The 143,838-nt window shown below is 47.6% G+C and overlaps 2 protein-coding genes across 2 annotated transcripts; one reads left to right on the forward strand and one right to left on the reverse strand.

Moving 5' to 3' along the window:
- The first annotated feature begins 23,136 nt into the window (after positions 1–23,136).
- Positions 23,137–26,993, forward strand: KCNS2 (potassium voltage-gated channel modifier subfamily S member 2). The gene is made up of 2 exons (XM_054167438.1): positions 23,137–23,231; positions 23,788–26,993. The coding sequence occupies exon 2, from the start codon at positions 23,825–23,827 to the stop codon at positions 25,256–25,258; it is 1,434 nt and encodes a 477-aa protein (XP_054023413.1). The 5' UTR covers positions 23,137–23,231; positions 23,788–23,824; the 3' UTR covers positions 25,259–26,993.
- Positions 26,994–37,766: 10,773 nt separating this feature from the next.
- STK3 (serine/threonine kinase 3) lies at positions 37,767–121,598 on the reverse strand. Its single transcript, XM_009898169.2, has 11 exons — positions 121,392–121,598; positions 116,766–116,846; positions 115,172–115,300; positions 113,901–114,015; positions 105,310–105,474; positions 104,744–104,911; positions 80,288–80,425; positions 77,679–77,804; positions 68,367–68,559; positions 65,285–65,460; positions 37,767–38,574 (listed from the first exon to the last, which is right to left on the reverse strand). Exons 1-11 carry the CDS (start codon positions 121,412–121,414, stop codon positions 38,416–38,418), a joined length of 1,473 nt encoding a protein of 490 aa, XP_009896471.1. The 5' UTR covers positions 121,415–121,598; the 3' UTR covers positions 37,767–38,415.
- Between the last annotated feature and the right edge of the window lie 22,240 nt (positions 121,599–143,838).

The following is a 143,838-nucleotide window of genomic DNA, read 5'->3' on the forward strand; positions in this document are numbered from 1 at the left end:
ATCCCATCAAACCAGCACTGACAGGCATAGTTCAGATGCTTGTTGTAAGCCTCTGTTGCTTTATGTCCTTGTTTGTACGTTTGCCTAAGGATTCCTTGGCCTGCAGAGGTGATTATGTGCCTTGGTGTAGGGATGGGAAGAAAGCCCTCTTTTCATGTAGGGGATGCAGACCACATTGATTGTAGTAGTCTATTTATTAAAAGACTCAAGCTCCAGAATGCATTCCCCTGGGCTGCTGGGGGATCACAGTCAGTTGCAATTCCTTTTTTTTTTCCCTGCTAATTTAAGTTACTGTAAAAATAAAAACCCTTTCCCTGTCGGTTTTATTTCGAGAGCAAGGAGATTGCATGTCTAGTGCACAGCTTTGCTTGACAGAGAACCTTGCATCTGTGTTCCATCACTGACAGCCAGAGCATTTGCTTGCAGAATGCTATGGAAAGGTCAAGATTACCAAGAGAAACATAAATGTGTATGCACTTACTAGCTCATTCCACTTGGAAGCTTACAGCTACGTAGAGCTGAGCAGAGCACTGCCATCAGGAGGAGTGTTTCTCAGGGAGGGGGGTAATCAATTTGTGCTTTAAAATAAAATCAAAAATCAGATCAAAACAAACCCACATGAGCACAGAGCCAATCTGCTGTGCTTGCCTCCAGTTGCCTTGGGGGCCTGTGTTACGTTACTTTAAGCAGCAGCTGCCTGTTACAAGATTTGTGTAGGTCCTGCTGATTGGGAAGGAGCAGGTTTCATGTCAACAGATTGAATAATAATGCTGTGTGTTTGAGTCTTTACTTCCCAATCTGATCAGCTTAAACTCTTTAGGAAAAGAAAGTGTCTTTGTGTGTAGATATCTGGTGTGTGCCTCTTCCCTCAGTGGGTGACAACAAATACTTCCCCAGAGCTGGCTTTGTCAGAGAACATAGCAGCAAACTGCACTGAAAGACTCAAGCTCCAGAGAGGGGAAAAGGGTGAAGCTCAGCTCAGCCTGCCTCTGAAGTCATCCAGGCTCTTAGCTCTGCCTTTCTCTCCCCCACATCACAAAAATAGCCTTTGAGTTCAAGCTGATCACATACTCATCTTACATAAAATGCACAGGTTCCCAGAGAAGCTTGTGTCCTGCTGGCTGAGGCGTTGGCAGAGTGATTTCAGTGCCTGCACACCATGGAAAAAATGCAGGGCTCCAGCTACTGTTTTAGAACTAATGCATGGGCTGGAACATCGTGCTAGGAGTAACAAGGAGAACAGCACCTCTACTGATGGCAGGTCAGACTGCCAGAATGAACCCTTGTTTCAAAAGGCAGCTGGAATTCCACCTCTTGTGTCCATACAGCCTGCCCAGCCCAAAGGCTGTGTTTGAGGCCCAAATCATCTGCCATGTACCTAGGCTGGGTGGATGCCCATTCTCAGGGGGGAGTTTTATGTGACCAGTGGAGAGCACTTGGATCCCTCCTGCCTTCAAATGTGAGAGTGGCACAGGCACGTGAATGCCTGACCCAGCTCTGCTGCTGTGCATCTACCCCAGCAGGGGCATCCCACAGCTGAGGGCAGGCAGGTCTGCTGCAGAGGGCTTCTTGTGCAGTTTTAACATGACAGAATAGAATAACATGATAGAACAGAATAGAATTAACCAGGTTGAAAAAGACCTTTGAGGTCATTGAGTCCAACCTGTCCCCCAGCACCATCTAACCAACTAAACCATGGCACCAAGTGCCCCATCCAGGCTCTTCCTAAACACCTCCAGTGATGGTGACTCCACCACCTCCCTGGGCAGCACATCCCAATGGCCAATGATGACCTGTGAGGAACTCTTCCTCTCAGCTCTGCAGGGCTAGTTAAAGGAAAATCCAAACCCAGGCCCTACATGCAAAGGTAGCTCAAAGCCAACAACAGCCTCTGAGCTGCCTGTGTGTGCCTGCACTGCTGTCCAGGCAGGCACACGTGGTTAGTGCTCTGCAAAGACACTGCACAGCAGGGCTGGGCATTTAATCTTTTGAGAACTAAAAAGGTGGTTTGGCCACTAGAATATGCTGCCCAGGGAGGCGGTAGAGTCACCATTACTGGAGGTGTTCAGGAAGAGCCTGGATGAGGCACTTGGTGCCATGGTTTAGTTGATCAGATGGTGCTGGGCGATAGGTTGGACTTGATGATCTCAAAGGTCTTTTCCAACCTGGTTAATTCTGTTCTACTCTGCTCTTAGGAACCTAATGCTAGATTCCAGCAGGAGTTTGTCTTTCTTGCACCTTCCCCCAGGCTGTAGAATTAGACAGTTAATGAAGTGTGGGGTGGGTGGGTTGTTGGGAACCCATGTTTTGTGAGCTCTGGCTCCTGGAGATCCATGCAGACTGGATTTACATACCCAAGTCCTGTGGACAATCTAACCCCAAGAGTTAGTCTCCTTGCTGTGTTTTCTGTAGACCAGCTCCAACCCAAGTCTAATACCCTTGAGGGGCAGCTGATTAGTCACAGATGGGGACTAAACACAACTTTCAGCTGCTGAAAATATCATTTTTTGTCCTGTTTTTCCAAGAGAAGGACAGTCCCAAGAAATTAATAGCCACTTTGATTTGCATTAAGTACAACAGGTTGAAGTCCTCCTTAATTTAACTAGGAGAGAGAGGATACTGCTATCAATACCCTTCTGTGGCTCAGGGATTCATGCAGTAAATCCTAGCAGGGGACTGTTTAATCAGCAGAGCCCAAGCTCAGAGTTTGCAAACAGACCTCCAAATGAAATCTGTAGAAGTGGGTCAGAGCAAGCAGGAGGTTTGGCATTCCTTTACACACAGGCAATTTCTTTTCATAACTCCAATAACTCCAGCTCCTCACTGCTCAGCACATAAGCACCAATCAACCTGCAGGGAATCATTAGCTTAAAATGATTACCAGCAAATTTCTTTCAGGTCTCAGGAGTGCTGGGGAGTGCAAGGCTTATCATTTGGCATTCACTGCCTCCTTAACCTTTCCAAAGGCAGCTGCAGAGAGCAGAAACCAACAGAGAGCCTTTCAAGAATCTTTTAATAGCTGCTTCCTCCATTTGTGTTTATAGTGACCATAGCTGTTGCAGAAAGCTTTCTAAAGCACTGCAGGCCTCCCTGGACCAAAGACTGGCTGGTGCTGGGCATTGTAATAGCAGCACATTGTTTCTCAGGTGCAAAGTCACGCTAAACCCTTCCCCTTTCTTCTCTCCAGAGGCTAGAGCTGGCCATCACTGCCTGCACCAAGCTGTCCAAGCCTGCTGTCATTACTGCAGATGTGGTTTCAGCACAGTTGTGGGGCTTGGAGCTGGACTGGCAGCTCTCTGTCTGAGGACCCTCTCCTGAGCATCACCATTTTGTCTGAAGAGTATCATTTTAATGACATTGGCAGATGTCACTCAAACCATGGGTAGCTTTACCCATTGAAACACAACACTTAGGCTGCATGGTTTGGTGCAGCTGGTCATAGAATCATAGAATTGTCAGGGTTGAAGGGACCTCAAGGATCAGCCAGTTCCAAGCCCCCTGCCTTGGGCAGGGACTCCTCACACTAAAGCAGGTTGCCCAGAGCCACATCCAGCCTGGCTTTAAAAACCTCCAGGGATGAGGCTTCCACCACCTCCCTGGGCACCTGTGCCAGTGTCTCACCACCCTCATGGTGCAAAACTTCTTCCTCATATCCAATCTGAATCCACCCACTTCTAGGATTTTTTCATTCCCCCCAGTCCTATCACTCCCTGACACCCTAAAAAGTCCCTCCCCAGCTTTCTTGTAGCCTTCTTCAGTTACTGGAAGGCCACAATTAGGTCTCCTTGGAGCCTTCTCTTCTGCAGACTGAGCAGCCCCAACTCCCTCAGTCTGCCCTCATAGGAGATGCTTCATGCCCTTACAAGCTTGCTTCCTTGAGAACATTTTTTCACTTGTGAACAGGGAAGTCCAGATGCTCCCTAGCAGCTGAGACTGCTTAGCAAAACTGAGGAGCAAGGACAGCAGGGACTAGTTAGTGGCTTCTAATCTGATGTACTCTGGTTTCAAACTGAGTCAGAGAAGCTTAATATCATTTAATGGTTTTAGCTCTTAAGGGATTCACTGGAAGGCAGAGCACTCCCCCCATCCCCTTACCTCAATATGCTGTTCCTGCTACGTGCTTAGGTGGAAAGTAAAGCTGAAAACCTGGTCCCTAAAGTAATGAAGACATGATTTCCCTCCCCCCCCCTGCACTGTTATTCCCATGTAATCCAAGAACCAAGGTCTCTATGCAACATTTATGCTAACAGGAGGAAAAAACCTCCTCAAGTCCTCATTCCTCAGCTGGTGGATCTGCAGCTACAGCTGTCTTGGTTATGTGCTGACAAAACTGCCAGCCAGCTCCACTCACAAAAGCAGTATCTTCAGGCTATAGCCCTCCTCCTCTGAAGCATCCTTACAGAAAGCATGTGGCTCTACAATCAGACTTCTGTTAAGGCCAAGAGATCCAGGTCTCATTCATGGTACATTACAGTGACACCTGAGCTCTGTGGTCTTCCTGCTCCTGCCACTCAAGTGTCAAACCCACCCCACCCATGCATCCAACAGTGCAAGGCAAGGAAATGCTTTTTGCAGCTCTGTGCATGTGCACCCCAGCAGCTTCCCTGCCAAACAATCCCCAACAGTGCTTCACAAGGTAACTAGCCTCTCCCACAACCCATCCCTCTGTTCACTTTGCTCTCCATTGATTGCCCTGGGAGTCCATGCTTTTGCCTTACTCAACATCCAAAACATCCATGTGCTCTGCTCACCTTGAAAGCCCTCTTGGCAAATCAATCCTCTGTTACAAAGCCTACCCAGCAAACACTTCCAGCAGGTAGCCCACTCATGAGCTGAGCTATCCCTGATCAGGTTGACCAGGACAGTTCTATTGGGTTCTGTGCTGAAAAGCTTAAACTCTGCCCCTAAGGTTAGGGGCAAAGAGAGACTGGAAAGACAATGAAATCTAATTCCTGTGGAAGAAAAAGACTTCTTTTTCACTTGGGTTTCTCAGCACTTCAGGGAAGTGAGCAGAAATGCCTAACAGTGAAATGCAAACCCCACAAAGTAATTCTCCTCATGAGCTCATCAGGTCTCAGTGATGCTAATCCCCAGGGGTCTGTCTCTCCTGCAAGACTTTTGTGATTCTCCACAGCACCTTTTTGGCACCAATGTGTATGCTTGAGCCAGTGCCAAGAGTGAGGGTGCAAGAGCTCCTGTAGGCTGGGGCTGCCTTCAGAGAGCAGGTCCTGTTGCAACGTGGGAGGGATGCTGGATCTGCTGGAGGTGACATCCTCCTGCCTCCACTCCCATAGATCAGTCCCATTGGTTTATCAGAATTTGTCAGTGGCAGTCTCCTTCCTCTTGCTAAAAATCTGAGACCTTCCTAAGCAGCTGGGTAAAGTATTTGGGTAGATGAGAACCAGCATAAAACAACAACCAGCTGGCCATGGTGACTCATATTATACAGTGTTAAGGGACTAGATCAATAAATACAATGGGGGTTGATCTCTTCTCCCAGGCAACCAGCACCAGAACAAGAGGACACAGTCTCAAGCTGCACCAGGGGAGGTTCAGGCTGGATGTTAGCAAGAAGTTCTTCATAGAGAGAGAGACTGGCCATTGGAATGTGCTGCCCAGGGAGGTGGTGGAGTCACCATCCCTGGAGGTGTTTAACAGGAGACTGGATGGGGTGCTTGGTGCCATGGTTTAGTTGATCAGATGGTGTTGGGTGATAGGTTGGACTTGATGATCTCAAAGGTCTTTCCCAACCTGGTTATTCTATTCTATTCTAATACAGCAAGGGTGGGGAGACACTGGAACAGGCTGCCCATGGAGGTTGTGAATGTCCCTTCTCTGGAGGTGTTCAAGGCTGGGTTGGATGAGTGTTGAGCCATCTGGTCAAGTGGAAGGTATCCCTGCTCATGGCAGGGGACTGGAACTGGATGACCTTTAAGGTCCCTCCCAACCCCATCCATTCTATGAATAAACTCAGGAAGAAGTGAAGAGCACAGGGAAGTTTCATTGCTGGTGCCAAAGGGAGCACATCCTCCATCACCAGTGACAGAGTGTTTGCTTAGCACCAGCACGAAAGCCATCCCAGAGAGTCAATAAGGACTGGATCTTGCCAACCAAACATGATCACTCCTTTCTTCTTGCTTTACAAAAGCAGCAGATGAAGAGAGAGCAGCAGCCGCCTACAGCCAGTCCTGAGCAAAGCCTCAGCTACACAACATGACTGGAAAAATGAATGCAAGTTGGCTGGGAAATGAGCACTGTCACAGAGATTGAACACAGGCTGTGAGTGCATAAACAAAAGAGGAATTAAAGATAAACATGAAGATAAAGAGCCAATGGGAGAATATCTGGCTGTGGGGAGGGGAGGAGGGCTCGAAATCCGCTCAAAGTCTGGTTTTATTTAATGCCTATTAATGATCTGGAAGGAAGCAGTAAACACCACATTCATTCAATTTCTATCTGATGTAACGGCCCCTGTGAATTAGAGAGGTGTTGTGTAAAGCAGTGGGGACAGACACAAAACATAAAGAACCCTAGCCAGGCTGGAAACAAGCAACCAGCAGCCAAGAGGATGGGCACCAGGCGATAGTCTGCAGGAGGAAGCTCAACCTCAGATGCAGGCATGAAGTGGAGAGATGGGCTGAAAGAAGGGAGACAGAAGGTCCTAATAACAGCAGAGACCAGCAAAGTGGCTGTAAGCTTGTGGAGCAGCCTCACCCCCAAGGAAGCAAGAGGGTAAGTGTCTGGACCTATTGATTCATGAGGAATTACGTCAGTGAGGTGAGTTTGGCTGCGTGACAGCTGAGCGAGGAGGGCAGAGCGTGCTCAGGCGCTGGCGTGGAGGAAGATCTGCTGGAGGTGAGGAACCACCCTGGGGACCTCTATCTGTTTGGACAGCATAAACATCACAAAGGAGGAGCAGGACTGATTTATGGAGTGGGGAGGAACAAGGGTCAGCAATAAGCTAAAGGGACTATAGCTGATTCACTGGCAGGGTGAGCCATATGGCCCTGGGAAACAGCTACCCGTGGAGGGCTCTGACAGTTCTCTCTCTGAATCCCTTAGAATGGGATGGTATCAAAGCACATGAAACAATGGGCTCCAGCAAACAAGCTTTGGTCTTTGCAAAGGTGGACTGGACAGATCTAGAAGACAATGGCAGCCAGGGTGACTGCAGTCCAGATGAAAGGGTTTGTCTGCTCGTGCATCTCACCTGTTGTACAGTGCTAAGAAGAGGTGAGCCTCACTCTCCCCTAAACTGCCCTCACAGTACAGTTGTCTGGGAAGGGAAGAGTAATCACAAAACCAGGGGACAGCTAATGGAAAAGATAAGAGAGTGGCCAAGGAACTAAAGTGAGTGACTCACCAGCAGGCACCACCTAGGAAAATGTCAGGTTCAGATTAGGGATCTTGACACTTAAAAGCTCAAGGGCTGCACTATTCCTCAGGGACAAGAGCCCTGAGCCCTGTGCTCCTTGTGCCAGGCTGAAGCTGAGCCCACCTCTGCCAGCCCCCCCAAGAGTGCCCTAACCACACAGCCTAGCAGAGGGAGCAGTGGTCACCAACCCTTCCATTCAAGCTTTTACTCTCTTCTCTGGGAGAAGGCAGGAAGTGCAGGGAATCTGAAAAGCCTTCAGCAGAAGAAAAGGGCAGGGTGGACTGTGAGCTTCAAAGCTGAGTGCTCAGCACAAGGTGAATTTGCATGGCTTTGGAAGCAGGACTAGAAGGTGCTGAGTAAGAGGAACTTAGCTGACAGACGAGCAGATGGCTCAGGAGTTTAGCCAGCCTGAGGGAAGGGCAAGGGAATTTTGAGATCTGGTTTTGGTTATGGGGTAAGGAAACCCAAGGGAGCCTACAAGAAGGATGGAGAGAGATTGTTTACAAGGGCTGCAGTGACAGGATGAGGGAAAATGGCTTCAAACTGGAGAAGAGCAGATTCAGATTGGATGTCAGGAACAAGTTCTGCACCATGAAGGTCATAGAGCACTGCAACAGGTTGCCTGGGAAGGTGGTTGGGGCTCCATCCCTGAAGATATTCAAGGCAAGGCTCAACAGGGCTCTGAGCAACCTGATCTAGCTGCAGATGTCCCTGCTGACTGCAGGGAGGGTTGGACTGGATGACCTTTGGAGGTCCCTTCCAAGCCAGACCATTCTATGATATATTAGGCTCAGCTGCTCCTGCCTTCAGGTAAGGGAGTGGATTGAGTGACCTTCCAAAGCTTTTGCTGACTTTCTCTGCTAATTCACTACACAAAAATAGTGGCATCAGCATCTGAGAAGTCTTGCCCTTTCATCCCAGGTGTGGCAGCTGCCACCTGACACAACTTCTTATCCCAACCCCCCCCAAAAAGAGGTATTTTATGGCTTTCCCCTTCACAGCATCCTGGTGCTCTACAAACACTCACAGCTTGTTTTCCCAGGGCTCCTGGAGATGAGAAGGAAAATGCTGCCTTCCACATCGACTCATTGCCAGGGAGTCACAATTGCCCAAAGAATCCATGGGCATTGCTTTCCCCATTTGAGATCCTTAAGAACAGGGTGAGGCTGTTTTTTTCTTTCCCCAGCATCTAAAACATATCTTCAAAGAACAGTTCCCACAAGTGAGCATTCAGCATGTCCCACAGCAAATTCCAGTTGTCAGGTTTTCCATAAAACCAATTACCCTCTGTGAAAGGCAACCAGCTCAGTGTTACATAGGAATGATGTTGAGGGGAATAACAACAAGCTCCATAATAGCAACAAAATCCAATACCAGGACAGCACTCAGCTTCCCAAAGCGCAGCACAATCCTTTCCTATCTTGGAATCCTCTGCCATCACCCTCCAAATTCCAGTTTCTGCAGTGATTCATCCCACAGCAGGTCCATCCTCTGCAGTGAGGAAAAATCACCAAACCAAATCCAAACAAAACCAAACCACCACCAGACTGTGGTCACACAGCCAGGAACTGGGAGAGAATAGACAGCAATGGACCTGGACTCTGGCAATCTTACTTCTGGCATTCCTTACCCTGGCTTGGCAATTATTGTTCTTCCCTTACGAGCTTGTTTTTGGGGTGGTTTGGGGGTTTGTTTGTTTGTTCTACTGTCTCAAGTAATTTGGAGGTTTTTACACAAGCAAGTTGGAAGAATTCTTCCTGGGGACCCAGCTGCTGCACAGCTGGGTCAAGAGCAGAGCTGCAACTTTCGTCCCCTCAGCGTGGTTCAGCAGGTGAGACCCCGGCAGGGCAGCTGCTGCTGTCAGATGGGGTTTGCATTTGCACGGCTGCAGACCTGACTTGGGCATGCCACAGGAAAGCAGTGGTACCTCATCTTCTGGAAGGAAAAAATACTCCTCAAACAAACTGACTTCTCCTTCTGTCACCCCAGCTTCTTCCTCTCAGGTTCAATTTTAGAGACATGCATTGGCTACACTCCACATATGACAAAGATCAAGCCATCTGGATTAAAAAAAGTCAGTTGGCTACAGTTGTCTCTAGAAGTTTTAGGGACAAGTAACCCACTGTGGATCTCTACAGGGACAGGAAAGCTAAGAGCATTCTTCCTGAAGCTGTCCATAGCCCCTGTGCTGCTTTTTGAATCAAAACTAAGACTGAGAGCACAAATCTCTGTTCTGATCTTCCACGGGTTTCAAGGGCTTCCACTCACACTGACTGCCACAGCATTAGCTTCAGAGAAGTACCACTGGCAAGCAGGAGCAGTGCTATACAGAGCCTTCCCATCCCTGAAATGTGGCTCTTTGCCCATGGTAAATCAGAGAATCATGGAATGGCTCAGGTTGGAAGGGACCTCAGAGATCATCTACTCAAACCTCCCCCACCACGGGCAGGGACACCTCTCAACTAAATCCAGCGGCTCAAGGTCTCATCCAACCTGGTCTTGACCATCCCCTAGGTAGGAGGGAGCCACAGCCTCCCTGGGCAGCCTGTGCCAGAATCTCAGCACCCTCAGACTGAAGAACTTCTTCCTCAGCTCCAGTTTAACCCTGCTCTCCCTCAGCTCAAACCATTCCCCCTTGGCCTGTCTCTAGACACCCTCAGGAGAAGTCTCTCTGCAGCCTCCCTGCAGGATCCCTTCAGCTATTGGCAGGCAGCTCTGAGGTCCCCCTGGAGCCTTCTCTTCTCCAGGCTGAACACCCCCAGCTCCCTCAGCCTGTCCTCACAGCAGAGCTGCTCCAGCCCTTGGATCATCTTTGTGGCCTCCTCTGGACTCACTCCAGCAGCTCTGTGTCCCTCTCATGCTGGGGACACCAGAACTGGAGGCAGGATTGGAGGTGGGGTCTCAGCAGAGCCGAGCCAAGGGGCAGAATCCCCTCTCCTGCCCTGCTGCCCACACTCCTCTGGCTGCAGCCCAGCACACAGCTGCCTTTGGGCTGCATGAGGGCACTGCTGGCTCCTGGGGAGCTGCTCAGCAACCAACACCCCCAAGGCTCTTTCTCCAGGGCTGCTCTCAACCCACTCTGCACCCAGCCTGGATCTGTGCCTGGGGCTGGCAGAAATGACCTAATACCCATGCCTGTATGTCTTATTAATAATTTCTTACCCCAAAGTCAACATCGAGGCATTAACAACACAACTAGACCTCAAGTACCTCTGGCTGTTTGATAATTTCAGACCTGTTTACAAATGAGTCTTGGTCTTCCAGCTCTCAGTGCCTCAAATAGCTGAAGGAGTCTGATGCATTTCCCTTGAAGGAGCAGAGACACCAAGGGTGGAAGTATTGTATTTGGGGTGTGAAAAAAAAAAATCACAGAACCAATCATCCAAAAAACAAACCACCCCAAAATCAAACCCACACCAAAACACCACACAGCCAAACCCCCCCAAGATATTATTGCTACCACCACTCAGCAGCTGTGTGAAAGAGGACAAGCTGAAAGGATGTGTTTAAACAAGCCACATATGTTTGGGATATCTCAGATGTGTTCCATTGTCCTCAAATACAAACTGATTGGCTGATTTGCCTTGTTGCTGTTGTTTGACTCAGGGCTAGCTAAGCTGCAAAGCAAGTCAGTACACTGGGAGGCCAGAGCAGAGTGGCAGAGTCAGACAGGACTTGGTTTTGCCTGCTCGTTGCTGCTTACACCTCCAGGGAGCTATAGCTCAAAGCCACCAAACAGCAGATTTTTGCCTGTTCTTTGGGTAAAATTCCTAAATGAGACAAGTCTTGAGGAAGGCTTTGAGCCAAGTCCAGGGCTGGTGTAGGCTGTGAAACAGCAACAATAAGCAAAGGCACCAAAACCTGATGCCCACTTCTCAAGCTTAGTTGTATGGCAGCAACACCAGTCCTTGAGTGCTGGCGAACAAAGCACGTCTGACTGGTCCTTAAATCACCTCCCTCCTCCTTCTCACACCCTCAGGTGATGCTCATGCTACATATGTGTGTGCACATGTTCTAGTACTGGTGCTCTGTTAATGGTGCTTGGTCTCTAATTCATGGATATGAACTCCAGCACAGGAGGTTCCACCTCAGCATGAGGAGGAACTTCTTCACTGTAAGGGCCACAGAGCACTGGAGCAGGCTGCCCAGAGAGGTTGTGGAGTCTCCTTCTCTGGAGACTTCAAGACCCATCTGGATGTGTTCCTGTGTGACCTGTGCTGGATCCCATGGTCCTGCTCTGGCAGGAGGGGTTGGACTTGATGACCTCTGGAGGTCCCTTCCAATGCCTAACATCCTGTGAGCCTGTGAATTCATATCCACTCTTTGGGTGCTCACCAAAAGAGCACTCTGTGCCTAAGAGTCAAGAGGATCAACATCCACTGAAATGCTCTGCTCATCACCTTCAGCTGTCAGGAAAAACTGTATTAACAATTACTTGCTCTTGTTTCATTTGATCTGAGGGAATGGTTGAACCTGGCAGCCTCCCCTGGGGATCCTCTAGCCAACCCCCTGCCCACAGCATGGCCATGGTGATCATGTTCCATCAGATGTTGATTATCTCCAGGGACTGAGACACTCCAGCCCCTGTGGGCAGCTTGTTCCAGTGCTTGACCACCCTTGAAGTGTTTTTGCTTTTAGTGGAATTTCCAGCTTGTGCTCATTGACTCCAGTCCTGTCATTGGGCACCACTGAGAAGAATCTGGCTTCAGATTTGTACCTCTTTACCCAGTCAGATTTTATGCATGTTACTGAGATCCCCCAGAGCCTTCTCTTCTCCAGACTGAGCAGCCCCAGCTCTTGCTGCCTCTCCTATGTCATACAGAAGGCCCTTGCCTGGACTGACTTTAGCCATGGCCATTTCTCTGCCCAAATCTACCAGACTGCTCTTTGGACAAGAGAAGAGTCTTATTCTGTACCCATGGGTATGGAAAATCAGCACCTCCCACTCTGGGAAACAGTTTGCCTCTTCCCCACCTTTATTCTTTCATTCCTTTGCAGGTAGAGAGTTGGAAGTCTTTCTGAAACTCATCTGCTGAGATCCATTCCCTTGGAAAAGGGAAGGCCAGAGCAACACACCTGTGTGGAAGGTAGGCATCCAGCTGCTCTGGAGTTGGCTTTGACAAGTGGCCACAGCAATGTGGTCACAGTGCTATGGACTTCAGCAGGGAACAGCAGCTCAAGTGCTGTTCTGGCAGTGTCTGTAAGCTGCCAGCTCATCCTGAACTCCATCCTGGCCTGTCTCATGCTGTTGTTATCCATAGGTGCCAAAGGACAGCTAGCATGAGAGTGCCTCTCTGTGCAGTACCTGCATGTTAGGTGGCCTCTGCAAGCAAAACTCTGGTGTCTTCTTTCTCCTGGGGATCACACAGACTCCTAGGCCAGCCTCCAGGAAATCCCCATGTCCTGCACAGAGAAACTGCACCACTGTTATCCCTCCCTCTTTGCCAGGTTGTGTCTCTAATGCATATCTGCCCAGGTGAACACAGGAATTTAGTCCCAGTACCTGAAGGGGGCTACAAGAAGGATGGAGAGAGACTGTTTCCAAAGGCCTGTCTTGACAGGACGAGGGGCAATGGCTTCAAACTAGAGAAGAGTAGATTTAGATTGGATGTTAGGAACAAGTTCACAGAGTACTGGAACAGGCTGCCTGAGCAGGTGGTTGAGGCCCTATCCCTGGAGATGTTCAGGGTGAGGCTGGACAGGGCTCTGGGCAGCCTGATCTAGTTGAGGATGTCATTGACTGCAGAGGGGGTTGGACTGGATGAATTTGAGATCCCTTCCAACCCAAGCCATTCTGTGAGTTAGGGGAATTGGATCAGAATTGGATCCTGGTTACACTGCAACAAGAAGCCCTACCTAGAGAGGCTTTCCTGTTCCTAAAGGCATCACTGAGGAGACTTTCTTTCTTAGCAGAGCTGTAACTCTTGTTCTGCACAACCCAGATGATATAAATAAACAAACCAACCCTGATATGTCCAGAGAAGACAAATCAGCAGTCCATCAAGCTGCCTGAGAAACGGCTCCAGCAGACTGGACCACAGACACGTCCAATGAATCATCAGCACAGAGAGTAAATAAACTCAAGATTAGGCAAAACTTGAGTGAATCATGCTGATGCTTGGCACTTAACAGAACAGATCAGTTTGAAGTCTCACATTAGGAACACATAATCTCTTAAGATTTATGTGTTGTTGCTCACCACATGTTTCTAGGTTACTGTTTGCTGTGTTGAGGACTGGATGCTCTGAGTCTACCAAGGTCTGCCTGCTATTACGCGCTTTAAACTACAAGGAACTCCTCTCCTTGCTCCCCTCCTGGTGCTACAGGCACATTTGCACACTAGTAAGCTTCCTGCTCACTTTCTCTCACCCAGTAAAACTTCCCATTCCTCCCAGGTTGTTTTCAGTTCCACCTGATCATTCAATCCTCTTCCTTTCTCTGGCTGAGAAATCCAGGGCACTCTGTGATCAGTCAAAATGCAAAGGGGCTGAAAGCTGAACTCAGTCACTTTGGTTCAGCCCTTGGAAAGAATCCTCAGGTTTTTAATTCAGTGGCACCATCTTCACTTACTGGTCACTGTATTCATTTAGTGGCAGCTGTAGAGTAGACACAATGCATATGCCCATGGAAATCTTCCCACAAGTCAAAGGGAGAGATCACCTGCCCTTTTTTTACCAATAACTACACTTGTTTAATGTTTAGATTAAGGCAGTAGCCAGAGGTCACAAGCAGGGTGGAGATAGAGGTGTGCTGACTGCTATGGAGATGGGAAGGTAAAGTCTTTTATAAGTTTATGATTTAAAAGTGATAGCAGCTTGAAAGATCTGATGCCAAGCTCTCCTCTGGTGCAACAGCATAAACCCCTCAAACATCTTTGCATTTAAGGAGACCTTATTGCTGTCTACAACTACCTGAAGGGAGGTTGCAGCCAGGTGGGGATTGGTCTCTTCTTTCAAGCAACCAGCACCACAACAAGAGGACACAGTCTCAAGCTGTGCAGGGGGAAGTTTAGGCTTGACCTTCACAAAGAGAGAGACTGGCCATTGGAATGGGCTGCCCAGGGAGGTGGTGGGGTCCATGTCCCTGGAGGTGTTTAAGAAAAGCCTGGATGAGGCACTGAGTGCCATGGTCTAGTTGATCAGTTAGGGTTGGGTGATTGGTTGGACTTGGTGCTCTTGGAGGTCTCTTCTAACCTGACTGATTCTGTGATTTCTTTGGGCTGTAAATCCTGGCTGGGATTATTATACTAAGAGGTGTAATATGCACTGCCAGTTCCAGGCTAACACTGCAGGGGTTCTGCTTGCAGCCTTGGATGGCAACCATCTTTTACAGAATGCTGACAATAATGAACAAGGATTTACCAGCCAGCACCAAGGATAATCCAAAAGCAAGCCACTGTGGGCCTTGGCAGGGGGCAAGCAGATCAGCAAGGAAGAACCACCTCTGCACCAGTGGCACAAGTGCTGCCCTCTCTCAACCAACTCTTATTTCCAGGCACAGCAGCAGTCATCACTGTGAGTCACAAATAGGGTTTCACAACCAGCAGCAAAGTGAGCCATAAACCTACTCCCTTCTATTACAAATTGATCACCTCACAGGGATGTTGTAAGGCTTGATGAACTGATGTTTATAGAGCACTTGGAGATCCTGAGATGAAAGCCACTATAAAAGGCTGCAGAGTTTTCATAGTGCTTGTAGACCACCTGCTCAGACCAGAAGCCTTCACTTCTAGCATCCCTGCAGCCAGCTACCAATCTGATATCTCCATGGGAATTCCCTGAAACAGCTGTGGCTGTCACAGTTAATCTCTCTTTTGCTAGGAACTCTAAGGGAAAGGAACTCCTGGAAGAAGGAAGCAAACCAAATTGCATTAAAACTGCTGGTGAGAAGCAGCCCCATGGCTGATCCCACAGCTCATGGCTGCTCCCTCTGTACCTTTCAGAAAGCTGCCACAGTGACTAACTCTGCCAGCCTCACAAATTGGTCCTGACCTAGACTTGGGGAAGGCTTTGATCAGCAGCTGGTTAGTGTAACAATCCAACTGCAACAAAGTTCAGAGCTACTCCACAGAGCAGCACTTTGGAAAGGAAAACAAACAGAACCGAATTCAGGCTGCTGCTCACTGCAGCCTGGCACTCATTGGACTTGATACCAAATGAAGCAGTGAGCTGAGTGGTAAAGTTTAGACTGCTGCTGGGTTCTCCTGTTTCCATGGCCCATGCTCTTGAAAGAAAACTACTTCATTATTTCCCCTTACTCTGTATTATAGGAATAGCAATCTCCAGGGGACCAAAAAGAAGCATGGCTCTGAAAACCAGAGGTTGGTCACAATTAAAGGCATTGCTAAGTGTTTCATTCAATTGCCAGGCTGCAGAGCTGGGCCCATGACAACCTCATGAGGTTCAGCAAGACCAAGGGCAAGGTCCTGCAGCTGGGGCAGGGCAATCCCAAGCACAGATATAGGCTGGGCAGGGACTGGATTGAGAGCAGCCCTGAAGAAAAGGACCTAGGGGTGCTGGTGGATGAGAAGCTCCACATGAGCCAGCAGTGTGCACTTGCAGCCCAGAGAGCCAACCTGAGCCTGGGCTGCATCGAGAGAAGCATAGCCAGCAGGGCAAGGGAGGTGATTCTCCCCCTCTACTCTGCTCTGGTGAGATCCCACCTGGAGCACTGTGTCCAGTTCTGGAGCCTCTGTTACAGAAAGGATCTGGAGGTGCTGGAAGGTGTCCAGAGAAGGGCCACAAGGATGAGCAGAGGGCTGGAGCTGCTCTGCTATGAGGACAGACTGAGGGAGTTGGGGCTGTTCAGTCTGGAGAAGGCTCTGAGGAGACCTTACTGTGGCCTCCCAGTATCTGAAGGGGGCTACAAGAAAGCTGAGGAGGGGCTTTGTAGGGTGTCAGGGAGTGATAGGACTGGGGGGAATGGAGCAAAACTAGAAATGGGGAGGATTCAGATTGGATGTGAGGAAGAAGTTTTGCACCATGAGGGTGGTGAGAGCCTGGCACAGGTTGCCCAGGAAGGTGGTGGAAGCCTCATCCCTGGAGGTGTTTGCAGCCAGGCTGGAGGTGGCTGTGAGCAACCTGCTGTAGTGTGAGGTGTCCCTGCCCATGGCAGGGGGTTGGGACTGGCTGAGCCTTGAGGTCCCTTCCAACCCTGACAATTCTATTTGAAATTTTAAAATCACCTTAGCTCACAATGTAGCAGGTCAGAGATTGGGGTTTTTTTCCCCTTAATAAACTGATCTGAACCACATGAAAGGCTTTCAAGCACGGATCTGGACAGGCATCCCTTCAGAATAAGGTTTCCCATGAAGTTTTGGGCTTTGTGCTTGGTGCATTGAAAATGAGCACAGATGTCCCAACATGTTTCAGAAACCTTAAAACCTTCCACTCTGTGATAGCAGGGGGGGGAAACATTAATAAGAAACTTATCTAGTGATTTATGTTTTAAATACAATCCAAAAATATCAAAGAAACCATAGGAAATGGTCTCTTGATCCTCCACTAGCGAGAGCAGTGTGCCCAGGTGGCCAAGAAAGCCAAAGCTATCCTGGCTTGTGTCCAGCAGGAGCAGGGAGGGAATTGTCCCCTGGCACTCAGCTCTGGCAAGGCCACACCTCGAGTGCTGTGTCAGTTTTGGGCACCTCAATACGAGAGAGGTGTGGAGGTGCTGGAGCCAGGGCAAGGAGCTGGGAAAGAGCCTGCAGAATAAATCTGATGAGGACTGACTGAGGGAGCTGGGGATGGTTAGTGTGAAACAGAGGAGAATGAGGGGAGACCTCATTGCTGTCTACAGCTACCTGAAAGGACATTGTGGAGAGGCTGCTGCTGGTCTCTCCTCACAGGTTATTAGTGATAGAACAAGAGGGAACAGCCTCAAGCTGTGACTGAGTAGGTCTGGACTGGACATTAGGAAAAGTGTTTTCAAAGAAGAGTGGTCAGGGATTGGAATGTGCTGCCCAGAGAGGTGGCGGAGCCCCCAGCCCTGGATGTATTTAAAGGTGGTTTGGATGTGGTGCTTTGGGATATGGTTTAAGGGTGAACCCCTATACAGTAGGGTTAACAGTTGGACTTGGTGATCCTGCAGGTCTTTTCCAACCTGCATGTTTCTGTGACTCTGGGATGCAGTGATTTAATTAAGGAAGACAACACTCCCCCCAGGGCCTGCAAAAGCAAATATTAGCCTGTGTCTCTCAGAGAAGCAGCAGGTGGAGCAGGCACCACAGGACTCTCAGGTCAGCTCAGCACAAAAGGCATGAGGCTGCAGAGTCACCAGAGTGCAAGCTCATTGCTCATGCAGGCAGCGCACCGAGACAGATCAGCACTTGTCACCGCACCGAGGCGCTGGCAGCCACAGCCAAGCCTTCGGCTCACGTTCAGCATGTGGCTCAATGCCCTCACCTGTCAGAAGGCCTTTCTGTGCTCCACTGGACTTCCACTCTGCCACAGTGGGGGCCTGCATTCTGCCACATGAGCTCCTAGCTTAGTGAAGTGTTTGGTACTCCTCCCTCCCCAGCTGTGTGCTCCACCTGCCGCAGGAGGCTGTGGCTCCTAAGAGCAGCAGGGATGTCTGTCGGGGTGCTTACAGAAGGAGCAGATTCCTAAACAAATGTGGTTAGGGGAGGTTTAGGAACAGCTGAAAGATCATGCAGCAGGGATAACCTCATCTGTCTTTAAGCTCCCAGTTGGAAAGCCAGCTCCTGGCTGTAGGCTGCCAGCAGCCAAACATCATGGGAATGGCTACCTTGCTGATGTGAGGGGGTAAGAACAGAGCATGTCTAGAAGGGGCCCTGCTGTGCAATACTCTCTCAGGCAGGGCTTCTGTCAAATTCAGGCTGTGCTCAGATCATTTGGATAAATATCCAGAGAGAGACACAGCCTTTATGAATGTGTTTAAAACCATTTGCAACTTATCCTTTCTTCCAGACCTGGCAATATTCTGTAGCAGTCCTTCCCCAGTGTTTAAGTGAGCCTTGTGTGCAAAACCACTCCGATTTCTTGTAATCACATTCACCAGTGGGCCATGACCAGTGCCTGTGTCGGTAGAAATGCTGCCATTGAAAGGAGGTCAGCTCTGCTCTCAGCCAGCTGTGATGCTTTGCAAAGAAAAACAGATTGGATCTCTTGATCTTAAACTAACACTTTATGATCCCAGGATTCTCCAATCTTAGCTGGAGTGAAAGGAAATGGTGGAGAAGAATGTACCTTGGAATCAGGCCCCAGGGGAGACCTTCCAGCAGCATTAAGTTCAGGCTGAAGTTACACCTTCAGCCTGACAGATGGTTGTGTCCTCAAGCCCAAAGTGAGTCTGTCTGGAAGTGTCAATAAAACCACTCCCTGAGGTCCCAGGGCTTCCTTCAGGTCTTCCTGACCACTCCATCAGCACTGCAGAAGCAGTGGCAGTCATAGTGGATTCACTGCTTCCAAAGCTCACAGGCATGTCACGCCTGTGGACCAGAGTGCCCTCATCAGCACAAAGCTCGTTCTGAGGTCACACAGCTGCTGCAGTGGTAGGACAGCCAACAAGGACAGCTTTGCCCAAGGACATGACTTCTGAGGCAGCAGCTCCCTGCACCAAGTCTGTCACTAGCAGGGAATGTCAACATTCCCTCACGGTTCAGCTCACCACAAGCCCAGAGCACAGTGGACAGTCAAAAACACTGCAGTGTGTCTCCAGACCTAGCCTGGCCTTGACAGACACCTGTACCTCACCCATGTTTTTACACAGTGCTGGCACCTCCTTGTGCTCCTTAAAGGGCACAGTACCACATGAACCACTAAAAGAAGCCCTGACTCTCTCATACAGCCCCAAAGTCAACAACTACAATCAGCAGGCTCGAAGTTAGCAGAGCTTTTATGATGTTGCCCTAGGGTGATATGAGTCACTCTTATCTCTCCACTTCAGCAGGCAATTCTCACAGGCTTCCTTACATTGCCTCCCACCCTCACCACCTCAGCACTCCCCCTGCATTCTCCCAGCTCAAGCAGCATCCACAGGGCAGTGAACACAAAGTGTTCTTTCTTATTTATTTGGTTTGCAGCTCAGAATTTGCTCCTGACTCACCACAAGCTCATCCTGTGCAAAAGTGATGCACCTGATACCCTTTGACATATCAAAGATCTTTTGCCTTGGATTCCACCAGTGACAGCATGTCCACAGCAACTCATCCTGTACTCACTGTTGGGGAAGGCAAAAGCAACAGAGCTGCTTGTGGAGCAGGGTGCATGCCTTGCAGAAACACTCAGGGGGGTTTTGGATTACTGTCCTGGGTGCTGGAAGCATTTTAGCCTCATTGGCTCAGCCACAGCATTTTGCTAATTAGCCCTAATTACAGGAGCAGTTACATTAGACTAGGGGGAGTTGTATCCTTAGGCAGTTATTCTTGCTGTTTACCTCCAGTATCTTTGCATAACCCTCACTGTGCCTTTTAAGGACAATACACATTAGAAAGTGACCAGTGGGTTTTCAGGGTAGAGAACACAGACAGATAAATGAGTAGGAGGCTGCCTACAATCCTTCTTCTTAGCCCAAGTGGCTTAGAAGGTGAAAACAATATAGAAATTTTGAAAGTCCTCTAAGAATATTAGGATAGAATTAACCAGGTTGGACAAAACCTTCGAGATCATCAAGTCCAACCTATCATCTAACACCAAGTTATCAACTCAACCATGGCACCAAGCGCCTCAGCCAGGCTCTTCTTAAACACCTCCAGGGATGGTGACTCCACCACCTCCCTGGGCAGCACATCCCAGTGGCCAATCTCTCTGGGAAGAACTTCTTCCTAACATCCAACCTAAACCTCCCCTGGCACAGCTTGAGACTGTGTCCTCTTGTTCTGGTGCTGGTTGCCTGGGAGAAGAGACCAACCCCCACCTGGCTACAACCTCCCTTCAGGGAGTCAAAGAGAGCAATAAGGTCTCCCCTGAGCCTCCTCTTCTCCAGGCTAAGCAACCCCAGCTCCCTCAGCCTCTCCTCACAGGGCTGTGCCCCAGACCCCTCCCCAGCTTTGTTGCCCTTCTCTGGACACCTTCCAGCATCTCAACATCTTTCCTAACCTGAGGGGCCCAGAACTGGACACAGGACTCAAGGTGTGGCCTGACCAGAGCTGAGCACAGGGCAGAATGACCTCCCTGCCCCTGCTGGCCACACTATTGCTGATGCAGGCCAGGATGCCTTTTTGGCCACCTGGGCACACTTAGTTTCTTCCAAAACAGCATCTCGGGGGGGGGGGGGGGGGGGGGAATAATAATCTAATTTAAAAACGAGAGTGAAAGGTAATGAGAAACAATTTTTCTCACAAAGTCTGCTACAGAAGTTTCAGTACACCCCCACGAGATACCCAGGATGGTGAAAACACAGACAGCACTTGAGTGCACTCCCAGCAGCTGCTTGATATTCCTCAGAGCGTCACTAAGGGCTAGGGGTTATTTTTGTTCTCCTAACAGTGAAGGGGAAACCACAGCAGAGAATCCTTGTGGTTTATCCAAACCCCGGGGAACATAGCTGGGCATCCAGCTCAGAAATCCCAACATGGTGGTTCCCAGCCCTGCGTCCTGCCGCCCTTTGCCCCAGGTGTTAACAGTCAGTATAATTAGAGCTCCCCCAGCAGAGCGGTTCGCCGGCAGAGCCCTGAGAGCTGGAGGCTGGCACAAAGTAACCTAACGACGCGGCTGCTGAGCAGCAGGAGAGCTGCCTCTCTGGAGGAGACAAGCCGCTGTGACAGGGAAATGTGCAGGTCGCCACTGCATTTGCAAAGCCTCCTCCCTGCTATGTAGTCTCTGTTCCCCCGGTGCCCCTTTCCAGGGGGAGAAAGAGCTAGGGGGGACCCAATCGAGAAGCAGCAGCACTTTCCCTGCCCGGGAGGGCAGCCTGGTGTGCGTAATTTGGTGTGGATTCAGTGTCCCGGGAGACGGCACCAGACGTGCAGTGAAGCACGCTGGCACACAGAGCCCCAGCCCAGGGCATCTGCAGCAAAGGGAGGGACACTCTTGAGGACCGCAGGGGGAAAGGGAGGCAGGAAGCGTTCAGCAGCAGGAGAGCAAAGCGAGAGCAAAGCAAGACCAAGCACCACTCACGAAAAGGCAAACGAGGGCAGCATCCCTGAAGCATCCCTGTGGAGCTGAGGGTGCTGTGGGTCCAGGCACATCCCTGTGGGACTGTTCTCAGAGGTATGGAGCCACGGGCACGCACCAGGACTTCTGACCCCAGCTCCATGTCTGTACGCAGTTAGCTGGGTACCTGTAGGGCTGCTCTTTAATACCGAGGGGTTAATTGCGAATAGGGCTCAGGTGCTGCAGCAGCTGGGCTGTATAATCTATCTCCACCTGCAAGGCTTTGAGGAGCAAGCTGAGAGAGATGTATAGGGCTGGGGCAAAACAAGCAAGGCGGCTTCATGCCCTAACAGCCTCCAGTGCCGTGAAGTGTTGACAGAACCCATTTCCAGGAGCCGGACTCTGGATGTGTGGGAACTTGAGAGGTGCCATGAGGAAGCTGGCAGGAGATGCTGTGGGCTGGCCTGGTAGAAAGCACCTGCCTCAGAGCATGCAAGTTCTGCGCTGCCGGCCGCCTGCTCAGGAGGGCTCAGGTGCACAGCCAGCTCCTGCTCGCAGGCACTGCCACCGCTTTCCATCGCTGCCAGGACCCGGCTTCTCCCCGGGCACGCTCGGCCTCCTGCCGGGGTCCGCAGGAGGAGGCAGATTGATTCACAGCTGCCTCCAGCATGGGTAGGGATGGAGCCGTGGGCGACCATGTAATTATTCCACATGCCAGCATCGCAACCGTGCCCCGCCGGGAGCAGCGGTCCGGGGGGCCCGGCCCCTGTGCCTGGGTGCAGTTTGTCACCATTATTGCCGTTGAAGAGGCTGGGCAGGGCCGTGTGCGGAGGCCGGGGGCTCCCAGCCGGCGTCCGAGGGGGCGGCGGGCAGCCCCTGCAGGCAGCCTGTGCGAGCAGCCTGTGCGGGCACCCCCGCTTCCTTACTCCACACTGCTCTGACGACGGTGCCCATCCTTTGGCACTGCCCAGGCGCCACAGCGGGGGAGCAGCGCGGGGGCCGCGGCAAGACCCGCTCGTTCCCGGCTGCCCCGGCGCTGTAGGGCAGCGTCCCCGCCTCGGGACAGGGCCCACGGCCGCCTAGAGCCGCGGCGGGCGTGGGTGGGCGTCCCCGCACGGGGAGTTGTGCCGCTCGGAACCGGCGTGAGGCAGGACCACGGGGAGGAGGAAAGCCGAGTTTGCGGCGCCGCTGCCGTGCGCGGGGGCAGGAGCGAAAGCGAGCGAGCGAGCGGAGGCGCTCCCGGAGCACCGGCTCCGCCGGGCCGAGTCTCCTCCGCCGGACAGCGCGGCCGCCAGACCCCCATCCCCTCCAACCCGGCCGGCCGCCCACCCGCCCGAGCCATCCGCCCGCCGCGCCGCGGCCCGGCTCTGCGCCGCCCTTCCCGCGGCGGCAGCCCCGATCCCCCGCCGGGGTCGAGTCCGGGGGAAGGCGGCAGCGGCGGGGGGCGGGCGGCTGCCGCGGGGGTCGTCGCCATGACGAGAGCGCGTGCCACCGCCTCCCGCCGCTGAGCGGGGCGGCGCGCGGCCGCTGTCCCTTCAGCACCGCGCCGGCCGCCCGCGGCCGCACCGGTACCGCCACCGGCACCCGCACCCACACCGGTACCCGCGCCTGCACGCACACCCGCACGGCTATCCGCACCGGTACCCGCACCTACCCCCGCACCGGCACCTGCACCTACACCCGTGCCGGCACCCGCACCGGCACCGGGGCGAGCCCTGGCGGCTCCCGCGGGCGGCGGCGATGGCGGGCAGGGGCCGGGGGCAGCAGGGCGCGCCGGCGGGGCCCCGCGGCCGCTGAGCGAGCAGGTAGGGCGGGCGCGGAGCGGGGCAGGGCAGGGCGGCTCCCCCGCAGCGGGGACCGGGCAAGGCGGGGATGGGGTGGGGGAGGCGGCGCCCCCGGGGCTGAGCGGAGCGCCGGGCGAAGGCGGTGGCGTGAGGCTCCGGCCCGTGGGGTGCGGCCGGGAGAGCGGTGTGGGGAAGAAGGGGGGCTCGGGCGGGCAGTCGGGGGACGTCCTCGTCCGGCTGATCCCGGAGGCGGCGGGAGGGAGGGAAAGGGCCGCGTGGAGCCGGTGGCACAAGGGCCGTGAGGAACGGGGCGACAGCCGCAGCCCAGGTGAAGGGTACGGGGAGGGACAGGAGCCTGCGGCGAGAACAAAGGAGCCTCCCTTAGTGTCGTTAATGGGAGGTGGGCGAAGAAAAGGGGTGGGGGGGGGAGAGGGGAGAAGAGGGAAAGCAAGGACAAAGGGAGGAAGGAAAAAGGAAATAAAGAAAGAGGGAAAAAAGAAAACCAACGAAAGCATCAGCAGGTGACCATGCTGCAGGTTTGCTCACTCTGCCGATATTCCATGCAATTGCATCCTAGGTTTCCAGTCCCTGTACACCTCTGGAAGGAGCTCACTATGACAGGGCAGAGTCTGAAGGCTTTATCTGAAGGAAATTTCGAAGACAATGAGATCAGCATCAACGTTGGAGGCTTTAAGAAAAAGATGAGATCCAACACGTTGTTAAGGTTCCCCGAGACCAGGCTGGGGAAGCTGCTGAGCTGCCACTCAAAGGAGTCGATCCTGGAGCTCTGCGACGACTATGATGACACCAAGAATGAATTCTATTTTGACAGGAATCCCGAGCTCTTTCCCTACGTGCTACATTTTTACAACACTGGCAAGCTCCACGTCATGGGTGAGCTCTGCGTGTTTTCCTTCAGCCAGGAGATCGAGTACTGGGGAATCAATGAATTCTTCATAGACTCCTGCTGCAGTTACAGCTACCATGGGAGGAAAATGGAACCAGACCAAGAGAAATGGGAGGAACAAAGCGACCAGGAAAGCACCACATCTTCTTTTGATGAGATTTTGGCATTCTACAACGATGCCTCTAAATTTGACAAACAACCCTTTGGAAACATCAGGAGGCAGCTCTGGCTTGCTTTGGATAACCCTGGGTACTCGGTCTTGAGTCGAATCTTCAGCGTGCTTTCCATAGTGGTGGTGCTGGGCTCCATCGTGACCATGTGCCTGAACAGCCTCCCAGACTTTCAGCTTGTTGACAGCAGTGGGACCCCCGAGGAAGACCCTCGCTTTGAAATCGTGGAGCACTTTGGTATTGCATGGTTCACTTTTGAACTGGTGGCGAGATTTGCAGTAGCTCCTGACTTTCTGAAGTTTTTCAAGCATGCCCTTAATCTGATCGACCTAATGTCTATCCTCCCATTTTATATTACCTTGATTGTCAACTTGGTGGTGGAAAGCAGCCCCACTTTAGCAAATTTAGGCAGGGTTGCACAAGTCCTGAGACTCATGAGGATCTTTCGCATCTTAAAGCTTGCTAGACACTCCACGGGTCTTAGGTCTCTCGGAGCCACCCTGAAGTATAGTTACAGAGAGGTGGGGCTTCTTTTGCTTTACCTCTCTGTTGGCATCTCCATTTTCTCAGTAGTGGCTTACACCATTGAGAAAGAAGAGAACGAGGGGCTGGCCACCATCCCCGCCTGCTGGTGGTGGGCTACCGTTAGCATGACCACAGTTGGCTACGGGGACGTGGTGCCGGGGAGCACAGCTGGCAAGCTGACGGCATCCGCATGCATCCTAGCCGGTATCCTGGTGGTTGTGCTTCCCATCACACTCATCTTCAACAAATTCTCCCACTTCTACAGGCGCCAGAAGCAGTTAGAGAGCGCCATGAGGAGCTGTGATTTTGGTGATGGCATGAAAGAAGTTCCATCAGTCAACTTGAGGGACTACTATGCTTATAAAGTTAAATCTCTCATGGCCAGTCTTACCAATATGAGCAGGAGTAGCCCCAGTGAGCTGAGCCTGAATGATTCACTGCATTAGTGTTTGACAGCAGTTTGCATGAGAGCTATCAAGAGCTGTGCTGATAAATGTTCTCCTCTCTGTCTTTCTCCTTTTTCTTTTTTCCTAGAGGGTAGTGTTGCTGACACAACTTTGCACTTGAGACAGTAAAGACATTTCTATGATGATTTGACAGTTTGCACTTTGTCACCCTGCCGCGTAGGTCCTAAGTGCTGACTTTTCCATACAGATGCTACTGCTGCCACGACCTTAGCAGGGCAGTGAGCTGTTACTTTGTGCATTTCCTCATCTAAGCAGAGAAATGAATGTACCCAAGTGGAATAAAAGCTCTCAGCTGTGACACGGGTCATGAACAAACCACCTGTCACCTATGCTGGTATCTGCACTGGTGTGGGACTCCCCGTGCATGTTTCAAACAGTCACCTGTGAATCACTGGCACAGGAGCACTCCTCCCCACCTTCCTGACTGGTAATTCTGATCCTCACATGTCTGAAAGCACCTCTGAGCTTCACATTTCAGTGGAAGTTTGCTTACTCTGGAGCATGTGTGTTAAAATCTGGGTGTCCTTGTTCTGAAACGTTACGTGTGGTATTTTTCAGAAGCTCCTAAACCTACCTCTGCTTGAAAGATCAGGTCTGAGCCCTCTGAAGAGCCCACCTCTCATTCTCATATAGCTACATGCTCAAAGACCACATTTCCACAGGTGACTGTAGGTATGAAGGCCCCAAAAGACATCTCAGCTTTCCATTTCTAGAAGTGACCTGCACAGAGCTGGCTTTCCAGTGAAGCTGGAGATGTGCTGTATTTCAGTCCATCAAGATGGTTCTGAGCTCAGGCTCACAAACCCGTGGGCTTTCCACACTTAGAAGCTCCAATGAGAAGCTTGGCTTTGTTTAATGAAGCAAAATATTCCCACACCAACAGTGCAGGCAGCGTTTTAGGAACTGACATTCGTGTGCTGCAAAAAGACTAATTATAAAGATGCCATATGTGGTGCTGAGATATCCAATCTAATTTTAACAGGAAAGCTTGAAAGCAGGTGCTGATGGCAGACAAGTCCATTAAGCTTTCTGCCAAGGGATCTCTAAGGAAAAAAAAAAGAAAACAAACCCCTGTAAGTCACACTGTCCCTCAGAGAGGGACTTGCAGCTGAGGCAGAGTGTAAGGGCCTGAGAAAGGAACTGATGAAGAGCTTCACACTGCGCTGACTGTGGGCAGATCCTCCCACCTGCTCCTGGGGCAGAGCTGGATAAATCCTTGTGCTGGCCTCCATTTCTCTACTTACTTTGTTTGTGGGGTTTTTGTTTGTTTGTTCATTTTCCTGAGGGTTTCTTGGGTTTTCAAGAGTAACCTTAAATCTGCATAAGCTTTGGGTTTTTGACTGTTCAGTCTGAACAGAACGCTGCTGAGCGTTCAGTCTGGAGAAGGGGAGGCTGAGAGAGACCTCATTGCCTTAAGGGAGCTTGGAGCGAGGAGGGGGCAGCCTCTTGTCCTTGGTGGCAAGAGACAGGAGCAGAGGAAATGGTTCCAAGCTGCACCTGGGGAGATTCAGGCTGGATGTTAGGAAATATTTCTGCACTGGAAGGGTTCTCAAACGTTGGAACAGGCTGCCCAGGGCAGTGCTGGAATCACCATCCCTGGGGCTGTTCAAGCACTGTGTGGACCTGGTGCTTAGGGACATGGTTTAGTGGTGACCCTGCAGTGCTGGGTGGACTAGATGATATTGAAAGTCTCTTCCAGCCAGAGAGACTCTGTGATTCAGTCTCCTGTAGCCAGCAAGCAGAAGCTGCTGCTCCCTGCTCCTTATCCTTCTGAGGATCTGTGCTATGGAACTGGCTCTCAGTGGGCAGAGCAGCATTTCTCTTCAGCTCCTGCTGCTTTTCCATCCCATTTATTACAGAGAATGTCCCAGTTCATGATTTGTTAATCTTTTTGTTTCTGTGTTTTACTCATGAAGACTAGAGAGGTTGAGAAAATAAAGCTGAACTAGTGAGAAGAAGCATTAAAACACTAAATCAAAACCTGTCATGTTTGCAAGACCGTGTTTGGGTACAACAAGGATTGGCCCAACTGGCAGAGTGCAGCCAGTGTGGTACTGATAGGTAGTTCCCTTTGCCAGGCTGTTAAGAGGTTGCTGTCTGGTCTGAACCTTTTGCCATTGTTGCAGCTCCCCCTAAAAACAGAAAGCTGAGCAGGACCAGATTCCTGTTTGCCCAGTGATCTCTCACAGAACACACAGTGGGAAATAACTTACCTGTCCTCATTTCCTTCAGACACCTTGCACACACATCACTCAGCACTTGACTTAGGCCATGAAGTGTGAGGGAAATGGATTCTTTCTCACCATACCAAATAAAACTCCTGAAGATTTCTGCATAGCCTGCACCACTTACAAAGTCAATAGGCAAGAGGCTGTTTGTTGTCCCTTAAAGCTGAAGAGTTGGATACTTGACCCTGAGGTTAGGCCTCCATAAGCTGAGTTAGGTGTCCAAATGTGAACCATTTTCCTAGGATTTTCTGTTCTGGAGGGCTCATTAAAGTCCTCTGCTGGGTCACAGGAATGAGGTCAACAGTCCTGCCCCTGCTTCATATTGCATGTGTGTAAACTATCACACACCACAAACACCCACCCAAGAGACAGCACTAGGTTGCCTGTTGGACTGAAACACTGTGGAACATACGAGGGAAGGAAGAGGAGAGCCTGGGTAGCACATACACTCTGGCCAGGTTCTGTGCTGCAAAGGTGGCAAACTCTCCCACTGACATCAAGGACACAGCAAGTTCTCACGAGGTCTGCTGCCTGGGGGCCTTCAAAGAGCTCAGCTGCAAGCAGTGGTTTTCTCTGCTTCACAAGCAGCTGAAAGCCAACGACTCTCAGGGCAGTTCCTTGAAGCCCCTTCAACTGGCCAAAGAGTCACAAATTCCCTCAGCTGTTGCTGGTTTAGCACTGGAAAGGCTGGATGCAAACCTTGCAGCACATCATTTCCCTAACTCCAGCTTATCTTACCTTCTGGATTGATCATTATGTGTGGGGCTGCTACTCTGCCACTCCTGCACACACCGAATGGAACGTGTCCAGAGCGTGTCTCACTAGAGACCATTAAATACCCCAAGGAATGAGAACTTTTCTTGCCCTGCTTGGAAGGAATTTTTCATTATTGCTTTTCTAAGTGCTTTGGATCAAAGAGATGAAATAAAGGAAGCACTGAAATGTAACATCTTCTTATTAGCTTTGCACAGCACACAGGCACTCCCTTCACAAACTTTACTCCACATTAAAAGCAGCCAAAGTCTTGCTCCCCCTCTCCTCTGGAGGAGCATTCCAGGGCCATGCTGCTCTCCAAGGCTTGTGCAGCTTTCAGTGTTGCTTTATTAATGGCTGCTTGGTTTGTTTTCCCCTCATGCCACCACTGTTCTTTACCTTCAGCATTTCATTTTCCTCTTGGTGTTTGCATGCATGGTGTGATTCCAGTGACCACATGCCCTTACATGCTTGCTGTCACAGGATGACACCTGCCAGGCTTCCTCTTGGTTTTCTTTTTGCAAGTCATGTTCCCCTGACCAGCCATGGGGATGGAGCCTTTTATTTTTGTCTGCATTGCTGCTTGGATTTGATCTGTTTGAGCCTGCACTGTGCAGGATTCTATCACTTTGACATTTGCTCATGACTAACAGACTTCCTCACTGAGGAGGGGCTAACAATGGTTTTGACTTCACTAATGTTATTGGTTTAGCTCCCTGAAAATACCTGGGTGAGAAAGAATGAGGCACATCCCTCCTGCTGGGTTATCAAATAACCTCTGTTAGAATCACAGAATCATTGAATTCTTAGGGTTGGAAGGGACCTCAAGGCTCAGCCAGTTCCAACCCCCCTGCCATGGGCAGGGACACCTCACACTGCAGCAGGTTGCCCAGAACCACATCCAGCCTGGCTGCAAAAATCTCCAGGGATGAGGCTTCCAGCACCTCCCTGGGCAACCTGTGCCAGGCTCTCACCATCCTCATGGGGAAGAACTTCTTCCTAACATCCAATCTCAATCTATCCATTTCTATTTGTTTTCCCATTCCCCCCAGTCCTGTCACTCCCTGACACCCTCAAAAGTCCCTCCCCAGCTTTCTTGTAGCCCCTTCAGATACTGGAAGGCCACAATAAGATCTCCTCAGAGCCTTCTCGTATTCAGACTGAATAGCTCCAACTCCCTCTGTTCTAGGGCTCAGGCCAAGGAAGTGCTGAGAATCCTCATCTCATTGAATGAAAGGGACAGAAAAGTGTTTCCATTTTAAAGGACAAATCAAATGAGGAGCAGAGGTGGTGTGCCTGTGAGCAGTCAGTGCTTTTGCCAGGCCTGTGTTGTAAGAGCAGGGCCATCTTCACCTCTGTGAACCAGCAGGTCAGAAATGATGGAGGACAAATGAGGCACTCTGCAGTGTTTGACACCTGGAAAGTGTAGTGGTCAGAAATGTGCTCACTGGGGATGTGCAGTTTAATGAGGGATCTTTCACTCAAGGTCTTCTTCTTACCTTCTGACTGGCACCTTCCTGGCCCTGGTGAAAATGCTGCTCCTGCTCTCTTTCAGCTGAAAGCTTTTTGTTGCCTAAATGTGGATTATGGTAACATTGCAAGTGAGGCAGCTTATTTTGCTGCCAGGAATAAGCTGCTGGAGAAGCTTGAATTTTAGTACAAATGTAGGCCACTATGAGAGTCAGAGATATTCTTGAGAAGCAACATCTTGTCTTGTTTCCCTGAGATGGAAAATCTATATATAGATTGGGATTAAGCTTTTTATATGTGTCCAGATTTTGTATTCTTGCCTGGTTTATGATTCACTTTCATCAGCTGCTAATTCTCTCTTTCCCTGCAGGCTACTTTATCCATTCTGAAAGCAGACTGGTTTTGCCTCACATATTCCATACAGCAGGAGCTACTTCACACTGCAGGCTTAAGGAACTTCACATTTAATTTTTCCACTTTTAATACCTCCAATATTTTTTACCTCTCTACGTGGGACTTTGTGAGCCTGCAGGGCAGTGCTGTACCTGGTGCTCTTTGTGCTGCTTTTCCTGTGCCAGCAGCATAGAGCACGCTGGAGAGCTCAGGTCTGTGCCACAGAATGCAAATGAAATGCATTTTAGAAGTGCATTTCAGCAGGGAGGAAGAACTGATTGATGTTTCAGGATTTTCTGAGCATAGATGACAACCAAAGAGAGGCCTGGGTCTCCTTGTGCAGACAGGTTTCTTTGAAACACAAATGTTAGGCTACCTTTCCAACGTTAAAAAAGCTCTCAGCTGGTGGTGGGGAACCCACATTTTTCAGTTGAGCAAATAGTGCAAGCTTCTTGTTCTCTACCTCAGAGATTAGGGACTAAGCAATATACCAACAGCACTCATAGGTGCTAAATCAACTTGACATGACCTTTCATCTCTTCCAAAACATCCCCCATCCTTAGGGGCCCCAGCTGTGCACATATAAGCAGCAGAAAGGCCTTGGAGTAACTGCTCTTGCTGTGCTAGTTATCCATTTCCTCTTCCAACGTTCCTGACTTTCCAAGGACCTTTGATGGTACTTTCAACCAACATTCACCCCACAGCCACCACTCACATCCCTCAGAGAGGTGTTGTGCCAGAGCCATTCGTTTCTCATCATGTTGCTATTCTTTTTTTCCCCCAGTTGATGCACCTGGCTTCCCATTAAATTACACCAGAAAGTGATTTGGCCTCCTGTAGCTTGTTTTCAAGCCACCCACTGTTTAGGCAGGGCTAGAAGAATATTTCCATTCTGTTTCCAAAAGATCTTTTACTGATTTTTGCCTTTTCCCTTTAACAAGAAGTCAAATAACATTAATAGAAAGGATGATGCTTCTGACCTGAGCTGGGTTAACAATGCAGCAATGGGCAACGCATTATCCAAAGCAGCAGGTCTCTGCTTAGCTGCTGCAGGGGCAGCTGTAATATCTGTGCCTTCAGAGCAGTCCTTGCAGTTGTTAATAAATAACACCTTCATTAAGGACTGTGGATCCCTTCACCTCTTGCATAGGAAATGATGGGTTATCAGCTGGAGAAGGCAACCTCCAAACAGCCTAGAGAGTGTTTCCAAGACAGCATGACACTGCTGGCAAAGGGCTGGCTCTGGCATTCTCCTGCTCATACAGAGGATGGAGAATTGTCCCACAGGTATTGAGGCTCAGACTGACCTCCCACTGGACGCAGCAGAAATGTCTTTGCCTGCCACAGTCTCACCCTTTACAGACAATCCCGAATCACCTGAGTTGTCGCTTGGATAAATGAATGCATCTGGCTGTAGCAGGCAGTGGCACAAATCCAGCACTTCAGCTTCACACAAGAGAAGAAGAAACATCAGCACCTCCCACTCTTCTTCATTTCAGGGTACCAGTGGGGTTTGGCTTCCCACTGATGCCTGCTCAGAAATAAACAGGGCCAAGTTTTTTTGGGGGGACTGGGCAAAGTCTGCTATAAATCTGCCAATTTCTTCTCTGCATCTAAAGCAGCCTAAGAGAGCTGCCCACTCCCAACAGCTGCTGGTTGTCACTGTGGGTGCCAGTGCTCTGTGCGGGGCACACTTCTGTGCCCTTCAAAGACAACTTTCAGTCCCATCTGGAAGAAGAGTGGTACTCACATATCAAACTGCTTTGACTGCCAGCAGCCACTGCTCTGCCCATCCTATGTCCTGTACCCCTTGCTTCCCTCTCTCTGCTGCTCCTGTGGCCTCCTGACGTATGTTGAACGGGTGACGTGGTGGGGTCATGAGACAGCAGAGCCAGTGGTTGGAGTTCCTGACTTGGGAGTGTCCACTGCAGCACCTCTCAGTGGGAATTGTCCTTTTCAATTATTATGCAACTTTTTGAATGGCTCTGTCCCATGCTAGGAAATGCTCTGGACATTGACAACCTAGCATAGCCCCTGTAATTACCAGCCAGTGAATTACCAAGTGAATTCTAATTTATCCCCACTCCAGGGCATGGCCTGGCAGCTCCAGGTGTTAAGTTTTTCTTGCAGAGTGCACAGGACAGCCATGTCTTGCCTGGTTTCATTTAGAGATCTGGACCAAAGGTCTGAGACCAGCTTTCCAAAGCTTAGATTCTTAGCTACCATTTTAAAGCACAGCCAAGGGTGTTAGGGATACTCTCTCCTCACCTGGGTCAGCAACAGGGAGCTTTGAAGTTTGCAGTCTCGTGGTATTTTGGCAAAGGAAGGCCAGGCAGCTCCTGCTGCTTGCTGTGATGAAGGAGCACAGCAGCTGTTTGGATGTGCAGCATGGTACTCATTCAGCCCTGAGCTGCTCCATTTCCATTAATGAGGACAAAAGCTGGGAGATGGCTCAGAAATGCAGCAGTAATCACCTCTATCATCACTTGTTCTAGAACACTCCAGCATCTGTCTACAAAACTAAACACTGGGCAAACAGAGAAGACCTCTCCCTACTTCAGCTGCAAGACAGGACCAAGCCATCATGGTTTTTTCCAGCACCTGAAGTGCTGTGAGATGTATGAAGATGGTGTCAGTTGAATACATCAGCGTTAACCACATTTAAAAGGCTTTACACTTAAACCCACTCAGAATACATTTGCATCAGCTGTTGCAGTACAGAGCTACTGAATCGCTGGCCCTAAAGCTTCCATTCTCTATTTACCCAAATAATTACAGATTTGGGGGTTGTTTAAACATCTGAGTGTCAACAAAAGGGTAGAATTACACCAGCTAAGAGGAAGAGGTTTATCAAACCTAATGCATTGCTTTCAGCCACATCACATCCATCCCTTTGCTCTGCTCTGGTGAGACCAGTGTGTGGCAAACAAATACAACTTATCTACAGACTGAAACAAGGCCTGCATTTCAAAAAGCCTCTCAAGCTTTTGGATATGGTTGCTAAGAAAAATTGTAACTCTGCTTAATCCTTCTTCAAATAATCTCTGACCTCCCTAATCCCTGGGCTCCAACACCTGTTTGCATGTGGGCCGAGAGATCAAAAAGCCACCTCTTGCTGCTAAGCCTGCACAGCCCATGGTGCTGTAATAAAAATGAAATATCAATTGATGCAGCACACTAAAGGCTCAGAGTCAGATAAATCAAATCAAAGCTTTCGTCTCCCTCTTTGATGTATTGGCTGTGAGGCTTCCCTTAACAGTAACCACACATGCCCAGGAGGAGGGCAAAGCAACAGAAAGATCCAGGGAGGGGGAAAGGCAGGGTTACAAACATCTGAGGGCCACCTTCTCATGCACTGGTCCTTTCAGTGACACCAAGGGAGTGGAAGGACGAGTAGGAGGTAGAGGGGGTGTCTGGGTGGGTGTCTGTGCACACCTGTGTACAGCTAAAGAACCATTCCACTGCTCAGCAAGCTGGGGAGAGAAGCAGGATTAGGAGGACTCTGATTCTCTCTTGGGACTTGGCTAGGGAAAGATTCATGCAATGGTTTGGGTTGGAAGCGACCTTGAAGATCATCCAGTTCCAGTGCCTTACCATGGGCAGGGACACCTCCCACTAGCCCAGGTTGCTCAAGGCCTCATCCAACCTGGCCTTGAACACCTCCAGGGAGGGAGCATCCACAAGCTCTCTGGGCAAGCTGATACTGTAATACAAAATGTATGTCCTCAAAAGAAACAGGCACAGGGAGAAGAGTCCTAGATTGCAGGTGCTGCTTTGAGCATGGTGCTACCCTGATACTGAGCAACAGCTTCCAGATTCATGGTAGACCTCTGTGTCAAAGCAGTACCCACTGCTGTGGGTTGCCTCCTCACACTTTGCAGGAGGCTCAGCACCTCCACTACAGCAGGGAAGGGAGAGGAGGAAGAGGGCAGGAGGAGGCCAGTTATTGCCTGCAGGGCACAGCAGTGACACAACATCTAACTCCCTACCATTCTGTGGTTCTGTGAGCACATTTCCAAAGAAAAAGTAACCCTCATCATCTGGTAAAAGGCAGTGCCCACAAAGTGCTTCCCAGGAGTAGCACAGCACACATTCTGCTCTGGGAGCTGCAGTGCCCAGTTGTGGTGAGTGAGCACCTGATGTGCACAGACTCCTTCCCCGTGAGCTGTGCTTGTATTTGGAAGCTCAGCACACTGGATGAAGCTGCAGGCTGCATGCACCTGGGCAAAGCCAGGCAAGCCATGATCTACTTTAAATAAACAGCAAATGATTATAATACCCAATAATGGTCAGATTCATTCCAATCAGCAGTAGAATTTTGTCAGTTCAAACACACAGCAGTTCACTGAAGAGTTCTGATCATGAGTCCCTTCACTGAAATGTCTTTGAGGGCAAATTAGTAGAAACCACGTCTAAAAATCAGGAAAGAAAGCTGCTATGGAATGAGATTTGAGAGACTGAATGCATTCACTTTCTCCTAATTAAGCCTATGGTTGATCTCACTACCCCAGAAAATCTAAGACAATCTCCAAGACAAGCCTCCAAGACAAGCCTCCAAGACAAGCCTCTAAGGCTGCTCATGTCTGCTGGTACCTCCAAGCAAAGGATGTCTACGAAGACTTCTAGTGTCTTGAGATGGTGCTCAGCTTTCTCAGGATTAGACCTTTAGCAACTTGAGACCGCAGAGAGAGGGACTTCCACAAAGCATGGAGGATTTCTGTCCTTACACTGCTCTCTTGAGATCCTCAGAGTGGTAGAGCTGGCAGCAATGTCTTCAGCTGGAAAACCCCCACCATTTCCAGAGCTGACTTGGAGAGATGTGGCTTTCTGCACTCAAGCTGGGCTCACAGGAAGGAGATAAAAGCCTGAGAGATGACTGCTGGAAGGAACACGAATGGCTCCTGTTCACATACTACCACTCCAGCTAGAATGAACAACAAGACAGCAATCATACATGAAAAAGTAGCTTTTATTACAAATGTTTAGTAATAGGTAAGGAGTTTTCAATTTTAAACTTTCTGGTTTACTTACTAGACCTAGACATACAAACCCAGAAGCAAACAAGGCAATTGTTGAGCTACAGTTGTACTGAAGGTTAACTTGTCAGTAGTTCTACCAGATTTCCTGCAAGGCTTGCTTTTAAAATGTCTTACTTCTTGTACTGCTGGCTGTTCTTCACAGAGGTGCTCATCCTCCAGCAGAGATGTGTAGTCATCAGCATGGATGATTGGATTCATTTATATGACCAGAAGACAGAAAAAAAGCAGCCCTCTCCATCTCTCAGTATAAAATGTGTTTCTGTATGTTGTGCTGGCACATAATTTTAAAGCCCAGTACCACTGTGGCTTCTGAAGCCAGAAACCAGCCCTGGCACTGACTGCAGCCAGAAGGACATTACTGAGTTAATATTAATTGTTGGAAGTATTCTTTGGTCACAAATGCCCTAGGTCCACCCCCTTCACAGTGTATCAGAAGTTATTTTTCACTCAGTTTAAGTAGCTTGTTCAGCACAGGTGGCCCAACAAAGCTGTGGGTGCCTCCTCCCTGGAAGTTTCCAGTGGCAGGTTGGATGGGAGCAACCTGGTCTAGTGGAAGGTGTCCACGGCAGGGGGGTGGAACTAGATGATCTTTCAGCTCCCTTCCAATCCAAACCATGCAGGGATTCTGGGCTTTTTACTTTATTCCATGCCTTTCAGATTTTTCTCCTGCATGTATAATCCACACCTGTGTGCATGCATGTGCACAGAAGGTGACTTGTTTCAATGTAGGATGGCCTTTGTCTTCTGACACCTTTTAGACTGCAACAGCTCTAGGCTAGAAAAGGCCTTTTACTGGAGTCCCTCTGGACAGGCAATTCCTGCTTAGTGCACTGCACTGCTGAAGTTTGCAGAACACACAAGACATGGCAGCAGTGACTACTTTATTATCTTGTCTGTTACACTGCAAATCAAAGGCTTGGTGTTGGTGGGAAAAGGCTGAGAAAATAAAGGAAAAGCAAGCTGCAAATGATACAAGCAAGAGTGCCTGGACAAAGACACCTGGCTTCAAAGGCACACCAAGAAGAGGCGAGCTGGGTTCCTCTCCTGATGGTTTCATTCTGTTTTGTATGTATTTCTTATATGCAGAGATATGCTTATGTGTGTGTGCATCCCTACACAAATATGTGTATGCACACACAGAGTGGAGTCTTCAGGAGCACCAAGTCCATGAATTCTACATTAATTTTAAATAAATCACCCCATAGCACAGGGGGAGCTTGGTGCTGTTCTGCTGCTCCGTGATGATCACAATCCAATGCCACCGTGCTGCCATTACACTGCTTTTGACTTGCCCTCCCTTTGGTGTACAAATGTGAGGCAGGAGACTAGCAGGTGCATTTTATCTTGCCTAAAGCAATTTTTATAGATCTTCTGTGTTCTTGCTTTTTCATGAGGGATGCTCATTGCTGTATGAGAGATGAAGAGAGTGGAGGATAAGGATGTTCTAATAATCGCAATGAGGATCTGTGCGACCCTAGGGGTTAAGACGTCACAGCGTGGCGTGCACGCATACACACAGACACAGAATGACAGTGACAGCAATGGCTCTGCACAGCTCAACCCCAGGCATGGGCCCAGCATAGCTGTACTGTAGGATGCTGAGCTTGCCAAAGCTTTTGGGTTCCTTCTGCACAAGCTTTATGATGCAATGCACCCCACTCTTCCATCTAATGGTCCACGTGTGCTGACGGTAAATGTTCAGCGGTAAGAGATGATTGCTGACTTCCAGAAAACATTTAGCAGAAGATGCCCATACAGTAGTCACCTTAGAAATGGAACAGCTGAAGGCTGAATGCAAAGATCTTTTCAGCTGTCATTTACAGAAGCATAGCTCTCACAGTGAGGTTAATTTAGACAAAAGGCAACCCCAGGAAAGATACCAACAGAGAACACAGCAGATTGTTCAGAAAGTGGATCATGCTTTCTGCTAAGCCTGGAACAGTTCTTGCAATGTTATAAATTCTACCTACCAGACATCCCACAATATAAACCAGACAGAAGAATTTGTCAAAAGGTATCAAGAGCTTGGTCCTGCATTTCTGGTTCCCCAAAATCTACCATGGAAGACTACAGGAATTTTGAATGTTGAGCAACTGCAGGACAAAACCCCCTCAGGCGACTGCCAACTGTTGCTTCTTTTCAGTACTTATTATCTAGAAGTATTAATTCCATTTTCTTTGGCTTTTAAATTACTACCCCTTCCTATCTATAATGTGAAACCAAACCAAACCTAAACCACTAACAACTCCCCTTTCCCCTCAAAACAGTGATGAACAATTAAATGAACAGAAAAAAACCCCAACAAACATATCCAGGAAGTGTAGCTGCTACTTCATTAGAAAAATAGGGTGCAATATAGAGGTTTACACTGGTCAGCAGTGCAGTAGCAATTGGAAATTTCCACTGAAGGACTGACTGCAAGTATTGCTTCTCCTGAGCAACAGAAGAATCCAGACTGATTAGGCACTTGGTTTGTTTTGTTTAATGAGAGATCGTTGGGGGTGTGTGAGAATGCCAGAAAGGCTCTCTAGAAGGATGCTCTGCACTGCTCAGCTACAGCCACAGCTTCTGCTTCAGCATGCTCTGCTGAAAAGCCTATGACTTATTTGATGCTTAAATCCTAGTGGTGTGAATGGGCTGGATGCATGTTCAGGTGCTGTCCTGAACTGGGATGCTTGCTGGAACTGAAGTTTTAAAAGATAGCACAGTGGTGAGCTGCTTTCCATTATGCTCCAAGAACGACTTTATCTCACCTGGCCTCTGCTCTCCACAGTATGACCTCAATACCTCCTCTTAAAAAAAAACAAACCAAAAAAAACCAAACAGGCATAAAATAAATAGGATAACCAAAGATTACATAATAAATATGTCACTAAGTGGGAAGAAAATATATTGCAACGTAAGGCCCTGTAGTGTTGCACAATCAAGAAACGGCTCCAGGTGCTCCCAAACACAACTCCTAATGTACAACACCAAGTTACCACTACCCACCTGAAAGAGATTGGGAAGTAACAGATTAAATCATAGAATCTGTGACACTGGACATGTGAAAACACAGCCAGGTGGTACTGTGTGTCACTGCCCTGGCAGAGCACTGGGTGTATTCTCTTGCACTGCTCCAATTGTCATTGCTCGTGAAGGAAAAGTCAAAAGATTGGGTTTTTGAAAACTCTCCTAATGGAATTCCTTCAGACTCACAAAGTTCCCAGTGGCCACACTGACTCAGAATATTGACTCTGAAAGCAAAAGGAGCTCAGAAATTTTGTTGCCTCCTTTTCTTTGCATCCATGGCATCTAGGATAGGTTGTCTCTTTGCAGTGTACCTCTGGCGAAGCTCCTCAATTTCTCGTTCCATCATAGGGTCCAAAGCCTTTAACCTCATCTGTAGCTCTTCTAAACTCAGATTCTTCAACTGCAACACAACCAACACAAGAACACAAAAAGGATTAAACACTTAAAACACAAATGAAAACCACCAACTTCCATAACCCTTTAAGTCACAGTTAGAGAGCCACAGAATTCTTTCAGTTGGAAGAGACCTTTAAGGTCATCCAGTCCCAACCTTCAACCTAAGACCACCACGGCCATTAAACCATTTCCTGAAGTGAACAGCCATTGTCCAAGGTGATACTCTGGGAACTTCCTGGCAGAACTGGCTACGGAGCCTGGTGAAAGAGTCCAAAGGTTTTTTTCCCCTTGAAATCAGCAGCTAGAGGCAAGTTTTGTAGGTGGAGTGTACTGTTCCAAGCCAGGTTGGATGAAGCCTCGAGCAGCTGAGTCTAGCTGAGAGGTGTCCCTGCCCACGGTGGGGTGGTTGGAGAGGTCTCTTCTCTCTGAGTCCCTTCCAACCTGAGCCATTCTAGGATTAAGTCTTTTCTTCTTTTGTATTTTTTTTGTTTAAATAGGAAGTTGAACTCAAACTCACTTTGCATATTAATTAATTTAATTACATTTTCCATTAAAACTAATTAATTCAATTACATTTTGAATTAGTATCTGACACCCATGAGGACACCAATGCTCTTTGCTGGTTATTAGAGGTCCAGGAGATCACAGCTGCAGTGCTTTTACACGCTTGGAGGCTGTGTGTACACACACACAACTGCTTATGTAACCAAAAGCCAGGAAATAATCAGAGAGCATTATCAAACATAAACACAGAGCACACTGAACTGAAAAATAAACCCAAGCCAAACACTTTTCAAACCTTACAAACAGGTTGCAAATAAACAGAGGGCTGCAGTTTAACTGGCACTGAAATAAAGCATGCCACAGGTTGCACAGGGGTAGTCATGTTGGTAAATTATTTTGCTCAATCAAATACTTACTGAACTGCAGCCTTCTGGGGAGGCCTGACAACCAGCTGCTGGAGGGAACAGCAGGGCAGGCCTTCAGAGGGACTTTGTGATAAGAAAGACAAGGCACCTGTTTTCCTCAACAGACTGCTGCCAGAAGCAGTCAAAGCAAATTGCTAAGAGTGTTTGAATGAGCCATGAAATGATTTCCTGAATTCATGGCAGGGAGCTACCTTTGACCAAGGGCTTTTCTTTGTAACAACGTTTGCTCACAATGCTCAACAGTTCCTTCGATTTCATCCATTACAAATGACAGATGAGAGAAGAAGGAAGTTGCTTAATTGGCTCCCTGGATGCTGCAAATAAAGGTCTGAGTCTTGTCAGGTGCTGGGGCACATTAGAATCAGAGAATCATGGAATCATTCAGGTTGGACAAGACCCTGAGATTATCAGGTCCAACCATTAACCCTACTCCATCAAGTTCCCCACTAAACCCTGTTGCTAAGTGCCACATGTAAATGACCTTTAAACACCTCCAAGGTTGGTGACTCCATCACCTCCCTGGGCATCCTTTTCCAATGCCTGACCACTCCTGCAGGGAAAACATTTCCTAACATCAGCCTAAACCTCCCCTGGTGCAGCTTGAGGCCATTCCCTCTTGTTCTATCACTAATTACCTGTGAGAAGAGAAGTGGTCAACAGATGTGGTCCTAGCACTGTGCCACAAGGAGCACCACCTGTGACCAGCTGCCAGCTGGACTGAACTCCATTGCCCAGCACTCTTAGGGCTCAGCCAGTGTTTGGTCCAGCACAGCCTGTGCTCAGCCAAGCCAAGCAGCCAGCTCTGTCCTGAGAATTCCATGGGAAACAGTGTCAAAGGGAAACTGCCATAAATCTACTTCTCACATATGTTCCCTTTGGCTCTCCCATATACTTTTCTCCCGATGGAGTTCAGCGCCTCTCTGCATTTCTATTGTCAGCACTGCCTACGTGCCAATTACTCCTCACTGAGCATGACAAACAACAGCAAATTTCAAATAGCACAAATAATTTCATCCTAGGGAAGGGATAATCTATATTTGTGTTTGCAAATATTCTGACATTGCAAACAAGCACACCACCTAGCTCAGGCTGGGGAAAAGAAAACCTTTTCTGAATCCACCTACTACTGAGTCAATGCTTTGTTCAGGAATCTAGGGCAGCCTTCCATCCAGACAGTCTGATTTCTTTTCCCTGAGGCATGAAATGCTGCTTTTGATCTTTATTTTTATCATTTATTATTTATTTATTGGTTTGAGGCACAGAAATTAGCAACACACATTGCTAAACCCAGTGCAAAGCCCAGGGTTGTGCCTTCTACTAATAGACTACATAAGTAACTTCACGTTGTCTTAAAGAGGGTGTGCAGCTCAGAAATTCAGAGAGGAGCATCTGGAAAAACAGGCACATTTTCAACTCATTTCAACTAGAAGATTCCTAGTGAGGATGAGAATTAAACCCCAGGTGCCAAAATATCCTCCAGGACCAAAGATCCCTAGACCTGCGTGAGCTTCAGAGACCTCAGATGCACTCAGGAGGCTCATCAGCAATGTCTCTTTCTCTCATGGACAGGGGGAGGAAGAACAAGCTGCCTCCCAAAGAATTCAATATCCTTTGGTTTTCTGTACTCCTCCCAAGTGAAACACACAAGAAAGGATGAGGAAAAGGAATCAAAATTCCTCAGCCACCAGAACTTTTGCAGCAAAACCTGTTTCCATTTTCAGAGAAAGAAGATGAAACCCCTCACCGTTTTCTTTCATTTAGAGCCCACTGGTAAATGTAACCAGCACATGACAGACACCCTTCAGTGGAGATGCTCTTTTACAGCAGTGCAATGTCAGAGAGCTTTGCAGTGTATGAACAGATGACAGTGCCAACTCCCCTGGTTAACTGATCCAAAACCACAGCATGGATGAGAGGAGCAATAAACTATGGTGTTTAGCACATGTGACAGGAGAAACATACCTGGGGCTTCATGGGCAAGCAAAGGGACTGAGGAAGTCACTGTGAGTAACCCTGGGTGTGCTTTGTCAGCACTGCCACTGACAAACTATCCTGCCAGCTCTGGACCAGCCCAGACAGCCATTTATTCCCTCTCAGCCACCACTGTAGACATCAGGTTTAGACTGCACAGAACAGCCTGCAGCTGATGCAATCACGTAACCATGCTGCACTGAGAAACTTTTCCTCTTAATAAATTGTCAGAGAAGAATGTGATGGGTGAGCTTTTATTTACATTTCACATCAAGAAGCAGAGCCAGCAAACAGAATTAAATATTCTTTAAAGATCACAGACAGCTGGGATGGAAAATAAAATAGAAAGAGAATTAACTTTTAAAGCCTGAGAATAAGAATCTTTCCAAACAATCTCAGCCACATCACCCAGGGGACACAGGGAGCCACAGGACTTGGTGCACAGGGTGAGTGGATGCTGCTTGGGACATTCAGCCACAAATCCAGGTGGGATGCAGAGTGGTCTGAGAGTAGCTCTGAAGAAAGAGACTTAGGTGTGTTGGCTGATTATCTGTTAATGCCATGCCTGGATGCCATGCAGCAGTATGTGACATTCAGGAAGGGTGTGCACACACGTGCACTCTTTCAGAGCAGCTACACAAACTGACTTGGCCAGCAGGAAAATTAGATGTGTGCAGAAAAAACCCTTTTCTCCTGAAAGGTCTATTTGTTAACCTCATCACTAAAGAGATTACAATGCTTAAGAGAAGTGAGGGGGAACAAATGAAAGCAAAGCTGCCTCCAGAGCCAGATAACACAGAGTCATTTCTTCTACAAGCTGGTGGATTCTCAAGACACAGCTGCACTCAGGGAAGCCCCACTGAAATGAGCTACAGCAAAGGAAATTGGCTTTGCCTACAACGAGACCAAGCTAACAGTCATCTCTCTGGGGCAGGCTCCCAGTGCTGCAAGCTGAGTGCCAGAAGCTCCTGCCCCACCTTCTCCTCTCCCTGACACAGGGCAAACTGTGGTGGAAGAAAGGTACTCATGGGAAAGAAGCTCCATCAACCTAAGCTTCCAGTGACAGAAGATCCTTTCGGCAACACCAACTTAAGCTGGGACAACCAACCAGCGGGGAATCAGAGCATAAATAACCTTTTAACTGAGCTCTAGTTTTCAGCTGTTCAAAAGCAAGAGAACAGATAAAGCATCATTAGCAAGCTTGCCTTAATGTGCCCATCCTCATTAAGCTGGGACACAGTGCAAATCCAGAAGCTGGGGCAGCTCTAGCCATGAAGCGATCCACCTGTGCTCAGAGCTACAAATGCTGCAGAAAGAGCTGCACTCCCCCTGTGTGAAGGTGGCAGGAACCACTGCTAATCAGTCTGGGGGGTTAAGAAGCAGTCATTGAGTTTTGCAGCTGAAGGAAAAACAACTGAGTGTTACCATGCAAGGCTGGGTAAAGGCAGCACAGTTTACCATGGCACCAGAAGAATTTTCCCTGTGCAAAATCATTCTCACTCTGGGCAGTGCTGGCTGCAGGCTGATTGCCTTTTTCACATGTTTGCAAACAGTGACACACAAGGAGTTCTTTCTTCCTGTACTGATGCAGTCAGCTCCCAGAACCAACCTTGAGCAAGGGAAGTGTAACCATTTTCCCCTTTTTCAGTCTTTGAGTATAACTTCTTGCATCCCAGCTGGATCAGCTTCATTTTGATCCACAGTTTCAGCAAACCAAATAGAAATTACTTGCAGTCAATACTAATTCTGCCTGCAGGAGGACCCACATCACACCTTGCAGATTTTGTTCACAACCCTAGTCAAATCCTACTGACAAGCATTCAGACCAAAGAGGGCACTTGGGAAATACATCTGTGTTCTTCTCAAGAGAGCCAAGTGTTGTGGCAATAAGCTGAGAGGGAAAGAGATAAAGCAGAACCAAAAAGTGAACTCCCAGGAACTCACTGAGGCAAAGGGTGCAGTGCAAATCCTGACTACTGCCTTCCACCTGTGTCCAGCACAGGAGTGAGAAGGAAGGACAAAGCAAAGGGGGCAATGCAGATCCTGACTACTGCCTTCCACCTGTGTCCAGCACAGGAGTGAGAAGGAAGGACAAAGCAAAGGGTGCAGTGCAAATCCTGACTACTGCCTTCCACCTGTGTCCAGCACAGGAGTGAGAAGGAAGGACAAAGCAAAGGGTGCAGTGCAAATCCTGACTACTGCCTTCCACCTGTGTCCAGCACAGGAGTGAGAAGGAAGGACAAAGCAAAGGGGGCAATGCAGATCCTGACTACTACTTTCCACCTGTGTCCAGCACAGGAGTGAGAAGGAAGGACATGCATCTGAGATATTCAGTGGTGCTTGCACTCCATGGACTGAGGCAAAGGGGTCTGGAAGAGAGTCTGGAACTCATTAGCTGCCCTTGGCCAGCACATATCCATAGCCATCCAAAGATTGCAGGGGCCAAAAGCCAAAGTTTTGGTGGATGTAGCACACTATAATCTCAATCCACCCTTGACAGCTAACAGAGGTAAATAAAGCTCTAGGCCTGTGATGTTTCCAATATGATAAAATTAGATGTCATTAGTAACTCTATAATGCATGAGTTACCACTGCAAAGCCCCAGTCTGTCACACTAAGGTATGGAACACTGCCACTAAGCTGGTGCAAGGAAAACAAGCAAACACATTTTCAGGTTTTAAATTGTTAAGAAAATAGATATGCAGTCAAAAAATAATCTGTATCAAGTTTGTTGTGTTTACTTGAAAGAAACAAATTCTTCCTAGCAACTGCCTAAATGAATCTTGCAGATGCAGCATGCCTTATTAGAAGCCTTTGATTAAAAAAATATGGATTGTTAATGCTATATTCTGAGTCATCTATTTTCCCATCTGCTAGTAATTCCTACAACATGAACTATCAACAGAGTGGCTAACAACAATCATTTTCTATGGCAATTGCAGAAGTGGGTTGCCTGTAGCACTTTCTAAGATTTAACCAGTGCATGCCTTGGATGGGTTTGTGTTGTTAGTGGCCTCAAGGAAGAGAAACTTTTTCTCTCCAGCTGTCCCCTCTGCTGAGCGGAGTTTTCTTTTCTCTAGTGGAATGAGCTCCACTGATGACTTGAAACTTTTTTACTGGCATAAAAAGTTAAGAGTTGAGTCTGGATCAGACCTTGAACACAGACAGTTTCACTTCAGCGTGAGGAGAAACTCCTTTACAGTGAGGGTGATGGCACACTGGAGCAGGCTGCCCAGAGAGGCTGTGGAGCCTCCTTCTCTGGAGACTTTCCAAACCCACCTGGATGCATTTCTGTGTGGACTACCCTAAGTGATCCTGCTTTGGCAGGGGGGTTGGACTGGGTGATCTCTGGAGGTCCCTTCCAACCTCTAACATTCTGTGATTCAATGATTCTAATTGTTCTCATCCACAAATTCACCCCCAAGAATCTGTGAATCCCACCTGGGTAGCAGCTGTCTCAGGGCTGTGTGCAAGGAAATGCTGCACAGCTCCTGTTCTCTTCAGCTGCTCCTGTGCAGCAGCAGCAGCAGGGAGAACTGCTCTGTGCTTGCCTGTGCAGGAGGTCATGCTGACCTTGTGTAAGCTGTGTCAGGTGAGGAGCTGTCTCAAGCAACCACATCAGAGCTCTAACTTGCTGCCATCCCCACCCCTGCTGCTGCTACAGCGGGCAAATCAGTCACGGAAAACAAGCTCGGACAGGGCATGGAGTGAAAGCATTCACTTCAGAATGCCTGAGGAGCTAAGGTTGTGTTGCAAAACACAAAACATGGGAGTTGCACAAATATAAAAAGGATCTAATTTCCTATCATTGTTTTTGACAGTTTGACAGAGAAGACCCAAAAGCCCAAGTTCCAAAAGCCAAAGGCCATTCCACACGACTGCAGTGGTCTCAGGCCTTTGGGGGAGTAAAATAAGCACAGAGGACTAAGAGGAGATGAAAGACAGACAGCTTCATGTCACTTGAAAAAGTCTTTTTAGGGATAAACTTGTGCATCAATGTCTCATGATGAAACCCCTGTTTTCACCAGCAGAACTCTCTCTGCTGAGACATTAAAACAGGACAATCACCTTAACAACACAAAACTAATTCTTAGTCACCACCACCAAAGCTTTTCAGCTCTAGAAGGGTTTTTGTTAGCTGCATACAACTTCAACAGCAAACCTCTAAGGGGAAAAGAAGGCTTTTTATAGCATTAGTGTATGCTATCATTTGCACACCTTTGCTGAATACCATGCAGGGCTCTCTCCTCTGAGTACAGCAAGTACTGCCAGCCCTAAAATCCAAAAATCATGAGCTGGGTCCTTCACTTTCATGAAACTACCCTTACAACTTGGATTCCTAAAATGAGGGAGGTGCAGGAGGTGGGAGGTGTGTTTTGTTTTGCCTTTTCATTTCTGAGCCAGGAGGGGGCAACTAGAGTACAAACACTGCTACAATTAAAAAGGCTGAAAGGTCGAGATAAAAATAACCCAGCAGCCAAGAGGGTCAGTGGGCAATTCTGACTGGAGGAACTGCAATTTAAGGCAAAGCACAAACCACTGCAAAACACAGTGGAAAATTAGCATTAACGCCAACAATTGCTGCCCGGCCCAGCTTCACCCTGCTCCTGACCAAACCAGGCATGCAGTGTGTATCACTGTAGTGTGTATTAATGGCTTCTCACATCCTAAGCAGTTCAGATGTAATTAACATTGGTTCTTTTACCTCCTGTAGCAGCTGAAGCTCATGCAGGTGTGAGGTACAGGGTTTGCACCAACAAAGCAGAAACATCAGAACACGGGGAAACAAACTGCAAACAATGCATGTGGCAGCACTAAACACACAGTAACAAGCACCCTTGAGATAGAATCTTTAGTAGTTGATAGATAACAAGTTTAATTAATAAGGACCTTTGAGATCAAATCTTTAGTATCTGATAGATATGGGTTTAATAAATAAACTGAAGTGTACAGAAGGCAATAAAATCCTGCTCTTCCCCAGGTTCATTCTTTCCAGAGGAGTCTGCTGAAGCACACCACTTACTTTGCCATCACTCTCTTGTCAGGATTGCTTCACCCATCACAGATATTTTTTTAAACTACTTTGAGAGTATTACAGGCAAAAATTCACACTTTGCAATACCTTAGAGAAGGCTTTAGTTGTGTTTTATGTACTGTGATTTTCTGTAGCAGGCATTTTTCTGTCCCAGCTTCATGGTACCGTTAGCTGCTAAGAACACGATAAACGTTTACTGGCTGGGGCTCCCAACAAAGTAAATCACCTCAAGCTTAGGAATAAAAACCCCATCTGGCTGCTCACCATGCTGTTTAAACTTGACTGCAAATAGACCCACTAAGTGCTGATAGCAAAGCAGCCACCACACCTGATCTAAAAATAGAAAGGATTTTCCCCCTGGCCCTCTCCCAAAAGCTTGAGAATTAAACCCAACCAACCAAGAAACCACAGAACACCTTTCAAATACTGCCAAGCAAAGATATAAAGCACTAAACCAAAAAGGAATTCTTCACCTAGAGCTCTCAGTGTGTTAAGCAGCATCAAATAGTGAGCAATTTCTCTCTTCATCAGTAGCTCTCCAGGGCCAGTGGTTTTTAGCTGTCCTGCAGCAGCAGCTCTGTTACAGTGCCCTGGAGTCCACCACATCACATTTCAGCAACCTGCAGCTATCATTCAGCAAGAGAAGCCCAAATGCTACCTTCATACTCAAGAAGTGCTCTCAAATGAAGGCACTGCCATCCTTGCCACCTGATTCTTCCACGACAGGATCATTTCCAACACGTTCAGTGCTACATTTTTGTCATGGAAATGCCGGAATGAAGATAAACATTTCTGGTATGAAAGTCATTTAAAAACCCCAATCCTGTAGTCCAGAAATTTAGGGCAATTTCTAAGCAACAAATGCCAGGTTTCTACATCACTAGGAGAAGGAAGAAAAGACAGCAAAGACAGTAAAAAGCCAATATTAAGTGAGACAGCAGCTGACAGAGGCCTGCGAAGTATGAGAGAGAGCAGAAGCTGAACGCAGCGACTGAACAAAGCCAGGGCTCAGCAAGGAGACTTAACTGAGCGTTAGTCACAGGAGGGAGGAGATCCATGCCCCAGCAAAGCCTTCTGCCCTGGGAGAGGACAGCTGCTGAGCCTACCTGTGCTTAGGCACCAACACACAGCGTGTGCATGCTGTGAGAAGCAATCTCCTAGCTGGAGGCTCCCAGCATCTTCGCTAGACAGCACCAAGTTTTATCTTCTGTGCAGCTTTAAAGCTCTAAGAGACTCACTGCTGGCTGTTACAGAATGCCTGAGTGAGTCTGTACCCACTCACATCTTTTTTCCTTTGGTCTGGTTTGATGTGGCTCAGTTTTCCCAAGCACTGAAATACAGTGTGCTAAAGGATTCAGGCTCCCCACAGCAGCAGCACAGCCCAGAGAGTCCTCGGTGAAGAGAAGGGCTCTGTTCCCCTCCTGCTCTCCATCCCACAGCCCCCCAGCCACAGGGGCTGCAGATCTCGTTGCTCAAAACTGACCCAGGTTGTTTGGAAACATTTTTTATCGTGGCTCAAGAACTGAGCAGCCTCTTTCAAAATCTCTTTGCACTTCAAGCAGTACTTTATAAACCTGACCTAATGCTGCCTGCTTATTAAGTCTTATTTACAAACCATGCCAGTCAGATACTGCAGAGCTTCCACTGGCTCATTAAAGTGGATTTAATTTTCCTTTTGTCAAAATGCAGCAGCTTCCCACTTGTGAAACACAGCTTAAACAAGCACTGTCAAATAACCTTTAATCAGTCTGATGCAATCCACCTTGCAGTGGCCTCAACTGGTGGACAGCTACTGTCTTGCTTCTAATGCAGACTAAATTAGATCTAAAGTAAGAGAACAAAGACAGAATGGGATAATCTGTCAAAAGCACCACTTACTTAGCAGCTTTTGAATCACACACAGAATCTTTTCCTTCACAGGCATGTAGCAGGATACTCTCACTACAAGCAACACACCAAGAAATACGCCCAAAGCAGGAAAACGCAGAACAAGATAAGAATTGATAATCACTGGCATCAAACCCCTGCACTCCAGAAGCTCATGTACCCACACATGCCTAAAAGCAACACTAAACTGCAAAATCAGCCCAAGACATCCAGGCTATCTCAGCCCTATTACCTTGTTCTGTGCTCTGAAACAATCCACCCCGTGGCAAGCGTGATGCTGGCTCTCTATTACTGCAGCCGCTCGGTTTATTCGTTGAGCAAGGCTCACCGGTTCGGTGGCACGTTCACTTCATGAGCCCACAGCTGCCAAAACCAGCTGCCAAAGACATGCTTTATTAGCAGATGTTTTGTCTGTGACTCAAACATTCATGCAACCAGGCCAAATACTATCACAGACCTTTCACCTTCACGGCGGTACCTCTCAGGAAGGCCTACAGTATTAGATGTGTTTGCTTTGTCACAGAGTACAGAACACCACTGGTTTGTTTAGTTAGTTTTCTCCAGATGACAACCTGCACACCTAACTGTGATTTACCACTCAATGCAAACAGGTGCTGTGCAAGCTTTTGTGCCAACTCTGCTCATTAATCCCAGTCTCAATTCACAGTGCTCACTGTTGCACTCCTGCATCTCCAGAGTAAGTTCTGTCAGCCCCACTTGGACTGCTTCCACTCTCATTAGTGATTCTGGCATTACACGCCCATTCACAGAGTTGCTGTGTTGGCTTCCTGCAGTCCTCACTCACTTCAATCCCAAACCACCATGAGCATGTCCTCTTGCTTTGAACACAGCCTCAGAGAATCAGACACCACCTAGAGAATCATAGAATTGTTTTGGTTGGAAGAGACCTTTAAGGTCACCAAGTCCATTAACCTATCACTGCCAAGCCCCTCACTAAACCACGTCCCTAAGCATCACATCTACACAGCTTCTGAATGCTTCCAAGGATGGCCATTCCACCACCTCCCTGGGCAGCCTGTTCCAATGCTTGGCTACTTTTTCAGTCAAGAATTTTTTTCCTCTCATATCCAATCCAAACATCCCCTGGTGCAACCTGAGGCCACTTCCTCTCACCCTGTTGCTTGTGACCTGAGACAAGAGACCGACCCCCACCTCACTACAACCTCCTTTCACATAGCTGTAAAGAGCAACAAGGTCTTCCTTGAGCCTCCTTTTCTCCAGGCAACATCTCAATTCTGTTGCTTCTGCAATTAGCATCTCCACACATCTTCCACTCTGGGAAGATTTTCTGTTCACACTTAGGCCATCTGATGGTCTGCACTGCACAGAGATCCCCAGTAATTATTAACTAGATGCCTGCTAACCTGGTTGATGCCAATGTTGCCAGAATGCCAGCCATATTCACCAGATCCTGGCCATTAGAATAACAACAGCAAAGGAGTAGTTCCAATCAATTAACAATTTCTCCTACCTCCACAAATGTGTTTTATTTGTAGTCTCCCAGGCAGCATCTCAGTGTGTACCACCTTGCCTAGAAGCAGCAATATTGCAAAGCTACAAGGCTATTTAATCAGATTAATTTGCTTAACTGTGCTGAAAAGATTTCATTTCTTGCTCAGCAACTTAATATCCATCAGAATTTGAAGAGCAGCATTGCTTGAAAAGGGACAAATTTGCTGTTTATTGTTGCCATGCCAACCACAGAAAACTGTGTAAGGAAACACTGAGCAATAAAAGGATGGAAAGCCATAGAAACAGATAAGAATAGAAGCTGTGTCAGCACTGGACTTCAGGAAGAGTTTAGGCACAAACAATTAAGAGAGAGAATGAAGAGAAGGTGGGGAAACAGAAAAGGGCAGGTAAGGTAGAGAAAGCAAAGAGGCAGTTACATGGCACACTGCCAATGTCCCCCAGCAGAGATTACATAGAATCAGAGAGTCATGAAGGTTGAAAAAGACTTTTAAACTCATTGAGTCCAACCACAGCTCAGCTACCATGAGCACCAAACCATACCCTGAAGCACCACTCCTACAGCTTCTTGAACACCTCCAGGCATGGGGACTCCACCACCTCCCTGGGCAGCCTGTGCCAACCCCTCACCACTCTCTCACTAAAGAAGTTTTTCCTCATGTCCAAACTAAACCTCCCCTGGCACAAGTCAAACCCATTTCCTCTTGTCCTACCACTGGTTACCTGGGAGAAGAGACCAACAGCAGCCTCACTCCAACCTCCTTTCAGGGAGCTGGAGAGAGCAATGAGGTCTCCCTCAGCCTTCTCCAGACCAAACAACTCCAGCTCCCTCAGCTGCTCCTCATATGATGCTCTCCAAAGGCATCATAGGCTCAGCAGCCTCATTGCCCTTCTCTGGACACCCTCCAGCCCTTCAATGTCTTTCCTATGCTGTGGTGCCCAGAACTGAACCCAGTGCTCAAGCTGAGCCCTCACCAGGGCCATGTACAGGGGCACCATCACTGCTCTGCTGAACACTGGTTTTGATCCAGGCCAGGAAGGTATTAGATAAAAATTCAGCAGAGGTTGTGACAGCAGCTTGCATGCCTGCTTAAACCTCTTGCTTACAGCCATAGTGCTGCAGTATGGCATGGCACAAACAGTTAAAAGCCCTCAAAAGGAGAATACAGTAAGAGCTAAACTGCTGCCAGCTCTGCATGGTTCTCTGAAATTCCCTCTAGCAGAAGGAGCTAGCAATTGATTTAGGAAGTTATGAAGGAATTCAAATGTGGGGATCTATTTTCCTGTAGGTCATCCCACTACTGCAGTGTACAACAAATGTAAACATGAGATGGTATCATTTCATCTCTGCTCCTCACCTTTCCAATGACCTCTCACAGAAAGCCTCCTGGAGCCTGACTCGTGTTTAACATGGAAGTCCTACAGGCTGGATTAACAGGCCATTCCTACCTAGCAGCAAAACATCTTTAATGCATTTCTTTCTCCCCAAATAAAAACGTTGTACAAATGTCTCTGTATCAAAGCTGCAATCAGCACATGGAGCACATGGAGCAGGCAAATCAAAGTTTTGTGTACAGTAGAAGGAATAATACATTTACAGCTCTTTGTTTAAAGAATTAACTAAGCCAAAAATCAAAGCTCTCTCTAGCAGAACTCCTTCTTGGATGCTATCCACTGCCCTGTATTGAGAGCACAATCAAGGAAAACCACGCTCCTTTGCCATCTCTCATTTCAAAGGAGGACACAAAAGCAGATGGGATTCAAATGGGAGTTCAAACCAAAGATGGTCAGTTGAGGTCTGAGAGGTATGGAAACCATTATCTAAGGAATGGAACTCTGGAATACAAAAGTTAGTTCAGGTGAGATGCACCCACACTGAAGACAGGAGTCTCATAAAGCCTCTTTCTGCACTGGATGTGATCTAATGACAGGAGGTAGCCAAGAAGGTCAGTCCTGCCGTGTGAAAGCCTCGGGCTCCTGACTGCTTCCTTGTGTGAGATCTGCCAATGCTGCAGCTGCAGGGTGAGCTGGAGAGGGTGGACAAAGGGGTGTCAGGGGTTTGAGGATGGCCACTTGACCCAGCTTGCTGGCTGTTAGACTGCTAGGACTGATACAGGGAGAGCAACAGAAATGAGCAGATGCCTCCCTTCTGCCATGCCTCTCTCCTTTCATAAACCTGATCTCCTTGCTAAGTCTGGGGTAAGCTGGCACCCATCTACCCCTGGGTCCTAACTAGAGGGGCCAAGAGCAATGTACCAGCAGGCTGACCACTGACCTCAGATCACCACCTGTGCTTCAGCACAGCTACTGCTCTGGATGCTCCTTCTCAAAGGCAAATTAGCAGTAATAGTATTGAAACTTGTATCAAATCAACTTCCTTTGAAATGTCCACCTTGGCTGAATTTGGACAGTATGACTCACAAATCTCTCTCTTACCTGCTTCACCAGCAGACAAGCTTGCTATTCACAGGCCTTCCAGAAAGCTGGGGAGGGACTTTTTAGGCTGTCAGGGAGTGATAGGACTGGGGGGAATGGAGCAAAACTAGAAATGGGGAGATTCAGATTGGATGTTAGGAAGAAGTTCTTCCCCAGGAGGGTGGTGAGAGCCTGGCACAGGTTGCCCAGGGAGGTGGTGGAAGCCTCATCCCTGGAGGTGTTTGCAGCCAGGCTGGAGGTGGCTGTGAGCAACCTGATCTAGTGTGAGGTGTCCCTGGCCATGGCAGGGGGGTTGGAACTGGCTGATCCTTGAGGTCCCTTCCAGCCCTAACAATTCCATGATTCTAATGAAAAGCAGCATTTTCACTTTGTGTTTTTCCCCATCAACCAACATCTGCTTTGTTATGTACAGATGTAGCAAAGATTCAACAGCAACCACCACAGGAAGCAGAACAGCTCTGTTCAAGAATGAATCAAGTACACAAGGCACTGCTGGGAGATAAAAACACACATTCCATGGTGAGGAATGCACAGGACCCAGCAATTCTAGCTCCACTGCACTAAAGGTTAGCTGTGAGCAAGGGCTGCCTGGCACCCAGTCCTGTGCACTCAGATGAGTCCAAGGTGAAACAAAGCACGAAGCTTGCTGGCATAACTGGCTAAAAACCCAAAACTACTCATAAAAAACCCCCATATGGGTAAGCCAGCCAGCTTTCACTTAAATACCTGACACTTACTCAGTTGATAACCACCTGCATCCAAAATTCTTGGCAGTTTTAAAACACCCTTTCACTTTTTTTCTTCTTTTTTTTCCTTTTGTTAACAAAAACCAATAAAATCAAATCAAATAACATCTTCTTTGAGCTATTTCCCATCATGTCAAGCACAAACATGCTTTCATTTAACTTCAGGAATGGAATGTGCCTCATTTTAATCTTTCACCTTTGCATTGCTGATTACAGGAGGCAAACCCAATCTGATTTCAGATATGATTTACACTCTGTGTTTAGATATTCTCAGAGACAGCAGATTCCAAAGTGAGAACGACTTGGTTCTGTGGAGCTTTTTGTTTCATTGAGCACCTCTGCTTGGAGGACAGGCTGAGGGAGCTGGGAAAGTTCAGCCTAGAGAAGGGAAGACTCCAAGGGGGCCTTAGAGCTGCCTGCCAATAACTGAAGGGATCCTACAGGAAGGCTGCAGAGAGACTTTTCCTGAGGGTGTCTAGAGACAGGCCAAGGGGGAATGGTTTGAAGCTGAGGCAGAGCAGGGTTAGACTGGAGCTGAGGAAGATCTGAGCGTGCTGAGACTCTGCAACAGGCTGCCCAGGGAGGCAGTAGCTGCCTCCTTTGTGGGGGTGTTGAAGGCCAGGGTGGATGAGGCCTTGAACAGCTAAGCCTAGTTGAAAGGTGGTTGGGAGGTTGGAGGAGATGATCTCTAAGGTCCCTTCCAACCTGAGCCATTCTAGGATTCTATGATTGTGCCTTTAATGTAGTCAGGCCTGCAAAAGCAGTTGGCAGGATCACCAGGCTCCTGAGTGCCTAGTTTCATACATCAGACACTCATTTCAAGTTTGATGCAGTCCACAATCAAGGCCTGGTAACAGACATCCCCCTGACTCTGGCACCAGCGCTGTTGCAAAGGAGACTGCATGTGCCCAGCCAGGGAGTGCAGCAGGAGCTGCATGGTTACAGACCCTGCCAGTGCAGCTCCCAGTGTGTGCATGGAGACTTTCTGGTCTCCCAGTGCCTTGCTAGCTGCCAGCACAGAAGTTTCATCAGCTGTGAGATGGACACACACCAGGCAGGTGGAAGCTCAGCCTAGCAGCCCTTTGCAGAGTGCCTCACAGGATCTCTTCCTACCTCTTTTCTTTTGTTCCTTTCCCCTTCCCTTTCCTTCCCTTCCCCTCTATGCCCTAACATTTCACATCACAGGTATTTGATTGCCATTCCAATTCAACACTGGGCAATGCTGCAGGTACTTTTGTAAAATCTGTGAGCAGTTTGATTCAAAAGCCATGGACAACAACCTGAAGCAATTTTTGACCATGCAAAATGTTTGATAAATAGTTCCATGTGTGCTGTTCATCTGGAGCCTTGCTAGAGACGAGCAATGACCTTGTATTTCATTCTCATTTACTCTGAATTAGGCAAACCTTGTGGTTTTAATTACATACTTAATACACCTGGCATGGTCTAATTACTGAAAACAAACCAGCATTTAAACAGAAAGTGACCTTGAACTGAGTCTCTCCAAATCCCAGTTAACTTCAAGTTTGGAGTTCTTAACCAACTGCCAAGCCATGCAACAGCAATTTTCCAAATGTGATCAGATGGCTTTGGAGCAGCAGCCTCACTGCACCAGGGAACATCTGTACACACTCCTAGGGCTTCCCTCATTACTAATGCAAATCCCTCTTAGGCTTCAACCCCGCTATAAACAGTGCCACAGGTACACACCAGGTTCACACTACTGAGATGTTGTAATGTGTTAGGCTAAAGCTAGAGTTGACAAGCTGCAGTCTGTCAAAGCTTGAAGCAATGTTCTCAGAAACTCTTGATTTTGTGTCAGTATTGCAACAAAGGGAACTGGAGGCTGCAGAAATGCTGACATGCTGCAAGAGAATCCTAGCATGGCTCAGGTTGGAAGGGACCTCAGAGAACATCTCCTCCAACATCCCCACCGTGGGCAGCGACACCTCTCAAATAGACTCAGCTCAGGTCTCATCTAACCTGGCCTTTAACACCCCCAGGAAGGAGGCAGCCACAACTCCCCTGGGTAGCCTACTCCTGAGTCTTGCCACCCTTCTGCTGAAGAACTTCTTCCTCAGCTCCAGTCTAACCCTGCTCTCCCTCAGCTTCAAACCATTCCCCCGTGGCCTGTCTTCTGCAGCCTTCCTGTTAAGATCCCTTCAGGTACTGGAAGGGAGCTCTAAGGTCCTCCCAGAGTCTTAGCCAGGCTGAACAATCCCAGCTCCCTCAGCCTGTCCTGTGAGCTGCTTCGGCCCTTGGATCATCTTTGTGGCCTCCTCTGGACTCACTCCTGCAGCTCTGTGTCCTTCTCATGCTGGGGATGCCAGAAGTGGACAAAGAAGCAACATAGGCTTTGCTACAAGAATATCTCCATCCCTCAAGACATTTAAGGTCAAAGTTGATGGGGCTCTGAGCAATCTGACTTAGTTGGGGATGTCATTGCTCACTACAGTGGGGCTGGACAAGATGACCTTTGAGGGTCAACCTGATGCAATCTGTGAATCTGTGCTGCACTTTGGGAAGCTGCAATAAGATGGAGACAATAGAGGAAGAATTCAGGTGAAATGAAGCTGTTTGATTCAATGTCTGCATGGATTTCAGCAGCATTCTTCCTGCAGCATCTGGTTCATTCCAGGGAAGCATAGGTATGTGTAAGAAAAAGCGGGTGCAGGGAACACAGCTTGGGGTCGGAAGTGAAGCAGCCCCTCCATGCACACATGGCAGCCACAGCTCTGAAACTCAGCGGTGCTCACTCAGCCCTTGGCGAGTTGCTGTGGCAACAGCTCTTCACAACACAGAAAACAGGTTAGGCAGTTTCAAACTAACCACTCTCTCCAATGGCACTCTTTGCCCTGTGGTTTTGAAGCAGCCCACCCCTGAGATGATCAGTGGGCTGCTGCTGTAGAGTCATCAGCCAAAGAGAAGAGAAAAGCAGGCTCTTGAATTTCACAGGCCATAGGGAGGGCTGCTTAAGCAACAGCAAGTTTGGCCTTCCTCCACCTACTCCTCTTTTTCCCAAAGCCTTCAGAAACCCTTGCCAGGGCACTGCTGCTTTTCCATCCCTTTCTCTATGTAAATATATCTCAAAACTGCTTGGGGCTTTTGTTTGGTTGCTTGTGGGGTTCTCTGGGGTTGGGTTTTGTAGGCTGAAGTGGGGGAAAGGAGGATGGTCTGTTTTGCAAATCAAAGGGCACTGCACAATCCAGGAGTTAAATCCTGTCCGGCGCTCAGTGTGCCTGGTGCCACAACTGGATTCCTTCAAAAGGCTGCAGTCAAAACATGCCCCCAACTGTCAGAAAACTTCATCTAGGGAAAGGCAACCACTGCAAAGCAGGTCTCTTGGAAACACATGACAGGGAACATAACCAGCCTGAGACAGAAAGGACACAGCCAAGCTTGCAAACATCAAGCTGCACTACGATCAACACGTTCCTATCAATTCCTCTTCTCTTCTCACAGCATCACAGAATGCTGGGGGTAAGAAGGGATCTCAAAGATCATCCAGTTCAACCTCCCTGCCAGGGCAGGAGCACCCAGGGCAGGTCACACAGGAACACATCCAGGTGGGTTTTGGATGGTTCCAGAGAAGGAGACTCCATAACCTCTCTGGGCAGCCTGCTCCAGGGCTCTGGCACCCTCACAGGGAAAAAGTTTTCCCTTCTGTTCCCTGGCACCTCCTCTGCTCCAGCTTGCACCCCTTGCCCCTTGTCCTATCATTGGACATCCCTGAGCAGAGCCTGGCTCTGTCCTCCTGACACGGCCCTGCACATCTTTATCACCAGCAATGAGGGCAGCCCTCAGGCTCCAAGCCCCAGCTCTCACAGCCTGTGCTCACAGGGAGATGTCCACTGCCTCCAGCAGCTTTGTGGCTCTGTGCTGGACTCTCTCAAACAGTTCTCTGAAGTGCTTCTTGAAGTGAGGGACCCAGAACTGGACACAATATTCCAGCTGTGGCCTCAGCAGGGCAGAGTAGAGGGAGAGGAGAACCTCTCTTGACGAACTCACCACAGTCCTTCTAATCCACCCTAGGTTGCCCTTGGCCTTGGCTTCCAAGGGCACACTGCAGGCTCACCAGCATCCTTCTGTCCCCCAGGTCCCTTTCCCAGGAGTTGCTCTCCAACAGGTCTCCAACCTATCCTGGTCCCTGGGGTTGCTCTTCCCCAGATGCAAGACTCTACCCTTGCCCTTGTTGGATTTCATTCAACTTACCCCCACCCATCTCTGCAGCCTACCCAGATCTCTGCTCTTCCACTCATGGATTTTTTTTAAGGACTTCCCTCTGTCAAACCCCACAAGCTGCAAAGAGGACCTGACAAAATAAGGAGCACACCAAAACTGAGATGACCCAAAATGACCAAGAGAACCTCTTGAATCTGAACAACATTTTGACGTGCTGGGAAAGTTTGGTCTCTAAGTGTCTTTGATGAACATTTTCTCCTCCATTCTTATTTCAAAGAAGGATATTCAAGGATAAAGACAACTCAATACATTGGGCTGTAGTGACACCATGAGGGAGGGGAAAAAAAAACCCAAGCATGTGAGTGCCACTTAATTCAAGTCTCCAAGCACCCTAGCATGCTCATAGTGTCTCAAGCAGTCAGGGTTGAACTGGTTTTGAAGCAGCTAGAACTATGCTCCTGTACCTTTAGGGGTTCTGGTGCTTCTTATTTAAGTTAACCCCCCCACCTTTTCTTACTAGTATTCTTGTATCTGTACAACACAAAGGTAAATGTAAGCAATAGCAAAATCTTTCAGTAGATGCCAAAGAAGTGTTCAATTTCCAGGCATTCATTTCCTTTGAACTAGCTTCACGTGCCCTAAACCAAGGAATACTGAGAGAAATAGTCCAGGCTGTGACATTTCCAGCCATGCAGCTTCACATTTAGGCACACAAACGAAAGTGGCTTCTTTAAGAACCTGAGCAGCTGAACTTAACATTGGCATCAGCAGGAGCTCTGCAAGCATGAGCTGGGTATAAAACAGGTGCAAAGACTTGCCAAATGAATTCTGTGGTTTGGTTGGGTTCAGTGCAGCACTCAGCTGGGGATCAGACATTACACATAAAGGTGTGGCAGGCTGTCTTGACATGAACAGTGATTCATGCAACATGGAAACTATTTGGATTAAATGATCTCCCACCTCTCCCCTCTTTTTGCCTTCCTTTTATTTTTTGTAAGAGAAAAACAGAACAGACCTGGAACTGAATTGGTTTGATAGGCAAAAAAGGATCTTCTACAATTTGTGCAGCCACAATTGTTTTTCCCAAGCTCTTTCTAGGCGATCCACATTGCTTAGCCATTACACAATCAGCTCAAGGAGGTGTATTAGTGCAGACAAGTGGTTACTACGGTAACAAGATGTTACTTTAAACCACCAGCACTGCCCCAGCTCATCAGCTTCACTCATTTCTTTCCTTTGCTCTCCTGAAACTCTGCACAAATGACAGATCTGCCCTAGAGCTGAATGCAGGAACTGGAGCTACACTTCAGGCTCTCCATCCAAACTGAGGAGGGGGTAGCAGTTTCCTTCTTAATGCTGCATTAAAAATGTGAAAGTAGGATGCAAGTTAAGTCTTCAAGGGTAGACATTATTTTGTAAATAAACCCCACATTACACAGTCATAGACACCCCCAGCTCCCTCAGCCTGTCCTCACTGCAGGGCTGCTCCAGCCCTTGGATCATCTTGGTGGTCTCCTCTGGACTCACTCCAGCAGCTCTGTGTCCTTCTTCTGCTGGGGACACCAGAACTAGAGGCAGTAGTGGAGGTGGGGTCTCAGCAGAGCAGAGCCAAGGGGCAGAACCCCCTCTCTTGACCTTAACAATGGAAACTACTTGACATGACAAAATAAGATGGCAGGGGCACTTTCAACTTCCAGGAGAGCAAACGTGGTTAAGCTTTACTGAGCGAATCTTGGCTGCAATCTTCCCCAGGCAGCCCCATGCTTGGGAACAAGAGCTGACTGCTGAGTGTCAGCATTGCTGAGCTTGCTCCAGGTCTACCTCTTCCAAAATATTGACTTTCCTAATAAACAAATTAAGTCTCTCATTATTTGTGAGAGCTTGAGTTTGTAAGACCTGTGTGCTCTCCACATCCTTCCTGATTACAAACAGCAGCCACCAGCAGTAGCTTAAATAATCACAGGAAATAAGGCCATCAGAAACAATCACAGGGAAAGGTTACCTGCAACAACCCTCTGCTCTGAGCAGCATCAGCCCTACCAAAACTGTTCCTGATGTGTTTATCCAACCAGGCCTTCAACACCCAACCTGACTGCAAAAGCTTCTGCAACCCTTGGAGGTAACCTGCTGTTGTAACCTATTAGACATTCTTCTTCCTACTTAACTCCAAATCAGCTGCTGTGATTCCAGCCTAAGTTCTTGACTTCTCCTCTAAGTAAAAACCTTGAATTCTGCTTTTTTGAAAGTGCAACCAAAGCTTTCTGGCCCAGGAGGGCGTTTCTGTGCTCCCTTAGCATACCACACCGATAGAATCTTTGTCAGCTGGCATGATTCACCTCCCAAAGCTGCACTGACACCCTGGCACGACTGGACTGGGGAGCAGAGTAACGGCTCTCAAAGAATCCTGTCATTTGGGACCAACAGGAGCAGTTGGTTCTTTTTACAGCCTAAACAATTCAGTTATGTGTGAAACCAAATTGTTAGGCTTGTTACTTCTATCCTAATAGGAGAAGGGACAGAAAGAAGAGAAAGGATCAGTATGGGATTTAGTTAAGTTGGTCAGCATCTGACTTGTAGAGTGTTGTCATAGAACGCCAGAATGGGTCAGGTCAGAAGGGACTTCAGAACTCATCTCCTCCAACCTCACCACCACAGGCAGGGACACCTCTCAACTAGACTCAGCTGCTCAAGGCCTCATCCAACCTGGCCTTCAACACCCCCAGGGAGGAGGCAGCCCCAACCTCCCTGGGCAGCCTATTCCAGAGTGTCACCACCCTTGGACTGAAGAACTTCTTCCTAAGCTCCAGTCTAACCTCTGTTAGGCACCCCTCAATTGAAGTGAATCAAGTTCTGCATGCAGCCTGCCAACACCAATAATACTTTCATTAGCTATATGACATTGTGAGTAATCTTCTGTTTACCTCATATGCACACAGCCCTGCAAACCCAGAAACTTAAGTTCTGCATTTGTTTAGTTAAGAAAAAATTCTTCCTGACAGCATCTGGAAATGCTTCATGATATTCAAGCAACTAACTAAAAATGAAGCAAGATGAATATATGTTAATACTTCACTTAAAATGTTCAAATTACTTAGGGGAGAAGCTCAAATGATTGAAAAGAGAATCAGAGAATGGCTCAGGTTGAAAGGGACCTCAGAGATCATCTCCTCCAACCTTCCTACCATGGGCAGGGCCTTGAACACCCCCACAGAAGAGGCAGCCACAGCCTCCCTGGGCAGCCTGTTCCAGAGCCTCAGCACCCTCACACTGAAGAACTTCTTCCTCAGCTCCAGTCTAACCCTGCTCTGCCTCAGCTTCAAACCCCCTTGGCCAGTCTCCAGACACCCTCAGGAACAGTCTCTCTGCAGCCTTCCTATAGGATCCCTCCAGCTATTGGCAGGCAGCTCTAAGGACTCCCAGAGTCTTCTCCAGGCTGAACTTTCCCAGCTCCCTCAGCCTATCCTCATAGCAGAGGTGCTCCAGCCCTTGGATCATCTTTGTGGCCTTCTCTGGACTCATTCCAGCAGCTCTGTGTCCTTCTCATGCTGGGGACACCAGAACTGGAGGCAGGATGGGTGGTGTGGTCTCAGCAGAGCAGTCAAGGGGCAGAGCCCCCTCTCTTGCCCTGCTGGCTACACTCCCCTTCCTGGATCTCAGGACACAATTTGCCTTCTGGGCTGCATGAGCACACTGCTGGGTTGGGGTTATTTTCATTCCCATTAATTAGGAGACTCTACCAACCAAACTCCTCTGCTGCTAAAATAAAATCAGAGCAAGCCCAGCCTGAACAAAAAATTTCCAACAAAGCTAACCCAGCCTAGCCTCATTATTGCATTTGAAATGAAATGCTATGTGATCTGCAGTCAGCTCCTAGCACTGACTGCTTTCCCAAATCACTTGTGACATGATAAGTTTATAAACATTAAGTAAAGTGTTTGGTATCTGCAATACAATTATTTCACAAGGCTGATATTCTTTATTTGTTCTGGTTGAAGCCCAGGGAAATATTCTGCTTAGGGTAACAGATGGCTTTTAACATTTTTGTTGCTATTCCAGAATCTTTAAGTCACCCAAAATGCATCTACTTAAACATGATACTGCAGTTACTGCAAACCATGCTCTACGTGTTCCCCATTTCACATTGAACAATCTGGAGAACATTCTTGTTTGGAAATAATTCTGCTGGAGAAGGAAATCATTACCCCAGCATTGCTACAATAAATAGATTTGCCTTTTTTACATCTTATCATCTCCTAGCAGAAAGCAAATGACTCACTTTGAATGAAAGAATACATCCAATAGGTGTGAATGGAGTGCAGCAGCTCCTCCTGAGCAATGCTTACTCACAGGTTAGCATCCCTGAGACACCACTGCCCTGCACCTCATCTAAACCCTTTGTTAACATTGTGTCCCACAGGAAGATGTATTGGTAGGGGGCAGGAGGATTTACAGAGCACTTTTGTATCTTAATGAGATCTAAGCTGTCATGACAGTCCAAGTGTAAGCAGTAGCTTATTTAACACCACATACACACAGCACGTTCACAGAATCAGCCAGGTTGGAAAAGACCTTTGGGATCATCCAGTCCAACCTATCCCCCAGCACCATCTAATCAACCAAACCATGGCACCAAGGGCCTCATCCAGTCTTATTTTAAACACTTCCAGGAACAGTGACTCCACCACCTCCCTGGGCAGCCCATTCCAGTGGGCAATCTCTGTGCAGAATGTCATCCACCATTCAAGCAGCAAGCTAAGGTTTACCTGCTTTCCCCTCACAATACGAATTCTGAGTGCTTCTTTCTCACCTTTCTGGCCACAACTGCCTTCTAGGATGCCCACAAATATGTGACAGACGCTACACAAAATATCACAAAACCCTGTGAAAGGCAACCCCCAATTTGAGCAAGTTGCTCCCAACCACACCTTGCAGTTGCACTGCTCATTTAACACACAGCTCCCTCCCGTGTAGCCATACCTCCTCCAAAACATTCCCTGTGGGACGAGCAAAGCTAGCAGGAGAGCAGCATGTGCATACAAGTACAAGCTGGTCATGGAAGGACTGGACACTTAGCTGGGTGAAGCAAACATTTGCTCTAACCCAGCAAACTGCTGGCTTGTGAGCTGAGAGCAGAAGTTGGCCAGTGAAGCAGTGAAGCCTCATTCTGCAAGGCTGGTTAAGCCATGCATCATCACCACTCCTGTGAGTGCCATACCCACACTGCACAGCTTGGCTGCACCTCCACTTGTTCAGAGACTGCTGCTTTCAGAGTCACAGCTTGCACTGGCTTGGGAGGGACCCCCATAGATCATCTAGCCCAACTCCCCTGCCATCAGCAGGGACATCTACACCACATGAGGGTGTTCCAGCAGCTCCCTCTTGTGCTGGGGGCACCAGAACTGGACACAGTGCTCCAGGCAGGGGCTCATGAGAGCAGAGGATGTTAATGTTGGGATCCCCTCCTGGATCACACGGAGGCTAACTTTTACCACAAGAAGCTTCTGTTATTTATCCCTTCCATGAATCATTTAGAGCCTTCATGTCAGCAACTGGAAGTGCTCACATGGACCTCCCAAAGAGCAGCCAATATTTTGTGCCTGCTGCCCACTGATTTATCCTTTCAGAAAGTCTCTGGCAGGTCATTCACCAATACTGCCACTCACTCTCTAAAACAGAATCAGAAGTGCTTCCATAACATCTGAATACAAAAGAACTGCCCATGGTTGCAAGCAGCAGGCTCCTACAGCCAGCATCCTCCTATGAGGCCCAGAGCAATGTCCCCTTGAGTGGGCTACTCTCAAGCAGAACATCCATTATTCAAGAATCTTCCTCATCTTCTTAAGCTGGCTTCTCTATGGGTGTGCTTGGCTTTTGTCATGCTTACAATTCCCTCCCCTCCCCCTCCCAACTCCATACACTGCCCATGCAAATCACTGTTCTCCTGGTTTTAAATCCTTTGGTCTGTTTTGCAGCCACAAGCCTTCCAGCACTCTCTTTTTGGGAAGCCAAGAACAAACTGCACATCACGTAACTTCCATGAGTCACTGGAACAGGTTGTCCAGACAAGCTGTGGACATCCCATCACTGCAAGTGATCAAGGCCAGACTGGACAGGGCCTTGAGAAACTAGGGAAAGATGTGCCTGCTCACCGTAGGGAAGCTGGACTAGGTGACCTTTGAGGGTCCCTTCCAACCCTAACCATTTCTGTCCCTGTACTCAGCACTGGTTGGGCCACACCTTGAGCACTGTGTCCAGTTCTGGGCCCCTCAATTTAAGAAGGACATTGAGACTCTTGAATGTGTCCAAAGAAGGGCAATGAGGCTAGGGAGAGGTCTGGAGCACAGCCCTGGGGGGAGAGGCTGAGGGAGCTGGGGTTGTTTAGCCTGGAGAAGAGGAGGCTCAGGGGAGACCTCATTGCTCTCTCCAACTCCCTGAAGGGAGGTTGTAGCCAGGTGGGGGTTGGTCTCTTCTCCCAGGCACCTAGCACCAGAACAAGAGGACACAGTCTCAAGCTGTGCCAGGGGAAGTTTAGGCTGGAGGTGAGGAGGAAGTTCTTCATGGAGACAGTTGTTCACCATTGGAATGTGCTGCCCAGGGAGGTGGTGGAGTCACTGTCCCTGGAGGTGGTCAAAAAAGGATTGAATGTGGCACTTGAAGCCATGGTTTAGTTAGCCATGAGGTGCTGGGTGATAGGTTGGACTTGATGATCTCTGAGGTCTTTTCCAACCTTATTGATTCTATGATTCTGAAGTCTCTGACTTGCCAGCCTAAGGCCACTAGCAGAGAGAGAGCAATTATGTTCCTGAAGACCAGAAAACTCCTCAGGCTTTGTTCTAGGACAAACTCCCATTTCAAAAAGGCAACTTGAAATGTACAAGCAATGCCAACACGTTCCAAAGGCTAATCCATGCAAGAAGCATTCACCAATTATTCACTCACTTAGCAAGAAGAATCATTTTTGCCTGCATTCCTCCCCAAGTAACGGAAGAGATAGGATGAATTTGAAATTGCTCTGAGGGAAATCTGACTGCCACAATCACCCCACTTCAACAGCAGCCAGTTACTTTCCAGTGAATAATGCAAATAACTGCTGTGTTAGTCAGCTATCAGGAGGATGATGATGATTGCATTTTACAGTCAAAAACCAAAACAGAAAAAACCCAAAAACCTCCACCCAAACCAACTGCAAAACCTCTCCAGCAGCCACAGCCAATTTCAGAGTCAGCTTCATGTAGAAATGCAGGGAGTGAAAAGTGGGGGGAAAAAAACCCCACACCTACAGCTGGCACCCAAAATGAACCACAACATTTTTCTCCAGATCCCAACTGGGTGTTCAAACCAGGGTCCCATGATGGTATTTAGCTCCTGCTCTTTAATTAAGAGCATGGTTAATCAGCAACAGATCAATTAGATTCAGTCATTTACAAACACATAACAAAGCTGAAACACAGGTATCATTATCTACAAATGCCAGGCACAAATCCAGGCTGGGTGCAGAGAGGGTTGAGAGGGAAAAAAGAGTCTTGGGGGTGTTGGTTGCTGAGAAGCTCCCCAGGAGCCAGCAGGCAGCTGTGTGCTGGGCTGCAGCCAAGGAGTGAGGCCAGCAGGGGGATTCTGCCCCTTGACTCTGCTCTGCTGAGACCACACCACCCATCCTGCCTCCAGTTCTGGTGTCCCCAGCATGAGAGGGACACAGAGCTGCTGGAGTGAGTCCAGAGGAGAGCCACAAAGATGATCCAAGGGCTGGAGCAGCTCTGCTATGAGGACAGGCTGAGGGAGCTGGGGGTGTTCAGCCTGGAGAAGAGAAGGCTCCAGGGGGACCTCAGAGCTGCCTCCAATAGCTGAAGGGATCCTGCAGGGAGGCTGCAGAGAGACTTTTCCCGAGGGTGTCTAGAGACAGGCCAAGGGGGAATGGTTTGAAGCTGAGGCAGAGCAGGGTTAGACCGGATCTTGACACAAAAGCATAGAGGGATTCACCCTTGTGGCACATAGGAAATGAACAGCATGCAGGAAAGCAAACAATAACAATGCACTCACGAAATCAAAGTCTCCATCTTGAGGAACTTTCCAGTTGTCAGGGAAAACGTTCTTGGATATGTGGTAAGGCTCATGCATGTTCTGATTACAGTTTTCAGGGCTTTTATTCTTGGAATCTTGCTTATCAAAGTAGTCCATGAAAGAAGGTCTTTGAACTTGTGGTGAAGTAGCATTTCCTGAGTTGAAAGGAAGAAAGAAAAAAGATTAAACTCCTGGAAGATTTGCTGCCCTCTAAAATAAATTCTGTTGGTGACTTTTCTTGGATTGTACAGAAACCAGCACAGTCAGCTGCATGGGGGGAAGCCTCTGTTTGTCCCCTGAGAATCTTTGGCATAAATGGTCATGGATGAGGAATAAAATTTGTGTAGCAAGATGCAACATGGAGAAACACAGGAGACATGTCAGGAGTTGCTCACACAAGGAGTACCAGAAGTTCCTTCATGTGATATCAACTTGTTACAGACTGAACAACACAAGGTGCTGAGCATCCTTTAGGGTGATGAATGATACCAATGATATCCAGCAAGGACAAGTGTAGAGTCTTGCATCTGGGAAAGAACAACCCCAGGGACTGGTATAGGCTGGGGACTGAGCTGTTGGAGAGCAGCAAAGGGCAAAGAGACCTGGGGGTGCTGCTGGACAGAAGGATGTTGGTGAGCCAGCAATGTGCCCTTGTGGCCAAGAAGGCCAAGGGCATCCTGGGGTGGATTAGAAGGGCTGTGGTGAGTTGGTCAAGAGAGGTTCTCCTCTCTCTCTACTCTGCCCTGCTGAGGCCACAGCTGGAATATTGTGGCCAGTTCTGGGCCCCTCACTTCAAGAAGGACCTCAGGGAACTGCTTGAGAGAGTCCAGCACAGAGCCACAAAGCTGCTGAAGGCAGTGGAACATCTCCCTGTGAGCACAGGCTGAGGGAGCTGGGGCTTGGAGCAGAGGAGCCTGAGGGCTGCCCTCACTGCTGGGGATAAAGATGTGCAGGGCAGTGTCAGGAGGACAGAGCCAGGCTCTGCTCAGGATGTCCAAGGACAGGACAAGGGGCAAGGGGTGCAAGCTGGAGCAGAGGAGGTACCAGGGAACAAAAGGGAAAGCTTTTTCCCTGTGAGGGTGCCAGAGCCCTGGAGCAGGCTGCCCAGAGAGGTTGTGGAGTCTCCTTCTCTGGAGACATCCAAAACCCAGCTGGATGTGTCCCTGTGTGACCTGCCCTGGGTGCCCCTGCTCTGGCAGGGGGCTTGGACTGGGTGATCTCTGGAGGTCCCTTCCTACCCCCAACATTCTGTGGTGCTGTGAAATAGCTTTGTAGAACACTTTACAGCAACCATAAAGTTGCATTTGTGTCTGCACCTGTACAAGTCATGCAGTGCAAGAATGGTACCTCCACAGCTCCCAGATGAAGGTAAATATCAATCACTTCCACTGCAGCTGGCCCTGCTCTGGCTCTGTGATTCTTGTGCTACTGGCTGAAATGGGAGCAAGAGCAAGTGCCCTAAATATTTGTCACCAGGAAGGGACATGCAAATCCCCAAGATGCAGACAGATTTTGTGCTTCTTTGTGCTTCACAAAGGCACAAGAGGCTGGCTGCTTTCCCCAGGGTACCTTTGTAGGCAAGCTGGGAGATGTTTGTGTGATCTATTAAATCAGAACTGGTAGCTTCAAGGTGCTCTTTGATGCCTCTCCATAACAGAACACTGGAAACAAGAAGCTTGGAGAAATAAACCTAAGTGATGTAGGGAAAGAGGATTTCATCTCCTTCCTAGAGACACAAAGTATTTATGGCAACTCTTTTTTAATTGCTCTTGTGTTTAGTTTCATGTTTTGTTTCCTTCTGATTTTTGTTTCCCTGCTCAAGGACAAAATAAGCAACAATAATAAGTTTTTATTTATAAGTACCCATGCTCAGAGGCCTCTGGGAGCCATGACAGAAACTAACTAGAACCACATTTTATTTTAGGGTTGGGGTTTTTTTTTCACAAATAGGGAATTGTGCCCAGATAAAATTAGGATTTGGAACACAAAGAGGCCTGTCATCCCACCCCACCATACAGCATACAGCCTAGCAAGAAAGAGCATTTATGCCTTCCTCCTCAGTAGGCCTGTGAATGCCCTGAGCAGAGACCATGCACAAGGTCCCTGGAAGGAGGGAAGAAAATGCAGAATACAGAGAGGTAGAAGGGGAGAAGCCCAAGCCCAGAAGGCCAAGTGTATCCTGGGCTGCACCAAAGGCAGTGTGACCAGCAGGACAAGGGAGGTGATTCTCTGTCTCTCTCTACTCTGCTCTCATGAGACTCCACCTGGAGTGCTGTGTCCAGTTCTGGTGCCCCCAGCACGCCAGGGTGCCCTTGGCCTTCTTGGCCACAAGAGCACATTGCTGGCTCGTGGGCATACTTCTGTCCACCAGCACCCCCAGGTCCCTTTACCCTTTGCTGCTCTCCTGGTCCCTGGGGCTGTTCTTCCCCAGATGGAAGACTCTACCCTTGCCCTTGTTGGATTTTGTTTACCCCAGCCAGCTCTCCAGCCTGTCCAGGTCAGGCTGAATGGCAGCACAGTTTTTTTGGCACTGGGTTCCACTCTTGAGACCTTAGCTTTACACACTACCTCCCTCCCCAGACAACTGCCTGGAGTTCAAGGTTTCATTTGTGCCTCATGAAATCAGGTACTCACAGCCTGAGTCAGATTCACCTAGTGATTCTGCTCTCTTAAGCAAATGATTCCATGGGCCTCACTCTGCACCGGTCTCCAGTTCCATAATGAGCACATCAGCATCTAAGTGCTTACTTCACAGCTATCTGTTCAGGCACATTTCGATGCCACTTAAAATATTAGACTTCAAATAACCTCCAATGGTTTTGCCTTTTGTTACACCTTCCCTCCCATGCTGCTGAATTGAATCTGGACTTTTTACTTCTGCTTCCACAATCATTGCCTCCAACCAAGCCTCAGAGAACCACATTCCAACAGACGTTCAAACAACAACTCACCCAGACAACAAAAACCTGCTAACTGATTGTGCCACTTAAAAGCCACCACTGACACAACCCTGCAGGATGAGAACACCTGTCATTAAAAGAAAAGTAAGGTGATGACATACTCTTCATGGTCCCATCTTCCTCTTCATCATCATCACTGTTTATTACCATGGTCCCCAAGTCAGACTCTAACATTGTACTGTTGTGCTCAATCATTGTCTGAGCGCCTTCACTCATGGTGCTGGTGGCCCTCATGGTTCCAGCACTCTCTGAACTGGTCTTCACCATGGTGTGAGAGTCCAGCTCATCTTCATCCTGTGGAGAAACAGTTGACCAAATGCAGCTCATTATTAAACAAAACAAAACCCAACCCAAGCAAGCAAGCAACAAGCCACACAGCTCAGGAGCAATGATTTAGATGCTCCTCTGTTAAGTTTTGTATCTCCACATGACCCAGCTGCACTGGGAACCTGCAAGGAGGTTGGAGCAGATGATCTCTGAGGTCCCTTCCAACCTGAGCCTCTCTAGGAGTAAAATTCCACATGTAATAAGAATCCTTCTTTTCCAGACTCTAATTTGTAAGAACATTAAGCTCTCCACTTGCATTCTCTCTTGGCCTTTTAATTGCATTCTCCAACACTCTATTTATACCCTACCCTTAAAAACGTTCTGACATCCCCAAAGCCACAGACAGCTCACAGCTAGAGCACTGCAGGACTGTGCCAGGACATCAGGGAGAATATTTTGGTGCTGCTCCTCCTGGTGGCAACTTCTCTTTAGTCATCACTACCTTCCCCTTCCCCCACGGGTGCTCTAGCTAAACCCAGAGCTTTTTTGCTGGTTGCTTTGGTTTTTTTCCCCTTTCTAACAAGGGTACTCAGAAAGCAAAGCCCAGAAGTGTATCTGTGCATTGCAGCTGAAAAGTACCAGGACAACTGAGCTGCTGTGTCCAAGTGCTTCTTGGAGTGCCACAATGCAATGCCAGACTGACACCCGTGGGGCACCTCCAACATGCAGGCAGGCAAATCCCTGGGGTGAAGGCAACAGTTAAGCTTGACTTACAGATTTGCTTGACTGATATTAATGGCTACACACACTTGCAATGCAGACCAGAACTGCAAGCAGAAATGAAACATTTTCCTGAAGCAGGCAGGTTTTCATTTTAGAAATCTAAGTAGGAACAAGTGGAGCCTAACAATAGCAACAAGCATGGAGTGGAGTCACAGAATCAGGGAATGGCTCAGGTTGGAAGGGACCTCCGAGATCATCTCCTCCAACCTCCCCACCATGGGCAGGGACACCTCTCAACCAGACTCAGCTGCTCGAGGCCTCATCCAGCCTTGAACACCCCCAGGCAGGAGGCAGCCACAACCTCCCTGGGCAGCCTGCTCCAGTGTCTCAGCACCCTCCTACTGAAGAACTTCTTCCTCAGCTCCAGTCTAACTCTGCTCTCCCTCAGCTTCAAACCATTCCTCTTGTCCTGTCTCTAGACATCCTCAGGCCAAGTCCCTCTGCAGCCTTCCTGTAGAGTCTCTTCAGCTCTTGGATGGCAGCTCTCAGGTTCCCCCCAGAGTCCTAAAGGGACTGTTTCATATCTCCTGCTTTGTTTAAAAAAATGTATTTTACTGCTTCAAATTCAATTCATTTCTTCAAATACATGTCTGGGTTGGTTAAAAACCAGAAAATTAAGTGCTCTTTTGTAAGAGTTTCAAAAGCCTTTACCTCACTCTCTTGTCCCCTGGCAGATATCAGTTATTTTCTAGTAGCTAGAAGCCCAAGGAGCACAGCGGCCCACATCAGCACTAACAGAACAGTCCCCAAAGGAGCAGTGCATGCCAGTTTTGTCCATAGTGTTTTCTCTAGATCAGGAATGATGTCCTTCAGCACAACATAAAACCTGGGGGGGGACTGTGCATGCCCCAGAATAATCACAGAATACATCTATTTGGGAGAGACCTGCAAGCTCATCCAGCCCAACCCTCAACCCAGCACTGCAGGGTCACCACCAAACCATGTCCCTAAGCACCAGGTCCACACTGCTTGGACACCTCCAGGGATGGGGACTCCAGCACTGCCCTGGGCAGACCATTCCAATGTTTGAGAACCTTTCCAGGGCAGAAATATTTCCTAGCACCCAGCTTGAACCTCCCCTGGCACAGCTTGCAACCATTTCCTCTGCTCCTGTCTCTTGCCATCAAAGAGCAGAGGCTGCCTCCTCCTCACTATAACCTGCCCTCAGGGAGCTGTAGAGAGCAATGAGGTCTGCCTCAGCCTCCTCTTCTCCAGCCTCAACACCCCCAGCTCCCTCAGCCTCTCCTCAAAGCCCAGGTGCTCCAGGCCCCTCTCCAGCCTTGCTGCCCTGTTCTGGACAGGCTCCAGCCCCTCAATGTCCTTCCTGGAATGAGAGGCCCAGAGCTGAACACAGTACTTGAGATGTGGCCTCCCCAGTGCTGAGCACAAGGAGATGATCACCTCCCTGTCCCTGCTGGCCACCCTGTTTCCAATCCAAGCTAGGATGCCATTGGCCACCAGGGCACTGCTGACCCATGTTCAGTTAACTATCAACCAACACCCCCAGGTCCCTCTTCAAGTCACAGCTTTCCAACCACCCAAGTTTGTAGCTCTCCATGGGGTTGTTGTGACCCAGGTGCAGGATCTGGCACTTGGTCTTGTTGAACTTCATCCAATGAGCTTTGGCCCATGGTTCTCACCTGTCCAGATCCTGCTGTAAAGCCTCCTTACCCTCTAGCAGATTGCCACAGCCCCCCAGCTGTGGGGGTTAAGCCAGACTGCCTCCAGCACTATCACAATGGCATTTATCACAACTAGGAGACTCAGCTCATACAGCAATAACCTGCACTGCATGTGAAAAAAGGACTTTAGAAAAGCATCCTGTGGATCCAAGTCTTGTAAGTGCACACTGCCACAAGAGATGAAAGTGATCCCTCCATAGGAATTCTGACTCATGCTTTACAGCTCATAAATATTGATGCAGAACCTCTGATCTGTTGTTTCAAGAGGTAAACTCACTGATTAAATAAAAACAAACAGCATTTTAGCAGGGAAAAAAAGCAGAAGATATTAAAGCTGAAGTGTCATGTTATCATTCTGTTTATGAAAACAGATCCAAGAATCAAGCAACAAAAGCAGCTAACTCTGGAATCAAACCCTCCACACTTCTCTTGTCTACAAGTAACAAGCACCGAGCTTGTATCTGCCAGGGGTTCCTGGTTCACCGCTGCAGAGCCGCAGAGAGGCAGCACGAGAGGCTCCTGGGACTGCCTGAAACGCCACAGCAGCGGCTGTGAGGCACAGCACCGCCTAAAGCAACGACACCACCAACACCCTCCTGCTCCAGAGAGGGCCACAAAGATGTTCCAAGGCCTGGAGCACTTCTGCTGTGAGGACAGGCTGAAGGAGCTGAGGTTGTTCAGCCTGGAGAAGAGAAAGCTCCTGGGAGACCTTATTGTGGCCTTCCCATACATGAAAAGGGGGCCTGCAAGAAAGGTGAGGACACTCTTTTAAGCAGGGCCTGCTGTAACAGGACAAGGGGTGATGGTTTGAAACTGAAAGAGGGAAGATGCAGACTTGATAAAAAGAAGACACTTTTTATGATGAGGGTGGTGAGACACTAGCACAGGTTCCCCAGAGAGGTGGCAGAAGCTGTATCCCAAGAACCAGCCCAGGTGAGGTGGGATGGGGCTCTGAGCAACTTGCTCTAGCTGCAGATGCCCCTGCTCACTGCAGGGGGGCTGCACTACATGGCCTTGCCACGTCCCCTCCGACTGTCCCTGGAGGTGTTTAAGACCAGGCTGGATGAGGCTCTGGCCAGCCTGATCCAGTGTGGGGTGTCCCTGCCCATGGCAGGGGGTTGTGGTCCCTTCCAACCCTGACTGATACTGTGATTCCATGATCATACCTGAAATGTGCATCGTGGCAGGAACAAGTGCCCCTAGCTGATACAAAGGAATGGCTTTTTCTGCTGTGTTTTTAACCTTCATAGGAAAAGAAGGGATGAAGACTGATTGAAAAACCAAAGAGACCAGGACAAGGAAGCACAGCAGCTTGCCTTCCAAAGCTCCTTAGGTTTGTGCCTGGAGACAGGACACAAGAGGGCACCAAAGACAGCTGACTAGGCTGCAACCCAGGAAAGGAAGATTTACACTCTGGCAAAAGTGAGCATCCTGTAAAATCATTTCATTTACTATTAACACCTCATCATCACCTTTGAAAAGCAGGGCTGCAGCCATAGCTATCTCTCTGTAAAAGCACTGTAGGAGCTCCATAAACACATCCTATAGTCTGGACAAGAACAAGGACTTTGTAGAGTTTCCTGATGTACAAAGCCCAACCATAACTCCAGTGGATTCCTAATACTGAGCACACATTTAAGCTTAGAGCCATCAGCAAAAGAGTTAAAGATTGAACTTTCAGCACAGACTCAAATCTTCCCAGATTCAACAGAGAGAGATCACAAAGCAGCATTTCACCTTGTTCCCCCTCTCCTTCTAACTGATATACCTAGTAAAGGCGACCTGCTGCACACAATGACCTCCCTATGTTTGCTCTTCCCATCACTGGTTTCTGGCTCTAAATTGTTGTGGATTTTAACAACATGCTCTTAGGAAGCTGTCTGTGCCCCCTGCATAGCTGTATTTCACTTAACAATTCATCTTTACATATTCCTAACTTCAGAGCTGTTGGTGCAAGTCCAGAGGGCCACAAAGATGATCCAAGGGCTGGAGCTATGAGGACAAGCTGAGGGACCTGGGGTTCTTCAGCCTGGAGAAGAGAAGACTCTGGGGGGACCTTAGAGCTGCCTTCCAATAGCTGAAGGGATCCTACAGGAAGGCTGCAAAGGAACTTTTCCTGAGGGTGTTGAGAGACAGGACAAGGAGGAATGGTTTGAAACTGAGGGAGAGCAGGGCTGGATTGGAGCTTAGGAAGAAATTCTTCAGTAGGAGGGTGGTGAGACTCTGGAACAGGCTGCCCAGGGAGGTTGTGGCTGCCTCCTGCCTGAGGGTGTTGAAGGCCAGATTGCATGAGACCTTGAGCAGCTGAGAGGTGTCCCTGCCTATGGTAGGGAGGTTGGAGATGATCTCTGAGGTCCCTTCCAACCTGAGCCATTCTATGATTCCATGATAGCTAAAGGGCTGCAATCAGATGTAATCAGTTTCTATGCCAAGTGTCCTTTGGCTTAGAGGAAAAATGCTATGGAAACAGAAAGTTTTAACAGTTTGTCATGCAAAGTTACATGAAAGGGAGAGACAGGTAGGTAGGTGTATCACACATGAGAGATGAAGGAGAGCAAATATGAAAACCTTTGGATAAATACAGCCTGGGATGTCAGAGTTCAAATAAATTCAGTAGCTCCTTTCAAGTAACTGAGCAAGTACTGGAAAAATACAAAGGACCAATTCCAGCAGGCATTTCTTAGTGTCTCAACAGCCAGATTTCAACTTCTCACCACTAATATATCCTTAACCAACAAAACTTTTGCATGAATAAAGCCTACACGTGGCAAGAATTGATTACTGACAGCTGGCTGAGCTGTTGATTGTCGCCTCCATGTGTCAAACAAACCCCCAAAATGGGCCAGACAGAAGCAGCAATTACTTGTTTGAATACTCTACATTAATTAAGCATTCCTCACATAATAGAGAGATTAAAATGTAAAAGAAAATACACAGCAAGAGCTGCTTGTTAGCTCATTCCTTTAAAGATCCCCAGAAATAAATATTTAGACAGGTTCCCTGTGAGCTGCCTGGCAACCAGTTGCTTCACATTCCCACAAGGCAGCTGCCCAGCCTCAGCACCCTGCTCCCTGCCTGAGACAGGAGATTGGTCATGTTCAGCACTGCCTGCACCAGCACTTCAGCTTTCAGATTGGCCTTAGCCTCCTCTAGAACACACCACTTGCAGTCTCTGCTTCATTAACACAGTCACCTGTCCAAAGATAGAGTTGGTTCTCATCACACCCACACTCTGATAACAGGCAGAGAATCGAGGCAGGGCGCACGGTCTGCAACGTGCCCGCTCCAGCTGTGGCACTTACCTCAGACCTCTGTCAACCTCAGGCAGTATGCAAGGGGCATGGTTTGCAAAAATCAGGACACATTTAGGGATCTGTGGAGGAAGGAAGGGCATTTTGTGTCCTGTGGGGCAACAGATACAAGTTGGAACACAGGAAGTTCCACCTCAACATGAGGAGATGCTTCTGTACGGTGAGGGTGCCAGAGCCCTGCAGCAGGCTGCCCAGAGAGGCTGTGAAGTCTCCTTCTCTGGAGACATCCAAAACCTGCCTGGATGTGTTCCTGTGTGACCTGCCCTGGGTGCTCCTGCTCTGGCAGGGGGGTTGGACTGGATGGTCTCTGGAGATGCCTTCCAACCCCTACCATTCCATTATTCTATCCTTATTCTCCCTGGAAGCACACAGACATCAGGGAATTAAAGCTACAAACATTTATTCAAATGTAACTGCTGGGGTCAAATATGGTCTCCTGACACAAAGATCATCATTTTTACAACATCTTGCACCTTTCTTCTTGATGGGTCTCAAAATGTATAGCAGTGAGCAAGGAGCAGGTCCCAAAACACATAGCCGTGAGCAAGCAATGAGCACAACTGTTCATGCTTTACATAGGAAATTCTTAGGGGTTTAGATCAATGAATTCAAGCCTCCAACAGGTTAACTGAAACCATTCTTTTTCAATAGTTTCTGGTCTCAATTCACTGCCCAGGAGAGGTCTTTGACAGACTGCTTAACACTAACATCAACATTTGTTCTTGCTTTGAGTCTGCCTTTATGCTTCTATAGGGAGGACCTCACAGAGAAAAATCCACTTTTAAAGGGTTGTTTCCTAACAGTGCTGTGCTAGACAGCCCAGTCACAAGTGGCGTGCTCCAGGGCTCAGTTTTCATCTATCTTTATCAATGATCTGGGTGAGAGGACCAAGTGCACCCTCAGTAAGTTTGCAGATGACATCAACTTAGGAAGGAGTTTTTATCTACTTGAGGGTAAGAAAACTCTAGAAAGGGATCTGGATCAGTATGTCAAGGACAACAGCATGAGGTTCTACAAGGCCAAGTGCTGGGTCTGGCAACTGGGTGATAACAGCTTCATGCTGAGTTCCCTTAGCAAGGAAGTTTGACTACAGGACTATTGCCATAGCCTACTTTACTGCTCAACCTCTCTCACAGTCCCAGACAACTGGCTCTAGGTGAACCTGCCTGAGAAGGAAGCTTACCTCCAGGGGCCCCTTCCAACCTCAACCATTCTGTGATTCTGCCCTGTCAGCCCTGCTAACCAAGGAGACTTCTGCTGTTTTCAGGTGTGAGACATCTTTCACACTTGCTGACAAGCAGAGTCCCACTGTCTTTTCAACTGAACCCATCCCCTTGACCGTACCACAAAAGCATGTGGCAATGCTCCCTTGCACTGCAGAGCTAACACAGATTCCTGCCCCAATCCTGGATTTGAGGTTCCCTTATACTGAACATTGAATAATGCAGGGGGCAGAAAGAAGGCAGTGTCACATTTGGACCCCTGCCAGAAGCATGAGGAGTTGCTAAATGTTTCTTCAGCTGAAGCAGACCAAACTTGTGTTGTCTCCTTCCAGCCAGTAGTGGGAGAGAGAAGGTGTACACCACGTACTGAGCTGGCATTGTTTTGACCATGCCTGGCAACCTGGCTCCCTGTCTGAACCTCAGACAAAGCAAATGTGTCACACCACATTTTGGGTTGATGCTGAAGACATCAGCAAGGCTCAGCTGTTTGAGGTCTGCAGCTTACAAGGCAATACCGAGAGGAAAGCATGCTAGGAAAGAGGCGAGGTCTTTCTGTCAGCAACAAAGCAGTCCCTTCAGAGATCAGCTATTCAGCTATCAAGTCACAGACATCAGCTCTGCATGTCAAGTCACACATATCCACCCAGGCAACATTTCCTAATGCTAAAAAAACCCAGAAGAATAAAAATCCCAACCTCCCCTGCCTGGTTTATTACTAAGTAACTACAACCCAAAGTAAACCATCTTCATAGCTATCAATGCTCTTAGAACATACTCTCAGGAAAGACAAACATCCAGCAACAAAAGCCCCTGCTGTCTGTTGGGATATAAAACACTCCACAAGGATTTCTATGCACAGACCATCCCCTGCCCCTCTGTGAAATGTAACAGGGCCTCTTCACAGCCTGCATTGCTGCACTGCTCTCATCTGCTCAGAGCTGTAAGACTTCTACTAACATTCCAGGCTTCATCTTCGTGCGCTGCTCCAGAGTGACCTTGGTTCTCCTGACGTGTGGCAATGCACTTCTTTGAAGCACACACTGCTGCATTGCACAAGACTGCCCTCAATCACATAGGCAGAGTAACAATGCCAGGAACACTGACCTGCTGCTAGCACTGCCTCACAACTCTGAATGCAATCTGGTTTATCACACGACCTGCTTCTCTCCTCAAACATGCTGACAGTGCCAGCTGAGCAATGAAATGCTGTCTCCATTTTCACTTCACAGGTGTTGCAACTTACTGTCCATCACAACTATTTTGTGTATTACTTTATCCCCAAAAAGGTGCCCTGAAGTGAAAATTAAGCCCCTTCTCTAGAGGTCCAGATGAGACAGTGGAACTTTACTGTCAGTCTGAACAGCCAGAAGTTTACATGGTTTCTTTTCCTGCCTCCCAGGACAGTACTTATTTGACCTTCCAGAAAGAGTAACTGGCAGTGTGTCTTGGTTCTGTTGGCCATTCCAGCCTCCTGTGGTGCCTCTAAGTGATGAAAAACTTAGTGATATGTTGATTATCATTTCTCACCTATAGCATGACACTTTATTAAGTGGGACTCCAGGCTCTCCTTCTTCAGAAACCATGCAATGCAAAATTGCTGAACAAAGACATCATTTGGTCCCTGCAGCTTCCACATAGCTCCCACCTGATGATGTGCAGTGTCCTAACTGTGACAGGAAGAGGGGGGATGGATTGAAGCTTGAGGAGGGGACATTTAGACTGGAGACTAGGGAGCAATTCTTTCCAGTGAGGGTGGTGAGACAGTGAAACAGGTTGCCAAGGGCAGTTGTGGATGCCCCCTCCCTGGAGGTGTTCAAGGCCAAATTGGATGAGGCTTTGAGCAACCTGGGCTGCTGGGAGGTGTCCCTGCCATGCATGGCAGGGGGCTGGAATCAGATGATCTTTAAGGTCCTTTCCAATCCAAACTGTTCTATGAACAGTGCTGACAGCTGGCTTATGTAGCTGGCTCACAGAAGCACCACTCATCATAAACAAGAGTCTCAGTCTTCACAGGCTAAAAAACCAACCAGGTACAAACCTTGCAAAGAAAAGTATTTGAACACAAGTTCATGGAGGGAAAATAGGGAGAAATCAGCAAATTATCTATAAAAAAAATCAGATAGCTATAGGACAAAAAAGGTACCCACTGAATTTTCTTCCTCCTCTTCTAGCTCTCTCTGCTGTTCCTCATGTCGTTTTGCCTTGATCTCCATAGCTTCAGTGATCAGGTCCCTTAAAATTGAGACTGGCTTGGCATTCTTAATAAATGTGTGCTAGGAAGGAAAAAAGACATCATTACATTACCTAACATCACTACAGGAGTTATGCTTCACATGGAAGTGCAACCAGTATTGACCAGCAGAGATTTCAGTGGCAAACAGGCTTTCACATCACACATCAGTTAAACCCTACACTCACACAATTGCCACAGGAACTGTGCTACTTGGATGCTTTACATAACACTGGACAAGCTCTTAGCACTAAAGAGTTAACTACAGCAGTTCTTTGGTTCATAGATAGCATTACTACAACTGGGATGGAAAAGCTGGTTAAAATTGATTAATCCTAAATACTGAAGGCTCTTGGGAGCAGCCTTCCAGTACCTGAAGGAGCCTACAAGAAAGATGGGGAGGGACTTTTTAGAAGGGCTTGTAATGATAGGATGAGAAGGAATGGGTTGAAGCTTGAGGAGGATGGATTTAGACTGGAGATTAGGAAGAAATGCTTTGCAGTAAGGGTGCTGAGACACTGGAACAGGCTGCCCAAGCAGGCTGTGAATGCCCCCTCCCTGGAGGTGCTCAAGGCCAGATTTGATGAGGCCTTGAGCAACCTGGGCTGGTGGAAAGTGTCCCTGCCCGTGGCAGTGGGGGTGCAACTGAGATGATCTTTAAGGCCCCCTTCAACCCAAACCATTCCATGAACCTGCACTCTCTTTCTGTTGCTTCCTAACTGAAATTTTACTTCAACTACTTTTAATACCAAGAAGCCTTGGGAAATGTAACCATCTAACAACTGTTTTATAGTTCAGGGTAGGACTTTCCAAAGGAAACATGCAGTAAGTAGTAAATAAACACTGTGGTGACTGTCTGACATAGAAAAACAAACTTCTGCAGATATTCAGTTACAGAATTTAATTAATCTTAACAAACTGACAGCATAAATTAGTGGCTGTAAGCAGAGCAACTCTGGCTGCCTACTTCAACAAACTTGTACTTTACATGTCATAAAACATTTCTTGATCTATGACTCTGAAATGCAGAGGAAGCAAAGCAAACCCCAACCTTTTAGAGCCCTTTTTAATTCAAGGGCATGATACCATTTGCCTCCTCACCACCTGCTGTTAGGAAAACTCTGCTTTATGCAGCACTATATGCAAATGCAATTCAGGCAAAAGCTAGCACCAAGCCCCTCAGAAATGTGTTATTAAAAATCTCCTCCACAGGAACAGATCTGTTGAAGCCTGGGACCCTATGCCTGCAGCATCTGACACTGTCCCACAGGACGCCCTGGTCACCAAACTGGAAAAGCATGGACTTGAGGGGTGGCCACTGGCTGGGTGAGGAATTGGCTGGATGGCTGCACTCAAGAGGCTTGTGGTGAACAGCTCAGGGTCCAAATGGAGACCAGTGACAAGTGCTGTCCCTCAGGGGTCAGCACTGGGACCAGTGCTGTCTGACACCTTTGTCAGTGACATGGACAGTGGCTCTGAGGCACCCTCAGCAAGCCTGCTGATGGCTCCAAGCTGCGTGGTCCAGCTGGCACACGGAGGGAAGGGACCTGGACAGGCTGCAGAGGTGTGCCCAAGCCACCCTCACTCAGGAAGTTCAACAGAGCTGAGTGCAAGGTCCTGCACCTGGATCAGAGCAGCCCCAAGCACAAATCCAGGCTGGGTGGGGAGGGGCTGGAGAGCAGCCTGCAGGAGAAGGACTTGGGGCTGTCTGTTGGTGACAAACTCCCCAGGAGCCAGCAATGGTCACTGGCAGCCCAGCAGGCAGCTCTGTGCTGAGCTGCATCCACAGCAGGGAGAGCTGCAGGGCAGGGAGGGGATTCTGTCCCTCTGCTCTGCTGAGACCCCACCTGGAGCATTGCCTCCAGTTCTGGGGCCCCCCAGCATAAGAAGGATACAGAGCTGCTGGAGCAGGTCCAGAGGAGGCCATGAAAGATGATCAGAGGGCTGGAGAACCTCCTATATGGGGACAGGCTGAGAGAGTTGGGGCTGTTCAACCTGGAGAAAAGATGACTCCAGGGAAACCTTAGAGCAGCCTTCCAGTACCTGAAGGGGGCTACAAGAAAGCCAGGAAGGGACTTTTGACAAGGGCTTGCAGTGGTAGGATGAGAGGGAATGGATTGAAGCTTGAGGAGGGCAGATTTAAACTGGAGATTAGGGAGAAATTCTTTCCAGTGAGGGTGGTGACACACTGGAACAGGTTGCCCAAGAGGGTTGTGTACATCCCCTCCCTGGAGGTGCCCAATCCTGAGAGCTATTGAGGGCCTCTAACCACAAGGCAAGGATCCAATTTTAGGAGCAAGAATAGGCCCTAAGTTATATAAAGAACAAATAATTTTTAGAAGTGGCAAAGGAGAAATGAAGTGGAGGGAGAGACAGAAGAGCTGAGAGAGGAAAGACCACAAAGGGGAGAAGAACTAGGGCGTGAGGACAGTTAGAATGAAATTGGCCCACAGAAACTTTCACAGCAGTTTGAGACTGGAGGGAGAGACACACAACTTGCAACTTCTCAGTGACTTCAATACTGACCTGCAGCAGCTGTGTTGCTGTAGCTCTCTGCTCAGGGTTTTTCACCAAGCATTTCTTCACAAAATCTGTGAATTCATCAGACCAAAGCTCTGGCTTGCGGAAGGTGGGAGGAGGGTTTGTAGGGATCATAAAAATGGCCTAGAGTCCAAAGAGAAATAAATAAGGATCAAACAACACTGGTGAGCTGAAACAAAACCCATTATCACAGCACTGAAGCCAAGTCAGCAAATTGCTTTATCCACCTTTCTCATCAGGCTAAGCATCTGGAAGACAAATTTGAAGCAAGCTGGGATTCCCACTCAGATCAACACTCAGGAAGGAAATCCATCTGCAGCTCATGTAGCTGCTGCCCACTAGATTTTCTCTCTTTAAGCTGTAGCCCAGTGGGCACATCCCTTGTCATTGTACCTAGTGCTGTTTATCAAGCTCAAGAGATTACTCTGTTCTCTGTAGGAATGAGAGCACTGCTTGTTTAGACAGACGCCTACAAAGCTGCTGTGAAGAGCCAAGTTCACCTTCTCCTCTCTCAACTGCACTGAGAAGTGGTCAGGTTTGGTAGGATTGCTGCTTCCTTCTGCATTCAGAGTTCTTTAGAGGTAGTTTTAAAACTTGCTTTTCCTAATAAGATTTAGGAACTCATCACAGAACGGCTCAGGCTGGAAAGGCCCTCAGAGCTCCTCTACTCCAACCTCCCCACCTTGGGCAGGGATGCCTCTGAACTACACTCAGCTGCTCTGTATGAACCCTATTACCATGCAATTGGCCTTACCTACTTCATTTATGATCCCAGAGTAATTGTCAGCACAAGTGAAGTGCTGCTGCCATGGAGCAGTGGCTAACAAATTCAGCTGCTTCTGTCCTTGAAAGTAATGATCTCTTCCAAACTTTGAACTGATGACTTTTAATCTTATCTTTACCTCCTCTGAACAGCCAGCTCTGCAGTAGCTATTGAACACACTGCTCTCACAGGAGGCTGCTACCTTCTGTTTACATGGTGACAAATGTGTGCCTCCTGCTTGACTTTGCTTACCTCACTGCAGGTAAGCAAAGCTTACTTTCAGAGTCCTACTCAGCTCCAATGTTTTCTGGAAAAGCTATTTGCCTTTGCCAATTATTTTCATCAACTGCAGGCAGTTAAAAGCCACAGCAAAGAAGAGACTTCTTTTATAATTCACAAAGGACAAGGAGAAGAAAGAGGGAATTCATGAATCATTCTTTTATGGCAGGCAATAAAAGTCACAAAAGGAGGTATTAAAGAGCTAGAGTTAGGGTCCTAAATCCACCTTTATGCTTTGTATGTCTTTGAAAAATCCCTTTTAGAATGCACTAATGCCTAAAATGAAGGCTTTTAAAAGTCTTGATATGTGACATGAGCTGGATTAGCTTTTGTCTAGAATTTCAAGAAAAATACATAGCAACTACTTATTCCAAATGCTTGGTCCAAATTCATTGTGCCATGCACTTGGCTAATGTGCACCTCTCCCCCCAGCTCCCAGCATTCCCTTTGTCAGGTAGCCTGAAATGCTGGGGTTTAAGTTCTGTCCTCCCCATCTAATTCCTCTGGAACAGGTTGCCTAGGGAGGTTGAGGATGAGGGTGTTGAAGGCCAGGCTGGATGAGGCCTTGAGCAGCTGAGTCTAGCTGAGAGGTGTCCCTGCCCATGGTGGGGAGGTTGGAGGAGATGAGCTCCGAGGTCCCTTCCAACCTGAGCCACTCTAGGAGAATACAAATAAACACTCCAGGCTGCTCTAGCCACTTACTGGAGAACTGATTCTCCCATATCTAAACTAACATTTTGAAGCTATAATACTGAACTAGCTGTTATGAATAAAATCTTCATGAAGATATACTCTGCTCTGTGAGACCTCACCTGCAGCACTGCCTCCAGTTCTGGTGCCCCCAGCATAAGAGGGACATGGAACTGCTGGACAGTGTCCAGGGGAGGCCACAAAGGATGATCAGAGAGCTGGAGAACCTCCCCTATGGGGACAGGCTGAGAGTATTGGGACTGTCCAGCTTGGAGAAGAGAAGGCCATGGGAAGACCTTAGAGCAGCCTTCCAATACCTGAAGGGGGCTACAAGAAAGCTGGGGAGGGTCTTTTGACAAGGGCATGGAGTGATAGGATGAGAGGGAATGGATTGAAGCTTGAGGAGGGCAGGTTTAGATTGGAGATTAGGAAGAAATTCTTTCCAGTGAGGGTGGTGAGACACTGGAACAGGTTGCCCTAGGAGGTTGTGAATGCTCCTCCCTGAAGGTGTTGAAGGCCAGGTTGGATGAAGCCTTGATCAACCTGTTCCAGTGGAAGGTCTCCCTGGAAAGGGGTTGGAACTGGATGATCTTGAAGATCCCTTCCAACCCAAACCATTCTATGACTCTATGAGACACTGACCATGCAATTCCACTGTGCTCAAGTTGACAGCTCTTTAGCAGTGCCCACTGATGAATCATGTACACAATACTACATCTACAGTCAAAACTGCATTCACATTAGATCAGGAGAAAGAAACAAACACTCAGATTAACACCAGGAGCATTAACAACAAAACCAAAAAACCCACAACAAACAACAACCAAACCCAGAATGAGACAACCAAAACCCAAAGAAATGCAAAAACCTCACCACCACACAACAGTAACCAGTGGGGTAGAACCATTCCCTGTCACAAGCTTCCCTCTGGAATCATGACCTTTACTGTTCAAAGCAAAGTATGATTCACTGAAGATGTAAAGCAATAAAGTAATAAAGACAGAGAAAAATACATAATGGAAAGAATATCACCTGATTAGCAGCAAAGATGGGCTGCTGACAGATAAGCTCTTGCTGTTGAGCTGTGTATTTATTATTACTAGGAAGCCCACAGCATCTTGCCAGCATTACAGGTGGTAGCAGTAAATTCCTTACCTAGCTCAAACATTTTGCAATAGTGAAGGGCAACTGGAAATGTACTCAACAGAATCAGCCCTCACCTTGTGAGCAGCACCATGCATCAGAACTGTGCCTCGAGATTCACTTCTAAACTTCCTCTTGCTACCCAAAGTGGGAGCTGGCATCAACAAGCCTTTATGGGTCCCTTCCAACTTCAGAGTCTCTGATTCTGTGATACTTCCTTCATAGAATCACAGAATGTTAGGCATTAGAAGGAACCCCCAGAGATCATCCAGTCCAAACCCCTTGCCAGAGTAGAAGCACCCAGGGCAGGTCACACAGGAACATATCCAGGCAGGACTTGAAAGTCTCCAGAGAAGGAGACTCCACAACCTCTCTGGGCAGCCTGCTCCAGGGCTCTGGCACCCTAACTGTAAAGTGCTAAGAAGGAACCTCCTGTGTTGCAGCCTCTACCCATTGTTCCTTGTCTTATCACTGGGCATCCTAACACCCACCCTCCAGAGATCATCTGCTCCAACTCCCCTGCCAGGGGCAGGGATGTCTCTCAACTAGACTCAGCCACTCAAGGCCTCATCCAACCTGGCCTTAAACACCCCCAGGGAAGAGGCAGCCACAAGCATTCAGACACTATCTGGGAGACTACTTCCAAAAATTTTACTCACCAGAAGGAAAACCTAAATGAAACCACAAATGAGTTCATGATGGTTCTGAAACCCCCCTCACTCTCAGCACTGGGTGAGCTGGGTACATGTAATCAGGGGGTTAAGATTTCTTTTGAGGAGGGGAAGAGTTGGGGGAGAGTTAACACAGGAAAAAAAGAAATGGATATTAAGCTGTCCTTAGACTGAAAGAAGAATGGAGTGCTTTAACCTCCTCATTAAACGTGTGCTTGCCAGAGGCTTGTAAAACAAGGCCTTTTTAAACACACTTGTATAAGAGAACATTTCCTTTGGCTGGTGACAGGCAGCACTGCATAACTTACTCTTTAATATTGCCAAGTGATCTGAAGAGTCTGTCTCTTGACTTCAAACCTTTGACAAGCCTTACTTAAAGGCATAGATGTTGCTAACAGCACACTCTGGCTTCCTGGGACAACTGATCTCACTGATCCATCCCCCTCTTGTCCTCTCACTACTAGTGTTGATTAGTGAGTATACTGTCAGTTAGTGAGGATGGTGCTGTTTAGTGAACATCCTATTATTTAGAGAGTAAACTGTTGATTTTCACAAGCCACTAAGAGCTGTAAGCATCCTCCAGGCACTGTTTCATGCAGTGTGCTCTTTCCCCACTGTCACTCAAGAGCCTGCTTGGGATGTTCTCTTGAGGACTCCCCTCTATTCAGAAATAAAGCCACAGCGGGGTCAGCTTTCTCTCAGACCTCAAGGGAACTTCTTTTCCATTAAGTTAACCTTTACTGTTAACAGAAGGAACTGGTCTACACTGCACCTTCCAACTGTGTTTGTAACCAGAGGCCAGCTGGTGGCTAGCTGGAGACTGGCAACCCTGGCAGTTAGTTACTGGGTTTAGATCCCTTGGATCTAAAAGGCTCTTTTCCTGCATGCCACCAAAATAAACAATGTCACACTCCAGAATTTCAGCAATTGGCCAAAGCCTTCACCCTTTTTTTGGGGGGTTGTTTTCTTTGACAGTTTTGTTTTTATGAATAGCCTTGCAGAGTGACTTTCAAGGCAGTAATCTGGATTACTAGGGGCCAAGGCACCAAATCTGGAGCTAAAGACAAGCACTAAAACTATCCTCCCTTCTATTTAATTGGAGAACTCTTACCCAGGCTCAACTGCTCCAGCAGACTCACAAGGTGAGAAGACTTCTACATTACATACATCGGCACCAGAACAAGAGGACACAGTCTCAGGCTGCACCAGGGGAGGTTTAGGCTGGAAGTTAGGAGGAAGTTTTACACAGAGAGAGTGATTGCCCATTGGGATGGGCTGCCCAGGGAGGTGGTGGAGTCACCATCACTGGAGGTGTTCAGGAGGAAACTTGATAGGGTGCTTGGTTGCATGGTTTAGTTGATTAGGTGGTGTTGGATGATGGGTTGGACTCGATCTTGAAGGTCTCTTCCAACCTGGTCTATTCTATTTCTATTATTCCCTTGACTAACTTTAATTTGGGGGGGTGGTGAGAGGGTGGTCACAGGGTGTTGCAAATCTAAAGCTCTTATGCTTTCCTGATCACTATGCCCAAGCTGGCCTTTAATGAAATTATTTAGTTATTTGGGTTGCAGTGCCAGTTTATAAACATTCAGGGCACTTCAGTATCAAGTTCCTAAGCATTCCCCCAGGCTTTTGGTATTGAAACAGTAGCTTCTGGGTGCTGTCGAGAGCTCAGAATTTATTAGCAAATAAAGATTCTCATCTGCAAGAGAAATTTCTTCTGCACAGTAAAATGTTGTGTTTCTAATGCCTTTGGATTTCAGCTGGTGATGGTTTGAATTATGACACCCAGTCCTGTGCCTTGGGGCCTGCCATGCTGTAACTTTTTTCAGCTGCCTCGCCGAAGCGTTGCCTCATTTGTTATGAAATTGAAAGAAAAGTTGTTCAATAATTCTGACTAAGTTGTGCTGCTTGCATCTGCTTCTGATAAAATATTGGTAATAGGGGAAGAATTTGAAAGAACTCTGTGATTGCTGGTTTCAAATAACCACTCCAGTGATAGTCAACCAAAGACGGTTTGTCCTGCCTCGAGAGAATCATTTCTGTGTACTTAGTGGTCAGTCCAAAGGAGAGTAGCTGCATGGAGAGTGTGGATGCAGAATCCATCACAGCTCTTCTCAAAGCATGCTGTCTTTATCTGTACTGCTGGGCAGATGCACAGGCAAACATTTCAACTTTTACTTCCAGTCACTGGCCACTGTCCTATGAAAAACAGAATCACAAGCACCAAGTCTCTGAAGGCAGAGGCCCTGGATTTGTCCTATCGAAAACTTCTGCTGCTTTTGTTTTGCTGTTTTTCAGAAGAGCTCTGTGCTTGAATTTCAACTCAAGCACTGAACTGTTTGTCTTCTTTTCACACAACTCCTTTCCAAATCATTGCTTGTACCAGCAGTAGGGCCTTACAGCCCAGCAGTCTGTAAGAGGCATGCTCACACCCCCTCTGCTCAGCCTCCTGTGCTAGCTCATACCTAACTTGGACAGCATCTCTGAGACTCAGGGTGCCTACTCTAGCTTCAGTCTTCATTCTGTTCTAACAAGATGACAGATGCTGTAAAGAACTGTGACATGCAGAGGCTGTTAAACCACAATGAGTCTTGATAAGATGCTCTTTGAGATGCTTTTGACATGACCCGTGTGGTTTACTCAGTGAATATCATGAGAATCACAGCATCACAGAATGTTAGGGGTTAGAAGGGACCTCCAGAGATCATCCAGTTCAACCTCCCTGCCAGAGCAGGAGCACCCAGGGCAGGTCACACAGGAACACATCCAGCTGGGTTCTGAATGACTCCAGAGGAGACTCCATAACCTCTCTGGGCAGCCTGCTCCAGGGCTCTGGCACCCTCACAAAGTTTTCCCTTCTGTTCCCTGGCACCTCCTCTGCTCCAGCTTGCACCCCTTGCTCCTTGCTCTGTCATTGGACATCCCTGAGCAGAGCCTGGCTCCGTCCTCCCCACACTGCCCTGCACATCTTTATCACCAGCAATGAGGGCAGCCCTCAGGCTCCTCTGCTCCAAGCCCCAGCTCCCTCAGCCTGTGCTCACAGGGAGATGTTCCACTGCCTCCAGCAGCTTTATGGCTCTCTGCTGGACTCTCTCAAACAGTTCCCTGGGGTTCTTCTTGAAGTGAGGGGCCCAGAACTGGCCACAATATTCCAGCAGTGGCCTCAGCAGGGCACAGTAGAGGGGGAGGCAGATGAGATTGTTGCTATAGGTACACACAGAAATAACATTCCTGCAAAACCAGTTTAAGGACAAAAATTTACAGCCTGTATTACTGGGCAAATGATGGTTTAGTAATGTGGCTGCTGCAATCACTGAAGTATGCAAACAGCACAGCAATAGTTGAAGCAGTGACTAGAAATGCTGATATCATAGAAATGGGCCATATCATACTCCTAATTCCTAGCAGCTTGTTCCCAGTTTATACAAAAAGACCTCAAGGCAGAAGGGAGGGAGGAAGGAATTTTGAATGCAAAGGTTCTTCAAGACATGCCAGCCATATACAGTTACATGTAAATGGCCTTTCCCCTCTCCTTCCAAAGATATGTTTGCAGTCATAAAGCATATTACATTTTATTGTAGCAGTTGATACTAATGTTTGAGGAGTGGAAAACTTTGGGAAGTAAATGCTGAATCCAGACATGGTCAGAAAGAATAGCAGTGACAGATCTGCAGGCAGCTACACCAAGTCTAAATTGATGATTTCATTTAGTAGCACAGATCTTAATCATCATTTAATAGTCAGTGTTCTGGTCAGAAGCCATTCAGCCCTTGATCCCAGCTGCCATTAACAAAGGCATGTTCTTTTTGTGTTCATTACAGATAAGCTGGAGGCTTTTCCAGCCCCTCTGCATTATCAGCAGAGGTTGTAGTATGGCTAATTGCATGGCAGTTCAGCTTGAGTTAGGAATACAAATGTTGCTGCAGAAATAGAAGAGCCCCAGACCCTTATTATTTGTAGTGTTCACTGAATCTCCAGTCCTGTGTATTTCACTGCAGCAAGTTAAAGTGAGCAGACTTGAAAAGATCAGTTAGCCACTGGGGATATTAAAAGTGAAGTGGAAACTAAACTGCTTGTACTTCTTAGAATGTTAAAAATGTGGGGCCTTAAATCTGTGTGAAGGAAGAGGCCACAACAACAACTTCTGGTGAGTCTATTCATGACTCTCACCTGGAGGTGGGAAAGGAAGGGCTCCTAAATGAGCCCATTTCAATCTAAGACATCTAAAAGGTGTGCAGAAGAGGAAAAAACCCCAAAGGGTAGTTTTTCACTTCAGTTCTGTGTTTGATGTTAGCCAAACTGTAATCCAAGCAATTGTGTTCTGCAGCCACTGTGTGACCTACCCAGAGGCAACCAGCCTCGCCTCTTTTTCTTTCAGCTAATTGGCCCCTGTTTAGCTTACTAAATGTCATCTGGACTCAGTCAAAAGCAAGTGACCTGCACTGAATTAGTGCAATTGTAATACAAACAGAACATCTTGGAGTTTGGGTCTTACACAGGAAAAGAGAAAGTTGGGGGAGATTTTTCAGTTTGATAAATAAACCTGAAATAGAGGGAGCCAGACTGGGCTGCCAGTGAAGTTCACCTTTTGACTGTCTTCAGTTTAAATAACAGTAATAGTTGTCATTGGAGTTTTGTCTGTTTGGAATATTTTCCCTCCTGGAAGAATCCTCCTTAGGCTGTATCTGGTGCCAGTTATTAAATCATGACAAATGAATACCAGTGTAGGTTGATCAGACACATTTCCATTTCAGAAGGGTAATTCCTTCTTAATCTACTGAACCTGTCCAGAATTTTGTTTACTGTTTTACCCCTCTCATTTGGATCAGGATTCAATGGCTCCAAGGGAACAGAAGGGAAAACTTTTTCCCTGTGAAGGTGCCAGAGCCCTGGAGGAGGCTGCCCAGAGAGGTTGTGGAGTCTCCTCCTCTGGAGACTTTCCTAAACCCACCTGGATGTGTTCCTGTGTGACCTGCCCCGAGTGCTCCTGCTCTGGCAGAGGGGTTGGACTGCATGATCTCTGGAGGTCCCTTCCAACTCCTAACATTCTGTGACAGCACAATGCCTAAAACTGAACACAATACTGCTGCTGGAGGTCTAACATACACTGAAAAAAGAACTGCTGCATATTTCTTGCATGCCTTCTATTATTACTACTGTGTGTGGTTATGGCAGAGGGTTTGCAGTTCGTGTCCAGCAAGTTTACTACAGCTTGTTCTCACAAATATAAGTTACTCACTCTCAACCCTTTATATTAGTAAATATAATTGCAAATGCAGTCTTTCCACTTCCTGTCTCAGCAAAGGTTAATATCTTTCTGGATGTAATCACTGCCTCCTTTTCTCAGGAATGGCAGAAAATACTGTGGGAAGAAGAGCAAATATTTGTATTAGTGAAGTAAGCTATATTGTTGGGAGTTTTCCTGGAGGGAAAGTAAGCTTCTCAGTCTGAATAACAGAGTTGCAACCTTGTAGGTATTATTTCTATGAATTTTCCAGGTAGTACTGAATCAAGGGTAAAACAGGTGAAAACAGGACTAAATGAATCAAAATAGTATTGCCTGGATTCAGCCATGTAATGTGCGCTTTCAGAACCATTTCCATGTTCACTAAGAAACTACTTGTTCAAGTTCAGTGATAAAATAGTTTGTTCAAGACACCTAATGATCCAGATCTCTCAGACTCTGTGGAGGGAGGATTTTAAGCAATAGCAGGTTGCTTCTGAGAAAGGTGCCAGAATTCATCAAGATACCTTCTTCCTCTTGATTCCTCAACACCTGTTTGGCTAGGCAGCGAGTTGCCCAGCTCTTGAGCAGGTATCTGCCACAATGCACCATTTGGTCTGAGAGGCTCTTAAATGTGGGTGAAGTTCCCTGAGGTTTATGGTACAGCCTCAAAAAGAAAAATTGAGAAATTAAGTTAACCCCAGAGGTCAAACACCGTTACTGGGAAACAATTTCACACTTGCTCTGCAGTGATGTTAAAATATTTACACAGAGAGTGGTGATAAAGGAAACAAAAATGAAGGGGGAGATGTTTCTTCAGTAAAACTCTCTCTCTTGTGTATGTGTACAGCACTATTAAGAAACTCCAAAGGCACTAAATACTGATTTCCTTTTTTTCAAACAGGAGGAAAATGCTTTGTAGGACAGCACACTTGCTAAAAGCAAAGGGTGCCTAAATACAGGCCAGACAGTCTTCCCTAAACCACCTGGCAGCCACAGACATGAAAATATCATCACTGCAGGGAGCACTTCAGCTACAGAATCACAGACTGATAGGGGTTGGGAGTGACCTCTGGAGATCACCTAGTCCAATCCCAGCAGAACACTTTCAAGACAAGAGGAACATCTCCCTGTGAGCACAGTTTGAGGCTGCTGGGGCTCTTGAGCTTGGAGCGGAGGAGCCTGAGGGATGCCTTCATTCAATAAAGATGTGCAGGACAGAGCCAGGCTCTGCTCAGGGATGTCCAATGACAGAACAAGGGGCAAGGGCTGCAAGCTGGAGCAGAGGAGGTGCCACAGGAACAGAAGGGAAAACTTTTTCCCTCTGAGGATGCCAGAGCCCTGGAGTAGGATGCCTAGAGAAGATTTAAGAGTCTCCTTCTCTGGAGACCTTCCAAACCCACCTGGATGTGTTCCTGTGTGACCTGCCCTGGGTGCTCCTGCTGTGGAGTTTATCAAAGCCCTGTTCAGAAAACACTAAAGCAGCTTTTGGACTCACAATGCCAGATCCAAAGCACTGCAACAGAATTCACCCTCTCCTTCTGTGAGTTAATGACAAAGAGAAATTTAACAGGTTAAACTTTCTGTCAGCTAAATTCTGCTCTCAACTGGCATGAAGTCAGCAGCAGCAGCACTGCAGCACATGCTTTAGCCAGACAAAGAAATGCACCTCTGTGCCCAAACTCATAGTGCTCAGGCACTATGAATGGATCCAGCATCAAAGGTTATGAACTGCAGCCCAAAACAGCAGGAATGTTTTCCATGGAGAGAGGTAAGCATGTAAAGGAGCCCAGGGAGCAGGGATGTCACTTTGGATACAGACACTCACTAGTGCAGGGTACTGCTCCTGAGCTGGAGCCAAGTCACGTCCTGCCCTCAGGGAGCACTGCTATCTGAGCACCCATCAACTTTTCAGCACCCAGCCAGCCAGGCATGCCCTTTGGCTTTTAGCCTCTCCTACAGCTCATCCCAGGTTACGGTAGTTAAGACTTCTCTCTAGTACCACCAGTTTACTGCAGTATTTCCAGCCTAGCAAGAATCACAGAATCATTGGAGAGCTACCCTCACACTCCACAGATTCTCAAACCAAGAAAATGGCATCACATCCACTTGCTCCAGCGTCCCCATTTATATAGGACAGCTCACTTGAATGCAAGAAGGATCAACTTCTAACAAACTGTGTGTTGATGTCTCCACACAGCTCAATTATCCTGCCTGTTACACAACACTGCAGTCAGTAAGCTTCTCCTGCAGCTTCTTTTAGAAGTTTAACACTCACACGTGCTATTTTCCCCCCTCGAAATCAAATGCTTACCACTTCTGAATACAAAAGCTGAAGTTTGCATCAATTAGTCACATTATACAGAGAATAAACAAAGGGCAAGATGGAGTTACTTTTTTGCCTGATGAAGGAGGAATGTATTTGAAAAGCACACACCGCTGATCTGGAGAAGCTCCTGGAAACAAGTCAAAGAAGGACAACATGGGCAAAGCTCACTTGTGTCTGTAGACACCTGTCCAGTGTAGACAAGGTCAGAGTTCACAGACATTACATTACTTATACACAGAATACACCAGGTTGGAAGAGACCTTCAAGATCATCGCGTCCAACCCATCAACCAATCCAACACCACCCAAACAGCTAACCCACAGCACCAAGCACCCCATCAAGTCTCCTCCTGAAAACCTCCAGTGATGGTGACTCCACCACCTCCCCAGGCAGCCCATTCCAATGGGCAATCACTCTTTCTGTATAGAACTTTTTCCTAACATCTAGCCTGAACCTCCCCTGGCGCAGCCTGAGACTGTGTCCTCTGACTTAAGGAATACCCTACTGGAAACAGCTTTAAAAGCAGAGCATGCTATCTACAAGCCAACTTCCACTCGACTTCTCTGCGGGTGAACAAGACCACTTTCACACACAGCTTTTACTGCCATGGATACCAAAAGCCACTCCTGGAGAGCCTTTCAATGCATTTTTCAAAGAGTGTGACACCCCAAAGTGGCATTAACAGAGAACATTCTCCTAGGAGAAAGGCCAACTGCACACCCAAGTCATTGGAGCCAGCTCACAAGCTGGCGACTGTGCGGCAGAGCTTTCAGTATCGAGTCAGTAAAAGGCTGAAACAAAAAAGCCAGGGCTGGTTTCATTCTTCTCCAAACCCAGGGTGGTCTAGGGGCAATTTTTGATACCAGTGGTGTTGCCAGGGAAACAAAATGGAAACAGGTGCCATCAAATTCAAATTTAGCTCCATTTTAAACCACCTTAAAACAAAGTTTCCATAAACTTTTTAACTGATACTACTACAAAGTTGACAATACTTTATAACAAGAAAAGGATTATAAGTTGTCTTTAGACCATCAAGTTTTAACTGAAACAAATTTAGACTGATTGGCAATCCATCTTTTTAAATAAATAAATTTCTGCCATTAAATATGCATCTTTAAGAATGACCAAGTGTACATTTTGAGGCAATATAATACCACGACAGAAACAGGGTACACACACTCTCCGTTCCACTTTCTGCCTCCCTTTCAATCTAAGCAATTCTGAGCATTTTTTAACAAAGTAAACACCCAGTGTAGTCTTTTAAAAGTGTTTAAAAATCCTACAGTGAGTAGCAATAGGACCCTAATATTTTCCCCCTAATTTGATTGTGGTTTTCTCCCACATCAGTAAAAAGTCAAATCAATCTCCCTTTAACTAAAGCCCAAGAAAATACACTGCTGCTTTTTCAAAGTGTCATAACATGGTAAGAATTTGGCAATACAATAATCAAGTCTCTTTAAAGCACTTCCTCCGAGTCAGCTAGCTACACAGACAGAAAACATGTCAAAGAGGAAGGCAAAAACGATCATACAACCAACTCCCCTCCATAAATAAGTGTTGATTCAAGCTTCCAAGAACCTCTTAAAACTATTTACTGACTTCTCTCTTGGCTTAACGAGACACCAGTCACATACAAAAAGGCCAAAGAGACCTGCTCCGATTCAAAGCAATACACAAATTCCCTCCTCCTCAATAAAGCTGGCTGCCAAACCTCTGGATAAAAACTAACCTGGTGTTATTTTCTGTTCAGGCTGGAACTTGAAAGACGAGAGAAACAAAAAGGAAGCAGAGGCACATGCCGTAAATATATACAGCTCCTCACTTCCAGGGGTTTAAGGCTGGGCTGTATTTTACAATATTCTGCAGAGCACAGTAGAATTTTTAGTAAAAGGCCTTCTAAGTCTGAGCATAAACACCTTGCTGAATGATTTCCCAAGTCCACAGGGCAAGCTAAAAAGGAATGGAGGAAATCAAGCGGAAAATGCTGCGGCCAAACAATGGGAAAGCTTTTTCAAATAGGAATGTCTGCAATTAATAACCAAGTCTTGTAAGACTGAGACTGGGCCTGTAGTTTTAATGCATCTTGATGGTTTATTACCAACTGCCTATTCCAAACAATGTTTTCTTGGGATTCTTAAGCTGCAAAATGTTTTGCTTCGCACTCTGTTCTGTGTTTACAGTTTTATTAACGTGACAAATGAGCAGATTTGGAACTTCTGAAGGAGCTTGTTTTGGTTGAGGGCTTGTTTGCTGGCCCATTTTTAACATTTACCCAGGGAGAAAGCAGCCTGCAGAGAATTATGTTAACTTATGCTGCACTAGGTTTGTTGAATGCTTTCATTGCTCTACACACAGCAAGTTCTACCAAATAATCTTTAGCAATGCTTAGAGATCCAGGGCTTAATACAGTGCTCCATTAAGACATCAAGAATACTTCCAGCAATTTCATGGCTCTGATCACTGTTCCAAGGCCTCTGAAAAACAGTACACCCAGGCCAAACATGTCCCTAAGTATCTTGCAATTACACAGGAAGTATCATGGTATGGGCCTTCCTTCAGATTAGCACTCCTAAGAAGCTGATTCATACACACAAGACCATAAAAGCTTAGAATGTCTGGCGTTGGAAGGGACCTCAGAGATCATCTCCTCCACCTGCCTACCATGGGCAGGGACACCTCTCAACTGGACTCAGCTGATCAAGGCCTCATCCAACTTGGCCCTCAACACCCCCAGGAAGGAGGCAGCCACAACCTCCCTGAGCAGCCTGTTCCAGAGTCTCAGCACCCTCACACTGAAGAACTTCTTCCTCAGCTCCAGTCTAACCCTGCTCTCCCTCAGCTTCAACCCATTCCCCCTTGGCCTGTCTCTGGACACCCTCAGGACAAGTCCCTCTGCAGACCTTCCTGCAGGATCCCTTCAGCTATTGAAAGGCAGCTCTAAGGTCCCCCTGCAGTCTTCTCCAGGCTGGACACCCTCACTCCCTCATCCTATCCTCATAGCAGAGGTGCTCCAGCCCTTGGATCATCTTTGTGGCCTCCTCTGGACTCTCTCCAGCAGCTCTGTGTCATTCTCATGCTGGGGACACCAGAACTGGAGGCAGGACTGGAGGTGAGGTCTCAGAAGAGGAGAGTCAAGGGGCAGAATCCCCTCTCTTGGCCTGCTTGCCACACTCCTCTGGATGCAGCATTACACAACATTAACCAAGATGAAGCTTCCTTTACAGTTATTTTAGTTAAGGTTTGAAGTGAGCTCACTGGTGTGTAATTATGAAACTACTACACTGATCCTCTGCTTACTTTGAAAGTGATTAATCAAAGTCAGAGAAAACCAACCATCAACTGCAGCATGTTTCAAATTTCCTATTCAGGAGTAAGTCTAAAAAGAGGAACTAATTTAATTTTAATTAAATCCTCATTTAGAAGTATGAAAGCAATGTTTTCCATTTAATTCAAATTAAACCCCACTTCCAGTGCAAATTTCAGGCATTCTCAGCTCCTGCTACTTCATTACACACACCAGATTAGTGTTTCCTTGTCGTGCACACACACAGCCAAACCTGGGGGCAGAGGATCAGAGAATCACTAAGGCTGCAAAAGACCTTTAAGGTCCTTAAGTCCAATCATAATCCAACTACCATGACCACTAAACCACGACCTGAAGCACCACATCTACAGCTTCTTGATCACCTCCAGGGATGAGGACTCCACCACCTCTTTGGGCAGCCTGTGCCAACCCCTCACCACTCTCACACGACAGAAGTTTTTCCTCATATCCAACCTAAACCTCCTCTGGCACAACTTCAACCCATTTCCTCTCATCCTATCATCTTTTCTTACTTGGGAGAAGAAAGCAACAGCAGTCTCACTCCAACCTCCTCTCAGGGAGCTATAGAGAGCAATGAGGTCTCCCTCAGCCTTCTCTTCTCCAGACTAAATAACTCCAGCTCTCTCAGCTGCTCCTCATATGATGTCCTCCAAACCCTTCCATCCAACTCTGTTTGCCATTAACCCCATCTTTTACTCTCCTCTGCTCCTTACATTCTGCCCTACATCATTTTTCCTCTCTATGAAGAGTCAGATACTGCCAAGGCAATATCTTGATTAAAAGAAATTAGATGATCAGGCCAGTTCTGCACCCTTTGTGACTCCCTAATGCACCAGAACTGAACTACTGTTGGTACCCAGCCCTTTATGATGTTTGCACTCACAGAGTGCCACAGCTCAGAGAAACCTGCCAGTCATTTCTGTGGGAAAAGGGAGTACAGACATGTGGCACTTGAGGCTGGCTGCCTCCTGTTCCTGCCACACAAGCTACACCTCCAGTGTCCCGAGGGTCCAGCCCAGTGGGTGGACACAGGAAGCAGCATAATATCCTGCTCCTTATAAATCCATCTGCAAAGTCTCTCTCTTCCTCTTTCTTCCCTCTCTGCTCCCATGGGAGATGCTCCCTATCAGGTAACGCTGGGGGAGTGTCTCAAGGCCTCTTAGGCCTGGCCAGGCCCAATGCCAGGAGGAGCAGGGAGGAAGCAGTCTCAGCCCTGGCCAGCCTGAGACTTGCCTAGCAGTGTGGGGGAAGAAAGAGCCCTGGGGGGTTTGGGTATACCCTCAGGTGGGGAGATGGGAAGTGTTGGGAGGCTCTTGGGTATGCTATATGGGACTCTGTGTGCTTTGGGATTCTTTTGCCACTATGCTTTGTAGCTTCTGTGAAACACTTACTGCTTCCCATTTCAACTTTCCATCACTTTTGCAATCCATTTGTGTGATGTCATTTTTTTGCCCCTTTCAGGGGCAAGAGAGGATCTGCCTGGCCTCAAACCAGGACAAGACACTTGACAAAGCACTGCAGCAAAAACCCCTTCAAAAAGTTCTTTGCAGTATTAGAGAGAATACTTTAATCCACTCTAAGTTTTGCCAGAGGACAAATGGTCTTTTCCCTGCCTTGCTTGTACAACAGCACGACAAAAAAGCTCTGCAGATGAACTGGGCTGATGTTAAGCCTGCTACCCCTCTGCACAGCAAGCTGTCAAGTCTTGGGAACGGGATGCTGCCATGCCACACATCACTGCAGGAGGCATGACACATGTCACTCAATCTGGTAAATTCCAGCACTGAATTACTGATTGCAGTTTAAGAAAATAAAGTCATTGTCACAGGCTTTATTTCCTGTATTTTGTAACCACACACCTCTCTCTGAGGACATCCCACTGGGTGTTTTTCACTCCATTTTATCTTTCTGGGGTAAGCTGTGCTTGGTACATAGGAACTGTCACTGAAATTCTATGCTAAGCACACTGAGAAATGGGAAGAAACTCTATTTCTGTATCACAACAAACTAAACTATACCCCAGGGCTACTTGCCTGGGCTGACCTATTTATTTACACAGAAAACTCCCCACTGTGTCCTCTACAGTGAGTCCAAAAGGTCTGGCAACAAGTAAGCAAGTTAATTCCTTTTGAAATTTGCTTCCTCCATGAATCCTTCAGACATGAAATGCTAACAAAGGAAGTTACATTAAAAGGTTCTGTATCTGCATGGATAAAGAGCAGCAGCCTAGGAAAGCACCTGAACCTTCCTTAGATCATCCTACACACACACACTGAGCTCATTTTAACTAAAACCCAGAATTCAGAACTAAAAGTTTGCAGAACCACACACACCTTGAAATTAAAAACAAACCCAACAACAGACAGCAAACTACGGAGGAGGATCTCTGCAGCTCTAAGAGCACTTTGCCCATGAGCCACAAGTCCAACCTTGACAGCAGTTTTTCCACGGGATCACAGCCTGCAACTCATTTACATTCAGCCCTCTGCTAGAAAGTCAACCACAGTCAAAACTAACATCAAACTGACACAACTGCCAAGTGCCTAAGAAGTGGCTCTTCTCACCTAGTAAAAATGACACAGCTGCAATAGTTAAGTTGCCTTAAATGTATTCCATAAAACTCAAACTTATTTCCTTCAGTTACATAGAGCAACCCAGAGAAAAAAATCTGCTTTTATGCACCCATGAAAGAATGCTGACAAAATAAACAGCTAAGTCCAACTCTCACTGCAATTACAGCAAGCACCAACTGTGGCATTTTAACTCCCAGCAGGAGATCAGGAGAACTGATACCTAAAACTCAAGGTTCTAGCAAAGTTTATGTAAATCTCTCGTTTAGGAGTGCACATCAGGTATTTGCTCACCAAAAACAAAGGACTAGTACAGATGTGCAAGTTCAAAGGCAGGCAATTACTTCATTTGTCCAACATTTATCCTCTCAGTTCCAGAAGCCTTGTTGAAAGAAGTCAAGCTTTAAGCAGGGTCTTAGGAATTACACCTCAGCAAGAACTTACCACACTAGAAGCATCCAGGTAAAGAGGTCCACACTGATCTTTGCTGAACTTCATTAGGTTTGTGTATTGGGCAAAGATGAACCCAGTGGAGTTTAACAAGGGTAAGTGCAGAGTCCTGCACCTGGGAAGGAACAGCCCCATGCACCAGTACAGGTTAGGGAGAGTAGCTCGACAGGGAAGAGCCTTGGAGTCCTGCCTGAGAAGTTGTTCTCCATGGGTTAGCAATGTGCACTGCTGGCAAATAAGGCCAATGGTGTACTGGGGTGCATTAAGAAGAGCGTGTCCAGCAAGTGAAAGGAGGTTCTCCTCCACCTCTACTCTGCCCTGGTGAGACCACATTTGGAATACTGTATCCAGTTCTGGGCTCCCCAGTTTAAGAGGGACAGGAATCTACTGGAGAGAGTCCAGTGGAGGGCTAGGAGGATGTTTAAGGGACCGGAGCATCTCTCTTAGGAGGAAAGGCTGAGACCTGGGGCTGTTTAGTCTGCAGCAGAGAAGGCTGAGAGGGAAACCGATCAATGTCTAGGAATATCTGAAGGGTGGCTGTCAGGAGGATGGAGCCAGGCTCTTTTCAGTGATAGGAAAAGGGGCACCAGATGTAAACTCAACCAGAGGAAATTCCATCTCAACAGAAGGAAAAGCTTTTTCACTATGAGGGTGACAGAACCGTGGAGCAGGCTGCCCAGAGAGGTTGTGGAGTCTCCTTCAGAGACTTTCGAAATCTACCTGGATGTGCTCCTGTCTCACTCCTCACAGCCACAGTCTGCATTTAGACCACTTTACATCAAATGGGGGGGAGGGGAGGAAATCCATTTAAAGCTTACAGAGGCCCAAAAATCTTGCAGCAGCTTTTTGGGAAGCCTACAGCAAGACATGCTTCTCCAGTTCCAGACTACGGCCTCAACCATATCACACCAAGTGTCTCAGGTCTCCACTGTAAACATGTATTATACACACTTTTCTATATATCAGATACAGTTATGATTTATGCATGTGGAATGGCTATGACACTGTGAGACAGCACACACTAGAACATGCTCCTGAGAAGTCAGATTCTTCCAAGAACAGCAAGATAAGACCAGAGGAAGGGAGAAGTCACTATGTTGTTGTTCCTGTAACTACATGCATCTCTACCACTCCAAGAACTGCATGAGTTCATAGAATCACAGAAGTGAATCATCTCATTGTTTTGGTTGGAAAAGAGCTCTAAGACCATCAAGTCCAACCACTGAGCCAACCCCACCACAGCCATTAAAGCAGGTCCCAAAGTGCACCTCCCATGCTTTGTGACAAGCCTTAAGATTTAACTCTTTTAAAATGATGACTGTGATACACCGTCTACAAAGCACAGAGGGGATTTTCTTCTAAGGAAGCTACCATAACACAGACTGCACAACAGAAATATCAGAGAGTTAGGCCCTTTCTGAGGAATCAGTGAGTCATATCACAGCTCCCTGCTGTGCACATGATACTCAACAGGTAGCAAAACAAACAATAATGTGCCATCACAAGCCACCTATTTTAAATCCCTGTAAATATTAGTTTGCTCCGTCTAGAAACAGCAACATCTCAAGTGAGACATTAACAAGGAGTGCCTCAGAGGGCTCTTAAAAAGGGAAGGCCTTTCAGAAGTTAACCTCTTTTCTCCAGATAAGCAGAAGCTATGTAGTATACTTTTATAAGCCTGCTCTGAATGAAGAGCAGCAACGCCGAGATAAGATAGGTGAGCTGGCACAGAAAACAGAAACCAAGGAGAGGATTCCATCTGCTGGAGAGAAGAAACCCAAGCGACTCCCCACAACGACATCTGAGGTCTCCAGAAGCTGTTTGTCTTTATCCCTTTCCTCAACTTCTGGCACAAAAGGCAGAGAGGAAACTGCTTTCTCAGTGACTGAAATACTGGGGTGTCTCGATCAGACAGCGATGCTCAACGTGACATCTTCCTTTGGGTGTTACAGCTTGAAAAAGCAATCATTCTCACTTCAGTCTCCAGTTTTAATGCAGTATGCTGAGAATTAAAAAACCTGGCAAATGGGAGATTGTTCTAAGACCCATCAGGAGTAAAAGGTTATTACAAACAGATTAGTGCGGAGTGGAAATGACACAGGCTAAGCAGGAGGCATAGATAATCTGGGTAAGTGCCATGGAAAAATAAATATCATGATTGGACTTAAGGCAAATGGAAGCAGTTCAAATTGGCTTCCTCTAATTCACTGCAGAACATGTGATACCCACATGTCTATTTCCAACAAACCTCACCAGAAAGAAACAAGGGCCAATACAGGGACGTGTTGAAAAAGCATCTACCACCAGCTCCTTCCACCCCCCAGGCACAGGCATTACCCAATTATTGCAATGAAACAATAAGAAAATTAGAAAGCCAGAAATAATACAGATAAATAAGGCCTGAAAAGGAGAGACTGCAGAAAGCAGTTAATGGCTTGGATTAAATCCAGACAGCGGTGGGACACAAATACTTCTGTCACTACAGCACAGCACACATGTTGCAGTCAATGGGGGACATGAGAACACAGCTATTAAACACATCGCTGCAGCTGACCCTTGCTCTAGAACCATGGCGAAGTCCCCTTTAATTAGCTCCCCTGCAACTTGGTAATTGCTCATCCCAGCAGAGCAATCAAAGGCAGATGCAAACAGTGTGAGCCACATTAACCCCAGTTCCTTCACAGCCTCCTGCAATCAGCGTGCTTTCAGCCCTGCTAGATGGGTTGGCACGATTTTCTGATTTATCAGCAAATTCCACGCTGCTTCCAGTGGCTGTATCACCACCTTTTAGAGTACTTTGTCCTCCTTTAAATCTACTTGAAAACACTTCTGTATTTTCTCTTGAGTCTTCACCAAAGAAAGCTTCACTTTTCATCATCAGCAAGAGCACAAACGGCTTCTGACGCCGAGTACGCGAGGCATTCCATAACCCTGACGTGAATACGGCATTACATTTACTGGGCTGGCAAATGGTCTTGACCTTTGAGCCTCAAACCAAGTATGACAACTGCAGGTTCTGCTGAAACTCAGGTTTTGCATCCACTGCTGACACGTGTGCAGTCCAATGTGCTAACAAAGTCATACTCAAAGAGAAGAATCCTGCTGGGTTTTCCCTCCATGACATTCCACTTTGCACCCCCCCACTTCTCATTCTTTCCCAGCTGAAACCAGCACAATTCTTTGGAGTAGCTCAGTGTGGTTAAGCAGAGGAAGCTATGCTTGTTTGCATGGAATCTGCTGTTTCCTCTCTGCCAAAACACTTGTTTAAAGAAGTCATGTAATATTTCTATTAAGCTGTAAATGCAGTTGACAAGGAAATGGCCTACTGGCAGTGCATTACCTTTGTGGCAGTGCCAACCAGCCTACAGCAAAACAGCTCACATGGCAATTTCAACATGCATTCCCAAGGAACAAAACTGTGCCTTACATAAATACCACAGAACTCCAGCAACATCTAGAAAAAGCAATGAAAATTTGCCCAAGCTTTCATGCCTGCCTGTATCAATTCTGTGTCACAGCTAAAACAAAGTAGGAAAGCATCTGCATATGTCCGAGAGCCCTGTGAAGCTGTATCGAATGACACTGGGAAAACTAGTGCAGCTTAAATCTGTGTATTTCTTGTTAACCACTGTAACAACTCACTAATAAAAATTAAGGAAAACTGTAGGTATCAAATATACAAGATCACCAAGTGCATACAAGTTCTTAAAAAGCATAACCTAATTTATTAACAAGAACACATGTTCTACGCAAGCCACGATTGTTGTGTTGAATTACTTTGGCCTTTGATAGGACTCATTTGATTACAAGAATTAAACAGACTCACAAGCTTTCAAACTCAATGACCTCTGATTTACAAGCACCTATTGTCAAGCATATAAAAACCCTCTCTGATAACACAGTCTTCACCTTTCAACAGCTAGCACATGGAATGATGGCAAAATGAACTCGGAATCATGCAGCATCACAGACGGTTTAGGGCTGGAAGGGACCTCAAAAGATCACCCAGTTCAACCCCCCTGCCAGAGCAGGCACACTGGAACACACCCAGGCATTCCAGAGAAGGAGACTCCACAACCTCTCTGGGCAGCCTGCTCCAGGGCTCCATCACAGTAAAAAAAGTCTCCTCATGTTTCCATGGCACCTCCTCTGCTCCAGCTCGCACCCCTTGCCCCTTGTCCTGTCACTGGACATCCCTGGGCAGAGCCTGGCTCTGTCCTCTCCACACTGCCCTGCACATCTTTATCACCAGCAATGAGGGCAGCCCTCAGGCTCCTCTGCTCCAAGCTGCCTCAGCCTGTGCTCAGCAGGGAGATGTTCCACTGCCTTCAGCAGCTTTCTGGCTCTGTGCTCGACTCTTGCAAGCAGTTCCCCGAGGTCCTTCTTGAACTGAGGGGCCCAAAACTGGCCACAACCAAAATCCTCAGCAGGATCAAATTCTTTAATTTGTCATCAACAGTTCTTCAAAATATTTCCAACTGTTATTTCATCTTAAGTTAAACTCTCATCAACAACAAGCTTCAGAGATACCACTTTTGTTCTCAGCTTTTGCCTGAGTATTTTTGGTTGGAACAGTAACTTTAAAATATCTAATCACACAGGAAAAGAAGGAGGGGGGAATAAAAAAAGCCCCCAAACACATGATGCAGGAAAATTCCTAAGCTGTGCTTCCAAGACTGTAAAGTGTTTCTAATTGCAAAACACTTACTAGCTCTAATTGAGCTGTGTGCTGCCCCAAAACTGCAGGAAACATCCCTGCTCCAAAAAGCACCCACAAACAAACAAACATGAGAACCCCACTGCACTGGTTTAAGCTGAGTGGCCCCAGGAGGAGCAACAAGGCATGGGGGACCCCCTAACAGAGTAGCACAGAGCAAGCTGGATCCTACCTTCTACAGCATGCTCCCTGTATGGCAGGAAAGGGGTTGGCCAGGGTTGACTTGTGATATGTTCTAGTGCTTGGAAAGTTTCCTCTTCCAGGCTTTTTGTGTTTCTTCCCCAGTTTCCAGACCGGTGGCAAATGCTTTGTGGGGGCTACAGCAATGGAAGGCAAACAACTGGCAGCACAGAGGTAAACCCATCTGGGCAGCTGAACTGTGGCAAAATACTGCTGCTCAAGCAGGGAACTCGGTGATCAAAGTATGTCATGCAGATGCCCAGGTACCCAAGAGCTGAGCCACTGAAGAACATCACAACACCCAGCAGGTAGATCAAGCTGCTAAGATTAGAGTGCCTCAGGTAGATCTGGATTGGCAACATAAGAATGAATCATTTCTAGCTCAGTGGGCCCACGATGCTTCGGGCCATCGAGGAAGGGATGGGCTTGGGGTCAAGGGCTGGACTTAACCAGGGACACTACAGCACAGGTTATCTATGAATGTGAAATGTGTGCTGCAAGCAAAAAGGCCAAGTGGGCAAAGCCTCTGTGGCACAGGGGATGATGGCTGAAACATAAATATGGGGCAACCTGGCAGGCTGATTGCATCACAGCCACAAACCCATCAAGGCAGTGGTGACTTCCTTACAGTCCTTCCTTACACTAAGATCCTAACCCAAGACATCAACAAAAGAAAATCCAATTAAATAATCAAGTATTCACACCACTTTTGCAACAGATCAAAGATGAAACAACAATTAATCTCTTTGAGCAATATCAAGTGGCTTCAGAACATCAAAGGGGCTTTCAAAATGAACAGCTGGAGAAGGGCTACTTATTGCTGCTCAGTGCAATCAGTGGAGCTCTTCCACAGCCCACTGGAAAGAATACAAGCATGACTAACAGTGGCAACAGTTCTACCTCTGTAAACACTGCTCTCCATTAACTTCTCCAGGTAATTCAGTTTTGGAAAAGTAAACTAATTAACAGAATCCCAGAATGGCTCAGGCCAGAAAGTACCTCAGGAATCATCTCCTCCAACCTCCACACCATGGGCAAGGGACACCTCTCAAATGCTCAAGCCTGGCCTTCAACACCCTCAGGGAGAAGGCAGCCACAACCTCCCTGGGTAGCCTGTCCCAGAGTTTCACCACCCTAATACTGAAGAACTTCTTCCTCAGCTCCAGTCTGACCCTGCTCTCCCTCAGCTTCAAACCATTCCCCCTTGGCCTGTCTCTAGACACCCTCAGGACAAGTCCCTCTGCAGCCTTCCTGTAGGAGTCCTTCGGGTATTGGAAGGCTGAGGCTCCCCTCAGAGTTCTCTCCAGGCTGAACAACCCCAGCTTCCTCAGCCTGTCCTCATAGCAGAGGTGTTCCAATCACTAACAAATTAAAAACTCCCAAGGGTTATTAATATTCACAGTGTTCACTCAATCCTTCTTCAGGTCATCTTGGCTTCAAAACTCCCTTTCAAAGGAGAATAGCCTCTTTGTTATGGAACTCTCCAAGTGCAGGTACAGTATGGAATAGGCATTATAATGTTTCTAGTTAACTAAACACTTATTGCTTTACCACTCCTAAGTGGAGATAAAAGCATTCTGAAATCTTACAGTTGTGTTAAACAGAGGCAAAGTGCAGTAAATAGGAAGCACAACAGCAGCAAAAATCCTTAGTCATAAGAACTTTGTGCATAAACACAGAATCACAGAATGGTTTGGGTTGGAAGGGACCTCCAAAGGTCATCTAGTCCAACCCCCTGCAGTCAGCAGGGACATCCTCCACTACATCAGCTTGCTCAGAGCCCTGTTGAGCCTGACCTTGAATATCTCCAGGGATGGGGCCCCAACTACCTCCCTGGGCAACCTGTTGCAGTGCTCCACCACCCTCATGGTTAAAGAGCTTCCTCCTGACGTCCAACCAAAATCTGCTCTGCTTCCAGGATTGTTTTTTTGACATGTTAGGGTGCAGGGGGTTGGTTTGGGTGATAGTGTTGGTGTCTTTGGGGGGTTGCTTTTTTGCTTGTGGGTTGTTTGCTGGTGTGGGGGAGGGAATTTGTTTGGTGTGGGGTTTTTTCCCCCCAGTGCAAACAAACAAGAAAAGAGTACCACACAAACTTACCCTCATTGGATGAATATCAGCATATGGAGGCTTCCCTTCAGCCATTTCTATGGAGGTGATACCAAGGGACCAGATGTCTGCCACGCAGTTGTAGCCAATCTCTTGTATCACTTCAGGAGCCATCCAGAAGGGTGTTCCTATAACAGTGTTTCGTTTTGCCATGGTATCCTGCAATCATATTAGTTACACAATTAAAACAGACCTGCTTTATTTTCAGGTTCTTTTGCTATCAATTCTATATTTAAAAGTTCAAATGACTCCCCCAAAGAATGGTAGCAGCCCAAATAGATTCTGCCCATCAGCCTACAGAGGCCACAGAGAAGACTATGATCATAAACCCCAAACAAAAGTCTAAAGATGGATCATCAGGCACTTGAAGTACACTGGGTTATAAAAACAACTAAAAACTAAAGAGCCTTCCAATGTATTATATACTCATCATGATAAAGAATGTTAGCTCTACCACTAGTCACTCCTCAGACACAAGATTCAAGGTAGGAGAAAGACAAAAGAAGATGGTTAGGAGAACCAAAGGGTGTTTAAATTATCTTTCCGTGGGTACTTACTGTTAACTGGCCAGCCACACCAAAATCAGCTAATTTTGCATGTCCCTCAGTGTTAAGAAGGATGTTTCCAGCCTTTATATCTCTATGTATTTTCCTCATAAAGTGCAAGTATTCAAGTCCTTTAAGAGTAGATTTCAGAATGGTTGCAATTTCGTCTTCTGTTAGCTGCAAGAAAACAGAAAACCATTTTCAGGCACACAGGTAGAGTTGATGTGTTTTAACTCTGTCAAACATGACCACTTCATAATGAAACAGTATATACAAACAGTATACCTTAGTTACTTTGATACAGGAGTATACCTAATAGCATTTACACTTCAAACCTCTAATCTGCTAACTTGATTCTTACAGCCAAATTCACAGATCCATAGAATGGTTTGGGTTGAATGGGAGCTTAAAGATCACCCAGTTCCAACCCCCTGCCATGGCCAGGGACACCTTTCACTAGCTCAGGTTGCTCAAGGCCTCGTCCAACCTGGCCTTGAACACCTCCAGGGAGGCAGCACCTACAGCCTGCATGGCCAACCTGTTCCAGAGCCTCACCACCCTTGTACTGAAGAACTTCTTCCTAAGACCCAGTCTAACCCTGCTGTCCCTCAGCTTCAAACCACTTATCTGTTTAATAAAATACATGGACCACTGAGCAAGCCATCAGCACAGTTACTTATCTTCATTGCTTTAGATCAATGCAATAGGAACAGATACAAGTGTTACCAGAGAAAGAGTGAACCTTTTGCAGGTGCCAGACTCCCTGGGAACACTTCTCAGATTTACATCATTTACTCTAGCATAAAAAGCAAAACAAAAACCCCACACAATTCATTCCATGTGATCCAACTGCTCAAAGAAACACAAAGAAACTATTCATGCAGCTGAAATGCTGTTTAACTACAGTCATTGATGCTTTAATATAAGAACTAAGCAAATGAATTTGACACACCCCTAGAACTGCAAGAAACTGCAGAGTGAAGATGAATAGCCTAACTTGGCTGCAACATGGGCTTGCATTTTCCTCTCTTTCTCTGCTTTTCCAGTCCTACACAGAAACCCCTTCCAGTTTAAGCCTTGAAAGCCTTGGTGCACATCTGCACCTCCCTCCAAAAACCCCACCACCACCACCACAAGCCTATGAGAAATAAAAAACCTACTCAGCATCACTCCAGTGACTCTGCAGAAAAAGCATCTGCCCTTGAGTTACTAATAACCAGTTTTAATTATTTATCAAACAGAACCCCTTCCCTATTCCAGCCTGCTTGGAAGGATACCTGGAGAAAGAGACAATTCTCCTTATGTGAGCCAATAATTTTGAGGGGAGATACACTAAAATTGTGATTATCTGAAGACTCACACTACAGGCAATCTAAGCTCTGACTACTAACAAGTGTTACGTGGTTTGTGACACGCTGAGTGTGTAACACTTTCTGCCACAGCTTTGCCAAATCCACCCCAGTTCAGAAACAATCCAAAGTCCTCAATCTCCAGAGATTTCCATGCAGTTAATCCTGAACATGGCCCCAGACCCAATCCTTTGCCATGACAAACAGGCATGCAGCTTACTGCCTGCTTTCATCTCAAAACAAGTATTAGGAGAAATTGCATTCAGAAGGCTCTGCAGAGATTTCTCTTCAGTGTGTTGGAGGGTTTAGAACACAACAAAACACAATACATAATTCTCCTTTACATCACAGACTAGCTGGCTCAGAAGCAAATGTAAAGCCTGATGCAGAAGCACTTTTTAAGCCTAGCAATTGATGGAAGAAACAACAGAGCAAAGGGTAGAAAAACTGATCCACAAAATCTTGCAAACCCACAATCAACTCTAAATCTACAGCAAAATACTCTCTAATTATGCCTCTTCCCTTCACTATCCTAAATCACAGGCTCTCACCATGAGGATGGTTAAAAGGCACCACACAGGTAGTGCAGTGCCTGTGTCTCTGCTAGTGACTTGCAGCTCACAAAGGACACAGCCAAGTGCAGAATCAGCCCCCAGTCAGTGCCTTGTCATAGCACACTACTGGTCATCTGCTTAACATCCAGTACTCTCCAGTTCTTATAGCAGTTTGACATGGACATACAAATAATGCCAGTGATAACTACCACAGACAACAAGCAAAAGAAACAAAACTATTCAGTATTTTAATACTAGAAGTATGCTGCAGTCTAGATTCCTGGCTCTTACACCACACTATTCCTGATCAAACCACACAATTACCTTGTTCCCTGTTAAAACAGGTTTCTTTTATTCTTAGCTGTCAAACACACAGCAGCATTCTTCTACCAGCATAGCACATTCTATACCTTGCACTTCAGTATAACTTCACAGTCATCACCTTTCTACTTTGCTTCTGATTTCCAGTTGGGTCAAAATGCTCCTTTGAAATCTTGTGGAACATTTCTCTGCTTGGTATCTTGGGCTAGTTCTGATTCTGTATGCTGTGTCCCTTTGATAGTTTTGTACTCCCTTCTGAATATGAGCCAGCAATGAGGCAGCTTAAAATCCTTCATCATCCAAACCACATGCAAGTTATACATTGAAATGAATGATAAAGGTGAACAACTCTACAGCCCACATAAAAACACTAGCCATGAAACTAGTCTTTGAAAAGGAAATTTGGAGCAAGAGGCTTGCAGCACATTCAGGTGTTCCACATCTTTTAGAAGCCCAGCTAATCACATCTTTACATCTAACTGGCTATGGATGCCATGCACAACAGAGACTTAAGGGTGCCTTTGTACACTCCAGCACACGTTATCCAATTCATGCAGCTGTTGGGACAACTCAGCTACAGGTTTTCTGCTCAGTCATTCTCCTTCCCCAGGGCCCCTCCGAAGGGGCCTGGGTCAGCTGAATTGCTGTAACTGCCTAAGTCCATTCCCAGCTGCTCTTTTTACACTAAGTAATACATGCATATTAAGCCTGCTGCTTCCAGGAAGTATCAGATTACTGCATCTAAACAGGGTGATTAGGTCAAGCACTCTGGGGAAGTCCACTCTCATGGCAAATAAAGGCACCACGCTATAACCATTCTTCCACTAGAAGCTATGAAGCTCAAACATGATCAACCACAACTACATACCTCTTGTAGTCCTCATCTGTGTGAGGACAAGGCTGGACTAACAGAGGCTAAGATGAGGAGAGATGAGCAAATGAGCAGTGGAGAGGATGGTTATGATAGCCTTCCAGCTTGGAACATTTGAAGTGTAACATGAATTAAGGCAGAAACCTTCAGAGCACTGTTGTGGTTGCATCTCTAGCCTGAGGCCACCATCAGACTCTGGTTTCCACTGACTGATAGAAATTTCAGTGAGACTCTTCTACAGCCACTTCAATTTGGCTTCACTTTAAAAGCAATTAAATTTCAGACTTTTTTCCCAGCTTATCTGCATGCTCTGTGTGAAGACAGTGCTCTTCAAAGAAAATGACAGCTTGTGTCTCAAGGGAGGTACCAAACCCTGACACCTAACTGACGTCCAGTGACATGGCTTGGTCTAAGACTCTAACTGTCTCAATCTAGTGGACATCAGCCCTTTTTTCTTCCTATTTTATTGCTAAGGGGACAAGGCAGTACAATGCTAATGCAGGAAATAAGAACTCATTGCCATAGGAGAATCAGCAGTTTTACTCAAGTGCAACAAGTTAGGCACAGGATCATACAAAGGAAGTGAGGCAGAAAGTGTCCCATTCTTCTTACAGAGCCCAAGTCGTGCTGCATCTACAGCCACACAGAAAATATATTCAATAAACACAGCAGTGCCTCTTCACAGAATGATTTAGGTTGGAAAGGGCCTTAAAGATCATCTAGTTTCAACACCCCTGCCATGGGCAGGGACACCTCCCAGCAGCCCAGGTTGCTCAAGGACTCATCCAACCTGGCCTTCAACACCTCCAGGCGACGCATCCACAACCTCCCTGGGCAACCTGTTCCAGTGTCTCACCACCCTCACTGGAAAGAACTTCTTCCTAATCTCCAGTCTAAATCTGTCCTCCTCAAGCTTCAATCCATTCAATCTTGTCCTATCATTACAAGCCCTTGCAAAAAGTCCCTTCCTGGCTTTCTTGTAGCCCCCTTCAGGTACTGGAGGGCTGCTCTAAGGTCTCCCTGGAGCCTTCTCTTCTCCAGGCTGGACAGTCCCAACTCTCTCAGCCTGTGCCTATAGAGGAGGTTCTCCAGTCCTCTGATCATCTTCATGGCCCTCCTCTGGACCCACTCCAGCAGCTCCACATCCCTCTTATGCTGGGAGCAGCAGGTGCTGCCCAGCAGTGACAATTTTTCAGTTCTGGGTTTGTGACTATGTAATCCCAGTCACACACGAATCTAGAATGCAACAGCCCCCCACCTTCTCTTCATCTTAAAGTAGCATTTTTATGCTGGATAATTCTGGACAGTACTAACAAAGCAGAGTCTCCTCCTTGGACCTTGAGAATTATTATAGCCTAGCAGCAAGCCAGAATTATCTAAAACATATCTTGTGGCTTGTATGGAAAACTCTTTCAGGCAATCTTGGGCATCTCCCCCGGTCACATCCTCAGCATTAGCAAGCACTAATAAGCATCCTTAGGGAGATCAGGAATTGATTAGAGTAGGGAAGTTGGGACTCCTTAGACCTTATTCTTCACTACCAAGATCCAGCCTGCCATACATCTATGAAGTACTAAACTGGCTAACCAGCCACTGAGCAGAGCTTCTTCAGCTGCTGAGTACAGGGATCACAGGAAAGCCAAATTTCACCACGACTGACAACAAGAGGCAGCTGGCATGTCCACACACAGCTGGGACCAGCAACAATTCAATTAGTTTGGTTTTCAAAGTCCTTTTCTGACAAAGCTCTGTGGATCAGGTCAGGATCCTCCATGGATCAGTTAAAACAACATAAACACACACCCTTCAAACAGGAGGCATCTGAGATGTCACTGTGTGACAACTTCACCATCATGCACATCACTCTTTACAGATAGATCACTTGGCTCCCAAACTACACACCTGGTCACACCATCAGCAACCGAGGGACACCTTGAATAATCTGCATTGAATGGACAAGGGTCAGTGTGGCAGTCTTGATCCTGCCAATCCTAGGGAAAGCCTCAAGCAGAAGCAGATGCACCTGCAGATTATCATCCTCCAGCAGGGCTGCTACCAGCAGCAAAGCATGCATGCTTTTATGAACACAGGATCCTCAGAGCAATGAGGACTACTGGGGAGAAACAGGATCTACCTGACAAAGCCATCTTTGCCAACAGGCTTGCTAACCTAGTGAGAAGAGCTTTCTACTAGGTTCACCAGAGAACAGAAACCAAAGCCTTCAGGCAAGTGGAGGAAGACAGAACAGGGAAGCACACGTTGGGCAGGGTTCCAGAGGGATCTTTCTCCCTCCTTTTGAGACAAGGTAAGGCAGGCAGGGTACAGACCAGAGTTTATAGGTCAAAATCGGAAGGGGAGCCCCAAAAGGTGGATGCCACCATGGCATCTGCTGCAAACCACCCAGTTAGAAAGGTGAAGCAGATAATGGCATCCACAGCACCAGAAGCAGCCTCCCATCACAGGCTGCTGTTTGCAGGGTGAGGTGGGGTGGTTAGCAGGTCAGTGACCTCAGGACCTGCTGAAAGGACAACACAGCAGGTACAAAAAAAATAAATACCGATTCTGAAGTGAGCAGCACAAATTTTGACTGCAGGTCCTATACAGGACTACTACAGGAAGTGCTCCATTAGATCAGCCACTCATGAGCAGAGTAAGAACTTGCCAGGGATGGAAGAGACAGGCTTGGCAAGCAACTACTGAGATGGTGGTGGTCAAATAGTGGAGGGAAGTGACAAATCCAAGTCGCAGAACCAGATTTCCAGGTAGCAAACCTCAGCTTGTTAAAGGAACTAGTAAGTGGGATCCTCAGGCATGCTGCCCTAAAGGGCAATGGAACCTTGAAGAGCTGGTTGAGCACAAAGGGCAACCTCCTTCAAGTATGAAGGGAATCCTTCTTGACATGCAAGACAGCAAGCAAGCAAAGCAGGAAGCCTTCTTCAGCGAACCAGGAACTCCTGACTGAGCTAAAGTACAAAACCCAAGGCATATAAAGAGCTGTACCAGATTAATAAAGACAAATAAAGAAGCACTGCCTGGATACTAAGGAGCAGAAGGAGGAATGCCAAGGCTGGGGTGGGTTTGAAACTGGACAAGAAGAGGTTTATTGGTCTATATGAGGAAAAAAATAGAAAGAAAGAAAAGATAAGTTGGCCTGCTCCTAACTAGTCAACCTATTGGAAATTTGTGCATCATTTGTCAAAGTATCTCCTTTTTGCATCAGTCTTCAGGAGGTTTCCTCTGGCCCCCAGCTGTCTTTGCCCAGTAGCAGACTGGAATGAGTTAGGCATTATTCCAGTGCCTTGGACAAACACAAGTCCACAGGAGCAGATGGGCCACGTCCAAAGGTGCCACAATGCTGGCTAGTGCCAACCCAAGGCTACTTCTTAACAGCTTATCAAATTCCTGAGGAAGTGCAAGCTGGCCAGCTTAGAACAGAATAGAATAGAATAGAATTAACCAGGTTGGAAAAGACCTTTGAGATCATCAAGTCCAACCTATCACCCAACACCATCTGAGCAACTAAACCATGGCACCAAGCACCCCATCCAGTCTCTTCCTAAACACCTCCAGTGACGGTGACTCCACCACCTCCCTGGGCAGCCCATTCCAAAGGCCAATCACTTTCTGTGAAGAACTGCTTCCTAACATCCAACCTAAACCTCCCCTGGTGCAGCTTGAGACTGTGTCCTCTTGTTCTGGTGCTGGTTGCCTGGGAGAAAAGACCAACCCCCACCTGTCTACAACCTCCCTTCAGGTAGTTGTAGACAGCAATAAGGTCTCCCCTGAGCCTCCTCCTCTCCAGGCTAAACAACCCCAACTCTCTCAGCCTCTCCTCATAGGACTTGGGCTCCAAAGCCCTCCCCAGCTTTGTTGCCCTTCTCTGGACACCTTCCAGCAACTCAACATCTTTCCTAAACTGAGGGGCCCAGAACTGGACACAGAACTCAAGGTGTGGCCTACCCAGTGCTGAGTACAGGGGCAGAATGACTTCCCTGCTCCTGCTAGCCACGCTATTCCTGATACAGGCCAGGATGCCATTGGCCTTACCCTCAGTCTCCAGGACATGACTGAGCAAATCCTCACAGAAGCTAACTCCTAGACACACAAAGAGTTAGAGAGTGATTTGAATCAGTTAGCACGAGTCACCTAGAAGGCAATCACACCAAATTAACCTGGCCACTTTCCTATGAGGATGAAGAGAGAGCTGAGGATGTAACTTCATTTGATCTACAAAGACTCCAATAATATCTTTCCAGCCAAATCTGGGGAATTATGGAGATGTTAAAGAGTAACTGGCTGGAGTTGCAGGCTCAACAGTGATTCAAAATTTGACCTGCAGCCGTCTCTGTAAGTAAGCCCTAAGCCATCCCCAGGGCTTGATACCAGGCTAAGTACTTCCAGCAGCAGCAGCAACCTGAACAGTGAGTGAGAGCTCACCCCCATCACATTTGTGGGTGTCATGACACAAAGGGAAAGCCATCAATACCCTAAAAAGCAGGGATGCCACTCAGAAGGACCTCAACAAGTTGCAGGAATTAGGTTGACAACGAACTTGGGAGTTCCACAAAGGCAGTCTCACACCTAGGAGGGAAGAGCCCCAGGCCATGAACGGTGTGGGCTGAGGATCAATGGGGCAGATAGCACTGCTGCAGGACAGGTTCTGGGGCGGCTCCAGCAGACAAGCTGAACATGAGTCAGTAAAACACTCTCACAGCAGGGAAGCCTCAGCATGTGCTGGTCTTCACCAGCAAAGCACGAGCAACAAGTCAGGTCAAGTACATGTTCCTTTTTATTAGTACTTGTAAAGCCACATCTGGATCACTGTGCCCAGGCTCAGGATACTACAAAAGAAATGCTGAGGAACTGGAGATTCTACCGGTGGAGGCCAGAGCTGAAAAGCCTAACAATTCAGCTGATGCTTCTAGCTCTCCAAGGCAAACAATGATAGGGTTCTTAGAGAGAAAAGAGCACTGAGGGAGACAACAAAGTTAAGCTTCCACCCTTCAGTGTAACAGGAGTAAGACTCAGTGAGCGTTCTGTGATGCAAGGTGTGTACAGAGCACCAAATGAGGACTGACCTGTTCAACATTCATTTAAGCAGCTACATCTGATTGGAATTCCCTGCTTAGTGAGGGGGAGCAAGGCAGTTCTATGCCTGTCTCCAAACCAGGGCTTGCTGACAGACTGCAAGGTGAAAGGGAGGAGGGGGAGGAAGCCACACACATTTTGCCTGTACAAAGCAGTGATTTTCAGTAAGCTTCTAGCATCTTCCTATTTCAAAATGCATTTGCTTCTGCTGGTGACCATTCCACGGAGCAAGGGACAAAGAGACAGCGAGAACAACTCAACAAGCTTGTTTCCTGAGGAACCACGGCACAGACAGGCCCCTCAGCAGCAGCCAAGACCTTGCCTTGGAATTCTGACATTTATGCTGGCTTCTAGTCTCAATTCACAGCTGAATTTTAATCAGTGTTACACACTTTTTGAGTGAAAAAAACCCCAACTCACCGTTTTGTTACGGAGTCTGATTATGTCTGAAACAGAGCCAGCCCCACAGTACTCCATAACAATCCACAGGTCTGTGTTCTTAAAATAGCTGCCATAGTACTTGACAACATAGGGACTAGATGGGAAAAAATAAATACATTCGTAAGTGGATGAATTATCAGTAAGAAAAAGAAATGCTCCATACAAATGAATCCCAAGTGCTCATTTTGACACACACTAACACAGCTGAAGAGCAAGGGTCAGCAAATCCATTCCACAATTGCAATTAACCTACCCAGTGCTTTGGCAGAATAAAGTCTGACTGCTTAATAAAATTCTGAAGGCATTACTCTCTCTCTCTCTCTCTATATATATATATATACACACACACAAACCCCCAAAAGCTTTCAGTGATCTTTAAATATGGAATAGGTTACTCAGAATTCACAAGGCCCAAGACATTGACAGGAAATATTAACTTTGGGCTTGCCAGGGCAAGTGAAGTGAAGCACACAAGGACAATTCAAAGCAGAAGCAAGTACTTGCTCTTTCAACAGCTGCTGTTATCCTATCATAGTTCAGGTTGGAGGGGATCTCAGAGATCATCTCATCCAACCACCCCTACCATGGGCAGGGACACCCCTCAGCTAGACTCAGCTGATCAAGGCCTCATCCAACTTGGCCTTCAACACTCCCTGGAAGGAGGCAGCCACAACCTCCCTGGGCAGCCTGTTCTAGGGTCTCAGCACCCTCACACTGAAGAACTTCTTCCTCAGCTCCAGTCTAACCCTGCTCTGCCTCAGCCTCAAACCATTCCCCCTTGGCCTGTCTCCGGACACCCTCAGGAAAAGTCTCTCTGCAGCCTTCCTGCAGGATCCCTTCAGCTATTGAAAGGCAGCTCTAAGGTCCCCCCTGCAGTCTTCTCCAGGCTGAACAACCCCAACTCCCTCAGCTTGAACTCATAACAGAGGTGCTCCAGCCCTTGGATCATCTTTGTGGCCTCCTCTGGACTCACTCCAGCAGCTCTGTGTCCTTCTTATGGTGGGGACACCAGAACTGGAAGCAGGATGGGAGGTGGGGGTCTCAGAAGAGCAGAGTAAAGAGGCAGAATCCCTTCTCTTACCCTGCTGCCCACACTCCTCTTGGAGAAGCTCCACAAAATGGTAAACTGTCAAAGAGACTGCCTTCATTTTCCACACAGAAGTCTGCAGCAGCATATTTCAGCTGTATGCAGAAGCACAAATGCATTTCCAGAGAGACTCTCAGAAAGGCAGCAGAACTGTCATACCCACCTGTCACACTGCTGCATTATAGAGATTTCCTTAATGATTTCCTGAAGATCTGATTCCACAGGGACCTGTTTAATTGCCACAACTTGACCAGATTCTTTGTGTATTGCTTTAAACACACTGCCATAAGACCTACAAACAAAAGGGAATTTGATTATTCTATTTTTTTAAAACAAGATAAGCTGCTGCTCATTTCCATTACCCAGAAACTTCCAGAAGTCACAAAAGCTGTGTTTGTGCAGAAGCTTTAGAGGCTTTTCAGCCTAAGAAAACATCAGTTCCATCAGAACCTCAGGAAAGATGTGCCTCAAGTTGTAGTGTATCTAACCTCAGCATAGGTGCAAGCACCTTTGCTGCCTTAATGAACAAGGGACATCAAAAATACATAAACATCATATCATAGAATAGGTTTTGGTTGGAAGGGACCTTAAAGATCATCTAGTTCCAACCCCCTTGCCATGGGCAGGGACACCTTCCACTAGATCAGGTTGCTCAAAGCACCATCCAGTCTGGCCTTGCACAGTTCCAGGGATGCACATTCCCTTTAGGTACCAGGAGAACACTACAAGGTCTCCCAAAGCATTCTCTTCTCCAGGCTGATCAACTCCAATTCTCTTAGCCTGTCCTGAGAGCAGAGGTGTTCCACTGCTCTGATCATCAATATGGCACTCCTCAGGACCTGCCTGAGCAGGTTGATGTCCTCCTTATTCTGAGGGCCCCAGAGCTGAACGCACACTCCAGACGAGGTACTATGAGAGTGAAAGAGAGGGAGAGAATCACCTCCCTTGACCTGCTGGCCATGCTTCTCCTGAGGCAGCCCAGGATGCAATTCTTTCTGGGCTAATGAGTGCACACTGCTGGATGATACTCAATTTTTCATGCACCAATACCCCCAGGTCCTTCTCTGCAGGGCTACTCAATCCACTCATCACCCATGTGTGCTTGGGGCTGTCCCAACCCATGTGCAGAAGCTTGCCCTTGGTCTTGTTAAACTTCATGAGGTTTGCACAGGCCCACCTCTCAAGCCTGTCAAGGTCCCTCTGGATGGCATCCCTTCCCACATCACACAACTTGGTGTTACCAGCAGACCTGCTGAGGGTGCCTCAATGCTACCATCCATGCCACTGACAAAGAGGTTAAGCAGTGCCAGTCCCAATACCAGCCCCTGAGGAACACCACTCATCACTGGTCTCCACTTGGACATCAAGCTGTTGATCACAACTCACAGCCAATTCCTTATGCACCAAGTGGCCCATCCCTAGAATTCATCTCTCTCCATTTGAGAGACACAGATGTCATGTGGGGCACTGCTAACGCTCTGTGCAAGTCCAGGGAGATGATATCAGCTGCTCCTCCCTTATCTGCCAAAAGTGCCACTCCCATCACAGACTGCCACCAAATTCACCAGGCACAGTCTTGAATTCCACCATGCCTCTGGGGAAGCATGGAAGCCTACTGAGGGATTTGCTTTACTATTAACACTTGACTAGAGAAGCACTGCTTAGGACACCGGAAGCTGCTGCCTCCGTAACTTAATATTCCAATCCATGTTATAGTTTCCCTCTGATCCCCTCCCTTGGGAATTATCTGCACTTACCCTTCTCCAAGTTTCTCCAGAACATCAAAAACCTCTTCAGGCTGCTTAGTTAAACTGTCTTCACTCAGCTTCTTCAGTTTGCTAAAAGACAGACAAGAGTTATTTGTTTCTTGGGGGGACAGAAAGGCACACAACTCAAGCAAATCTTCCTAAAGCAGCAGTCAGAAAGAGAGATTACTTTAAACAAAAGAACAACCAACCACCAACTCCACAATGCAAATAAAACACCTAATCAGAGTAATAAAGATTTGAATCAATCATCACATATGATGAAGACAGTTCTGACAATTTTTGTCATTATCACTTTCCCACCAACGTTTGCATCATTCAAAGCAGCATGAGACCAATTGACTACCACCAATCACCTCCTTTGCTAAAGCAGAAAGGGCCAAAGGATGCAGTGAGGCTCACCTCTCATCAAAAAGCAGGCAGCACACACACAGAGTACATCATGCTGTTACCCAAAAAAGCAGGAACCAATCCTTCACTCAGGGGACATTATCTACTCCTATACCACTACACCACTCCTCAGTCAGCAAGTTACATCAAGCTGAAAGTAGAACCCAGAGTCAAGATGACTCTGGGAGCACATGACAGCACTTCACCTACACAGGTGGTAGCAGAAAACCAAACTTCCAGGAGCTGAGTACTCTAAGAGTTGTTGGGCCAGTTCCTTTGCATCTTTGTGAAGGTACCCAGGGACAGGGGCAACAAAATCTCTAGTTACACACCGCCACGACTATGACTTTTCCCAGCACCTTCAATCTCCTCTTATCACAATCATTTCTCCTTTTCAGGCAATCCTAGCCAGTCTCCCATCCATCCATCCCCCAGACCCCTGGAAGTTGTCAGAACACAGCTTGGCTACAGACTCACAATGGAGCTGACACTGAAGAGGGCACAGGAAAGCAGAAGTGCACACACAGCGCGATGTGGCTGGGTGGCTGCAACCTGTAAATCCCTCAGCCTAGAAGTTGCAGGGAATTATGCTGCAAGACTGAAACAAGCAGCTCATTCTGTATGACAGCCAAGGGTACTACTGAAGTAGAAGATGAGCTGAAGAATAGCTGCTGCTAGAATGTTAGCTATAGACAATGCATTCCATATGCAGGAGGAGGAAGAAGGGAAAGAAACTGTGAAGTACCTTATGGAAAATAAATTATCCTGTGACACTTTCCTGGTAATGAAGCCAGAAGAGGGGAAGGGAGGGGGGCACAGAGAGCAAAGAGTGTCAAACCCAGTACTGGAAGAACAGTGATACAAAGAAACTTCCTCATATTAAGAGACTCTGTTCTGTGATGAACAGAACTAATGAAAAATAAATAGCTGATGAAGGAATTCCTGAGTCAGAAGAGACTTGTTACTGCCAACCATCAAAGTAAGGACAAGCAAGTCACTGCACAGAAGCACAGGTCACATGGAGTGGCATTACACAAGGAAAGCAAGAGCAAGGGAGGGTCTACACATCTGTATCAAAACTATTTCACAGATGCAGCAATTACATGAACATAAAAAGCACCTACAATCAGCAAAGAAAGGTGCACAAACTGCTGTAAAGAGCATGCAGTTTGCCACAGCAAAGAGGCCACAAGCTGGAAAGCACAGGCATTTATGGGAGAAGAAAAATCTCCAGGGCAAAGAAAAGGCACAACATGAACACAAAGGAAAACACCAGAAAACTCACATGAGAGCAGCTACACAGACTGCAAAAGCAGCCTACAAATCAAACACAGGAACACAGAGCTCTGCTTTGGGGGTTTCTACCTCTTTCTGCTTCTTAAGAGACAAGAAAGCAGAAAGATGGAACTTAAATCTTGCAGGGAAGCACAAAGTTCATTAACAACCAATTGTAAGTTGAGACACAGAATCATAGAATTGTTAGGGCTGGAAGGGACCTCAAGGATCAGCCAGTTCCAACCCCCCTGCCATGGGCAGGGACACCTCACACTACAGCAGGTACACATCACAGCCACATCCAGCCTGGCCTTAAAAACCTCCAGGGATGAAGCTTCCACCACCTCCCTGGGCAACCTGTGCCAGTCTCTCACCACCCTCATGGGGAAGAACTTCCTAACATCCAATGTGAATCTCCCCATTTCTAGTTTTGTTCCATTCCCCCTAGTCCTATCATCACCTGACTCCCTAAAAAGTCTCTCACCATCTTTCTTGTAGGCCCACTTAAGATACTTAAAGAAGATGTGGGGAGGGAAAAAAGAGAGATTTTGTAGGTAGATATTAAAGAATCAAACCATTCATTTAGCTTCTTTTGTTTCAAGTTCTTTTTTCCCCTCTTATCAAGTTATCTGCAGCTTTAAGGGCACCATTCACAGAATAGGTTACTGTAAACACCCTTTGCTTGCCACCCACATGAGGCATGCACAGTATGCTTAGGAGACCAGCAGAGCCTCAAAACCCAGAAGGCATGACCATTAGCTGAATCTTTCACTTCATCAAAGAGCTGCAGAACAGAAGGCATACCCAAGTGAAGAATGGAGGGACTGAACTTTGTATTAGCTGCAGAATGGTTACACTCACTAAGCTCAGCCACAGATCTCTGAGAACACTTGCATCTGCTCAGAAGAGCAGCACCTTCTGAAATGACAAGGAAAAACACCAAATCAATAGTGTATTTTTTAAACTCCATACCAAAAGGGTTCCAGCAGCACTGTTAAGGCCAAGGCACTGGAAATGCTTGACAGCAGGCACCACAGAAGCCCAGGGCTCACATGTCTTTGCTAGGAAAACATGGCATGACCTTTCCAAGTCACTACTACATCCAAAGCAGGCATCAGAAGAATTCAGCCCACAGAAAATAATCTGTACTCCTTCTGCACTTGCAAACAAAAGGGTTTGGCTGAGAATGGTGAGCAATCAGAAGACTGCAACAGGGGATATATATGCACTTTCATTACAAACTTGGTTCACATCTCATGAAAACCTGAGTTAATTATCTTAGGAAAATATTCAGCTGAAATCTTCGCTCCCATGAAAGAATCAAATCCCTGAAGCTCTCACCACATTCAGGTTTCTAGAAACAAGCTCCAAAAACCATGAAAAGTATTTAAAACAACAAAGTGCCGGAGGAGGCAGAAGTTCTCTCATCAGCTCTCGAGTTCTTCCTGACTCAATCTGAAGATTTAAACAGTTCCTCACTTTCAGTTAGGCCAGACACACACCTCCAGCTGGTAACAGACTAAATCCTAGAGCTTTAAAAAAACACATATATAAACAAAATAAAATACTAAAGAATCTTATGCTACCTTTACATTTTATTTTCAATCCTTTGATATGCCAAGCTTTGCACTGGCAACATTGATTATTCCTCACACCTTCCTGTTTCTTCTGGCAACTCCCCTGCTGGTACCTGTCCTACTTCCTTTATTTCAGACATGCAGCACTGTCAGCCTGAAACTACAGTGCAGGCCTGGCCCTCCTGGCCCCACTGCATCTCAACTACAAACCGGCTCTGGGTCAAAGTTTTCAAGCAGTAGATACTGTTGCACTGCCTGCTAAAACCACACTAAATAACAACTACTAATCAATGTTGGGCCAAAGCTTTCACGCAGGAGATCCTGATATTGAGGTATTATTGGAGCAAAGAGCGGAGTTCAAGACTGTGGTGTTCTTCAGGTCCTGTAAAAAGCTGCTTTAAAAATATTTAATGTAAAACAGAAACATTTTAAAACAGAATCAAAAGTTTGGTTTCTAACCTTCTACCACTGACTTCTATTGTAGAATCCCTAGATTTGTCATTTAATTAACAGGAAGCCAGAGCAAAATGCTTGGAAGTCTCAGCCAGTAAGTACATAATGCAAGATGTGCAACTACATTCTGTACACCACACAGCTGCACTCTATGTAAGACATAGCTGCAGCAAAGAAGGAACTGTTCCAGGTCCAACATGATTGCATAGAATAGAGTTGAATACGAGTAAAGCAAAATGATCCTGTGCACCAAGCTGGCAGTGTTACATTTAAAACGAAAGCCCGTGGTTTCACCTCATTACACATGCACACAAGAAGTCAAATGACAAATGCTCCCCCCACACACCCCCCGGTCTAATTACCATGACCAGATAACCTATGTAATGTGCATACTGTGGGAACACTTGATTTTTGCCTCTTCCCACTCCCTTATTTGTAATTGCAACTATGCAACCCCCACCCCCGCAAGCATCCCTCCACCAGCAGGACACAAGGGCACTTTCTAATGCGGAAGGATAACAACTTCTGTCGGCTGCTCCCAGAAACCTCAACTGAAACGCAGAGACTTCCCAGAGCACAAAATCTTCTCGGCGATGAAGTTTTCATTTCACATTAAAACCTTCCTCCTGGAACTCAGCCAGCCCCGAGGGGCTTGCCTGCACCCGGCCGGTTACCCAGGACGGTTATTTCGGGGATGTCCCCCCCGCGACGGAAGACTTTCCGCCACAAAACCCCTCGGGCCGCCAGGCAAGTCTCAGTCCCCGTCGCTGTCCCACCGCCCCCGGGATCGGAGCCTCCCGAGGTCGGAGGAAGGTCGGGGTAAGGGAGAGGGCTAGCTGCCCCCCGGGCCCAAGGCCTCATCCTGGCCGTGCCGCCGCGCCCGCTTCCGGGAGGGGAAGGGGCCGCCGGGGAGGGTCGTTACCTCTTGGGCGCTGCCTGCTCCATGCCGCTGCTGGCCCCCCGGCCCCGGTGTCCAAAGCGGGGGGGCTTCCAGCCGACTCCCTGGGCAGCACCGGCCGGTAGCCGCTAAACTCCTCACAACTTCCGCGCCAGCTCGCTGGCCCTTTAAGCGGGGCTCGCGCCCTCCCCCGGCCGCCGCCGCTCCCGGCCTCTCTCAGGCAGCCGCCACTACCGCTACCACCCCGGCTGCCGCCCGGGGCCCGCCCCCGCGCCGCTCAGTGGTCACCGCCCGCGCCATCGCAAGCGCTGGTTGGGCGGCGCGGAAGTCGCTCAGAGCGGCAGGCGGCACGAGGCTCTACCCCTCCCCACGGGAAGAGCGGGAGGAGCCGCGCCGTCGGGGCTGAGGCGCGGTGCTCCCGGCATGCTCGGCGCGGCCGTGGCCCGCGGGGCCTGCCGGGAGGTGTAGTCCTGCCGGGGAACTGCCCCTAGCCGTTCCCGCAGGAGCGGCGCCCGGGGCGGCACGGCCGGGCGAGGCGAGCCGGGAGGCGAAGGAACGGAGACGCGGGGCCCCGAGGCCTGGGCTCACAGCCGTGCCTCTCCTACGCGCTCACCTCAGCCCCCGAATCTTGGAGCTAAGCCTTCGGGCAGGAGCAGGCCTGGGGCGGCTGAGAGCCGCTCTTCTCCAGCTGCCACCCCCCGGCCTTGTGGCCGCAGGGCAACGCTGCCGGGCGGCCTGCGCCTTTCATCCACCTGTCTGCGCCAGCCAAGGGACAGCCGCGCCTGGTGCTGAGCTGCATCCAGCCCTTCCTGGAAGAGCTAAACCTGCGTGGACAGCTGGCAGCAGAGCCCGGTGTAGAAGAATTCCGAAGTTAGTCATGGCAGGACAGGGAAGGTGGCTCAGGCGGCAGTACAGCTGTGAGGTGTAAAACGCTGGCTCTTGGCACTTTCTGATGACAGAACATATAAGTTACCCTGCAGTGCCGTAGGAGGCTGTCATGTAAATTATCACGCAGCAGATTTTAGGCTGCAGAGTACCGTATGACCATTGTCTGCAAATCCTACACCTGACAACTTCTGAATTTCTGCTGTAGAAGTTTTAAGATGCTGCCAAAGCATCCAAGTAGATCCAGCCACATCAGTACGAGAAAGGCTTAAAGCCAATTTCTGTATCCTTGCCTGAAGTACGTTTGTTTGCCTCACAGAAGTTCAGCACGATCCATACAAACTGTTGAGATGCCCAAATGCCACCTTAGTTTTGGATGTACAACAGCAGTTCCCCCTAAGAAAAATCCATACCTAATTTCATCTCTTTGATATGCATTAGCAAGAGAATTTTGAACAACTGAAGTCCTGCTGTACAAATCCTCAGTCCTTGGCTGAGTCACTCCAACCCAGTTGACTCACTGTGGTTGGGCTAAATGCACAATGGCAATGTTGAATGAACCCATAAAACAAATCACACACCACCATATAACCTTTTATGTTTCTTTGTTTTTCTGAGTCATGGAAAAACTGCAATAGAACATCTTCCTTTGCACAATAGATTAATGCAGAGCTCTTCCAAGTATCATCCCACAAGCCAGAGTAGCTCACTAGCCATACTGCCAGATGTGTTCATACCATAGACAACTGTTTGTAGGAGATGCCAAAAAAAACCACCCAGGAGAAGGCAGCCAGCAGATGCCTCAGATGCAGCGTGGTATGAGTGCATGAGAAAGTGGTGGGGAAGAACCCCACAAGAATTCCTGTCTCCCTGTTCCAGGACAAGTGAGGTCAGGCAGGTAGAGGATGCCATGTGGCTGGTGTCCAGCTTCACGTTACAGGGTATTTGGCTCTACCCACTGACCAATTATTACTTACATTTCACCAGTTTCACCTAATGAAGGGAAGCCTGGCATCCCTATTTGGCTATGATACTCCTGGAATGCAAAGGCTGTCCCCACATCCTTCAACATAAATCTTGAAGGCAATATTTTGCTGGGTTATTTCAGATGAGGCAGGTTTTTTCCAGCTCTATTCCTTAAGCCAAAGCTGCAACAAATCACACATTCAAGCAAGGAGAAGGATTCTTAGGAAAACTACAGGTACTATAGTACAGTTTAAACAGCAAGATGAAGAAAGGAATCAAACAAGTGTTCCCTCTCCCCATTCAGACATGTATTTCTCTCTCTGGAAGACTAACCTGCCACTCTCTAGCCTGCCCTTTCACAACCGTGGACAAGGACAAATCCAAACCAGACTTGTCCAAGAGGAGCAGGTTTTGATATTCACTCTCCTCATTCTGGACCCCACTCCCAGAAAATACCCTGAACTACCTGATAATTGAGGAAGAAGGGGGCAGGACTGTCCTCCATCTGTGCCACTGCAGGAAGAAAACTCTGAAAACACCCAAGATGCCCACACCAGAAAAAGTTATGTAACCTGGCTTCCTAACATAGTCAAGCAGAGAGTGCCAAAAACCATGGACCAATTCCATCCCCTTCCAGCAGAAGTTTCAGTTGTGCTTTATGCAACTGCCAGAATGCTTTCTAAGTACACTTGTGCTGAAAATATCAACAAGAAGATAATACAATGTGCATAATATTTTTCAGGATGGCTTTATTCATCTCTTACCATTTCAAATAGTATTTTTAGCCAATGATGTGGTATGAATGACACCATCTCCCCTTTCCCCTGCAACATCCGTTTGGGAACCATGCTGTGAAGTATTACCCTGCTTTGGTATTCCCTACGGTATTCCCTACAATGCTGCACCTAGCCACGAGCAAAGAAGGAACTTTGAAAGGGAAAACACTCCCTCTGCTCTACTACCTCATTTAGGCTTTCTATCAAGGGAAGTCTGGATGTTCTGGAGGCATGAATATACTATGAGATTGCTGGTGTCTAGACAACATGGAGATGAGGGAGCTGCAGACAATCTGCATGAATATTCCCATGATTTCTTCCAACAGTGGAACTGTGTAACACTGCTAAGCAAGCAGGTGAGTAAGAAATGGTTTACTGTTGCCTGGTCTTAAAAATTCAGAAGAAAACTAACCAAATTCCTCTTTTCCTTCAAAAATATTTCATCAACTTCACCATTTAGCAGCATGCATTAAGATTCCCTTCTCTGCAGAACTGGCATCAGCATCAAATATAATTCCTTAGACCAAAGGATGGATGAAGACCATACTTAGTTTTTGAGTACTAGAATATTATAATGTAGGGTTGTAAACAGATAAAATCATTTATAGGATAATTACTTCTACTGCAATGGGATCAGGAATCATCATGGCATGGACAAGTATTAGGTGCTGTATAGCCACAAAGTAAGACAGTCCCCAAGCCCCTAAGTGTAAGAACCAAAAAGCTGCAAGATGTCAATCTTGCCTCAGTTGCACATAATTCATAATAAGCCTGGGAAGGCAAAAAATTGATTGAGAAACTCAGATCTGAGTTTCTATCAGGTAGTACTAATGGTAAGATTTAAATTCCAAATATATACTTCAAAGTCATTCCTAAATGTCATGCAAATAAATTGTGTGTGTTCTAGCAGGGACCTTATCTAGTTCCTCTGGTAGCAAATAAAAGCAGCATTTCCTTCCAAAGGGATTTGATCAGGCTCGTTTGAACAAGAGGCACTGTAACTAATAGGGGCTGCAAGAACACAGCAGGATTAACAGCACCCCTTTTCCAAGAGGCACCTCACAAACACCTTGCACTCTTCAAACAAAATACCTCCTAGTCCTTCATCATCTTCCATGGTGCTTTTCCCCATATGCTTTTTACCCTTTAACCATGGTAGCCCCCAGTTCTTTCACAGGATTACAGGGCTGGAAGGGACCTAAAGAGATCGTTGAGTCCACCCCCCCTGCCAGAGTAGGACCATACAGTCTAGCTCAGGTCACAGGAACACATCCAGATGGGCCTTGGAAGTCTCCAGAGTCCCTTTCATAGGGTCCTCAGAGCTTTCTCCCTCAGTGTCCTCTTCCTTCTACAGTAGCTCCACTCTCTGCCTCAACATCCCAAAACCCTCAATGTCCTTGTGCCTGCACAGACCCCCAGGCCTGCCCCCAGCTCTGTACCCCTTAAACCAACATTGATATCTTACTGTGCCTTGGCCCACCTTGACATCACCCCATGGAATCTCAAGTATCTTGGGTCTGCACCACATCCTGCTGTTTGGCTTGCAGAAGGTGTTTAGCTCACAGGAGAAGGCTGCAGGTCAGTCAACAGCATGGTCTCAAACCTAGCACCTGAGAGAGTTTGCCTTTTCCCTTGCCCAGGGAGGGTGGGCAGCCCTGTGTAAACAAGACATTCTCTCCTCTACCCATCACCTATGGGCTCTGGAAAAAAAAAGAGCAACTTAGTATAATTACAGACCTCCAGCTTCTTGTCAGACATGATTGTGTATTCTAGCCAGCTAGAACACAAACGACTGTGAAGGGGAGAAAGGTAAGGAAGCAGGAGGACAGAATGAATGCAGGCCCCTGACTTCCTTAGAAACCAATTCAAAGATTCAGTAGACAAATAGTCAACAACAACATGTTTGCATGTCTCTCCTTGTGACTGCCTGATAGCAATCTGGTATGCTGAAAGTTAAAGAAAAGGCCTTGAATGAAATACCAGCTTGTTTATACAGAAGATAAGAAAAACTGACTTCTGTCTGCATTTTTTCCTACCTGTCATGGCTAATGTGAAGTAACCTTGAAGGCTTATCTAAGAATTTGTTATATACTTTCCTAACCCTGTCAGTCATGAGATAGCTATAAATAAAATACCAAAGCAGCATATTCTCAAGTTGGGATTGAAATTTAGATTACTATTTTTTTTAGGTGAGTTTTTGATCAAATTTAGGAATAAAGAACAACTGGGGTTTGATTTCTTTTCCCGAACTACTGACAACTTAGTGGTGAATTAGTGTCATGCCAAGGGAAATTTGCTGGCCCTGCAAGAGAAAGATGCAGAAAATCAATCATCTGGAAATATAGGCACAGATTCTGCCTTTGGTATCCTCTCTGTCAAAATCAACCTGATACACAAAATCCCCAGGTTGGACTTGAGGATCTCGAAGGTCTTTTCCAACCTGGTTAATTCTATTCTATTCTATTCTATTCTATTCTATTCTATTCTATTCTATTCTATTCCTATTCCTATTCCTATTCTATTCTATTCTATTCTATTCCTATTTCTATTCTATTCTATTCTATTCTATTCTATTCCTATTTCTTTTCTATTCTATTCTATTCTATTTCTATTCTATTCTATTCTATTTCTATTCTATTTCTATTTCTATTTCTATTTCTATTCTGTTCTATTCCAAAGCGCAGTAAAAACCTGCAGTAGTGAAATATCATCAGTACTGCTGCAGTTCCTCTCACTGCCTAGGATACACCATTTTGGCATCCAAAATCTTATTACATTTGTTGTTTAGGATAGGGTTTTTCTGTTGACTAACCCTTTAGCTCACACTCTTAGTAACAGGCTAAATATAGACTTAGCATTTGATATTTTTCCTATTATAGCACACCGTGGTAAAAATAAACCATGGATACCCAGTTGCTATTTACAGTTAACCACAGAAGATATTCCAGCCTGCACTACAGCTGCATTGATTGTGCTCATGGGGATCTACAGATTGCCATCAACTTGACAAAGACAAAAAAAACCCAAACAAAACACAACCTTACTTTGGTTTGTAAAACAGTTACTGTTGTTGTGGCAATGCTGAGGGTTCCTCTGGATTCCCTTCTACATAAAGATCTGCTCTGTCTTTCTGGGGGGGGGGACCATCTGTTCTCCAGTCTGCAAAGGGGTGTGCTCACACCCTGGAGAATAAATAAGTAACATTTAACTAGCAAGGCTTAATTCCTGCGTTAGGAATGGAAACTACTTTCAATAACAACTCAAAAATGATTCAATCCTTCTTACTGGATGAGGCCAGTACTACAGGAAACAAACTTGCAGCTTTCGGGAGGCTACAAGACCCATGTTTCAGATTTGAAGAAGGGAAGGCTCCTTGCCCTGTGGGAGTTTCACAGAAACACTTGAAAAGAAGCACAAAAGTTGGGAAACACAAGTACAGAATAGCAAAAGACAAATATGGAGAGCCCAAACAACTGGGAAGCACGTTGTGAATGCTGGGCTCTACAAAAGCAGTGCCATGAAGTGCTTGCAGCTTATTTGGTTATGGAGCTGCTTTTTGTTTGTTTGCTTGTTTCCTCTCTGTTTGTTTTCTTTTTTTTTCCTCTTTTTTGTTTTGTTTTATTATTTTGTCCCTCCCTATTTATTTCTGAAGCACATCTGCAGCTTACTTCATAGATATTACAAAGCAAGTGGTTTGTGTGTGGAAGAATCAGTCATCCTAGATGCTTTCAAATCCAGAAACCACAAAATTTCAGTTTCCTACTTTTTTCCAACATTTCCCAATCAAAACATGCCAGAAGATCATAATTCAATTCCAAATAAGCTACTCGTATAACATGTACAGTCACACTTGGGGGAGGAGGGGGGGAGGAAAGACTTAAATACAATTCTGGTCTTAAAACTGTACCCAAACAGTTCAGTGGCATAACAGCCATTTCATGACTGACCGTAAAGCAGTGGCTCTGATTACCAGATAAGATCCCGTGGAAAGGAGAAATGTATTCAAAACAAGAGAAAGATTAAGCTGTGCTCTTAGGTTCCCATCCTGCTCTTAAAAGCAGTGGGAAGCCTTCCCCCCAGCAGCCTGCGCTCTGGAGAAACAGCAAAGCAGCACAGAATGAAGTTTCACGGGAGCGGGTCTGTGGGATGCGCCGGTTTGAGTCTCAGCAGGTTCGGTTTGCTTCAGCAGGGAAGAGTTTTATGGCGTCCTCAGTGCTGCTCAGGATGGGTACAGGAGCAATTGTCCCTACCAAGCAAGGGAACTTTCTGCTGAAAACAAAATGCTGAAGTGACTGAGTGTTCATAGGTCAGGCTAGAAAAACACAGCAGAAGGTAAAGCGAGTTGCTACCTAGAGAGCTAATGAGCCCCATTACATTTGAGACCTGAGCTTTTTGCACTGTTCCTTCACTAAAAATAAATGGTCTCAGTTGCAAGCAGAACACCAGTGGAAGGTTAATGGATTTATTTAACAGCCAAAAAAACAAAAGAGAGAGAGAGTTTCTCACCAGCCACCAAGACTGCCCGTTGTTACTAGGGCTGGGTTTAGCAAAAAGAACGTGTTCTGGTGGTAGAGTTTTCTGTGCAGAGCAGGGGAAAATGGAGCAACTCCATATGCTAGGAGCTTTCTTAATGGAAACAGTTAATTTACCACATGAGGAATATCACATGCATACCACTTCCACCTAAAATGAATCACTCCTTCCAGTTGAGAAAACTGAAGTCTTTTATCTTCCTCAGGGTGGAGTCCATCCCCTCCCGAAGATCCCTCCAGAGTAAAGCTGCTAATCACGTTAAGATTTAAAGACATTGCTTCTTCTGTGTCCATATATCACATTTCAATGTCTTCTAAACAAGAGAGGGCTTCGTGGTTTTGTGTAACCTTGAACTGGCCGGTACACAGCTTTTATTGCTTCATCCTTGAGCCCTTCGGTAGTTCCATGATCTAATTTGTGACACTGGTAGTGTTGAGCTGCTCTCATCCAGCTAGCAAGGCACAGCTTAAATTCCTGAAAACTGAAGTTTCAAATGAATGTGCTGATCTGAATACTGGGGAAAACGAGGGAAAACTGAAACGAGGAAAAAGCCAAACTGCAGCTTTTTAACACCCACTGCATCTCTCCTTCAGAAAGATTAACAGAGAGGAAATCCCTGCTCTGGGCAGCTCAGACTAGGCAGGATGTCTCTAGGACCTGATACAAAGTCTGTTAACATCTACAGGGTCTTGCTTTCCTATTTACTACATTGGGGATCAGTTCTCAAAGGAGAGTCCTATCTAATTTGCTCATGGGAGTGTGAATATAAATGTGGATTTTTGCCTGACTAGTGTTTCCATCCTCAGCCCAATTCATCTCCCAGGAGGATGGAGGAAAGGTCAAAACTGGAGGCAGATCACGTTAGACACTACCATTTATTTGACAACCTTTTAATAATATGTCACAGGTTCAGCTGATTAGAAACGATGCAGTCAGGAAAGATAAACAGTGGAGAAGTGGTCCCCTCCTTGTGGAACAGATACTAAGCATCTGAAATTTAAGCCAGTGGGAAAATTCGCTGTTGGGAGTCACAGGGCCACATAGGCAGTGTTGTATAATCTGCACTGCATTTTAATCTATAGTGCATCGTGCATAACAATGTCAGTGGAGAACAGGAGATGCACGTCGTGCCATCTGCAGAGGCATTGCAATTTTTAGTGAGGAAAGGTGCAGGGAGATGAAAGTCACACAGTTGTGTTAGAATCCCCACAAACACATGCAGCACTAATTATGCACAAAGCAGCAGGGACAACACTGCTTGATTCTGGGCTGTGCTATTGGCATTTGTCTTGACCTTTCAAAATGGTCTTTCAAAAACAAGTACCTCATTATAATGGGTGTGGAATACTCAACAGCTTTTAACTGAACGCCTCAAAAGCAGGCTTTAAAACTGCTACACTAACATACATTGAATTAGGCTGCACAAGACCAGTTTTTGGCACCTGTTCTTGAAATGGGGGGGGGAAGAAGGGGGAAAGAAAGGCACACTGACCCAAGATTATGCATTATTTTCCAGGAATTCAGCAATTTCTTGGAGAGATTAAATTTACTGCAGCTTTGAAATAACAGGGTTACTGCACATTCTGAATGCCTGAGTGTCTTTGCAGGAGTGGGTAACAGCTAGCACGGGGTCTCAGGGGATCCCATTGTAGTTAACCCATCCTCCAGTCCTGTTTCTGCTTTAACATGCAAAAGAAAATGGTTGTGCTTAATACAATATTTATAGCTGTAAGTAACAGGCAGAGCCTTTCTGGTTTTACTGTACCAGCATGTACAAGAAATACATAAACCTCTCTATTATTGCTACTACTTTGCAAGATGTTGTAAAGCCTGGCTCTCTAATAGAAGGCAGCTAAAGACCTCTGCACTTAAATCTGCCAGAGTTGATACAGCAATCACAAACATGTGTTGTTACACTTCTCGTGGCTCATCTCCACATGGTGCAGCTGTTGTGTTGGCTAAAGAAAATGCAGGCCCAAGGGAAACAAATTTAATTCAGCTGGGGTGACTTCCACTGGAAAAAAAAATATTAAAAAAAAGAATAAGAAATGGAAAAAAAAGAAGTGGTTTAAGGAGAACAGGTGTCTGACAGTGAGGGGGGTTGTGTGTGAGAGAGGCTTTTCCCTGAACTTGCTTTGCTTTTAGGGAGTCTGTTCTGGAGTGGTGGGCCTGTGATAATCACCTCTTATGGTCTAGTTTTTAAATCATACTCTTCAAACTGGCAACAAATGCCAGAAGTTCTATCTGTGCTTGTTGGTCTCAGGCCTGGGACAGGAAGGCTGGCACCGGACCTCATCACACAAGTCAGAAGCTGGGGGGAGCCACATTACTGTTGTGCAGACTGCTCAGCTTGAGGAATGTTTGTTTAATCAATAAATGACTGTGCCAAGGCAGACCCACAGCCCGTGCAAAGCATCAGTTGATACCCCTAGAGCTCTGCCAGTCTGTGCATAAATAGCTATTGATTTAAGCTGAATGTTTCAGTAGAGCCACTGAAAGTCAGCTTTCTCCTAAATATGTTCTAACATACTCGAGTAACCCAAGCTAATGTTTGTAGTCTACTGAGCCACTATGAAATGTCTGATTGTGCCTTCCAGAAGAGCCTTTCCCTCACGTACTGCCATACCTTCTCTGGCGTCGTCATGCATTCCTGCCTCTGCTTCCTGTGCCCTCTGCTAGATCAGAGTGGGAAGTGTCCGCCTGACGCTCGGGGGCTGACTCAGCAGCCTTGCTGCTGCTGCTGCCACAGCGCTGAGGCAGCAGGATCCCTTGAAGCTGGGAAACGCTGCTTTCCCAGCGGGCTCTCAGGAGAGCTCTCAGTCGGTGCCAACTGAATCAGCCCTTTCAGGCAGATATGGCAGTGGCCAGCGGATCTTCCTCTTGGTGTTGTCAGCCCTCTTTCCAAAATAAGGGTGCTCTGGAGGCTTGTGTAGGTGTCTTCATGCTGCAGTTTCCTCCTCTGGGCCTGTTTTTTCTATCTCCCACAAGGTCAGAATTCCTTCTCGTTGGGGAATGGGACGTCCAAATGAGGAATGGTTTTTCCACACAGACCCCATTCCTACAAAGCTGATTCTCCCAGAGTGTGCATAGGAGCTACTCTCAGTACTTCCTTCTCAGGTCTTAGCGAAATAAATGTTACAATAACAGACTTCTGGTTTTCTCTTTGCAAGGCTAAGCTCCTTAGCTCTTACATCAATCTTTATTGCTACATGTTGTGTCCTCAGAGTGACTCATGCAGACCTTGGTCAAGTTTTCGGGCTTCTTCTCAAGTTTCTAAATTGGAGCCCCAGTACTCCTACTGAACTCCTCCTTTTGAATAAAACCCAGAACTCGCTGAGGTGAACAGCAAAATTAATGAGATTTTTGTCCTCTGTGTATGTCTGCGCACACACAAAAAAGAGCTGCAACAAATCTAGCATTTTTGCAGACTTCCCCTGAACATGGGAAAGAAAATTGTTCTGCTCTTGCCACTCTTCTCAGCAGGACTTGTGGCAAAGCCCCTAAGTCTCACTGATGTTAGGAACTGCCAAGCCCACACCTGATGGCAAAAGCCAGGAGTAGGCAGAACTGAACAACTCCCTGCCAGTGAAGGAACAGAGTGTCTCAATTAATGAAGTAAGGAGAGCCAACTGTAGAACGAAGCTTGCTTTCACTGTGAAGCCACCCTGGAGACACTCACTCCTCACTCTGTGTATGTACAACTGGTATCTTCTCCAAACACTGGGAAAAGATCTGAGTATTTGTACCGTGAGATTCCATGCAGCAGTGTCTGAGTGACACTGAGTCGCCTGAGGAAGCTGGTTCAAATGATATCTGAACGTAAGAGTAACCTCTTGCTTTTCATGGCATTGGAGTATGTGCTTATCAGGGAAGTTTTATGTTTGAGGTTCAGGGAGAAGGTGATGGCCATCTCCTCTGAATGCTTTCAGATGACTGACTTTCAGAATGCTGCTGGCACTATTCCAGCCAGAGGCCTGGCCATTAGATAAGCTTAACGTTATGGTGGCCATTTGCAAAACAGATGAGAGCAGAAATAACAAGAGGAAATGAGAAACCTAAGAAACCTGCTGGAACTCCCTGCAAATAAAGACCCAACCTTGGAAGAAAAAGTCTTAGCCCCTTCCAGTGAAAGAAAAACCGGTGAGCAGAAGTTTTCAGCTGCTAAAACAGTTATGGCTATCCCAAGGGAGATAAAAGCACCAGCCAGAGAAAGACTACCACAAGTGCCAGCTTCAAGAAATCTAGGAAACATTACACTTGCTTCCTTTGTGAGACTGCACAGAAGTTTTTAGGTATTACTGGATAGGATCCATTTGCTTCTGTTTTCAGCCCATGACCATCCTGGCTATGAATCCTGTTTAATGATCCCTCCTTCGCCAGTATTTAAATGGTGTCACATGGCATGGGAGCATGACACTATCAGAAGACCTGACAGATGTCACTTGACAGATCCTGCAGTGGCCCTTCACATCTCCCTTCCAGCTGCCTCTTCACCCTCTCTGCCACAAACAACTGTTTCTGGAAGTGACCTGGTGAGAGGGACCATACCTGCAGTTCAGCAGGTGCTGTAACTCAGACTTACCCTGGTGACAGGGACCATACCTGCAGCTCAGCAGGTGCTGTAACTCAGACTTACCCTGGTGAGAGGGACCATACCTGCAGTTCAGCAGGTGCTGTAACTCAGACTTACCCTGGTGAGAGGGACCATACCTGCAGCTCAGCAAGTGCTGTAACTCAGACTTACCCTGGTGAGAGGGACCATACCTGCAGCTCAGCAGGTGCTGTAACTCAGACTTACCCTGGTGACAGGGACCATACCTGCAGCTCAGCAGGTGCTGTAACTCAGACTTACCCTGGTGAGAGGGACCATACCTGCAGCTCAGCAGGTGCTGTAACTCAGACTTACCCTGGTGAGAGGGACCATACCTGCAGTTCAGCAGGTGCTGTAACTCAGACTTACCCTGGTGAGAGGGACCATACCTGCAGCTCAGCAGGTGCTGTAACTCAGACTTACCCTGGTGAGAGGGACCATACCTGCAGCTCAGCAGGTGCTCTAACTCAGACTTACCCTGGTGAGAGGGACCATACCTGCAGCTCAGCAGGTGCTGTAACTCAGACTTACCCTGGCGACAGGGACCATACCTGCAGTTCAGCAGGTGCTGTAACTCAGACTTACCCTGGTGACAGGGACCATACCTGCAGTTCAGCAGGTGCTGTAACTCAGACTTACCCTGGTGAGAGGGACCATACCTGCAGTTCAGCAGGTGCTGTAATTCAGACTTACCCTGGTGACAGGGACCATACCTGCAGCTCAGCAGGTGCTGTAACTCAGACTTACCCTGGTGACAGGGACCATACCTGCAGCTCAGCAGGTGCTGTAACTCAGACTTACCCTGGTGAGAGGGACCATACCTGCAGTTCAGCAGGTGCTGTAACTCAGACTTACCCTGGTGAGAGGGACCATACCTGCAGCTCAGCAGGTGCTCTAACTCAGACTTACCCTGGTGAGAGGGACCATACCTGCAGCTCAGCAGGTGCTGCAACTCAAAAGTACCAGCAGGAATAGCTGAGGGCCATTTGGGCTTGTTCTTTTAGTATCCAAAGCCTCCCTTGCACTGCTGTTTGGAAGTGTTGTGAGCAGCCAGCCTCAGTTACGCTGTTTCCACTGTCAGGGTTTCATGTGGCAGTGGAACTGATGTGGAAGAAAGAGGAGAGGGGCTCTCTTCACTGACAATTTCCTGGCAGTTTCCTGGAAAATATGAAGTCACCTTTTCTCTTTTTTTTCTTTTTCAGTTTAATCAAGTAGTCTCACCTGAGTAAATACTCCAGCCATTCCAGCTTTTAATTTTATTATCACAGCCCACTGCTCAAGCTGTGTTTTCTGACTGTGTAGCAATAACAGTGCTCTGAGCACAGGAAGGTTTTTCAGCCTGGCATTGTATCCTGTTCCTTTTTCACATTTCCACACATAAGCTACATAACATTATTAAATCTTTCCTGTACATTATTTAGCCTCTGGGATCAAATGAAATCATATGTAACTGGAACTCCTTGGGCTTTGACAGATGTCCTCTGGCAGATTTTTCGCAGCAGTTTAAGCTGCACAGCTCTCAGCTATTTTCTTGGCCTTTTCCAGGACCGGGACATGTCTCAGCTGCTCTGGTGGAAAACACTAACCTCTGAGCTTTTAAAGACGATAAAAGTGGGTTTGAATTACTGTGCTGGACTTTGAACTGAGGAGGCTGAAGCAAAGGTATGGTCCTTCTCACCAGCTCCCTCAGAGGAAGAGTAACCCTTCCCAGACAGCTGTCCAAGGGGTTGGAAGGGTGATGTGGAAGGGTTGGGAGGGTGATATGGGAGAGCAGAGGGAAGCTGGGAGTTCCCATAAAACAGCAGAGGTTGTGCTGAAAGCACTCAACTTCTGCAGCTCTCTCTTTGTAAGCATCCAGATTCTTCCAAACCCAATCTGCTTTGCGGGCTGGCTGCAGCGGTGGGTCATGAAGTCATCCTAAGTAACATGGTACCTAGATGGTGCAGAGTTTGGACACCTGTGGGAGGCACTTTTGGGGTGGGAAAGCTTTTTTCTGCTTGGGGTGTTTTGTAAATAACCTCTTTACTAAAAAAAAGCAACAAACAAACACAAAACCAACACCAAAACCCTGGCCTCATCATCCCTGCCCACACTTTCTACAGATTTGGACTGAACAGGAATAGTCATCCCAAGATCCTTGCTTTGTGTTTTAAAACCTCAGCATCAACCATTCAATATGGCAAAACAAAACAAAACAACCCCAAAAAAGCACCCCACCCCGTCACATTTTCATGAGTTCAGGCATTTTGGAACAACAGAGCATTTAACTCTGTGAATAAACTGAAGAATGTGTCACTGCCTTGGAGAAGCACACTTTCTGTGTAAGAAACCACAGCTGCAACAATAAGATGGAAATTTGACACACACTAGGTTGAAGGTGGCAAGGATTAAAGGTATGGAATTGGGGGGGGGGGAGGAAGAAGAAGAAAAAGAACAACCTTGTGCTGTTGAACAGAACACAGGACATAAATCAGTGACTAACTTTGGCTAAGCTTTGCCTTCTGGAAGTGTGCAGCATTGCAGCTTTGCAGTTATCAGTATTTGTCATCTTGAGTATCAGTACACATGCCAGATGCAAAAGAGGGGCCCAGAGAGAACACGGGGGATGAGGAAGAGAAAATTAATAATTTCAGTGACAGCATGCACTATTTTGATGTGAAACAGAACTTCTGTAGTATTTCAAGGGACTTCCATACATCCATATGTATGGATGGACAAAAGCTGTTGGAAATAAGCCTTTGACTTCAAAATGTGCCTGATTAAAAAGAATACTGATAAGAATTAAGACAAGAACAGCTGGAACTTTGATTGCAGTTCTGTTTTCTTCTGGATGTTTATTTCTAGATCACTTTTGCAGCTGCTTTTATCTACTGCTTAGAAGTTCTTGTAGATTTGAGGAACCATTAGCTGTAAAAGTAAACATCAGCTCTGGTCTGGTTTTATATATCTTCTTGAAACCATTGGGGAGGGGAAAGATAACATGAAACTAATTCTGAACTAGATCAGACTTAAGTGATGCTTCGAGCAGCCTTTTGGCATTTCAGACTCCACCTGTAGCTCTAACAGAAGGTCAGGTATTCCTAATATTCTTCTTTCCCAAGCTTGTGGGAATTGCCAAGCTCTAGGGATGCAAATACAATTTCTGAAAAGCTCAAAATCGTGTCTCACTGGGGTTCAACAGACACAATGCTTTCAAGTGTGCCTTCTCTATCTGGCTTCAGGGATGGCACTTCAAACAGCTCTGCTGCCTTTCAGTATCTGTCATCTATAAATACTATGCTTTGAATAAAAACAGATCTGCAGTTTTGACTCCACTTATTTTGTTATTGTAGTTGTTTAAGGCTTCTTTTGTGGGTTTGTATGTGCTCAAGAGCTGTCTGCTTGGAGACTGGAGAAAGGTCAGGGTTGACCCTGCTTAACCTTAGCTAATGACCTTTGTCGGTGGTCTCCTTTTCAGCTCTCAGGAGCGGCAGTGATGCTGCTGTGGCCACAGACTGCCTCTCATACCAGCTCCCACTGAAATAAACAGACTGTATTAGATTTACTTGGTGCTCTTCCCAGCAGCAGTTCTTACCACGCCACGCTGGTCAAAGCCCTCTGGCCAAAGTCATGGAGACTCTCTCTATTTTCAGGTTTCACATAGAGATCAATTACAGGATGGGTTTTGTTCAAGAACCCTTTCTGGTGTCTTCTTAAGTCCTCTTGTGGAGCCTTTCTTGGGTTCAGAAAATACTTATTCACTTACTACAATCAGCTTTGACTTCTCTGTCCTGAGAATGTCTATCAACTATGGAGGCTTCCTCACAACTCTCTATAGGCACTGAGCTAGGCTCCCTGAAAGCCCCTTCTCTTGCAGAAGCCATTGATCCTTACTTCTATCACAGCCCAGAATGTTGTCATTCCAAAGCATTCCTTGTCCCAGGGTCTCTGATGCTTCTTGCCATGCACACACTTACCTCCTGGCACAGCAGAGTGCTGAACCTGCACAGGTGGGCTCCATCCAGCAGTCCAGAGACAAGTAGACTCACAAGAACAGTGAAGCTCAGGCTTGCATTTGAACAACCGGGAATCAGCAGGGCAAATGAAGTGGGAAAGAGGAATACATGTTACACTCCAAACTTTTCAGTGTGGCTGGCAGTATCTCTTTCTCCACTGACCAGAAAAGCTGAAACTAAGAGGCCTCGAGGCAGTTCCATTCCTGCTGCAGAGCCCTCAGCTTTCAGCACCTCTGGTGCTAAAATGGGTTCTAATGCTGAAATTTGTACTTTTCTTGGAAACAGTTCCCAAAGGGGCATTTGAAAGAGCAGCATAACCAACAAATAACTTTCACCAGCCTAGCATAGGTAACCAGATCAAATACATGAAATAGTTCATGCATGCAAGGCAGATCTGCAATAATCATTGATTGTCTTTAGGAAGTGGACCACGCCATCTAGTATGGACAAACCAGGGGAAAGATCTGTTTGCCGGATTTCATACTGCTGTTTAGGTCTGTGTGGGTCCCTCACATACTTCTGAGGGGTCTGCAGAAGGGAACTAAGGAGAGCAAGTGGAATGCCAGGCCTCTGAGCAGGGACCTGTATCACCATGTGAGCAGACAACAGAAGTCCATGAGCAAAGAAGGCAGAAATCCATTGCTACATTCATACTAGTTTTGCATGCTTTCTCTCTAGGTGATTGGATAGTGCTGGGCGATAGGTTGGACCCGGTGATCTCAGAGGTCTTTTCCAATATTCTATTCTATTCTATTCTACTCTATTCTATTCTAGTCTAGTCTACTCTATTCTGTTCTATTCTATCCTATCCTATCCTATTCTATTGCTAGTACAGGGTACCCAGAGACTGGACACTGGGTATCCCTTCCCCAGGAAGGGAAGGAAAGGGAAAGGGAAAGAGGGAAAAGGAAAGGGAAAGGGAAAGGGAAAGGGAAAGGGAAAGGGAAAGGGAAAGGGAAAGGGAAAGGGAAAGGGAAAGGGAAAGGGAAAGGGAAAGGGAAAGGGAAAGGGAAAGGGAAAGGGAAAGGGAAAGAAAGAGAAGAGGAGAGGGAACAGGAAAAGGATGCAGATATGTTCTTGACTTGCTCTGTTCCTGTACCCAGCTGTACCTGTTCCTGTGCCCTATGCAGCCTTTCTCTACTCCAGAGGGATCTTGCCCTCATCTTTCTCCACAGTAGCTAGGGAGAGTTCATAGAGAAAAAAGCCTCCTTTTGCCATGCCACAAGCTAGTTCCAAGCTATTCCACTCTGAAAAATCTCAAAGGTGTATCAATAAGCACCACATCCATAGATTTTGTATGGTAGCAACTGTCCTTCACCCAACAGAATGGTGCCCACAGTGGTGCCATGAGGTGGCAAGAGAAGAAACTGAGGGGAACATCAGCATTTGAGACCCTGATCTTATTAAGCAATGCAGGGTTTCATCAGTAAGGTCTGGGCATTCTAGGGGAAGCCTGCCTGGGAACAATTGGTACTTTTTCGTAACAGCCATTATTGTCCTTTTCTTTGAATTAGATGCCACAAACACCCCAAAAAACACGCAGAGATTAACATGGACATTGTGCACATCTGTAAGTGATGATTTGCATATGCTTGCACTGTGCTTGTAGTGCTCTAGAAACGTCTGAAGTGCTCTGTAGTATCCTGGTTTATAACATATCCTTCACCACAGTTTACACATGGAGAATGCATGCTGCAAACAGGAAACACACAGGCAGAGGGTAGGTAAAGGGGGATTACAGCACACAGATATTGGACAGAATATTCCCAGTTTCAGAGTATCACAAGCATCAGGCTTGCATAAACAAATCAGTGCTTAACCCACAGATGTATCTAATGACCATATGGATTCTGCATGTTTACAGCTGGAAAACCCCCTCTGAGCTCTTTTATCGTTTGCTGACTTTCACCCTACAGTATTAATTTTATCTGTGGAAAGCAAGTTACTTGCTGGGATATAGAAAGTTCTTGAAAGGAAATGGAGTTATTTAATATACATCACAAGACAAGATGTATGGGCCCCCTTTTCTGCTGCCTTGGAGTTCTCATGTCCTAGGTGAGTTACGAGGCATGCAACCAAACGTACAACTGCATTTCTTAAACCAATTTATTGCTTTTGTACAATATTTCTTTCAGGTTTTCCCCCCCTTAATGGCTGGCTTGGAGACTGAAAACATCATGAACCTTCCAGCCAGAGGCAGCTGCAGAACTTCATCGGTGCCTGAAATCCCCCTTTCCCCAGGAGAGAAGCATACAAGCCCAGGTCTGTGCAGCAGACAGGTAGCCCTGAAGCCCTGCCCACCTCCACCTTGTAGGCTGCTACTTGGCACATCTGCAAAAACAGCTAAAATGTCACCACCAGAGAGTAAGCAAAGCCTGCCAGCCTGGAGACCCTCTGCGATCCCCGGGCTCAGCTCGGGACGGGCAGTGAGGTAGGGAGAGATGAGAAAGGGGCCCACTCGTGTGCGATGGGTGTCTGGGCTTCCAGCCGCGGCTGTAGGCAACAGCCCTGCTCAGTGTTTTAGTGCTGACGGCAGGAAAGACTTTAGCCAAATGGTTGCTTAAACCAAACTATAATAAGGCATGGCACGTTGTATTTCTTTATGTCTTGACAACTGCTCATTTCAAGCACCACAAAAACATCTTTTTTTGTTGTTGTTGGGCTGGAAAAGCCCATTTATCAAGGGCTTTTCTTCCCCTCTTCCTTGAGGAGATCAGCAGGCAGCAGACTAGGGTGTTCGGGAGAGTGTGCCGGCTTTGTGCTGTGCCGGGACAGGACTGCTGCAAAGGGCAAGGTTCTCGTGGCAGGAGACGGACATCCCTGGCCTCTGGGCCGGGGCAGAGCATTCTCGATGGAGCAGGTGGGCTGTGCCCGCCCCTCCCCCCCGCCACGGAGATTTGGCTGAACAGAAGCCGCCGGAGCTCTCAGGGGTTCGGTGCGTGCCGTCGGGGCAAGGTGGCAGCACGGCAGCGGGCGGCGTCCTCTCCTCACTCCCTGCGGTGTCGGCCGCAGCCGCCACGTCCTCCCTCGCCCCATCCTCACCATGCAATTATACCACGGCACAACTTGCAAGTTCCGCTGAATGAGGGAACCCCCTCCGCCGTGCACACGGCAAAGCCGCCCTCGGCCGTGGGCATTTTGACACTTTTCCCTGCGTGCCTGCGAGCTCCGCAGTCGCCTGACGTGGGGCCAGGAGATCCTGGGAGCGAGGAGCCGGGGCACGGCGGTGGCTGAAGAGCAAAATCCCCCTCCCTAGGGCTTGATGCTTCCTAGCGAGGGGAGGGCGAGGAAACAGGCACCCGGTCGGGCTGGTTTCAGCGGTGGTGCCCGTCAGGGCAGGCAGCTGGCTGTGCCGCGGGCAGGGTGGCTCGGCCCGCTCCTTGTTGCCCGGGGAGAGCCCCACGGGCAGGGGCCACGGGCGAGCGGGTAGAGGGGGCTGCGCGCTTGTGGTAGACGCAGGCGAGATCGAACCCGATGAGGTCGTTGTGCGTTTAATCCGTTTCTTCTTGTATGGAAATCAGTGGCGGAGATGTTTTACGGGGATTCGAGTCTCAAGGGGGAAAGGGAGATACTGAGCGGGAATTGCATCGCAAGGTCAAACCTTGACGTTTCCTGACTGGGACGTTAAAAAGGCAAAAAAATCTCACCCCAGTAAACGCGAGTTAAGTCGGTGACGATCTAGTCACCAAGAAACACCAGCGGAATCTTGTGCCAGATCGGCGGCCGCTCACTGCTTTCCTCAAAAGAAAGACAGAATAAAAAAAACAACAACTAAGTCCTCGGTGTGCAGCCCGAGTCCTTCGCAGCACCGACCTGCCAGTCGGCGGGCGGCAAACCGGGACTGAGATCTGGGCCGCGGGTGCGCTGGATGCCGAGCGGCGCCTCTGCTCTGTGCGCTCCGGCAGCGCTCACCGAGACAGAGGCCCTCGGGAGCCGTCGGAGCGCCTCCCGAACCAAGGTGCTATAAGAGCTCTGCACCAGGGGCTTCACCGCCGGCCCTTTCCCTCGGCAGAGCCCCTGTCATGAGCCGGAATTGGATATCCCCGCGGGTCGGGGCTGCAGCAGCACCGGCCGGTTGCTCCGCTGCCGAACGCTTCTCTGCCTCTGTGGGAGCATCTCCGGCTCCCACGAAAGATTTTGTCCCGTTCTTTTCAGCGGGGGTGAATCCCCTGCGACCGCAGCCACCGACTGCTGACAGCGGCGGTTCGCGAAGGCCGGAACCGCTCCGTACAGCAGCGCCAACAGCGACCGCGCTCAGAGGGAGCTCCTGCCAAGCCCCGCCGCGGGGCCTTGCTACTGCCGAGATGCGGTCCCATCCCCGTTCCACCTCCCGAATGCGTTTCTGTGCTCGGGATGGGGCGGGTGGTCAAGGTCAGGCTGCGCGTGTGCGTGTGCTGCGCCTCTGTCCTTCACCGCGGGAACAAACGCTGCCCATCATCCTGCTGCCCTGGACGAAGTCCAGCGCTCCGGAGGACTTTTGCGGGGGTAGGAGGGGAGAGAGCGAGGGGAGGCTGAGATGACCACAGAGGTGTCGGCACCAGCGGGAAGCACATATTAGAGCCGGCGGCGCGGGGTGCGCGGTTGGGTACCCGCGAAGAGCGGCGCCGTCTCTTGCCCTCCTCAGGGCACCGCGGCCCCCATCTCCCGGGCGGTGCGGAGGGGGTTCCACGCCGGGTGCCGCCGGCCGGGCTGCCGCGGGCCGAAGTAAGCGCCGGTAGCTGGCGGAGCAGACAGGGCTCCACGCGGCCTCCAGGGGCCGCTGCAGCACCGCGGGCCGCCGCCGCCTGGCGCGGGGCTCCGGTCGCTGCCCGCTGCCCCCTGCCCCACGGCGCAGCCCTGGTCGTGCTCCGCTCCCGTTCGCGGAACAGCGGGGCGAAGGTCTCTGCAGAGTTGGAGCAGGGCACCTGCCGCGGCAGGAGCGCCCGTGCTCCGCCGGCCGCGGGATGGCCGTCGGTGGCGGCCCAACGCACCGGTCGGCAGAGGAAGGCCCGTGGGGACGTGAGAGGCCGGGGGAAAGCGGAAAGGTGACGCGGAAGAGAGTGGCTCCAGCTACATCCAGCTGCACCCCCCCCACCCCCCCCCCCCCCACCCCCGTGGTGTCACCCTTGCTCGACGAGTGTTCGCTGTCCCCACGACGTGCGAGCGACCTCGAGTCTCGCCGCCTGCTCTCGCCGCGCACCTGCTAGCCGGGCCGGGCGGCGGCGCGCCGGGGTCACCGGGCACTACCGGCCAGCGCAGACGCCCCGGACTGCCACCGCGCTGCCTGCAGCGGACGAGAGTGTCTTTCCCCCTCTCCCGGCGTAGCCGGAACTTGCCACGAGCTGCCGGGGCGCAAACGGCCCGGGCGGTGACTCCGCACGGCTCCGCTCCCCTCCACAGTCCCGCCACTTTGAGGCTTTTCCGTTGGGGAGGCTTGTTGTTTGTTGGGATTTTTTTGTTACTTGATTTTGATTGTGACTGATTTTATTTTGATTTTCTTTCTTCTTATTTATCTTGTTTTGTTTCCTTTTGTTTTGTTTTGTTTTGTTGTTTTTTTGTTTCTCCCCGCAGCAATTTCGAGTATTTTTTTCCTTGCTGTAAAAGGCAAGAAATAATGGTTCTTCCGAAACAATTTCCCTCCTATCCTTGTGGCCGGAGAAGGATCCTCCTTGGCATTCAGAAGACAGCAGTGCGGGGCGGAAAATGCGGCTCTAAGTGCCCCTTCCTCTTCGTTCTTGAAGCAACTGGCCTCGCTCGAGAAGACAAAACAACGAGGGCATGCGGGGGCCTCCCCCGCGCCGTGCCCGAGCCCACTCAGCACGGCCGCGACCGCCGAGCTCTCGCCCCGCGCAAGCTCCCGCGGCCGCTCACAGCAACCTCGCTCCCGGCCCGGGGGAATCACCCTACTCCCGGAACTGTGAACCTCGGTGTCCTTACTGCCCAGGAGTTGAAACACGATTTATTTAGGGCGACTGGGATTTAAAATAGGGCATTTTCGAAGCAGGACTTTCTGAAAAGAAACGAAAAAGAGCTCGGACGACCCGCGGGCTGCCAGTCTTGACTGCGCCAGTCTTGACTGCGCTGCCCTGCAAAGGGACACCTCCGTACCTCCCTCTGCGAATTCCTACTCCATCCCTTTATTTCTTTTCTTTTTCTTTCTTCTTCTTTTTTTTTTCTTCCCACCATATATTAAAAGGGGGGCGGGGGGAATCCCGATGCAGCCATTACTTATGTTCAACTGTCTTCTACGGGTTCGAATGTACCGGCACAGCCTCCACCTTGACAGTTTTTCAAAGCCGCTTTTAAATGCTATTTCTTCTAACATCTTTTTGTACTTCTCAAAGCCTACTTCAGTTCTCCAGTCCGAATTATACAATAAATTCCCCATACCTGTGATTTAAGTAATGCACAAAACCAACCAAAGAACAAACAAAACAAGAATAACGTTACAGATTAAAAATTGAAATGTGTTGTATGAAACCACGGGCAATGCAGCTGACGACGAAACCGAATATAACGCTTTAATCGAGAAATTTGAAGAGGTCACAGAGGCCCCATGTAGCAGTAAATTCTCCGGTAATAAATCGAAACTGCTCTCGAAGCTGTTTGTTCCAGGTAGGGATTGTGTGCTTAGTCACCGCTCATGGGGATGCTTCCACAAAGATTCTCCTGGCTCAGCCTTGAGGAGCCCAAATAACAGCAAAGGGCAGAGCAGGATCGCTCAGTCCATAGAACGAACTACCATC

Source organism: Dryobates pubescens, chromosome 14 (assembly GCF_014839835.1).
Source record: "Dryobates pubescens isolate bDryPub1 chromosome 14, bDryPub1.pri, whole genome shotgun sequence".
NCBI classification, from domain to species: Eukaryota; Metazoa; Chordata; class Aves; order Piciformes; family Picidae; genus Dryobates; species Dryobates pubescens.

What these genes read in the sequence shown, in the direction of transcription:
- KCNS2 (XM_054167438.1), top strand. Translation starts at nt 23,825, where the DNA reads ATGACAGGGCAGAGTCTGAAGGCTTTATCTGAAGGAAATTTCGAAGAC.
- STK3 (XM_009898169.2), bottom strand. Translation starts at nt 121,414, where the DNA reads ATGGAGCAGGCAGCGCCCAAGAG. An exon ending in GAGCAGGCAGCGCCCAAGAG is followed by an intron (nt 116,847 to 121,391) that starts GTAACGACCCTC and finishes TCTGTCTTTTAG; the next exon opens with CAAACTGAAGAAGCTGAGTG. An exon ending in AAGAGGAGGAAGAAAATTCA is followed by an intron (nt 68,560 to 77,678) that starts GTGGGTACCTTT and finishes GTTTCTCCACAG; the next exon opens with GATGAAGATGAGCTGGACTC.